At 37.4% G+C, this 105,089-nt stretch overlaps 5 protein-coding genes and 1 long non-coding RNA gene across 6 annotated transcripts; 4 read left to right on the forward strand and 2 right to left on the reverse strand.

The window, feature by feature from the left end:
• Positions 1-337: 337 nt before the first annotated feature.
• LOC117329963 (gem-associated protein 5-like) lies at positions 338-20,368 on the reverse strand. The gene is made up of 16 exons (XM_033888195.1): positions 19,942-20,368; positions 18,625-18,806; positions 18,135-18,307; positions 15,181-15,442; positions 11,024-11,183; positions 9,158-9,254; positions 8,666-8,781; positions 7,490-7,575; positions 7,169-7,245; positions 6,203-6,330; positions 4,591-4,664; positions 2,997-3,196; positions 2,468-2,622; positions 1,919-2,087; positions 1,233-1,448; positions 338-357 (listed from the first exon to the last, which is right to left on the reverse strand). Exons 1-16 carry the CDS (start codon positions 20,269-20,271, stop codon positions 338-340), a joined length of 2,445 nt encoding a protein of 814 aa, XP_033744086.1. The 5' UTR covers positions 20,272-20,368.
• A 69-nt stretch (positions 20,369-20,437) lies between these two features.
• LOC117328827 (39S ribosomal protein L22, mitochondrial-like) lies at positions 20,438-32,671 on the forward strand. Its single transcript, XM_033886401.1, has 6 exons — positions 20,438-20,530; positions 22,751-22,989; positions 23,686-23,751; positions 24,830-24,907; positions 29,292-29,361; positions 30,332-32,671. The coding sequence occupies exons 1-6, from the start codon at positions 20,464-20,466 to the stop codon at positions 30,532-30,534; spliced, it is 723 nt and encodes a 240-aa protein (XP_033742292.1). The 5' UTR covers positions 20,438-20,463; the 3' UTR covers positions 30,535-32,671.
• Positions 32,668-56,954, reverse strand: LOC117328826. Its single transcript, XM_033886400.1, has 9 exons — positions 56,615-56,954; positions 54,864-55,693; positions 51,562-51,681; positions 42,925-43,188; positions 41,871-42,063; positions 37,600-37,704; positions 36,923-37,107; positions 35,964-36,228; positions 32,668-33,149 (listed from the first exon to the last, which is right to left on the reverse strand). Exons 1-9 carry the CDS (start codon positions 56,823-56,825, stop codon positions 32,830-32,832), a joined length of 2,493 nt encoding a protein of 830 aa, XP_033742291.1. The 5' UTR covers positions 56,826-56,954; the 3' UTR covers positions 32,668-32,829.
• Positions 56,955-56,980: 26 nt separating this feature from the next.
• Positions 56,981-60,758, forward strand: LOC117328828. Its single transcript, XR_004533052.1, has 2 exons — positions 56,981-57,101; positions 60,259-60,758. It is a non-coding gene; the product is annotated as an uncharacterized LOC117328828 (long non-coding RNA).
• A 6,299-nt stretch (positions 60,759-67,057) lies between these two features.
• Positions 67,058-88,184, forward strand: LOC117328829 (elastase-1-like). Its single transcript, XM_033886402.1, has 7 exons — positions 67,058-67,404; positions 72,084-72,258; positions 72,531-72,621; positions 75,115-75,331; positions 75,513-75,554; positions 75,874-76,022; positions 86,633-88,184. The coding sequence occupies exons 1-7, from the start codon at positions 67,326-67,328 to the stop codon at positions 86,864-86,866; spliced, it is 987 nt and encodes a 328-aa protein (XP_033742293.1). The 5' UTR covers positions 67,058-67,325; the 3' UTR covers positions 86,867-88,184.
• Positions 88,185-90,480: 2,296 nt separating this feature from the next.
• On the forward strand, positions 90,481-102,139 carry LOC117329964 (heat shock 70 kDa protein 12B-like). The gene is made up of 7 exons (XM_033888196.1): positions 90,481-90,501; positions 96,066-96,287; positions 99,357-99,653; positions 99,856-100,083; positions 100,377-100,539; positions 100,943-101,114; positions 101,619-102,139. The coding sequence occupies exons 1-7, from the start codon at positions 90,481-90,483 to the stop codon at positions 102,010-102,012; spliced, it is 1,497 nt and encodes a 498-aa protein (XP_033744087.1). The 3' UTR covers positions 102,013-102,139.
• Positions 102,140-105,089: the final 2,950 nt, after the last annotated feature.

Genomic DNA, 105,089 nt, shown 5'->3' on the forward strand with positions numbered 1-105,089 from the left:
AAACAAAATGTAGAAACTTATATCAATCCATTTCCTTTAATAATTTCCTATGTATACTTCTGTAATATCAATCATGAGCATACCTATTAGAATGATTTTTATTTGAGAAGAGCTGGTATATGACAGGACATCATCTCTCATAATTGTCAACCTCCTTTTTGCCAATGCTGGCAGACACATCATGATTGGCGAATTCGGGGGAAAGCTCCTGTCATCGGGTCTTAGTGATCCATTTCGTAAGCCATTGTATAGTTTCCCAACCGTACAACTTTCGCTATTATTGCTGCAGACATTTTTTTTTTTTTCATAAAACTAGGTTTTAATGGACCAGAGTCACTCACTTGCTATCCAGTGATCCTTTTTATACATCAACATAATCAAGAACAAGTGTATCAGAGACCAGATACAAGATCTCAGCGTATCACAGTTATTTGAAAAGGTGTCTTTTAAATATTTTGGCTAATCTAACTCTTTCCAAAATTAAATTATGGTCAAGGTCATTCATTTGAACAAACTTTGTAGCCCTTTACCCCAGCATGCTACAGACCCAATATAAGGTCCCTGGGCCTATTGATTATTGAGAAGAAGTTGTTTAAAGATTTTAGCCTATTTCACCCCATTGACCTTGAATGTAGGTCAACTTCATTCATTTGAACAAATTTGGTAGTCCTTTAATCCAGCATGCTACATACCCAATACCAATTCCCTTGGCCTCTTGGTTATTGAGAAGTTGTTTTAAACATTTCAGCCTATTCAACTTCTGTGACCTTGAATGTCAGACAAGGTCATTTATTTCAACAAAATTGATAGCCCTTCACCTCCACATGCTGCAGACCCACTATCAACTCAATGGGACTCTTGGTTATTGAGAAGAAGTCATTTAAAGATTTTAGCCTATTTGACCTATGTGACTTTGAATATCGGTCAAGGTCATTCATTTGAACAAACCTGGTAGCCCTTTATCCCAGCATGCTATATACCTAATATCAGGTCTCTGGGCCTCTTGGTTATTGAGAAGACGTTGATCGTCGACATAGATCTATAGGACTCTATAGATATAAAACTTTTTACTTCTGGCAATGTAGAGGATGTCTATACCTAGGTTTAGATGTAGGAATTCCTGACTGCTGACTGAAATTAGATATTTATATAATCTATTTCCTCCCATTCTACAACATGGAGAAATGGCCGAGACTTGGTCCCTTAATATAACAAACGAAGATGACTCTTACCTGTCTTGTCTGTCTCTTCAGGTAACAATGCTTTGTCCTCCCCCAGAATCTGTCGGCGCTTCTCTTCCAATATCTTCTCCAGACCTTCTTTGTCCTCCGTCGTCAGAGACACATCAGCTGATGTTGGAGTGGTATCAGTACTTGTGTCCTTTTGAACAGCAGGGGAACCTTTCTTAGACTTTTTCTTGTTGTGTTTCTGCTTTCTTTGTCTTCCCGCTGACATAAACAAAACATTGATAGCTAAATGACCATCCAGGGATTGATTTAGTTAACCAGAGCTGTTGAAGCTCGTCATTCACTGTGACACCTTCACTAGTTTTACTTATTGATGTCAAACCAACAGTAACCAATATCCAAGTGTGTGTAATTTAAAAACATTAAGAAATAGAGTGTTTTTCATTTTTACAGACCTATTACAAAGAGTGAAATTTTGTTCAAGTTGATATGACACGGTCAGGAAATGATGAACCAATTGTCTCAAAATTTTTGGAAAAAGGGATTAACTGTATTTCAAAATAAGGATAACAAATAGCACAATTCTCTGTTATTAAAATCAGTTTTTACAAGACCTGAAGATCATTTAAGGTATCTGAGAGTTTCTGTTTCAGGGATATGTGATTATCATCCAGATGTTATATTAAATCCAGAGAGCATGCGACTGGTATTATCGTATATTCAGCACTGACCATTTTCTGGGTTAGGGATGTGGAGTGAGGGTCGCCACTGGTGGAGAGAGAAATCGTCAGCTCCAGTGAGGACAAGGTCCTCGTGAAGTCCATTCCACTGTACACAGAGTAGTCTCCCATTATGACCTTGGTAACATGCCAACATCTCATTCTTATCCACATCCCAAACCTTTAGTCAAGGACAAAATGAGGGTTACAATATCTACATTTCTACATCACAAAATTCTGGTTATAAAAATATTGTCATGACAATTTTGTTCATTGGGCTGCAGATAACAGGTGAAGGAAGTGTTGTTACTTATTACTGTATTGGAAATTAGCACACTGTCCTTCAAGTTCTCAATCCCTTTCTTATACAACAATTTAAAACTTTCCTGGCAAAAAATTTTGATTTTGATATTTTGATATTTTGATAAGTAGTTGAATCTTAAATTTTGTTTGAAATGGTTTCATATTACAAACATTTTGATTTCAAGCAATTCAAACTCTAAATGTACCTGTATGCTATGTTTGTAATAGTCCATACATTCCCTCTATTACAACACTCACCAGTGCCTGCCCGTCATAGGAGACTGTGGCAAGATGTTGATCAATATGAGGACTCCAGGCAACACCTGTCACTCGGTCAACATGGCCAAGGAGACATTGCTTGGACTCGGAAACTACAACCGGATCAGCTGCTGAATCTCCCATTGCAAGTTCAACTGTTAATCAAAGTTCTCAAAATTATGCTTAATATCTTCCAAACATTTGATCAACTGTTGATTGAGATTAAGCACGGTTTTGTTTCTTTGTTGATAGGTAATACAACAGTAAGAGTGGTGAAGCATGAATTTATTTCTCATGTGAAATCCTCTAAATACACCTATCATTCCATCAGCAGATTTACATGGATTTGTGTATCTGTTGTTGGGATTACTTCAAATAATTTCACTTAACCATTATATCTCTAAATAGATCTCTAGTAAACTCAAGAAATTTCACTTTACCAAAAAAAGAGTCACGAAATAGGTTTTATGTAAACTCAAAAATCTATTGACCATATGATTATGTGACATTGGGGTTTTGTCCAACTGACCTTTGTCCAGTAGAGAGGACAGGTCTACAACGAACACTCCTGCTTCATTGGACCCTGTAGCTATCCAGTACTTATAGGGGGAGCCACTGGGTGTTGCCATAGTGACATGAGGATGCCACTGAATGCAGTTGATCAGTTTTTTGTGTATATGGACAGTGGCAACCAGAGAGAAGCTTGGCGGCTTGTAGATTTCCACAGATCTGTAAAAATATGTCATACTTAAAATGAACAATACACATCTCTGCAAACAAATCAGTGTCTGGTCGGCAATTTTCTTTTCAGCGTCTACAGATCTGTATTAACAGAACCAATACATTCAATTAGGACAAATCAGTACGAGACACACTGTGGATTGTGTACCCTTCTATTCTACTTTTAAAACCTGTGACCATGACCTTGTCACAATCTTTAAAGGATATTCCACACACAAGATGAAACATTTCTGGCTGTTCTGTCTCTATTAAGAACTCTTACAGTGACTTTTAAAATTATTGTCACTATAAAAATATCTTTCCTGGTCAGTTTGGATAAGCGTAATTGAAGAACCCTGGCCAATATATAATGAGACCATCTATATATAGTGCATTGGGGAATCTCGAACTGAAGGGTCACTGGATCAAATATTTTATGACAAGTATTGGGAAAATATCTAAGTGTGTAAACCCTTCACTTTTAATCTAATGCTGGGATCCTGTTGTGATGTAATCACGGCAGTGCGAACATTTGTAAATATTGACCTAGATAAATTTTTACCAATTAAATATTATTTGTTCATTTGTTAGTAAACTGAGAAGTACAATTCCAATAAGAACATAAGTAGATACTTTTGTGCAATTTTTAATAAAAAATCATCATATGAAATCTGGACTTGTGTGGAATATCTCTTTAAGCCCAGTTGTATTTCTACTTGTACATACATTATTATAATGGTCAGCAATTACAGCCTTCTGTATAGTAATATCACTTTATCTTGATTGTACCATATTACAAAAGGAAACTAGAACCTTCTGTATAGTAATATCACTTTATCTTGATTGTACCATATATTACAAAAGGAAACATCATCCATATCATGGACCTATTGATCTATCACCCTTTATTATACTATATTCATTTTAGCACTCAAGAGGTACATATCAACTATCTAATATATGTGATCCTACCTGGTAAATACTAGCAGCAATATACCGCTCAGCTAGAGAGATCTCCCAAGCTCGATCAGTTGAGTCTAAGACTAGTAAGCCAGAGGTTCCGGGTTTGATCCCTAGTGGAGGCAGTGATTTAAATCAAATTAATCATGTGCTCTGTTACATTGGTGCCCATGTAGGGACCTGGAAAAATGCTCAGCCTTGCTCCAAAAGCATCGTAGTTACCCCTGGAAAACGCAAGGATGAGTTCTTTCCTGGAGGAGTATGTAACCCTGGTAAATAATAGCCGCAATATAATGCTCAGCTAGAGAAATTTTCACTTCAGCTCAATCAGTTCAGCTTTAGACTAGTAAGCCAGAGGTCCTGGGTTCGATCCCTAGTGGAGGCAGTGATTTAAATTAAATTGATCACACGCTCTGTTACATATACATTAACTTTGATCTTACCCATCATCATTGCCAACTGCAACAAAAGAAAAGCCCGGACTCCAGCTAATCTCACTGCGCACAGGAAGCTTAACCTGGAATTGTACATAAACAAAACAAAAAATTATATCATTCAACTGTATAACCAGATGCATGTGTATCTATAAACCTACGACCCCTGTATTACATCATCTCTGTATAACTTCCCAAACTTGACCTTACTGTGTTTAAAGGACATAAACAATACCAAACAAAACCAATGCCCTATCATAAGTATTATCCTTATCCATGGTATGTATGACCTTGAACCAATATTCATTGTAACTCTTGTTTTATTGTCCTCTTTGACCTCTATATGATCTCTACATCTACTGTTTTCCTTTTTGTTTTTATTGATCCTTGTGTAACCTTACCTAACCTCTGTGTGAACCTGAATCTATATTGCCCTAGGTGTTATTATATTTAATTTGACATTTATAGTTTGTTCTTGAACCTGTGACCTTTGACCTTGGAGACTGTCCAAACAATTGACCCCAGACTGACCTTTTTGCCACTTGGTGTATATTGATCCTAGACTGACTTGTTTGCTATTGGTTGGCTGTATATCGTACAGACTGACCTTTTTGTCGTTTGTTTGGTGTAGTACATGTATGATCCCAGACTAACATTGTTTGGTGTAGTACATGTATGATCCCAGACTAACATTGTTTGGTGTAGTACATGTATGATCCCAGACTAACATTGTTTGGTGTAGTACATGTATGATCCCAGACTAACATTGTTTGGTGTAGTATGATCCCAGACTAACATTGTTTGGTGTAGTATGATCCCAGACTAACATTGTTTGGTGTAGTATGATCCCAGACTAACATTGTTTGGTGTAGTATGATCCCAGACTAACATTGTTTGGTGTAGTATGATCCCAGACTAACATTGTTTGCCATTGGTTTGTTGTATATTGACCCCAGAGTGACCTATTTCCCATTAGTTTGCTGTATATTGACCCCAGACTGACCTTTTCGCCATTGGGGTTGCTGTATATTGACCTCAGACTAACCTTTTCCCCATTGGGGTTGCTGTATATTGACCTCAGAATAACCTTTTCCCCATTGGGGTTGCTGTATATTGACCTCCGACTAACCTTTTCCCCATTGGGGTTGCTGTATATTGACCTCAGACTGACCTTTTCGCCATTGGGGTTGCTGTATATTGAACTCAGACTAACCTTTTCCCCATTGGGGTTGCTGTTTATTGACCTCAGACTGACCTTTTCCCCATTGGGGTTGCTGCATATTGACCTCAGACTGACCTTTTGCCATTGGGGTTGCTGTATATTGACCTCAGACTGACCTTTTTCCCATTGGGGTTGCTGTATATTGACCTCAGACTGACCTTTTTCCCATTGGGGTTGCTGTATATTGACCTCAGACTGACCTTTTCCCCATTGGGGTTGCTGTATATTGACCCCAGAGGGACCTTTTTGCCATTGGTTTGTTGTATATTGACCCCAGAGTGACCTTTTTGCCATTAGTTTGCTGTAAATTGACCTCAGACTGACCTTTTTGCCATTGGGGTTGCTGTATATTGACCTCAGACTGACCTTTTCACCATTGGGTTTCAACCCTAGACTAACCTTTTTGCCATTGGTTTGCTGTATGAGTGAGTTGACATCACAAGCCTCTTCCTGTAGATTATAAACATCGTGTTCCAGGATAACTCCATCCCCGATACTGTATAGGCTGTAACCTCCTGATCCATACTCTGAAACACCCAATAAACTTTTAACATGGATACTGAGGTCAGTCAAGACAAAAACAGTAACATAAGTAATGGACAGGGGGTCGGATGGCTCTCTAACATGATGAAGAGTAAAACCAACTACATCAGTAACCTTCTATACAACATCAGCTTAATCATTGTATACTTACCATTATAAAAACTATTACTGTGAAAAAAATAGTTCATACTACACCACTGGATAACGTAGATGGTCTCATAATTCTGGCTCAGAATTAAAACTAAAATTGACATGGATTTAATATCTTATATATGGAGAATTAAATTGTCATTGACATCATCCAAAGTAACACTTAAATCATATCACAGAAATTTATGATAACATAAATGTACAAAATTGATAATGAAACAATGGACTTTATTATCTAGAAATGTACAGTGTTAAAAGAAACAACATTATTTACTATTTTCAACATTTTAAAAATATATCTTTCTGGTCAATGATCAATTTGTCAACTTCACAGGAAGGTTACAAGACTTAGTGTACATGATATTATCGAAGATTTGACAGTGAATTTGACACGATAAATGTACTACTGTCGATATCTTTTGTTTTTTAAAGTGATTGATCAGCCTTAAATTCACAACCCTGTATACAGCTTACTGGTACAGTACTATGTACAGACAGATCCTTCTCTCTCAATTTATATCAAAAGGTTAACAGGAAAAAGTTTACAATGTTAGTTTGAAATACTAGTTATATCTGTATCCAGTATACAATCAGCAACATAATTGCAGTATCAAGACATTCTTTATAATCAAAGGGTCGATAGACAGTGAAGACAGTAGACAACAGCCATACCTTGTCCAGTACAGCAGGGTCCCCAGGCCACCACGTAAACTGTCCTCTTATGGTAGGTGGACGATATGTTAGGTGGTCTGAAACAGATTAGTAACATCATCATCTACTGAATACAACCGAACATCATCATCAACTGAATACAACCGAACATCATCATCAATTGAATACAACCGAACATCATCATCAACTAAATACAACAGAACATCATCATCAACTGAATACAACAGAACATCATCATCAACTGAATACAATCAACAAGTTTTAAAACAGTTTTTGTTCAGATTAAACAATGTTTTCTTTTTAGACAGAAATCTCACAAACCTATTGGAGAGTGTGTCATACACACCCACTCGGCCATCATCTGTACCATACGCCAACAGTCCTTCCTTCACCGGGTGCCAACACAACTACAGTAATAAAAAGATTAAGTTATGATGTAAATACCATCTAAAGAACAGTCCATCAGCATGATACCATCCATTGTAGGGCCAAATGTATGTAAACAGGTTGACGATTACAGACATGAGGAACCGAGAGAAAATCCAAATGATAAAGTGGAATTAGGTCACCTAGTATTATACATGTGGAATAGATCTGATACTACAGTCGTATTTATAAGGTAAGTATATAGTCTAACCTCGTTACCTTGAGATACGTATGATACGTATTTATAAGGTAAGTATATAGTCTAACCTCGTTACCTTGAGATACGTATGATACGTATTTATAAGGTAAGTATATAGTCTAACCTCGTTACCTTGAGATACGTATGATACGTATTTATAAGGTAAGTATATAGTCTAACCTCGTTACCTTGAGATACGTATGATACGTATTCATAAGGTAAGTATATATAGTCTAACCTCGTTACCTTGAGATACGTATGATACATATTTATAAGGTAAGTATATAGTCTAACCTCGTTACCTTGAGATACGTATGATACGTATTCATAAGGTAAGTATATATAGTCTAACCTCGTTACCTTGAGATACGTATGATACATATTTATAAGGTAAGTATATAGTCTAACCTCGTTACCTTGAGATACGTATGATACGTATTTATAAGGTAAGTATATAGTCTAACCTCGTTATTTTGAGATGTTCCAAGTATTTGAGGTAGTAGTGTATATTTCATATAGAATTTTTACTGATGGAACTGAATTTCTACTTCAAGTTATAAGAGTCCATGCAAGATAACAAAGTTTGAATGTATGTTTTAGGAAAGTATGAGTTAAGGCTATATACTTAAGTCTTTATGCTATCATACAGTGGCATAATTTTTTTTTCAGAGGTTCCACATTAAGAATTTTTTTTTTGTCTGCATATAAAGTTGGGTCTATATGTGTAGTGGAACTGGACCGGGTCGATCATCGACGACCAGGTAGCTCAGTAGGTAGAGCATCCGGCTAGTGTTCAGAGGTCCCGGGTTCGAACCCCAGTCTGGCCATGCATTTTTCCACTCCTACTACACAGGTATACAGGTTTCACTTACTGCGGTGACCTTGGCCTTTATTCCCTGCCATAGATTTTTTAAGTCCGTGAGATTGTTGGTGTTATTGATGTTCCACAGACGTATCATACTGTCTCCAACACCTAATGCCAGTCTGCCTGTAATGTAACGTTGGAATCAACACATCCTATCCAGTCAACTCATCATACCAGAATCGATACATGATACATATACCCCGAGTCACTTAGGAGTAATAAGTAATAATAAAAAAACCTTCAAATCAAATCATCTTTTGATTGTTCTCATGGCACACTCTGAAACAAGTCTGGGGTTTGAACTCCCAAATCATAACATTTCTAACGGCCATTACGTTAACGTTAACTTTATTTTGTGTTGATTTATTTCAATTCAATAATGAAGCTATTGAGTAATATATTTTAACAAACCCCATAAAATTATTTAACATTATACATTTATCATAATGTGGAATGAAAAAGAGCATTAACATTATTAAATCCTGTGGCTCTGTATTACCTGGATCTACAGGTGAAGACTTGGCAACATAAACAAATCCACCAAATGTGGGTAACACCCCAAACAGTGACCCCGAGTCAGTGTTCCATACAATCACCTGTAAGATACAAAAGGACACTTCATATAACATACGGTCTGAAGATAAGTACCTGTCTTATACAGTCTGTAGGTACCTGTCTTAGTCAGTCTGTAGGTACCTGTCTTATACAGTCTGTAGCTACCTGTCTTATACAGTCTGTAGGCACCTGTCTTATTCAGTCTGTAGGTACCTGTCTTATACAGTCTGTAGCTACCTGTCTTATACAGTCTGTAGCTACCTGTCTTATACAGTCTGTAGCTACCTGTCTTATACAGTCTGTAGCTACCTGTCTTATACAGTCTGTAGGTACCTGTCTTATACGGTCTGTAGGTACCTGTCTTATACAGTCTGTAGCTACCTGTCTTATACAGTCTGTAGGTACCTGTCTTATACAGTCTGGAGATACCTGTCTTATACAGTCTGTAGGTACCTGTCTTATACAGTCTGTATGTACCTGTCTTATACAGTCTGTAGGTACCTGTCTTATACAGTCTGTATGTACCTGTCTTATACAGTCTGTAGGAACCTGTCTTATAGTCTGTAGCTACCTGTCTTATACAGTCTGTAGGTACCTGTCTTATACAGTCTGTAGGTACCTGTCTTATACAGTCTATAGGTACCTGTCTTATACAGTCTGTAGGTACCTGTCTTATACAGTCTGTAGCTACCTGTCTTATACAGTCTGTAGGAACCTGTCTTATACAGTCTGTAGGTATCTGTCTTATACTGTCTGTAGGTACCTGTCTTATACAGTCTGTAGCTACCTGTCTTATACAGTCTGTAGGTATCTGTCTTATACTGTCTGTAGGTACCTGTCTTATACAGTCTGTAGGTACCTGTCTTATACAGTCTGTAGCTACCTGTCTTATACAGTCTGTGGGTACCTGCCTTATACAGTCTGTAGCTACCTGTCTTATACTGTCTGTTGGTACACTGTACCTGTCTTATACGGTCTGTAGCTACCTGTCTTATACAGTCTGTAGGTACCTGTCTTATACAGTCTGTAGCTACCTGTCTTATACTGTGTTTAGGTACCTGTCTTATACAGTCTGTAGCTACCTGTCTTATATAGTCTGTAGGTACCTGTCTTATACAGTCCGTAGCTACCTGTCTTATACAGTCTGTAGGTATCTGTCTAACACAGTCTATAGGTACCTGTCTTATACAGTCTGTAGGAACCTGTCTTATACAGTCTGTAGCTACCTGTCTTATACAGTCTGTAGGTAAGTACCTGTCTTATACAGTCTGTAGGTACCTGTCTTATACAGTCTGTAGGAACCTGTCTTATACTCTCTGTAGGTACCTGTCTTATACAGTCTGTAGCTACCTGTCTTATACAGTCTGTGGGTACCTGTCTTATACAGTCTGTAGGAACCTGTCTTATACAGTCTGTAGGTACCTGTCTTATACAGTCTGTAGCTACCTGTCTTATACAGTCTGTAGCTACCTGTCTTAATAATAGGGGGAGGGGGGCACCAGCAGTGTTACATTCATCACCCCATTTCACCCATAATTCAGCTGTATCATAGTCCATCCAACATGTTCTATATTTCAGCCCCTTCATCAGCTTTTGTTGAGAGCAAATGTGTATAACTTGATTATTAAGGCCCTATTACACACATTTCAAACATAATTGCAGCTTTATAGACCTTTTTTTCATTTCTTTTTTAAATTTTGTTATTATCTCTATAGAGTTTGAAAGAGCAAGAATTTAATGGAGGTGAACAATTTCCTATTTCTAACAGTGTATTTCAGATCTTGTTACGTTGGAAACTTTTCTGACATACCTGTCTGTCCATGGACATAGAACACAAGTATTCATCTTTGGGTCCAGCCAGACACAGGTTGAATACCATACGATAGTGACTTCCTTTTTTGTGTTCAGAACTAAATGCCTTGCTCTTCTGTGGGCTTGGTGATGTAATGTTCCATCTCAGCAGATCTCCCCTGAAAGAAGTTTACAGAGCTCAATGCAAGGAAAGATAACTTGACAATTGTATAAATTTGGGAAAAGATTACAAGAAAATATCATTGATTTATACAGAACTAGAAAATATGATGGATCCAGTAATGTTTCAGATATTCAAGTCTTGATTCAAGCTTTTCACAAAGAACTCATTCAAACTAAAGGAGAAACCCTTTTTTTATCTCTTAGAACAGTATTTGGACTCATCAAAATTTTGGAAATGTTATTTCTGGAATCGCCTGAAAAAATTATACAAAAATATTGGAATTGATGGTGTGGTGTGTTAATGTCCTCCAACAGCTAGGACAGTAACCAAAGATGATATATCAACTCAAAGATTATCATATATAAAGCTGTCAGGCTGACATACAATGATGGATCCACTCAAAGATTATTATATACAATGCCGTCAGACTGACATACAACAAGAGGCCCAATGGGCCTGTATTGCTCACCTGGTTCTACAGCAAATTTGCAGTTGATTGAGGTCATTTCTACAGATACTATGCTGATAACCAATTTATTCAATGCATATTATTGGCCTAATATTGGGTCTTGGTGACTCTTGGCTATCACAAGATTTAAAAATATTTCACCCCTGTGACCTTGAATGTAGATCAATGTCATTCATTTGAACACACTTGGTAGCCCTACACCCCAGCATGCTACAGACAGGCCCAACCTCAAGTGCCTGAGCCTCTTGGTGTTTGAGAAGAAGTTGTTTGAAGATATTAGCCAATTCGACCCATGTGACCTTGAATGAAGGTCAAGGTGATTTCTTTGAACAAACTTGGTAGCGCTTCACGCCAGCATACTACAGGCCCAATATCACATCCCTGGGCTTCTTGGTTATTGAGAAGAAGTCGTTTGAAGGTTATAGCCTATTTGACCCATGTGACCTTGAATGAAGGTCAAGGTCATTTATTTGAACAAACTTGGTAGCCCTTTAGCCAAGCATGCTACAGGCCCAATATCAAGTCCCTGGGCCTCTTGGTTATTGAGAAGAAGTCGTTTGAAGAATATAGCCCATTTGACCCATGTGACCTTGAATGAAGGTAAAGGTCATTCATTTGAACAAACTTGGTAGCCCTTCACCCCAGCATGCTACAGGCCCAATATCAAGTCCTTGGGCCTCTTGGTTATTGAGAAGAAGTTGTTTAAATGAACAAGAGATCCCAGAGGGATCTTGGCGCCCACCATTGAATGATCTTCATAGGTTCCATGTCAGATTGATCTTTTCTCTACTTTTCCCTTCATTTTACTAATCTGTGCAAATTGAGACATCCCTCCAGTACTTTTCAAACAAGGGAATCCTAGCTATATAAGAAATTTGAGATTTAACGATAATAGCTGTTTGTTTGCCAGGTTGTTTTCAGGACAGACTGGTCCAAAAATGCAATACAAGGGACCAAGGGGAACCTACTTATGAAATTTGAGAAAGATCCATTCAGTACTTTCTCAGAAATAGCGATAACAAACTTCAATTGTCAAAATCCAAGATGGCTGCCTGTCGGCCATGTTGTTTTCAGATTGGTCTCAAAACACAATATACATAACTATGCACCAAGGGAATCTTACATATGCAATTTGAGAAAGATCCATTCAGAACATTCTCAGAAATAGTGATAACAAACTTCAATTGTCAAAATCCAAGATGGCTGCCTGTCGGCCATGTTGTTTTCAGATTGGTCTCAAAACACAATATGCATAACTAGGCACCAAGGGAATCTTACATATGCAATTTGAGAAAGATCCATTCAAAACATTCTCAGAAATAGTGATAACAAACTTCAATTGTCAAAATCCAAGATGGCTGCCTGTCGGCCATGTTGTTTTCCGATTGGTCTCAAAACATAATATGCATAACTAGGCACCAAAGGAAACCTATATATGAAATTTCAGAAAGATCCATTCAGTACATTCTCAGAAATAGTGATAACAAACTTCAATTGTCAAAATCCAAAATGGCTGCCTGTCGGCCATGTTGTTTTCCGATTGGTCTCAAATCGCAATATGCATAACTAGGCACCAAGGGGAACCTACATATGAAATTTGAGAAAGATCCATTCAGTACTTTCTCAGAAATAGCGATAACAAACTTCAATTGTCAAAATCCAAGATGGCTGCCTGTCGGCCATGTTGTTTTCCGATTGGTCTCAAATCGCAATATGCATAACTAGGCACCAAGGGGAACCTTCATATGCAATTTGAGAAAGATCCCTTCAGGGCTTTCTCAGAAATAGCGATAACAATCTTCAATTGTCAAAATCCAAGATGGCTGCCTGTCAGCCATGTTGTTTTCCGATTAGTCTCAAATCGCAATATGCATAACTAGGCACCAAGGGGAACCTACATATGAAATTTGAGAAAGATCCCTTCAATACTTTCTCAGAAATAGCGATAACAAACTTCAATTGTCAAAATCCAAGATGGCTGCCTGTCGGCCAATTTGTTTTCCGATTAGTCTCAAAACGCAATATGCATAACTAGGCACCAAGGGGAACCTTCATATGCAATTTGAGAAAAATCCCTTGAAGGCTTTCTCAGAAATAGCGATAACAAACTTCAATTGTCAAAATCCAAAATGGCTGCCTGTCGGCCATGTTGTTTTCCGATTGGTCTCAAATCGCAATATGCATAACTAGGCACCAAGGGGAACCTACATATGAAATTTGAGAAAGATCCATTCAGAACTTTCTCAGAAATAGCGATAACAAACTTCAATTGTCAAAATCCAAGATGGCTGCCTGTCGGCCATGTTGTTATCCGATTGGTCTCAAATCGCAATATGCATAACTAGGCACCAAGGGGAACCTTCATATGCAATTTGAGAAAGATCCCTTCAGGGCTTTCTCAGAAATAGCGATAACAATCTTCAATTGTCAAAATCCAAGATGGCTGCCTGTCAGCCATGTTGTTTTCCGATTAGTCTCAAATTGCAATATGCATAACTAGGCACCAAGGGGAACCTACATATGAAATTTGAGAAAGATCCCTTCAGTACTTTCTCAGAAATAGCGATAACAAACTTCAATTGTCAAAATCCAAGATGGCTGCCTGTCGGCCAATTTGTTTTCCGATTAGTCTCAAAACGCAATATGCATAACTAGGCACCAAGGGGAACCTTCATATGCAATTTGAGAAAAATCCCTTCAAGGCTTTCTCAGAAATAGCGATAACAAACTTCAATTGTCAAAATCCAAGATGGCTGCCTGTCAGCCATGTTGTTTTCCGATTGGTCTCAAAACGCAATATGCATAACTAGGCACCAAGGGGAACCTTCATATAAAATTTCAGAAAGATCCCTTCAGTACTTTCTCAGAAATAGCGATAACAAACTTCAATTGTCAAAATCCAAGATGGCTGCCTGTCGGCCATGTTGTTATCCGATTGATCTCAAAATGCAATATGCATAACTAGGCACCAAGGGGAACCTTCATATGAAATTTGAGAAAGATCCATTCAGTACTTTCTCAGAAATAGCGATAACAAACTTCAATTGTCAAAATCCAAGATGGCTGCCTGTCGGCCATGTTGTTTTCCGATTGGTCTCAAAACGCAATATGCATAACTAGGCACCAAGGGAAACCTACATATGAAATTTGAGAAAGATCCATTCAGTACTTTCTGAGAAATAGCGATAACAAGAATTGTTTACGGACGGAGGGACGGACGGACGGACGGAGGGACGGCCGGAGGGACGGACGGACGACGGACCACGGACGCAGGGCGATTTGAACAGCCCACCATCTGATGATGGTGGGCTAAAAAGTTGACGGACGACGGACGCCGCACCACGGCATAAGCTCACTTGCCCTTCGGGCAGGTGAGCTAATGATGGACCACCTGTCATGTTTGGGTTTTAAGGAAAGATTACAACACAAAGTTGTGGTTTACAATGAGCTTGGTCAAGGTCAGCAACACAAAATCATCCTAAGCCATACTTCACATCATCAGGTATTTAAGGACTCATCTCACCCTGTAGAGCTAGAGATCAAGTGACGAGGATTGTTTCTCAGCCATACAAAAGTGGTCCACATCTTTCCACCACCATACTCATTTCCTTGATCTCGACCTCCAGACTTTCCAACCTTTAGCTGTAGGAGTTGTCTGCCCCTGTCAGTGCTCCAGATACGAATTGTCTTGTCTTTGCTGCCAGATGCAAGAAGGTGACCATCAACACCGAAATCTACACCATCGTCCTCCCCTGATACCACCAGATCAGTGTCTGCTGCTTCAACTGGACCATAAAGAAGAACAATGGTCATCTCTCATTAGGAAGTGTTTAATGCATTTTGAATATTGAAAAGTTGCTTTAAGTGCAGCTCCTTTTTTTCAATGGTTAATTAGAGTATGACATTTACAGATATAAATGCACAAGCTCACCTTCTAACAAAGTTACCAACAGAGTTTTTATTTTACAAAGTTTTCAGCATACAATGGACCACAGAGAGTGTAAAGAGCCTCCCAAAGGCATATAATGATACACTTAAATTATTTAACGACTCTTTAGAGAGATTCAATACAGATCATCGTCAGAAATCCACAATATTCTGCTGACACAAATGAAACGACAGAGTCTCGTGGACTTACGGCATTGAATACAGATAGGTTAAACTGTAACTTCTACTACACAGTCAGATACTTAATATTCAAACCAAATTCAAGGCCATTTCAAGAACTTTCCTAGACCCTAATTGAATTTGAAGAAACTTTTCATTAGGAATAAAAGTTAATTTTAAACTATTTTTGCAGCACCTGATGCTTCAATATTCTTGAGATCTAACTCTTATAATTATAATCAGCTGATTAAAATGTATTAATGCAATCGACATTTGAATTCACAGACCAAAAATTTAAACAAGAGATCCCAGAGGGATCTTGGCGCCCACCATTGAATGTTCTTTATAGGTTCCATGTCAGATTGATCTTTTCTCTACTTTTCTCTTCTTCTAAGTCTTACTAATCTGTGTAAACTCAGAAGAAACCTCTAGTACTTTTCAAACAAGGGAAACCTATATATAAAATTTAAGATTAAGGCACCAAGGGGAACCTATATATATGGAATTTGAGAAAGATTCCTTCAGTGCTTTCTGAGAAATAGTGATAACAAACTTCAATTGTCAAAATCCAAGATGGCTGCTTGTCGGCCATGTTGTTTTCTGATTGGTCTCAAAATGCAATATGCATAACTAGGCACCAAGGGGAACCTACATATGAAATTGGAGAAAGATCCAATCAGAACTTTCTCAGAAATAGCGATAACAAACTTCTATGGTCAAAATCCAAGATGGCTGCCTGTCGGCCATGTTGTTTTCCGATCAGTCCCAAAATGCGATATGCATTACTAGGCACCAAGGGAAACCTACATATGAAATTTGAGAAAGATCCCTTTAGTACTTTCTCAGAAATGGCAATAACAAACTTTAATGGTCAAAATCCAAGATGGCTGCCTGTCGGCCATGTTGTTTTCCGATTGGTCTCAAAATGCTATATGCATAACTAAGCACCAAGGGGAACCTACATAACAAATATGAAAAAGATCCCTTTAGTACTTTCACAGAAATAGCGATAACAAACTTCAATTGTCAAAATCCAAGATGGCTGCCCGTCGGCCATGTTGTTTTCAGATCGGTCTCAAAATGCAATATGCATAACTAGGCACCAAGGGGAACCTACATATGAAATTTGAGAAAGATCCCTTCTGTGCTTTTTGAGAAATAGCGATAACAATCTTCAATTATCAAAATCCAAGATGGCTGCCTGTCGGCCATGTTGTTTTCCGATTGGTCTCAAAATGCAATATGCATAACTAGGCACCAAGGGGAACCTACATATGAAATTTGAGAAAGATCCCTTCAGTACTTTCTTAGAAATAGCGATAACAAACTTCAATGATCAAAATCCAAGATGGCTGCCCGTCGGCCATGTTGTTTTCCGATCGGTCCCAAAATGCAATATGCATAACTATGCACCAAGGGGAACCTACATATGAAATTTGAGAAAGATCCCTTCAGTACTTTCTCAGAAATAGCAATAACAAACTTCAATGGTCAAAATCCAAGATGGCTGCCCATCGGCCATGTTGTTTTCCGATCGGTCCCAAAATGCAATATGCATAACTAGGCACCAAGGGAAACCCACATATCAAATTTGAGAAAGATCCCTTCAGTACTTTCTTAGAAATAGCGATAACAAACTTCAATGGTCAAAATCCAAGATGGCTGCCTGTCGGCCATGTTGTTTTCCGATCGGTCCCAAAATGCAATATGCATAACTAGGCACCAAGGGAAACCAACATATGAAATTTGAGAAAGATCCCTTCAGCTCTTTCTTAGAAATAGCGATAACAAACTTCAATGGTCAAAATCCAAGATGGCTGCCTGTCGGCCATGTTGTTTTCCGATCGGTCCCAAAATGCAATATGCATAACTAGGCACCAAGGGAAACCAACATATGAAATTTGAGAAAGATCCCTTCAGCTCTTTCTCAGAAATAGCGATAACAAACTTCAATGGTCAAAATCCAAGATGGCTGCCTGTCGGCCATGTTATTTTCCGATCGGTCCCAAAATGCAATATGCATAACTAGGCACCAAGGGGAACCTACATATGAAATTTGAGAAAGATCCCTTCAGTACTTTCTGAGGATTAGCGATAACAAGAATTGTTTACGGACGGACGGACGGACGGAGGGAGGGACGGACGGACGGACGGACCACGGACCACGGACGCAGGGCGATTTGAATAGCCCACCATCTGATGATGGTGGGCTAAAAAAAGAACACATTTCCTCATATTCATATCTCGTACAGGAAACTGAACAGGTTATTCAAGGACTTTGGAACACTGGATGAACTTTAAGGCAGATTGTAACACAAAGATCACAAGCCTCGTGAAAAACTCTCACAGTAAAAAAGTAATCCGATGTACCTGTACTGAAGGGGTCGTCCCAATCCCGGTACGCTGGTTTGGGAGGTTTAAAGTTCTCCCCAATGACAGGACACCAAACAAGACATTGAATGTCTTCATCATGTCCTCTCAGACGCTGTAAAATCTGACCTTCTTTCTTCACATCCAGGATCAAAATCAAGCCGGTCTTATATCTGTAAATCATTAACACACTGCAGTCAGTAACTCAATTTGATTTCTTCATGTTGTGTTTTGTTTTTTCTATAGACAAATCTAGATCTACTGTATAAGAAATATAAAATCATGAACTCTTTAGTTTTCAATCTGAATATACATAAGGCAAATTTTAACTTTCAAATTTTCTTAGGTATCATTTTAAACATCAGATGTATAACACGTACATCATCAAACAGTGTAGTTGTTCTACCTTGAAATGAAAACCATGCAATACAATTTTGATAATGAAGAATCAATTAAGAAATATAAATAAAGAAGTGTTTAATAAATTCACCCAACAGCAACTGTTCCTGCAGTTATTGGAGAGCAGGTGAGACACATCACCCCTGCATTCTCTGGACTAAAGGTCTGGAGTCTGCCTTCTAAGTACTGCCAGCATACAATGTCTCCCTTGTCATCACCACTCAGAAGCAAATCTTCCTGCTGGGGTGACCAGCTAACAGCCGTTACCTTACCCTAAAACATGTAAAAAAAAAATTAACATTTACAACAATCCTTCAATTTAAAAAAAAAAATTGTGTGAATACACTAAATACCCTATAGCTATCAATATGATTTTTTTTTTTTTACAAGTAACATTGTTTTATTTCAATTGCAAACAATTTCGTTGAACAGTGGTTGGTCACATTGTACAGTGATTTGATGTAACTATATAAATAACTGTAGCGGAACTGGACTGTGTCGATCATCGGCGGCCATGCAGATAGCTCAACTATACCACTAAAATTATTTATAATATTTATGATAACGGAAGTACGGAAAGGACCTGTATAGGTTTAGCCTGTTGTCCAATCCATTTTTATATCTAAAATCTATCTCTATTATGAAATATTGTATGTAAATTAATTCAAATGCTTGATTGAATAAAATATTTTGAAATGAAAGATATAGCTCAACTGAATTGGTAGAGCATCTGGCTATAGTGATCAGAGGTCCCAGGTTTGAATACCGGTCTGGACGTGCATTTTCCCACTCCTTATACATAACAAAGTCATGGGAGCTTGTTTTGAACTATTAATTAATGAAGCATGCATATATTTGCTTTATTGATTAGACCAGATCGATGCTGGACTAAAATATTATTTGTATTGATCAATATAGAAATGTACATGTACAGGGGACAATTTATATAACATATGTATATTCACAGGGGGTAGGCACGGACCTACGTCACAAAAAAAATATTGTCACCCACATATCCTTGACTTGACATGTAGTCGTGGGACGGGTCATACTCGGGAGAGGCTATTTTATTTTATCTGGCAATTATTTTTTGTGACGTAGGTCCGTGCCTACCTCCTGTGTGTATATATTCATCATCAGTGTTAAGCTGATCGACAGTGTAATCTGACAGAGTCAACCTAAATTCTGTGACAGGTCTAGATCTGTATCTTGCATAATACATGCATAAAGTATCCATGTAAATAGAAATCTTGCAATTGGTTACAATTAAATAAGAGGTTTCTGAAAGTTGATCAAGGGGATTCCTGTTCAAATATAACATTCTTAACAGAACCAGAAAACTTTTGAACGAAAATCTCTTATTTCCTTCGTTTGTGAGAAAGCAGAAAAAAATAATTAAAGCTATTACCCTGTGTGTACTTTGCTCAAAGAGCTGTTCTTTAGATTCAATATTCCATATTTTAAGTTTCCCATCTTCTGATCCACTACAGCATGTTGTGATGTTCTCTTCACGATGTGGATTCAGGGCCACCGCACTTACTTTATCTCTGTGGGCACGGAATACTCCTCGTGATTTAGCTGGGTAGCATGTCACGTCATAAATGAACACATCTCTCCGTGCACCGAAAACATAAACACCAGCACTCTTTGCATCAGTTACATGTGTACAGTACCAATTTGGAGAGGCTGGTATTGTGATTTCTGGTATCATTTTCAGTTGTCTTCTACAATTTTCCATTCACTAAAAACAAAATTACAAATGTAATTACTAGCCGACGTCTAAAGAATGGTCATTTCCAGTTCTGCAAGACCTTTAAATTTAACTTCACTTACGTTTCCCGCACGTTGGGTCTGCACGTTTTAACGTTTTGAAGGCTCTTGCCATACAAGCGTTTAGTTGATCCAATAATTTTTGTTTTGATCAACATCAATGGAACGCTTGAAAAAATCAGAACCGGTGACCCTTTGGTGCAGCATGTTGAACTTGACACGGACAGGTAATTAAACCTTTTGTAAAGTAGTCAGTCTCTCAAATTCGTAAAATTTGATTGTTTGTGTTGGTTGGTATAACGATGTACTATACATGGATGAAATTACCAAGGACGTTAACGTTCTTATGAGATTAATTAAACATATTACATGTCCCTGGCAATATAAAGCTGATATATACTAGCCAGAGTTTTCTCTGGCCCTGTCACCATGTCTAGACATGGTGGCAGGGCCAGAGAAAACTCGGGCTATGGCAATACATGCAGTATGAATTGATGTGGAAAAAACTTGGATTACAAAGACTGAACCTGCGGCAGTGCCCATGCATGTAAGATCTGTACTAGAGAATAAATAGCTGTACCATTTGAGATCTCTTCAACAAAAAAAACAGCATTGGAAAAGGTACAACTACAACAAAGTGCAGCAAGATTCATCTGCTCTAACTTCAACCAACACAGCAGTACTAGTGTAACATCCATGCTCAAAACTCTTGGCTTGGACACACTCGAAAAGTGAAGGACAGCATAGACACATCCTTTTTTACAAAATTGTCCGAAGTTTGGTGGCTATACCTCTAAACATCTATCTCACTGAAACACAAACACATATAAAACACTTTCAGTGTAACACAGGGGTTAACAGGAATTCCTTCTTTTCAAGATCAGTGAAGGATAAGAGCTCGCTACCAGACTACATAAAAACATCCCCAAACATACAGACAGACAGTAGAGTTATATCGGGTTAGAGAAAACCACCAACTTGCGTATAATATGCAAACTTGCCTATTGTATGCTTATTGAGGCTGGCTATGTTTAACTAAAATATAGCCAAAATCACTTCAGATTTAATTTTTTTTAAATGTCCAAGGCGCATTTATTTAAGCATTGAACGGCTTTCAGTTGGCATTCATAGTCAATATGAATGCCAACTGGACAGAGGCAAATTTGCCTCTGTCCAGTTGGTATTCATATTGACTATGAATTCCAACTGAAAGCCGTTCAATTCTTATATTTACCATCTGCGATTTTTTATTTGTCATGCGATTTTTGGTTTGAAATTTTCAAATTCAAATTTCCCGCGCTTACCAGTAGCAGAGATCACTTCCTGTTGGCAGTTCATAGGCTGGTGAACTCGCAACTGAATTGGTAGGGTTATATAGTGGCAGTGCCATACAATGGTAATTAAATATATAGTCATGAAACATCGTACAAATGCAAAAATGAAAATTATTTGCTTGTTGGAAAGTACCAAAAATTAATGATTATTTCTGGTTGAGTAACATCTGTTTCTAAGTAGACAACAGTAAATATCTTATAGTAAAATATGATTTACCTTGATAAATAATACATTGCAAAATTTGCTGCTTAAGTGATTTCAGCTATTTTTAGTGACAAGTCCATACTTCAACAGTTAGTGGTTTTCCCCAGCCTACATATATATAAGCCATGTGTCCATGATGTATCTTAATAAATTCTAATAAACACCAGACATCTATAGACTGATCTGTCAGAATATCCTCTGACTATTTACTGTACATTTTGGATTTTTTCTCAATACTTATTATACCTATAGCACTGTTAACACTGTTATTCAGTCAGGTAATTATAAGCGTATGATCGTTCTTGGTAATTTCATCCTTATAGTAGTCCATCAAGCATCATTCATCATTTTTATATAGAGTTTTTAATCATTATTTCATCATCATATTTATTTATATAATCTAGTAATCTAGTTTAACTTTCAGTAAATGTAAGAATTCAATCTTGAACAGTTTATATAATTAAGTAAACTAGAGTTTGAAATCATTTCTCCCCTTGGAATGACATTTGACCTAAATCTCATGATCATGAATTAATGAATCTTCTCCATGATGGACTCACCATTTCTACACACATATTACCTGGATTTTCAGTGAGACCTCGTGTATACAGACTGGGGATATGTATCCACAGCAATTCGTCGGGATTGCTACAACTCTCTACCTTCTCAGACATTGTGTCTCCACCCCCTTATATGTTAATATATTTTTGTTCAAGAAAACAATCTCTAGTTTGTGTACTTAATTTGTGTACTGTTAAGTATACAGAATAGAATGTTATTTATGTATTTTTACAGCATTTTACATACAAGATTTTCGACATAAAAAGTCTGAAAACTAAAAAAAAAAAAAACTTGTGGTTTATCTGAGTGCATCTAAGATGTATCATTGAATTCCCTTGTTTTATCAGTGATAGCGACAACTGAGAGACAACTTGCTAACCTAATCCAAAGATACATACCAGTCTCAGGAGCAGCGATCCAGAATCAATGTAACAAGGAAATCCACAGCAGTGCTGTGGTCCAGGCTGAGTTTGACAGAAGGACAGAACCTAAATTAGGACGGTTTGATGTCCCAAAGAAAAAATGGATCAGGAACAATGATGTTGTCTATCCACCTCAGCTGCCTGGGGAACCAAGGCGGCCAGCGGTAACTATATCAAAATCACTCCCAAAATTATCATTTATTATAGGTATAAACATCTGGTCTGTAGAACTATGTCTGTATTGAAGTTGTATGTAAATCCAGACAACACTGGAGTAGTCATCCAGTCTATCCCCAACAATTGTAATCATAGGTCTGTTAGAGATCTGTTAATTAATGCTGAAAAATATTCTGGATTTTTTATGATGCTTATTTTCTAAAAGCTATGTTTCTCACAGAACTTTACTCTAGAATTCATTATCACATTTATAAGGGATCACAATCCTGTCAGCAGTTAAAGTCTTTATATCTAATGAGTGAATTATTACTGCCACACAATCCATGTCATGAAAGCAGAAACGTTTGACACTACATGTATGTACTTGGACTCCATTTCACTGGCTTTGTTACAGTGTTCTTGTCTAGACATTATGTTGATATCATACAATACTGTATTTCGGGTAGTGTTGGAAAAGTAGCTTGATGTGTTTGTAAATATTTAAAGTACTAGTCATGATACTTTCAGGAAATGATTTATGTTTACAAAAAACAAAAAAACAAAACAAAAAAAATATTACAACACAAGCAAAGATATCACCTTATAATGTAAGACAGTGAATTCTATTTAGCTTTGTATATAGTCAAGATTGGGCTGGAAGGTCAATGTAATCAATTATCTTTAATTTCAATTTGTTTTTTCAGGATGTTTGTCATGCCAGAATGAATATCAAATATTCTAGAGACAAGTTATGGTACACAGCAGGAATGGTATGTTGATTTTATCAAAGATTTAAAAATATGTGAATGTCATAATTGAAAATATAAAGACAGACTTGATGGTATTGGCTTATTATTATCCTTGCCAAACGAAGTTGATGGGGGATATACAAATGGGTTCCGTCTTTCCGTCTTTCTCTCTGTCTTTATTTGCTTTCCGTACAATATCTTTTGAAGGAAGTATCTTGCTTGGTAGACTTATTTCCTAAATGTCTTGCTGAAGTTTGATTATCAGCATACTCCATGCATATTTAATGAGACTGCGGTGATCTTATTGACTGGTTGCTTTCCGCTCGATATGATAAGATTTTGATGAAACCTGCTTGGTTGACTTATTACCAAAATCCCTTGCTCAAATTTGATTATCGGCATATTCCATGCATGTATAATGAGGCTGCTGTGATCTGAATGCTTTCCAAAAGATATATTTTGAAGGAACTTTCAGATTTTTATGAAACTTGCTAGGAATTTGATGACTGAACACAAATACATGTGTGATTCTAAATGCTATGTCATGTGTTTCATGTTTTCATGCATGTTGACCACTTTCATTTCATGTACATGTATATTTGCATGGGTGGGGGATCTTGATGACTATGTCCTTGTTGCACTTAAAACCAAATATAATGTAATGTACAATAATGTCTTTAAGAGAAGCTGATTTAAGGCAAAGAAACTTTTGATATGTGAGGTATGTTGTTGGCTTCTACTACTGGAAATGTACACAGACAAAATTGATGGTTGGGGAAAGGCTATATTATTGGAAACATCAGTGGGTTTTTTTGTTTTGTTTTTTTTGTCGTGTTTTACATGTGCTTCAGTCTCTTCCTTATGATGATAAAAGGGTCCATATAAAGGGAGACATATTAGTACCAGTAGTTCTGGTTCTTCTGATATTTTCTTGTTCAGGCCATTTATAACTTTATTTATTAAACAATACTGTGATGTTGACCTCAAGGTCAAATGTCAGATAAGTGTAAATATTTCAAATAATTCTTGTCTGGATGATAACTTTTAAACCGCTAAAGATATTTTGATTAAAGTTGGTGTGTGTTATTGTATTTTTCAGATTCGTGGGATGACCATAGATGAAGCGATAAAGCAACTGTCTTTTAGCCCACATAAAGGAGCACATATAGTCTTAGAGGTATATATATATATATAAAGTGGTCTCGACACTAGGTAAACTAGAGGTAAAGTGGTCTCGACACTAGGTAAACTAGAGGTAAAGTGGTCTCATCACTAGGTAAACTAGAGGTAAAGTGGTCACAACACTAGGTATACTAGAGGTAAAGTGGTCTCAACACTAGGTAAACTAGAGGTAAAGTGGTCTCGACACTAGGTAAACTAGAGGTAAAGTGGTCTCAACACTAGGTAAACTAGAGGTAAAGTGGTCTCGACACTAGGTAAACTAGAGGTAAAGTTGTCTCGACACTAGATAAACTAGAGGTAAAGTGGTCTTGACACTTGGTAAACTAGAGGTAAAGTGGTCTCAACACTAGGTAACTATAGGTAAAGTGGTCTTGACACTAGGTAAACTAGAGGTAAAGTGGTCTCAACACTAGGTAAACTAGAGGTAAAGTGGTCTCATCACTAGGTGAACTAGAGGTAAAGTGGTCACAACACTAGGTAAACTAGAGGTAAAGTGGTCTTGACACTTGGTAAACTAGAGGTAAAGTGGTCTCAACACTAGGTAACTAGAGGTAAAGTGGTATCGACACTAGGTAAACTAGAGGTAAAGTGGTCTCAACACTAGGTAAACTAGAGGTAAAGTGGTCTCGACACTAGGTAAACTAGAGGTAAAGTGGTCTCAACACTAGGTAAACTAGAGGTAAAGTGGTCTCGACACTAGGTAAACTAGAGGTAAAGTGGTCTCGACACTAGGTAAACTAGAGGTAAAGTGGTCTCGACACTAGGTAACTAGAGGAAAAGTGGTCTCGGCACTAGGTAAACTAGAGGTAAAGTGGTCTTGACACGAGGTAACTAGAGGTAAAGTGGTCTCGACACTAGGTAACTAGAGGTAAAGTGGTCTCGACACTAGGTAAACTAGAGGTAAAATTGTCTCAACACTAGGTAACTAGAGGTAAAGTTGTCTCGACACTAGGTAAACTATAGGTAAAGTGGTCTCGACACTAGGTAAACTAGAGGTAAAGTGGTCTCATCACCTAGGTAAACTAGAGGTAAAGTGGTCTCGACACTAGGTATACTAGAGGTAAAGTGGTCTCAACACTAGGTAACTAGAGGTAAAGTGGTCTCGACACTAGGTAAACTAGAGGTAAAGTGGTCTCGACACTAGGTAAACTAGAGGTAAAGTGGTCTCATCACCTAGGTAAACTAGAGGTAAAGCGGTCTCGACACTAGGTAAACTATAGGTAAAGTGGTCTCGACACATGGTAACTAGAGGTAAAGTGGTCTCAACACTAGGTAAACTAGAGGTAAAGTGGTCTCAACACTAGGTAAACTAGAGGTAAAGTGGTCACAACACTAGGTAAACTAGAGGTAAAGTGGTCTCATCACTAGGTAAACTAGAGGTAAAGTGGTCACAACACTAGGTAAACTAGTGGTAAAGTGGTCTCAACACTAGGTAAACTAGAGGTAAAGTGGTCTCAACACTAGGTAAACTAGAGGTAAAGTGGTCTCAACACTAGGTAAACTAGAGGTAAAGTGGTCTCAACACTAGGTAACTAGAGGTAAAGTGGTCTCCACACTAGGTAAACTAGAGGTAAAGTGGTCACAACACTAGGTAAACTAGAGGTAAAGTGGTCTCAACACTAGGTAAACTAGAGGTAAAGTGGTCTCGACACTAGGTAAACTAGAGGTAAAGTGGTCTCGACACTAGGTAACTAGAGGTAAAGTGGCTCAACACTAGGTAAACTAGAGGTAAAGTGGTCTCAACACTAGGTAAACTAGAGGTAAAGTGGTCTCAACACTAGGTAAACTAGAGGTAAAGTGGTCTCAACACTAGGTAAACTAGAGGTAAAGTGGTCTCATCACTAGGTAAACTAGAGGTAAAGTGGTCTCAACACTAGGTAAACTATAGGTAAAGTGGTCACAACACTAGGTAACTAGAGGTAAAGTGGTCTCGACACTAGGTAAACTAGAGGTAAAGTGGTCTCAACACTAGGTAAACTAGAGGTAAAGTGGTCTCAACACTAGGTAAACTAGAGGTAAAGTGGTCTCAACACTAGGTAAACTATAGGTAAAGTGGTCACAACACTAGGTAACTAGAGGTAAAGTGGTCTCAACACTAGGTAAACTAGAGGTAAAGTGGTCTCGACACTAGGTAAACTAGAGGTAAAGTGGTCTCATCACTTGGTAACTAGAGGTAAAGTGGTCTCAACACTAGGTAACTAGAGGTAAAGTGGTCACAACACTATAGGTAAACTAGAGGTAAAGTGGTCTCAACACTAGGTAAACTAGAGGTAAAGTGGTCTCGACACTAGGTAAACTAGAGGTAAAGTTGTCTCGACACTATGTAACTAGAGGTAAAGTGGTCACAACACTTTAGGTAAACTATAGGTAAAGTGGTCTCAACACTAGGTAAACTAGAGGTAAAGTGGTCTCAACACTAGGTAAACTAGAGGTAAAGTGGTCTCGACACTAGGTAAACTAGAGGTAAAGTTGTCTCGACACTAGGTAAACTATAGGTAAAGTGGTCTCGACACTAGGTAAACTAGAGGTAAAGTGGTCTCAACACTAGGTAAACTAGAGGTAAAGTGGTCTCGTCACTAGATAAACTAGAGGTAAAGTGGTCTCGACACTAGGTAAACTATAGGTTAAGTGGTCTCAACACTAGGTAAACTAGAGGTAAAGTGGTCTCGACACTAGGTAAACTATAGGTAAAGTGGTCTCGACACTAGGTAAACTAGAGGTAAAGTGGTCTCAACACTAGGTAAACTAGAGGTAAAGTGGTCTCGTCACTAGATAAACTAGAGGTAAAGTGGTCTCAACACTAGGTAAACTATAGGTAAAGTGGTCTCGACACTAGGTAAACTAGAGGTAAAGTGGTCTCAACACTAGGTAACTAGAGGTGAAGTGGTCTCAACACTAGGTAACTAGAGGTAAAGTGGTCTCAACACTAGGTAACTAGAGGTAAAGTGGTCTCGACACTAGGTAACTAGAGGTAAAGTGGTCTAATCACTAGGTAAACTAGAGGTAAAGTGGTCTCGACACTAGGTAACTAGAGATAAAGTGGTCTCAACACTAGGTAAACTAGAGGTAAAGTGGTCTCGACACTAGGTAAACTAGAGGTAAAGTGGTCTCAACACTAGGTAAACTAGAGGTAAAGTGGTCTCAACACTAGGTAAACTAGAGATAAAGTGGTCTCGACACTAGATAACTAGAGGTAAAGTGGTCTCAACACTAGATAACTAGAGGTAAAGTGGTCTCGACACTAGGTAAACTAGAGGTAAAGTGGTCTCGTCACTAGGTAAACTAGAGGTAAAGTGGTCTCAACACTAGGTAAACTAGAGGTAAAGTGGTCGCGACACTAGGTAAACTAGAGGTAAAGTGGTCTCGACACTAGGTAAACTAGAGGTAAAGTGGTCTCAACACTAGGTAACTAGAGGTAAAGTGGTCTCAACACTAGGTAAACTATAGGTAAAGTGGTCTCAACACTAGGTAAACTAGAGGTAAAGTGGTCTCAACACTAGGTAAACTAGAGGTAAAGTGGTCTCGACACTAGGTAAACTAGAGGTAAAGTTGTCTCTACACTAGGTAAACTATAGGTAAAGTGGTCTCGACACTAGGTAAACTAGAGGTAAAGTGGTCTCAACACTAGGTAAACTAGAGGTAAAGTGGTCTCGTCACTAGATAAACTAGAGGTAAAGTGGTCTCGACACTAGGTAAACTATAGGTTAAGTGGTCTCAACACTAGGTAAACTAGAGGTAAAGTGGTCTCGACACTAGGTAAACTATAGGTAAAGTGGTCTCGACACTAGGTAAACTAGAGGTAAAGTGGTCTCAACACTAGGTAAACTAGAGGTAAAGTGGTCTCGTCACTAGATAAACTAGAGGTAAAGTGGTCTCAACACTAGGTAAACTATAGGTTAAGTGGTCTCAACACTAGGTAAACTCATCGTAAACTGAGAAGATGTAATGATTTTGTAACAGTGCACATGCTTGTCTGAAGTGTTTGAGAATATTGATTTTTTTTCTGTCAAAGGAAGTCACAATAATGTGAACATCATACAAAGAAAAATCCCATTTGTCATACATTCCATTTGTCTTCAGTGTTTAACTGGATTGCTTGAATAGCCAAGAAATGGAAATATGATTGATCACATGATTATATAAATGTGGTTAATCAATGATGCATTAGAATTGGTCATTTCGAAACATATGGAATTAAAACACCAACAAGTAAACTTTTAACATCACACGTATTAAGTTTCAAGAGACAACAGGGGTCAAAGGTTAAGAATACTTTGTCAGTCTGCTTTCACTTTGTCAGATAATGTGGTTATTAAACAATACCCCCAGTACTTCTCTGAGGTTCCACTGTCACTGAAGCTAAACAATTTTTTTTTCAGGTGCTTAAGGAAGCTCAGCAAATAGCTGTTGAAGACCATAATGTAGAATTCAAATCTAATCTATGGATCGGTAGGTACCATTGTTTACCTGGTCAAATCTAATCTATGGATCGGTATGTACCATTGTTTACCTGGTCAAATCTAATCTATGGATCGATAGGTACCATTGTTTACCTGGTCAAATCTAATCTATGGATCGATAGGTACCATTGTTTACCTGGTCAAATCTAATCTATGGATCGATAGGTACCATTGTTTACCTGGTCAAATCTAATCTATGGATCGGTAGGTACCATTGTTTATCTGGTCAAATCTAATCTATGGATCGATAGGTACCATTGTTTACCTGGTCAAATCTAATCTATGGATCGGTAGGTATTACTGTTTACCTGGTCAAATCTAATCTATGGATTGGTAGGTACCATTGTTTATCTGGTCAAATCTAATCTATGGATCGGTAGGTACCATTGTTTACCTGGTCAAATCAAATCTATGGATCGGTAGGTACCATTGTTTACTTGGTCAAATCTAATCTATGGATCGGTAGGTACCATTTTTTACCTGGTTAAATCTAATCTATGTATTGATAGGTACCATTGTGTACCTGGTCAAACCTTGTGAATCGGTAGGTACTATTATTATTATTTTGCTATATGTAGACTGATAAGGTGCTGACAAGGGTCATGATTACAGATTGAACTAGGTAAAACAAGAAAATCATTAACATTTACTCATATGTCAATTCCTCACTCATATCATCAAAAGGGGTGTTCTTAAAGTCTCCACATCCTGGTAGTTGTAAAGGGTATTTAATATGTAATTGGAATACATGTTTGTTCTTTCTGAATGTTTCATGATAGTTCTATGTTGTATGTACAGTATCGTTGGATACCTATGACCGACTACATTAAGCTACGCTATATTTATCACTGACAAGTGTAGCATGGTATAGTGTATCGGGTATGTACAACTGTATCACTGCTACGTTACAGATGTGCGATAGACTATGACTATAATTAATTGTTTTTTTCTTTTTTCAGAGGAATCCTTCGTAAATTCAGCAATGAAAATAAAGTATATGACAGGATCAAAACGTGTGAATTTGAGTTCTTGCCATTATTATGTTCGCCTATCAGAGGGCAAACCACCAAAACATTACTTTGAACCGGAGAAAACAGGTTATCAGAAAATGGAAGAATATATCAAAAACCAGCGAGAAAGAAACATCAAGTGGTCACTTTGATCACTTATTTTAAAGAGATGCCATGGATTGTTTTCTGTACTGTAAATACTCTGTGTTTACAGGGATATTGTACCTGGGAGGGATTCCTCTTTATGTCGCCATTTTTTAGAGACTTATTCAGAGGAGAAATTCGCTGTGACAACAATTAATATCATCTTACTGATTACCAGGTCCGATCAACACTAGACGAATTGATAATGGAAGGTTACTACACTAATGAAGCTGAGGTTGCAGAAAGTATCCATCATCCATCCATCGCCTGTACCGCGAACTACCATACAGAAATAAGTCTACATGGTCAGTGGTATTCTACCTAAGTTGGGTATGTGGCATCCCTGTGCCAAATGGATTCAGCATTGTTAAAGTGAAAGGTGAAGTGTGATAGGATCATGTAGAGGGAACTCCATGATGACCAACCTGTCAGGTGATTTTTAAGAACAATTTGAAATTTTTCTCAAGTTCCACCAGGCTTATTCTAAAACAACTAAGCTACAAATAATCCCACAGTTTACAGCAATTGTTATGACATAAAGTAACATGATGTAATGTCTACAAACCACAATTGTTGAAAGGTTTGGAAAGGCAGAATAAAAACAGATGGGTGTTTTATTGTGTGATGATTATATTAATAAACAAATACATGTATTCTATAAAAAGTTATAAAAAGCTGTTGTTTTTTAATCAAATAACAATGTACAGTGCAACTTCCGAAAACCGAACCCACCTCTGAATACCAAACAAATTGTCATTGTACGAAATTGGTCCTTCTTTATTATAGTATTAAAAAACTTCCAAATACCGATCCCTCTGAATTCCGAACACCGGACCGATTTTGTGTCCGGTTCCTGTTAAAATATACCAAAAATTACTTCTGAAAACTGGCCTTACCTGAGTGATTATGACACGAGGTCAGGCCAGTCAACCGTGAAACAACACCTGTGATGGGTATTGTGTGAAGCCTAATTGTCTCGGGATCTACATATACATTTAGGTGATTTGTACAGGTATCCAATATATACCCCAAGGGGGCATTATGACTGTAGGTCACACTTCATTGAAGTGCGGCGGTTTGATTATCTTCTCAATGCAAGTAGAGCTAGAAGCCCGATCGCAAGTTTCGCATCTTATTTAAATGAGGCCCAAAGGGGGTCTTTTTTGCATGGTCATAAATGAAGCCCGTGATTTTTTTTAGACAATACCGATGTCGCAGAAATACGACCAGTATCAAGTGATCAATTGTAATTAATATTGAAACAAAAAATCTAAACACCCTTTCATATTATTCACTGTGTAAAATATTCTGTATCGGCCCCATCCACATGACGAAGCTTCACCGGATGTAACAAAATGTACATTGATCGTAAAGTGCAGTTGTCCATGTAAAAATACTGTTTAAAACTACAGTTATAGTTATTTGTCTTTCTTATATAATCTGCAATATATACATTGATTAATTTTCATAATATTCATATTATTCAGACAAACCAAATTTTCTACATACGTACGTGCCGGTTTGTAATCGGGTACATTCTAACAAAACATCGCCACGAACAAATTATATCCGGACTTTGACAGGTCATTATTCTATCAACTTCTCCAAACCGAACCCTCTGTAAACCGAACAAATATCCATGTCCCATGTATGTTCGGTTTATAGAGGTTCCACTGTAATTGCATTCACTGACATACTTGTGTATGTGTAAACATGTTCTGTTCTAAATTATTATACTCTACTTGATACTATATGAGTTTAATATGTGCTCACAAAGAAAGCCATAAGAGTAATAAATATTTAGTCGTTGATGTGTCGGACGTTGATGGTACCCCGAAAGTTTTCTGAAATATCTGCTTCAAAATGAAGACACTAAAGTGATAACTAGACAATTGTATTTATAAAAAGAAAGGTGACCTTGATCATAGCTCTGATACAAATTATTACAATTACATGTACAACCAGTTTTTCTCTATATCTTATGAATTGATACTTTGTTGTAATGATCAAACATCATAAGTCATTCTATACAAATCTGGGAAATTTCATCAAACAATATTCTACAGTGAGGAATTTTAGTCCGTGTACATCTGAACAAAGCATGAAGACAGAAAATCACATAGACAATAAAGACAAACTACTGATTATTTCCTTGTTTTTTTTAATATACTTATACAATTAGTTCTATTGAATTAACTCTCAGAAACATCACTTTTATTTACAAAACCACACTTTTAAGAGGAGTGTAGACATCATTCATCTTGAATCCTCTCTGATCTGAATCCTCTCGCAGTTCTACAACTCTACTTGACATCCCGACTTAAACTTGATGGAATACCCTCGCTCTCCCTAATGGTCCTAGGAATGTCTTCAACGCTCGTTGTGTTGGGTATAGTTCTTCTCTGAACAACTTCAGCTACAACATCTCGCTTGTATTCCCACCATCGTCGATTTACCTCAAATTGTCGATGCAGTTCCTTGAGCGTTGGCAGAAGTTCATCACGTTTTTCTTTGAGTCTGACCAACTCCTCCCGTTTGGAATGGATACTGTAGCTTGCTGCATTTACCATCAAGATATCTGACTTTGTGGTGGTCACAATGTAACAGTTACGCATGTCTTCACCTACAGGGGTAAACAAAGGGAGGTAATACCAGTCAAATCTCTAGACCAATGTAATTAAACAAAGCGAGGTAATACCAGTCAAAACTCTGCAACAGTGTAATTAAACAAAGCGATTTAATACCAGCCAAAACTCTACAACAGTGTTATTAAACAAAGGGAGGCAATACCAGTCAAAACTCTACAACAGTGTTATTAAACAAAGGGAGGCAATACCAGTCAATTGTTTGTTTTTTGTTTAACGTTCTATTAACAGCCAGGGTCATTTAAGGACTGCCAGGTTTTGGAGGTGGAGGAACCGGAGTACCCGGAGAAAAACCACCAGCCTACTGTCAGTACCTGGCAACTGCCCCACGTAGGTTTCGAATTCGCAACCCAGAGGTGGAGGGCTAGTGATAAGTGTCGGGACACATTAACCACTCGGCCACCGTGGCCCCTTACAATACCAGCCAAAACTCTACAACAGTGTAATTAAACAAAGGGAGGCAATACCAGTCAAAACTCTACTAGATCAAACAAAGGTAGGTAATACCATTCAAAACTCTACAACAGTTATAAAACAAAGGGAGGTAATACCAGTCAAAGCTCTACAACAGTGTCATCAAACAAAGGGAGGTAATACCAGTCAAAACTCTAGAACAACGTAATTACAGCGAGGTAATACCAGTCAAAACTCTACAACAGTGTTATTTAACAAAGGGAGGTAATACCAGTCAAAACTCTACAACAGTGTAATTAAACAAAGGGGGGTTATACCAGGCAAAACTCTACAACAATGTAATTAAAGGGAGGTAATACCAGTCAAAACTCTACAACAATGTAATTAAAGGGAGGTAATACCAGTCAAAACTCTAGAACAATGTAATTACAGCGAGGCAATACCAGTCAAAACTCTACAACAGTGTAATTAAAGGGAGGTAATACCAGTCAAAACTCTACCAAAGTATCATTATACAAAGCGAGGTAATACCAGTCAAAACTCTACAACAACGTAATTAAAGGGAGATAATACCAGTCAAAACTCTACAACAACGTAATTAAAGGGAGGTAATACCAGTCAAAACTCTACAACAACGTAATTAAAGGGAGGTAATACCAGTCAAAACTCTACAACAACGTAATTAAAGGGAGGTAATACCAGCCAAAACTCTACACATGTATGATTAAACAAAGCGAGGTAATACCAGTCAAAACTCTACAACAATGTAATTAAACAAAGCGAGGTAATACCAGTCAAAACTCTACAACAATGTAATTAAACAAAGGGAGGTAATACCAGCCAAAACAAATATTAGGTACTATTTGTCATTTATACAAGATAAATCAATAAAGCAATACAAATCTCCTCTGTATACCGGCCGAAATATCCTGCTATAAGCCTAGAAGCAGACTCCCCCAAGGTATTCTCATAGTTGAACAATACATTTGATCAAAATTTGCTTGAGGAATGACAAACATTTTTTTTTTCATAAATAGCAACAATGACCTTGTCCTTGACATTAGCACCAAGAAGTGCAGACTCATTTGAGGTATTTCAGCAGACAATTATTACTTAACCAATATAATATGAAGTCTGATTAAAATGCATTGAATAATGAAATCACTGAAGTACTGTCAAAGATTTTCCATAAATAGTAACAATGACCCTGTTCTTGTCATTGGAACCCTGAAACATGATACTTTCATAATCGATTATATGAAGTTTGATCAAGATCCATATGAAAATATGAAAGCAGAGGGGATGTCATGAGGGGAAAATTAAGCATTGATGAACAGCAATTTATTATTAATTTGCATGAATTCATATATCTATATCTCAGTTTCATATATAATTGTCAAGTAGTAATAACGACAGTACAGACAAGTAAATTGTCAAATTTTCGAGGCAATCTGCCCCTTTATCAAGACACAGGTAAATTAGTTTCATATATATATGTACGGCACTTTCTAGCTGATGTCTCTTACTTACCGACACCAAGTAATCGCCTTTCTGTAGTGTGTGTCCAGTACTAGCTGATGTCTCTTACTTACCGACACCAAAGTAATCGCCTTTCTGTAGTGTGTGTCCAGTACTAGCTGATGTCTCTTACTTACCGACACCAAAGTAATCGCCTTTCTGTAGTGTTGTGACTGTGAGGTAGTGTGTGTCCAGTACTAGCTGATGTCACTACTTACTGACACCAAAGTAATCGCCTTTCTGTAGTGTGTGTCCAGTACTAGCTGATGTCACTACTTACTGACACCAAAGTAATCGCCTTTCTGTAGTGTTGTGACTGTGAGGTAGTGTGTGTCCAGTACTAGCTGATGTCACTACTTACCGACACCAAAGTAATCGCCTTTCTGTAGTGTGTGTCCAGTACTAGCTGATGTCACTACTTACCGACACCAAAGTAATCGCCTTTCTGTAGTGTGTGTCCAGTACTAACTGATGTCTCTTACTTACCGACACCAAAGTAATCGCCTTTCTGTAGTGTGTGTCCAGTACTAGCTGTGGTCACTACTTACCGACACCAAGTAATCGCCTTTCTGTAGTGTGTGTCCAGTACTAGCTGATGTCACTACTTACCGACACCAAGTAATCGCCTTTCTGTAGTGTGTGTGTCCAGTACTAGCTGATGTCACTACTTACCGACACCAAAGTAATCGTCTTTCTGTAGTGTGTGTGTCCAGTACTAGCTGATGTCACTACTTACCGACACCAAAGTAATCGCCTTTCTGTAGTGTGTGTCCAGTACTAGCTGATGTCACTACTTACCGACACCAAAGTAATCGCCTTTCTGTAGTGTGTGTCCAGTACTAGCTGATGTCACTACTTACCGACACCAAAGTAATCGCCTTTCTGTAGTGTTGTGACTGTGAGGTAGTGTGTGTCCAGTGCTAGCTGACGCCGGGTCTTTCCATATGGTTTGTCCAAGAAGGTCTTTAGAGTTTCCTCTGCCTTCTGTGTACCGGGAACCGTGAGAAATGACCTTTGGTACGGAGATTTACTACGAACCAGACTGAGTTTCTGAACCAACTGACACTTTCCTTTCAAGATGAAGTAGACCCAGTTTGTAAGTTGGTGTTCATTACCAAATACAACCTACAAAAGAACAAAAAGAGCAATACGGGGATTCCCCACCTAAAACACAGTACAGAAATGTTATATAGGGATTCCCCACCTAAAACAGTACAGAAATGTTATATAGGGATTCCCCACCTAAAACAGTACAGAAATGTTATACAGGGATTCCCCACCTAAAACAGAACAGAAATGTTATACAGGGATTCCCCACCTAAAACAGTACAGAAATGTTATACAGGGATTCCCCACCTAAAACAGTACAGAAATGTTATATAGGGATTCCCCACCTAAAACAGTACAGAAATGTTATATAGGGATTCCCCACCTAAAACATTACAGAAATGTTATATAGGGATTCCCCACCTAAAACAGTACAGAAATGTTATACAGGGATTCCCCACCTAAAACAGTACAGAAATGTTATATAGGGATTCCCCACCTATAACAGTACAGAAATGTTATATAGGGATTCTCCACCTAAAACAGTACAGAAATGTTATATAGGGATTCTCCACCTAAAACAGTACAGAAATGTTATATAGGGATTCCCCACCTAAAACAGTACAGAAATGTTATATAGGGATTCCCCACCTAAAACAGTACAGAAATGTTATATAGGGATTCCCCATCTAAAACAGTACAGAAATGTTATAATGATTTTATTTAATAGACATTTTCAAGAATCTGTCAAAAGAGTGATAATAAAATGTACCGAATTATTGCTGAACTCTTTGTTTAGAGCGACATCGGCCGTCTGACGCAGCTGATCTTTGGTCCAATCCTTGAAATATGGTGAGGATGTCATAAAGTTGTATGTGTTCTGCCAGCTCTCCTCCCAGTTTTGTCGCAGCACCCTGTTAAACTGGACCTTGTCAACACTCAGGAATTCCGAGTCCACTGAAGATAAAAGGGGATGTTCCTGTATTATTTTGAAACCTTCGTCAACATTAATGTCAGTGTTTGCTTCTTTTGAAAAATTAAGCTTTTACTTTCTCACTTAAAACTTTGTACAACTCTTTTGTTAGATCACAAATTGTACAGTAAATATGTGTTATTAGATTCCACTGTATATAAACCATTTATAGCTACATAAAAATGTAAAAGAATAGTGTTTTAGACAATGTCACTAGCATATTATATAAAGGTTAATACAACATTTCAGTGGCACAGCTATCTTGTTGAAGAGGTGATTTTTATTTAACCAATGATTTTGTGGGATGTGTTTAGTTTTACAGACAGCGGTATAAATATGAAACTCAATGAAGAGGTGATTTTTATTTAACCAATGATTTTGTGGGATGTGTTTAGGTTTACAGACAGCGGTATAACTATAAAACTCAATGAAGAGGTGATTTTTATTTTACCAATGATTTTGTGGGATGTGTTTACCTTTACAGACAGCGGTATAAGTCCTAGAGATGTTACGGATCAGGGCCAGTTCTCCGAACGTAGCACCCATCTCTATATCTCGTAAGTGTTGTATCACTTTTGCACCTGTTTAACAAAACAAAATGATTGAAAAGTTAAATAACTATGGATCAAAAGTCAAGCTACATAAATTCATTTTTTTAATACATTTCACCTGGGTGTGTACAGTAGAATATTGTTAGACCTGACACCTTGGTTTGTGTGTACAGTAGAACCTTGTTAGACCTGACACCTTGGTTTGTGTGTACAGTATAACCTTGTTAGACCTGACACCTTGGTTTGTGTACAGTAGAACCTTGTTAGACCTGACACCTTCGTTTGTGTGTACAGTAGAACCTTGTTAGACCTGACACTTTGGTTTGTGTGTACAGTAGAACCTTGTTAGACCTGACACCTTGGTTTGTGTGTGTACAGTAGAACCTTGTTAGACCTGACACCATGGTTTGTGTGTACAGTAGAACCTTGTTAGACCTGACACCTTCGTTTGTGTGTGTACAGTAGAACCTTGTTAGACCTGACACCTTGGTTTGTGTACAGTAGAACCTTGTTAGACCTGACACTTTGGTTTGTGTGTACAGTAGAACCTTGTTAGACCTGACACCTTGGTTTGTGTGTGTACAGTAGAACCTTGTTAGACCTGACACTTTGGTTTGTGTGTACAGTAGAACCTTGTTAGACCTGACACCTTGGTTTGTGTGTACAGTAGAACCTTGTTAGACCTGACACCTTGGTTTGTGTGTACAGTAGAACCTTGTTAGACCTGACACCTTGGTGTGTGTGTACAGTAGAACCTTGTTAGACCTGACACCTTGGTTTGTGTGTGTACAGTAGAACCTTGTTAGACCTGACACCTTGGTGTGTGTGTACAGTAGAACCTTGTTAGACCTGACACCTTCGTTTGTGTGTGTACAGTAGAACCTTGTTAGACCTGACACCTTGGTTTGTGTGTGTACAGTAGAACCTTGTTAGACCTGACACCTTGGTTTGTGTGTACAGTAGAACCTTGTTAGTCCTGACACCTTGGTTTGTGTGTACAGTAGAACCTTGTTAGACCTGACACCTTGGTTTGTGTGTGTACAGTAGAACCTTGTTAGTCCCGACACCTTGGTTTGTGTGTGTACAGTAGAACCTTGTTAGACCTAACACCTTGGTTTGTGTGTACAGTAGAACCTTGTTAGACCTGACACCTTGGTTTGTGTGTGTACAGTAGAACCTTGTTAGACCTGACACCTTGGTTTGTGTGTACAGTAGAACCTTGTTAGACCTGACACCTTGGTTTGTGTGTGTACAGTAGAACCTTGTTAGTCTGGACACTTTGGTTTGTGTGTACAGTAGAACCTTGTTAGACCTGACACCTTGGTTTGTGTGTGTACAGTAGAACCTTGTTAGACCTGACACCTTGGTTTGTGTGTGTACAGTAGAACATTGTTAGACCTGACACCTTGGTTTGTGTGTGTACAGTAGAACCTTGTTAGTCTGGACACTTTGGTTTGTGTGTACAGTAGAACCTTGTTAGACCTGACACCTTGGTTTGTGTGTACAGTAGAACCTTGTTAGTCCTGACACCTTGGTTTGTGTGTACAGTAGAACCTTGTTAGACCTGACACCTTGGTTTGTGTGTGTACAGTAGAACCTTGTTAGTCCCGACACCTTGGTTTGTGTGTGTACAGTAGAACCTTGTTAGACCTAACACCTTGGTTTGTGTGTACAGTAGAACCTTGTTAGACCTGACACCTTGGTTTGTGTGTGTACAGTAGAACCTTGTTAGACCTGACACCTTGGTTTGTGTGTGTACAGTAGAACATTGTTAGACCTGACACCTTGGTTTGTGTGTACAGTAGAACCTTGTTAGACCTGACACCTTCGTTTGTGTGTACAGTAGAACCTTGTTAGACCTGACACCTTGGTTTGTGTGTGTACAGTAGAACCTTGTTAGACCTGACACCTTGGTTTGTGTGTACAGTAGAACCTTGTTAGACCTGACACCTTGGTTTGTGTGTGTACAGTAGAACCTTGTTAGACCTGACACCTTGGTTTGTGTGTGTACAGTAGAACCTTGTTAGACCTGACACCTTGGTTTGTGTGTACAGTAGAACCTTGTTAGACCTGACACCTTGGTTTGTGTGTGTACAGTAGAACCTTGTTAGTCCTGACACCTTGGTTTGTGTACAGTAGAACCTTGTAAGACCTGACACCTTGGTTTGTGTGTGTACAGTAGAACTGTGTTGGACCTGACACCTTGGTTTGTGTGTGTACAGTAGAACCTTGTTAGTCCTGACACCTTGGTGTGTGTGTACAGTAGAACCTTGTTAGACCTGACACCTTGGTTTGTGTACAGTAGAACCTTGTTAGACCTGACACCTTGGTGTGTGTGTACAGTAGAACCTTGTTAGACCTGACACCTTGGTTTGTGTGTGTACAGTAGAACCTTGTTAGTCCTGACACCTTGGTGTGTGTGTACAGTAGAACCTTGTTAGACCTGACACCTTGGTTTGTGTACAGTAGAACCTTGTTAGACCTGACACCTTGGTGTGTGTGTACAGTAGAACCTTGTTAGACCTGACACCTTGGTTTGTGTGTGTACAGTAGAACCTTGTAAGACCTGACACCTTGGTTTGTGTGTGTACAGTAGAACCTTGTTAGTCCTGACACCTTGGTTTGTGTACAGTAGAACATTGTTAGACCTGACACCTTGGTTTGTGTACAGTAGAACCTTGTTAGACCTGACACCTTGGTTTGTGTACAGCAGAACCTTGTAAGACCTGACACCTTGGTTTGTGTGTGTACAGTAGAACCTTGTTAGACCTGACACCTTGGTTTGTGTGTGTACAGTAGAACCTTGTTAGTCCTGACACCTTGGTTTGTGTGTGTACAGTAGAACCTTGTTAGACCTGACACCTTGGTTTGTGTGTGTACAGTAGAACCTTGTTAGACCTGACACCTTGGTTTGTGTGTGTACAGTAGAACCTTGTTAGTCCTGACACCTTGGTTTGTGTGTGTACAGTAGAACCTTGTTAGACCTGACACCTTGGTTTGTGTGTGTACAGTAGAACCTTGTTAGACCTGACACCTTGGTTTGTGTGTGTACAGTAGAACCTTGTAAGACCTGACACCTTGGTTTGTGTGTACAGTAGAACCTTGTTAGACCTGACACCTTGGTTTGTGTGTGTACAGTAGAACCTTGTTAGACCTGACACTTTGGTTTGTGTGTACAGTAGAACCTTGTAAGACCTGACACCTTGGTTTGTGTGTGTACAGTAGAACCTTGTTAGTCCCGACACCTTGGTTTGTGTGTGTACAGTAGAACCTTGTTAGACCTGACACCTTGGTTTGTGTGTGTACAGTAGAACCTTGTTAGTCCTGACACCTTGGTTTGTGTGTACAGTAGAACCTTGTTAGACCTGACACCTTGGTTTGTGTGTACAGTAGAACCTTGTTAGACCTGACACCTTGGTTTGTGTGTACAGTAGAACCTTGTTAGACCTGACACCTTGGTTTGTGTGTGTACAGTAGAACCTTGTTAGACCTGACACCTTGGTTTGTGTGTGTACAGTAGAACCTTGTTAGACCTGACACCATGGTTTGTGTGTGTACAGTAGAACCTTGTTAGACCTGACACCTTGGTTTGTGTGTGTACATTAGAACCTTGTTAGACCTGACACCTTGGTTTGTGTGTGTACAGTAGAACCTTGTTAGACCTGACACCTTGGTTTGTGTGTGTACAGTAGAACCTTGTTAGACCTGACACCTTGGTTTGTGTGTGTACAGTAGAACCTTGTTAGACCTGACACCTTGGTTTGTGTGTGTACAGTAGAACCTTGTTAGACCTGACACCTTGGTTTGTGTGTGTACAGTAGAACCTTGTTAGACCTGACACCTTGGTTTGTGTGTACAGTAGAGCCTTGTTAGTCCTGACACCTTGGTTTGTGTGTGTACAGTAGAACCTTGTTAGACCTGACACCTTGGTTTGTGTGTGTACAGTAGAACCTTGTTAGTCCTGACACCTTGGTTTGTGTGTGTACAGTAGAGCCTTGTTAGTCCTGACACCTTGGTTTGTGTGTGTACAGTAGAACCTTAGTCTGCACATTTTAGTCTGTATTCTCCATTTTTGCAGACAGGAGTGGTTTTTTCAACATTTTTTGTGTAAGTGTATGTTTTTAATATCATATAGATTATGCTAGGTTAATGTAGTGTAAAATGTACTAGCCCAGATTTTATTTGTTGTATCTCACCAGTCGTAGAATCCTCCTCTGTGCGATGGATAGACACAGTCCCAGACACCAGGAAATACATCCTACCGCCCATGTCACCCTGTCGGATGACAATACGACCAGCCTCATAGAAGTCATACCACACAAATCTGGCCAGTTCCTCCTTCACTTTGCGTGAGTACTTAGCAAAGAGGGGTAGGCGACACATAACCTCCTGTCGAAAACAACAATTTAAATTTAAAACTCAGCATCCAGACCATAATTCTGTGTCATCATTGTGATTTCACAATCTTTAATCAAAACTCACCTAATTATCCAATGGACCACCGAGCTTCTGCCATCATCCATCAACATTTCTTATTACAAGATTAACCTACTCTGATCTATTTGTTTTAACAGATATTGTATCATTGGGACCAAGAAGTATATTTGTATATGGAGATATAGGTATAAAATACCTGTATATGGGTTTTATATCATCATACAATGCATGTTCACAGAGTTTGTTGTCTTTAAAATGCAAGGGTCATTTTAAAAAACAGGGTTGCTCTTTGTAGTAGTTGGTGACCTCCTCAGTGAACAACATACAGGAGGCTCGTCGCTATCCAGAGCAATTAGGGTTGAGTATCTTGTTTAAGGACACTGAATCCATTACAACACAGGACAGCCTGTTTCTCAGCTTCCTGAGAAATACAAACTGACACGGGTAGAAAACATGGAACCATGTACTGCGGATCTTCACATGAGGTTACACGGCACTCTTACAGCCACTTACCATCCCCCCCCCCCCCCCCCCTCTGGTTATATATAAACCCTGTCCTGTCACTGAATTGAGTTGGACTATGCTTTCAGCTACATTTCCATCAACGTGGGAGTGAGAGCTTTTGTAGAGTATGTAATGAAAAGTGAAAAGTAAGAGCATCTTACGATAAAATTATCTAAGATTAACACATTAACAGAGGGATGCTAGCAAATATAGGCCCTCTTGCTATGTTCCCCATATATATATAACATTTGGCTAATAGTTTCTCAAACTTCTCAAGATTTACACACTGACAACCTGTTCTATACTGACCGTTAGCACTCTAATATCTGCATCTGACCGTATCTGTGGTACTTTCTGGAGGGCGATCCTAGAATGCTCGGACAAGTGACCATAGGTAGTGGTAGCAGAACTGTAATAGGAAGGGTCAAAGGCCATGATCGAACTAGACTCCCTTTTCTTCTGTTTGACATCACTGTGCATGTTTTTCTTTACTGTCTTCACAGTAGTCCTCAGAATCAGCATAACACACATGATCATTCGTACCAAGATCCGGAAACGTCGCAAGGCTATTCTCTGTTTCAATTAAACCAAAACGTCGAAACTTTCAATAATTTACTATTACATCATTTACGACATTACAGGTGTACCATGGTAATTTGAAGCATGGTGAAATGACCCTGGGGTCAAAATACCTTTATGGTGAAATACCACTATGGTGAAATGACCCTGGGGTCAAAATACTATTATGGTGAAATGACCCTGGGATCAAAATATCTTAATCAGGTATATTTTTTTAACTTCCAATTCATCATAAACATCATAACAGCAACAACATTGGTCTGTGATAAGTGATTTTAATTGGGGTCAAAATATCACACTGCACAAGGTTCTATAACGATCAATAGCGCATTTCCAAGCTGCGAGTAAGTTTAGTGGGTTTTTTTTTTTTTTCATCTCAATGAAACAATTTGAGCTGGAAATTCTCTTAAATATTTAAATATTCTCTGTTTGAATATACATCAAACACATGTTTTATTCAAACTTATTGCTAATTTAACACTTTTCATGGGTTGATAATCCAGGAATTAACCTCATTCATAGGCTATAATTGTCAAACATATACATTTGATTAAAATATAATACAAGTACTCTTAGTATACAGTCATAAGACAAACATCCTATAATATCAAATACTGAAATAACTGATTCCCTTGTCTGTACTTCTATATAAAGATGTGTAGTGCCAATAGAAGTATCATGATCAATTTAAAACAAGAATAGGCTGTAGTGTATTTTCCTACAATACTCAAAATTCAATACTTTATGCTTTTATCACCCTTCAAAAGTTTGAGCTTCTAATTGTATTTTTTAGATTCAAAGTGAAAAAAATAATCAATTGCATCTTGAAAAAAATGTTACGGTGTAACAATGGATTAACTGGCTGTGATAATTACACACTAGCTATTTGGGAAGACAATATGGAACAGAGACAGGTCTTTTAAAAATCACAACAAATTATTGTTGTATAATAAAAATAATATTAAGCTGACTGAGCATGGTCCCTGCATGTATGTATAAAATATTACATATGAACATTATCTTTTAAAAACAAAGGCCCAAAGGGCCTTTGCATCGCTCACCTGGATATTTCAGTGATCATTGCAACAATATTTCAATTTTGTTTCTACCTTTATGCTGCATTTTCCAACTATGAATTAATTTCCTTTTTTTTTATTTTGCAACATTTCCTGTATTAGGCCCCCTTTCACCAGCCCCTGGGAACCTATACCCTCCACTTAGAAACATTAGATCTCTTAAGCCTTATAATGCTTCAGACTCAATTCCATCAAAATCCATTTAGTCATTAAGGACTAGTAGGGATTTAAAGGATTTACCTCAGAAATATTTAGATATCTAGTCAGTATCACCATTTACCATTTATGTAAAAATCTTATCCCATTCCCCTAAGAATGTTTCTGACCAAAATCGGTTCAAATCCATTCATAACTTTATTACTAGAAGCGATTAAAATGAATTTCTCTCTTTTTTCTCTATTTGGCCCCAACCATCTGGCCCCATGGGGGTCAGTGTCGCCATTTATGGAAAATCTGTTCCCCATCCCCAAGGATGTTTCTGACCAAATTTCAATCCATTCAGGACTTGGTGACAAATTGTAATTTAAAGGATTTGCCTCTTTTTCCACTATTGGGCCCTACCTGTTGGCACTCTAGTATCTATAATTTATGACAGACACTGTATAGACTGTTGGTACTCTAGTATATATAATTTGTGACAGACACTGTTTAGACTGTTGACACTCTAGTATCTATAATTTATGACAGACACTGTATAGACTGTTGGTACTCTAGTATCTATAATTTATGACAGACACTGTATAGACTGTTTGTACTCTAGTATCTATAATTTATGACAGACAATGTATAGACTGTTGGTACTCTAGTATCTATAATTGATGACAGACAATGTATAGACTGTTGGTACTCTAGTATCTATAATTTATGACAGACAATGTATAGACTGTTGGTACTCCAGTATCTATAATTTATGACAGACAATGTAGACTGTTGACACTCTAGTATCTATAATTTATGACAGACAATGTATAGACTGTTGACACTCTAGTATCTATAATTTATGACAGACAATGTATAGACTGTTGGTACTCTAGTATCTATAATTTATGACAGACAATGTATAGACTGTTGGTACTCTAGTATCTATAATTTATGACAGACAATGTATAGACTGCTGGTACTCTAGTATCTATAATTTATGACAGACAATGTAGACTGTTGGTACTCTAGTATCTATAATTTATGACAGACACTGTAGACTGTTGACACTCTAGTATCTATAATTTATGACAGACACTGTATAGACTGTTGACACTCTAGTATCTATAATTTATGACAGACAATGTATAGACTGTTGGTACTCTAGTATCTATAATTTATGACAGACAATGTATAGACTGTTGGTACTCTAGTATCTATAATTTATGACAGACAATGTATAGACTGTTGGTACTCTAGTATCTATAATTTATGACAGACAATGTATAGACTGCTGGTACTCTAGTATCTATAATTTATGACAGACAATGTATAGACTGTTGGTACTCTAGTATCTATAATTTATGACAGACAATGTATAGACTGTTGGTACTCCAGTATCTATAATTTATGACAGACAATGTAGACTGTTGGTACTCTAGTATCTATAATTTATGACAGACAATGTAGACTGTTGACACTCTAGTATCTATAATTTATGACAAACACTGTATAGACTGTTGACACTCTAGTATCTATAATTTGTGACAGACACTGTATAGACTGTTGACACTCTAGTATCTATAATTTATGACAGACAATGTATAGACTGTTGACACTCTAGTATCTATAATTTATGACAGACAATGTAGACTGTTGGTACTCTAGTATCTATAATTTATGACAGACAATGTATAGACTGTTGACACTCTAGTATCTATAATTTATGACAGACAATGTATAGACTGTTGGTACTCCAGTATCTATAATTTATGACAGACAATGTAGACTGTTGACACTCTAGTATCTATAATTTATGACAGACAATGTATAGACTGTTGACACTCTAGTATCTATACTTTATGACAGACAATGTATAGACTGTTGGTACTCTAGTATCTATAATTTATGACAGACAATGTATAGACTGTTGGTACTCTAGTATCTATAATTTATGACAGACAATGTATAGACTGCTGGTACTCTAGTATCTATAATTTATGACAGACAATGTAGACTGTTGGTACTCTAGTATCTATAATTTATGACAGACACTGTAGACTGTTGACACTCTAGTATCTATAATTTATGACAGACACTGTATAGACTGTTGACACTCTAGTATCTATAATTTATGACAGACAATGTATAGACTGTTGGTACTCTAGTATCTATAATTTATGACAGACAATGTATAGACTGTTGGTACTCTAGTATCTATAATTTATGACAGACAATGTATAGACTGTTGGTACTCTAGTATCTATAATTTATGACAGACAATGTATAGACTGCTGGTACTCTAGTATCTATAATTTATGACAGACAATGTATAGACTGTTGGTACTCTAGTATCTATAATTTATGACAGACAATGTATAGACTGTTGGTACTCCAGTATCTATAATTTATGACAGACAATGTAGACTGTTGGTACTCTAGTATCTATAATTTATGACAGACAATGTAGACTGTTGACACTCTAGTATCTATAATTTATGACAAACACTGTATAGACTGTTGACACTCTAGTATCTATAATTTGTGACAGACACTGTATAGACTGTTGACACTCTAGTATCTATAATTTATGACAGACAATGTATAGACTGTTGACACTCTAGTATCTATAATTTATGACAGACAATGTATAGACTGTTGGTACTCTAGTATCTATAATTTGTGACAGACACTGTAGACTGTTGGTACTCTAGTATCTATAATTTATGACAGACAATGTATAGACTGTTGACACTCTAGTATCTATAATTTATGACAGACAATGTATAGACTGTTGACACTCTAGTATCTATAATTTATGACATACAATGTATAGACTGTTGGTACTCTAGTATCTATAATTTATGACAGACACTGTATAGACTGTTGGTACTCCAGTATCTATAATTTATGACAGACAATGTATAGACTGTTGACACTCTAGTATCTATAATTTATGACATACAATGTATAGACTGTTGACACTCTAGTATCTATAATTTATGACAGACAATGTATAGACTGTTGGTACTCTAGTATTTATAATTTATGACAGACAATGTATAGACTGTTGGTACTCTAGTATCTATAATTTATGACCGACACTTTATAGACTGTTGTTACTCCAGTATCTATAATTTATGACATACACTGTAAAGACTGTTGGTACTCTAGTACCTATAATTTATGACAGACACTGTAGACTGTTGACACTCTAGTATCTATAATTTATGACAGACACTGTAGACTGTTGACACTCTAGTATCTATAATTTATGACAGACACTGTATAGACTGTTGACACTCTAGTATCTATAATTTGTGACAGACACTGTATAGACTGTTGGCACTCTTGTATCTATAATTTATGACAGACAATGTATAGACTGTTGGTACTCTAGTATCTATAATTTATGACAGACACTGTATAGGCTGTTGACACTCTAGTATCTTTAATTGATGACAGACACTGTATAGACTGTTGACACTCTAGTATCTATAATTCATGACAGACACTGTATAGACTGTTGGCACTCTAGTATCTATAATTTATGACAGACAATGTATAGGCTGTTGACACTCTAGTATCTATAATTTATGACAGACAATGTAAAGACTGTTGGTACTCTAGTACCTATAATTTATGACAGACACTGTATAGACTGTTGACACTCTAGTATCTATAATTTATGACAGACACTGTAGACTGTTGACACTCTAGTATCTATAATTTATGACAGACACTGTAGACTGTTGACACTCTAGTATCTATAATTTATGACAGACACTGTATAGGCTGTTGACACTCCAGTATCTATAATTTATGACAGACACTGTAGACTGTTGACACTCTAGTATCTATAATTTATGACAGACAATGTATAGACTGTTGACACTCTAGTATCTAAAATTTATGACAGACACTGTAGACTGTTTGTACTCTAGTATCTATAATTTATGACAGACACTATATAGACTGTTGACACTCTAGTATCTTTAATTTATGACAGACAATGTATAGACTGTTGGTACTCTAGTATCTATAATTTATGACAGACAATGTATAGACTGTTGGTACTCTAGTATCTATAATTTATGACAGACAATGTATAGACTGTTGGTACTCTAGTATCTATAATTTATGACAGACAATGTATAGACTGTTGGTACTCCAGTATCTATAATTTATGACAGACAATGTAGACTGTTGACACTCTAGTATCTATAATTTATGACAGACAATGTATAGACTGTTGACACTCTAGTATCTATACTTTATGACAGACAATGTATAGACTGTTGGTACTCTAGTATCTATAATTTATGACAGACAATGTATAGACTGTTGGTACTCTAGTATCTATAATTTATGACAGACAATGTATAGACTGCTGGTACTCTAGTATCTATAATTTATGACAGACAATGTAGACTGTTGGTACTCTAGTATCTATAATTTATGACAGACACTGTAGACTGTTGACACTCTAGTATCTATAATTTATGACAGACACTGTATAGACTGTTGACACTCTAGTATCTATAATTTATGACAGACAATGTATAGACTGTTGGTACTCTAGTATCTATAATTTATGACAGACAATGTATAGACTGTTGGTACTCTAGTATCTATAATTTATGACAGACAATGTATAGACTGTTGGTACTCTAGTATCTATAATTTATGACAGACAATGTATAGACTGCTGGTACTCTAGTATCTATAATTTATGACAGACAATGTATAGACTGTTGGTACTCTAGTATCTATAATTTATGACAGACAATGTATAGACTGTTGGTACTCCAGTATCTATAATTTATGACAGACAATGTAGACTGTTGGTACTCTAGTATCTATAATTTATGACAGACAATGTAGACTGTTGACACTCTAGTATCTATAATTTATGACAAACACTGTATAGACTGTTGACACTCTAGTATCTATAATTTGTGACAGACACTGTATAGACTGTTGACACTCTAGTATCTATAATTTATGACAGACAATGTATAGACTGTTGACACTCTAGTATCTATAATTTATGACAGACAATGTATAGACTGTTGGTACTCTAGTATCTATAATTTGTGACAGACACTGTAGACTGTTGGTACTCTAGTATCTATAATTTATGACAGACAATGTATAGACTGTTGACACTCTAGTATCTATAATTTATGACAGACAATGTATAGACTGTTGACACTCTAGTATCTATAATTTATGACATACAATGTATAGACTGTTGGTACTCTAGTATCTATAATTTATGACAGACACTGTATAGACTGTTGGTACTCCAGTATCTATAATTTATGACAGACAATGTATAGACTGTTGACACTCTAGTATCTATAATTTATGACAGACAATGTATAGACTGTTGGTACTCTAGTATTTATAATTTATGACAGACAATGTATAGACTGTTGGTACTCTAGTATCTATAATTTATGACCGACACTTTATAGACTGTTGTTACTCCAGTATCTATAATTTATGACATACACTGTAAAGACTGTTGGTACTCTAGTACCTATAATTTATGACAGACACTGTAGACTGTTGACACTCTAGTATCTATAATTTATGACAGACACTGTAGACTGTTGACACTCTAGTATCTATAATTTATGACAGACACTGTATAGACTGTTGACACTCTAGTATCTATAATTTGTGACAGACACTGTATAGACTGTTGGCACTCTTGTATCTATAATTTATGACAGACAATGTATAGACTGTTGGTACTCTAGTATCTATAATTTATGACAGACACTGTATAGGCTGTTGACACTCTAGTATCTTTAATTGATGACAGACACTGTATAGACTGTTGACACTCTAGTATCTATAATTCATGACAGACACTGTATAGACTGTTGGCACTCTAGTATCTATAATTTATGACAGACAATGTATAGGCTGTTGACACTCTAGTATCTATAATTTATGACAGACAATGTAAAGACTGTTGGTACTCTAGTACCTATAATTTATGACAGACACTGTATAGACTGTTGACACTCTAGTATCTATAATTTATGACAGACACTGTAGACTGTTGACACTCTAGTATCTATAATTTATGACAGACACTGTAGACTGTTGACACTCTAGTATCTATAATTTATGACAGACACTGTATAGGCTGTTGACACTCCAGTATCTATAATTTATGACAGACACTGTAGACTGTTGACACTCTAGTATCTATAATTTATGACAGACAATGTATAGACTGTTGACACTCTAGTATCTAAAATTTATGACAGACACTGTAGACTGTTTGTACTCTAGTATCTATAATTTATGACAGACACTATATAGACTGTTGACACTCTAGTATCTTTAATTTATGACAGACAATGTATAGACTGTTGGTACTCTAGTATCTATAATTTATGACAGACAATGTATAGACTGTTGGTACTCTAGTATCTATAATTTATGACAGACAATGTATAGACTGTTGGTACTCTAGTATCTATAATTTATGACAGACACTGTAGACTGTTTGTACTCTAGTATCTATAATTTATGACAGACACTATATAGACTGTTGACACTCTAGTATCTTTAATTTATGACAGACAATGTATAGACTGTTGGTACTCTAGTATCTATAATTTATGACAGACAATGTATAGACTGTTGGTACTCTAGTATCTATAATTTATGACAGACAATGTATAGACTGTTGGTACTCTAGTATCTATAATTTATGACAGACAATGTATAGACTGTTGGTACTCTAGTATCTATAATTTATGACAGACACTGTAGACTGTTGACACTCTAGTATCTATAATTTATGACAGACAATGTATAGACTGTTGACACTCCAGTATCTTTAATTTATGACAGACAATGTATAGACTGTTGACACTCTAGTATCTATAATTTATGACAGACAATGTATAGACTGTTGACACTCTAGTATCTATAATTTATGACAGACACTGTATAGACTGTTGACACTCTAGTATCTATAATCTATGACAGACAATGTATAGACTGTTGACACTCTAGTATCTATAATTTATGACAGACACTGTATATACTGTTGACACTCTAGTATCTATAATTTATGACAGACACTGTATAGACTGTTGGTATTCCAGTATCTTTAAGGACTTACCCCTTTTAAATTGCTCTTGTTCTTACTGTCTGGTGTTGAATGTTTACTACTATCACTGGTGTTCGGTGATCTCTTGAATGCAGATATTGTTCGTAAATGTCTTTTGGACAGACAGGATTTCTGGGGAATGAGGATATATAGTTTAGTGAATATATTGAATAAAAATAAAAACATACTGAGGAAAGAAAAGAATTTAAGTTAAATTACTGCTAATCTACATAAAAGGAATTCATGTTTAATAGTGAGCCCTGTCTAACAGGACACCACTGTAACACCTATCTAAAATGGACATCACAGTAATATATGTCTAAACTAGATACCACAGTAACACCTGTCTAAACTATGAACAACACCAACATCTGTCTAAAATGGACAGTGGAGTGACACCAGTGTAAACTGGACACCATAGAGACACCTGTCTAAACTGGACACCATAGAGACACCTGTCTAAGTTGGACACCATAGAGACACCTGTCTAAACTGGACACCATAGATACACCTGTCTAAGTTGGACACCATAGAGACACCTGTCTAAACTGGACACCATAGAGACACCTGTCTAAACTGGACACCATAGATACACCTGTCTAAGTTGGACACCATAGAGACACCTGTCTAAATTGGACACCATAGAGACACCTGTCTAAACTGGACAAAAGTGATACCTGACTAAATTTTACATAACAGTGAAGCCTGTCTTAACTGGACAACAGTGACACTTGTACTAACTGAACATAACAGTGACACCTGTCTAAACTTAACATAACAGTGACACCTGTCTAAACTTAACATAACAGTGACACCTGTCTAAACTGAACAAAACAGTGACACCTGTCTAAACTTAACATAACAGTGACACCTGTCTAAACTTAACATAACAGTAACACCTGTCTAAACTGGACACCACAGTAACACCTGTCAAAACAGGACATTAAAGTATTACCTGTCTAAATGGGACACTGCAGTAAAACCTGTCTAAACAGGACACCAAAGGAACACCTGTCTAAACTGGACACCACATTAAAACCTATCTAAACTGGACATCAAATATTACCTTTCTAAACTGGACTCCACAGTAAAACCTGTCTAAACAGGACACCAAAGTAACACCTATCTTAACTTGACACAACAGCAATACATGTCTAAACAGGAGGTGTGTTCCCTGAACGCCTACATATGTAGAACAATAGGCAGAGACATCAAAGGGAGGGTAATTATAGTCTGTTTCATACATGTTCTGTATTTATCAAGATTTTTTACCTGTAGAAATCATTTGACAACTAAAGAAAACCAAAACACAAGCATATAAATTTTAAAAATTCTATAATATAGTATTATTCACATTGATATAGATAAGTTATACAAAAAGTAAGAACATTAGAATTCTGCAAGTTAATATACCTTTTCATAATTTGAAAACAACATTATCAGAATCTTTATTATAAATTGAGAACTACAATTATACACGTTAATGTAAATTTACACATTTTGATAGGAATAACATCATTAGAATCTTAATTATTTTGATAGGACTATTAGAATCTTACATTATGTTTATATCATATAATGTTATACAACGGACAAAATTGAAATCAATGAATATGCACAGAAAACTGTAACAGGCATGCAAATACATGTATACATGTACACAGTTGGAACAAATCTACAAATTTATTATCACAGTGTAGTAAAATACAAATACGATAAAGCACTGTCCATGTTACATCAGTATAACCTTGTCCATGTTACATCAGTATAACCTTGTCCATGTTACATCAGTATAACCTTGTCCATGTTACATCAGTATAACCTTGTCCAATATGTTACATCAGTACAACCTTGTCCATGTTACATAAGTACAACCTTGTCCATGTTACATCAGTACAACCTTGTCCATGTTACATCAGTATAACCGTGTCCATGTTACATCAGTATAACCTTGTCCAATATGTTACATCAGTACAACCTTGTCCATGTTACATCAGTACAACCTTGTCCATGTTACATCAGTACAACCTTGTCCATGTTACATCAGTATAACCTTGTCCAATATGTTACATCAGTATAACCTTGTCCATGTTACATCAGTACAACCTTGTCCATGTTACATCAGTACAACCTTGTCCATGTTACATCAGTACAACCTTGTCCATGTTACATCAGTACAACCTAAGTGAAGAAATTCGGAGGCTGCGTCGGTGTAGGATATTATATTGTTCTCCAGTCTCTGTTTCTGAAGGACAAGGCGAGTGTCAATGTTTCTGTATTTCCTGGGTCGGGGTCCAGCGCGACGTTGAAGTCTAGTTATCTCATTAGTAGCCTGGCTGTATGTCCTTGAATGTCCGTATAATTGTGAAGATGTTAGGATGTGTATGGTGTACAATCTTTTTGAGTTTCCCGTGACAGGCTTCTAAGTGGTTGGTCGTCCTTCAGGTCCGTCGTGGTCGTAGTGGTTCCCAACTGTCTCCCTCTATTCACTGGTCAACAACATAGTCTGTGAATGGCGTAACGTCAATGTGTAGGTCAGCTTCCTGGATGTCCTCTTACGTCTTCTACTTGGTGTAGTGGTACAAGTGGCAATACAGCTGCGCGGCGAACCAGTCTCCTATAGTGTCATCGTTGCATTGGGTGAAATGGAAAAGCATCCCTTGATGTTGGTCCCCGGGAATACGGTGAAGAGGTCTGTCCCGATGTTGATGGTGTACATCTGTCTCATAACCTATTCCTAATAAAGTTAAAGTCTAACTGAGTATTAGCCAAAGATGGTAATAACGGTATGAGTGCAAACAGTGGAATGATAAGTCCTGATGATAATTTTGAAGTTTATATAGATACATACATGTAGCTTCGGTTTTAATATCCAAGTGTCACGCCATCTGTAGCGTGGGTTACATTAACACAGCTCATCATTTTTACTGATCTCAGTAAAGTGAGCGGTTTTTACTTAACAACATCATTATCTTCAGGTATCAGAGAGGCGTTCAAATGAGAAAAAAACACCATTTTGATTATAACTTGTATTAAGGAAAAAAGCAAAGTATTTGATATAATTTTTAGTTTGATTTTGATGAGAAATTCAATGAAAATTACAGGTAACATACACAGGTAAAACACAGGTAACAAAAGTGACTTCACCAGAACAGACTATAATTACTGTACAAACATAGTCAGTAGGGTGTTATTTCAAAATGTAGGCGTTCAGGGAATCAGCCAAACAGGACACCAAAGTAACACCTGTCTTCCTTTCAATATTTTACGTGGAAATTATTAATTTTATAATGAGGCTCATAATTAGTTCTTACCGCACGGCTGAGACCAGACATCACTGTGAGAGCTGCACCAGTTCTTGACTTGTCAAATCTGCGACTTGAAACACGTGTAATTGGCCTGGCACTGTTTCTTATGACAGGACATGGCGATGGCAGAAGTCTAGATGTCATGGTTTTAGTAGGCGTGCTTGATATTCTCAGGGATGCATTTTGAACAGACTCTATTCCTGCCATAACCGATGTTCCACTGCTTGTATCAGCAGATGTAAGCCCATCACCATCCTCTACATAGCATGAAAACTCTTTTTCCCAATTCCTTATCGTTCTTCTTCTTTTTTTAAAATTTGCTGGGAAAATACTTAATCGTTTTGAATCATCTTTCTTCGTTTGTGTTTTTTTCCTGGGAGTTGTTGGATACTGTATGCCTTTTCGTACAGGTACAGGTATATAGCTTTTCCAGTTGTAAGTCTTCCTATCCATGGTAGGGCGTTTCATATTCAGAAAGTTCACCTCTGCTTTTAACTTTTCATTCATTACCGTGTTGATTTTCGTTTCCTTATCACACCATTCACTTGCTAGGCCATCCTGTATTAGTGACATGGCATCACTACACACACTGGCTAGTGCTGAACTCCTGTTGTTTCTGTTGTCGCCATAAATGAGCGAAGCACTGTCTCGGTACCGCTTCCTTGATTCAGATCGTTTGTCAGACGTTACACGGCTACTCTGACACCTTTCAGGTGTTTGGCGACTCCTCGTTCTACACCGACTCTGATTTTGAGAGCGTCTACCCATTCTGCTGGGAGGGAGTTCAGATGTAGAATCACCCAATTCTTTTATCTTGAAACTTGTGTCGGTAGTTGCTAAATCCATAAATATAAATACATTTTGTATGAAAGATTTTTCTTTATGATTTCTGTTTCCTTAATCATCATAAACACTATATACATGATATAGTAAAGTATAATGATTATATCTGTATTTTATTGTTGTGTTAAATGATAGGAGGTGACATTACTTTGTCACTTACATTATTTAATGCAAAATAGAAAAAAGAGAAGTTAACCAATTGTTTTCTTTAAAAATGTATACACCACAAATAACAATATATATTGCTATTAGATCTTCACGAGCTTCGGTATATACAACAGGATTTATAAGTGCCAGTTTGATTTCACCAAGCATTAACAACTTTAATTAAAAAAATGAGTGACCTGCATTTATGAGAATCATCTTTAATAAATGTAGGTGTGCTTATTATATAATATTGTAAAAAAAAAAATCACTTAATTATTTCAACATAATACATTTTTGTGACAGGCAAACCCGTGCCTCTCTTTTTATTCATATTTCAATAAAACCAACCAAATTACATTTACTAGTAAGTTGCTGTAACAACTATGTTTGTGGATTTTAGTAATTAAGCCATCATGTCCAAATCAAATTAATGTCAGCAGAGACATATATACAGTATATATGTCTCTGATGTCAGGAAACAGAACTTGTTTCTTGATCCTATCCTTTCATACTGTACTACAATGTACATGTATATGTGTTGTTATAAAGTGAATGTTAAATTATGAATGAAATAAAGTTTATACTAAATTTCAAACGAAATGTATCTAATAATGTTGACATGTCGTTTAACAACTGCCTAATTCATAAGTTGACTGTAGAAACCAGCAAACAAACAAAATAGAGAAAATTTCAAAATCTTTTTTAAAATGAAACGAAGTTACACCAATTTGTGGCGTAATGACAATATCTGATTTAATTAGCATTACCATGATTTGCTTGCCCTGGCATGGGTTTAAGCCTGGTCCCATTTTTAGGTGTTTGGTTATGGTCGGCACGCCAGTCTATCTTCTTGAAAACGTCCCCGTATCTGTCCTGCAGACGAACAATTCCTGCGGCCTTAGTCTCTGATACCCATTCTGCTATCCTTTGATTAGCCCTTTCTTTTGCTTCTGCGAAAGAAAGCTTTTCTAACGGCATGTTTTACTGATGTAGATTGCTACATTCTAACAATGAGATGCTCATATATACTGGCAGGTTATTTTTCATGGAGGGATCGTTCATGGCAACCTCTTGTTCCATGCACACCAACACGTGGTTGACCTCTGATTGTGTTGACGTTTTGAGTTCAAAGGTTGAAATTGAATGCGTGCGCACATCCTCTTATTTCCGGCATAATAACACGAGGTTCACATCATCTCGTACGACTCGAGCTTCGTCTTGTTTTTATATGATTTTGGAAAATTTTATCACACTGTAAGTATTTAAAACATGCTACATTGAATGTCCTCATCATCTTTGATGAGCTACCTTTACTATTGATCACGGGAAATTTAGCTACAGTTACCACTGTTAGACAAGAAACGATTACCGCAATACCGGGTAGTGAAGGTCAGCGAAAGTTGCATCACAGAGGCTAGCTTAGTCTGGTCACAGGGGCATGTCTAGTTTTATATTAAAAAAATAGTCAGAAATACCTATATATATTGACACATATATGTATTTCTGACTATTGAAAAAAATATATAAAACCAGACATGCCTCTGTGGTCTGGTCACAGGTGTTTGTAATGAATGTTTATGATAAAAATAGAGCCGTAATCAGCATACATAAAGTTTATTTATATATGCTGATCACGGCTCTATTTTTGATTTTTATCATAAATTAAACATTCATTACAAAACCATGTGCCTGTGGTCTGGTGTTATATTTTAAAATAACCAGTACTGTAAAAGTAATACTTATATAAAAGTCTATATATATATAGGCATTTCTGGCTATCTTTTATGCAAGAATATTAGGATTTATTAGGATTTATTAGGAAACATTATGGACGCAGGCTGAAAGCCTCTATATCCATATCCAGTAAATTACAAAGAAATAATAATTAAATAATATCAGTCCGGTGCAATGTACATGTAGCATTTGGAGATTATTGTTCTTTATATATAAACCGGTTATTTTTCCAATAATTGTCCAACAGGATTTCAAACTGATAAACAGTTTCTGCATTTATGACATGTTGGGGAAGACTGTTCCAGAGATCAACAATTCGATAGCTAAAGAAGTGTTTCCTTGCATCCCGTCGACATCGTTTTTTGAAAATTTTCTGGGAGTGACCTCTAGTTCTGTTATTATTGTCCATTTGGAAAAAGTTTTTCATTACTCGACTATCATATATATTGTTCATTATTTTAAAAACATTGAGAATAGAATATGCCCCTGTGGTTACATTAAAAATATTGCCACTGGGAATTTTTATGACCATCAGAGCTATGATTGAGTCCCATGCATGCCAATGTAGCAAATCCTTGTATGTTGAAATATTGCTTGGACACAATGATTTTAATATAATTTCATAAAAGAGTTCCACAATGTAGGATACGATTAACAAATTATCAAATACATTTGAGAAATGACCTATACCTTTACATGTATGTTTCCAGACATGACACATGCATAACCATAAACCCTTAAAATTGATATTTTTGGACTACCTAGTGTAGACTAGTTTGGGACATGTTGTACTGTCAAACATGTACCATACTGATAAATGTTTGTATCTAAGTACAGAGATATTCAATGCATTAAGGGCAATAAAGACGGATACATGAGTAGGGGTACGTAATTTCGCACACTTTCGGTATGTTTTTAAATACATTTTCGTCAAATCAATTTCAAATCAAGAAAGAATACCTCACATTGTTAGATGTACAAATGCTTCGTAACAAACAAGTGTGTAACAAATATGTGCACATGTATCACTGTGCAAGGGAACTATTGTTAACTTGTGTTTATTGCTGGGTTTGAAGACGATCGGGTACGTAATTTCGCACACCCATCTAACTTCTTTAATTTTGTTGGTAATAATAGTTTTCAGCCATTTTGTAAACAAACAACATCTTAAACTCCGATAAAGTCCAAAGCCATGATTAAAAAAATCTTTAAAATCAAAATAATGTAAAATTGGAAAGTGTCAATTTACCGCCATTTTTGCTTTAAATAATGACCTCTCCCTACCGACGTAATGTAAACAAGGCGGTGAAAATGACAGGGTGTCTGCAGGTCAGCGCTGTTATTAGTTATACTTGGTGGATTTGTAATAAGTTTTGTTTATAATCTGATCAAATGATATTTTCCTTAAATATTTGCAAATTCACATGCCAATCAACAACTGGGATTATTTTAAATAAAATATTTAATCATCCGGTATCCATTTTATCGGACGAGAGTCGTATCAGTTAAAATTTTTCAAAACGAACTTAATCTGAAAAGATGTACTTAAAACGGCAAATGTTCCACTAAAGGTTGGCATTAGTCAACATATAAACAAAAAAACACAGCCCTCGACCACTTGGAGGAAAAATGCAAAAAAATCGTCAGGTGTTCAAATTTACGTACTGTGCGAAATTACGTACCCTTGCTCTAGAGCTTGAGCGATTCATGCAGGCAATGCTACACTGGAGCATATAGGGCCAATTCATACCCAGCTGAGGCATAAGCTGAAGTCTCCGTAAATGTATTATTATTCACTATTACATGTACATGTATTGGTTCAGTTATGTTGCATACACATGTCGGCCTCATAGTCTCATACAACAATGCAGCTGCCAGGGAGTGTGGGAGTTATTTAAGATAATTGTGTTTTACCTGTTGACCCCTCCTAGAACAAATATATACCCTACCTACAATGCGCATGCTCTCCGGCAGGCCGTCTGTCGGAATTTGTCCATTCGTTGTCCAGAGCTACGTCATCGCAGCTAATTATAACCCCTCCCAATCTGTGGCTGGACCCAGACTTATCTGTAAAAACACCGGCATCTGCATCTGGTTTGTATTTAGTTAAAAAAATATTAGCCCCTACTCCTACTATATCAACAAGTTGTTATACTTGAAGATTGAATGTTGCATCGACTGTGGAAGGGAAGTTATAGGCTATCTATCTTAGAGCTGTTTAAAAACAGTATGATTAGTCGATCAGATTGCGTGTTTAAAAACTGATGTGATATATATACCCCGTAGCCTACTATTTTCCGTTAACAGTCGATGCATCGTCGGCTATCACAATGGCTTTTGTTCCATTTTATCATCTTTAAATCAGTGTCTCCAAAAAATAACGTGTATCAATATTTGAGGATTCTAAATGACGGTACATTTGTAGTTTGAGTGCATTTGTTATTTTAGTCAAATTGACCTTAAATGTAAAGTGAATCAAAGCTCACCCCACTTTTGACTTTTCAAGTGTTACACCTTGCTGATATAGGAGCTAGTATTTTCCCTAAATACTAACAAGATGCAAATGCCTGTGGTAGGGAAGAAGAGATTGATGAAGCCAAAAATGAAATCTATTTTACAATCATGTTGAAACTATTCTTGCTCTCTAATTGATAACCTCCTCATTTTGTTATTCCAGGTAATCTAAATTACTGAGATGAGCTTCAATTCATCAGGTTTATCGCCCCCAGGTGGAGCAGGGGGCCAAAATGCTGTGGACCCAGAAATGCAAGCATTTATAGAGGCGGAGGCTGGCAAAGCAAAGATACAACAGCAAATCCATAAACTGAATAATTTGTGTTGGGACACTTGTGTGGATAAACCTCGGGACAAGTTGGACAGTCGTACTGAGTCATGTATGTGTAACTGTGTAGAACGTTATGTGGATGTAGCCAAAGTCATTGAACAAAGGTTTCAGCAGCGAGTCCAAAAAGCAGCCAGTGGTTTTTGATTTTCAGAATATATTTTATTTTGTCAGCTTGTTGTCTATCCGAGAGACGAAGGGTTCTTTAATTATGGAAGTCATCAATGAGAACCCAAAACAAGATTCACTACATACTTATATATGTTTACTGTGTTAAATTATGAGTTGTTTGATGTAACATAACTTCGATAAAAAAAATCATGTTTCAAGTTATGTAAAATTGTTTTCTTTTGGTTTGTGCTACCTGACATTTTATGCATTTCCTTGCTTGTGCTTATGTTAATTAACAAAAAACACATTCTTTATCATAAGGAAACTAAACCAAATGTACCACAGTGGTTTAAAATAGACCCATTCAATTCCATTGTGGTTTAAAATTGATTAGCTCTTACCAAGTAATCTTGCACCATCATATGACATCTGTTCATCAGTTGTCAACTATTCCCTACCAAGTCTGTTCAAAACCTTTTACTTTCAAGATGGCCTGTTGCTTTGGCCGTAAAGAAACGGCAAGCTCTCTCTCTGTAGCTCTAGCTGAAAAAACAAGAGACCGAGGCAGACCTACAACTGCTTCATGAGCAAAAATTGTGCTGAGGCAGAAATTGAGTTTAGAAGCATGTGCACTGGTCAGTGGAAACGGCGAGTTAGGAAGTCTCCATAGGGAAGGGATAATTTCAACAGATGTAAATCCTAGTGAATGCTTTTGACAACATGTGTAGGAGCACTCGACATCATATGAGCCAGAGACTACAATAAGTCATGATCAGCCTTTCTATCCAGATACTATGCCTCAACTGCCGATAACAACAGATGTTGATTATCAGTGGCCCATAGACGCACCTGTTAAACATCAACACCCAATATCTACAAATTTGGAATATCAGAATAAATTAAATCACTTGACATACAACTATATATATATATTCCTGTTACTATAGACATATGGAAATTTCGCTATTTACGCAGAAGAAAGTATTGTTCTCAAGGTTCAAATCCTTCTATGACACCTTGGAGAATTGCTTGTATGGAAGGCGGGATTCTCCAATGTTACTAAGGAACTTGGTGTTTCCCCATGAAGGAATTCGATATAATGAAATGGCTAGGACCCAAGTCTGTGAAACATGCAGTTAATATCGGATCTTTCAATATTACCAATCCTCAACACGGTTTTAAAGAAAACCTGGTAAAGACTGGATGGGCAATTTGGCTCCACAGAATTGATGAAGTCGACCCTTAAAAAGAAACTTCAATACGGGTCCCAAACTAGGAAGCAAAGATTGCAAGAAACTTTTTGGCGCCCTTATGGGGAATGCAAAGTACACATCACTCCTTAGCTATTTTAATTTTTCAACAGGAGTCAATCTAATAGTATAGAAACTGCCCCATCACCTTCAAGGAAAATGGACATAGGATGGAAAAAGCGACCAAAATACATGAAGTTATTTACATGGTGTTGCTTACCACCTTTTTCTGTATTCTGAGACTTTGTGAAGGTGATGAGCTCTGTATGCTTAATAATCCCAGCTTCGTGTACAAGGGCACATCTGTCACTAGAGATACCACAAGCAGGAACACAAATGTATTCAGTGGCAACGGTGCCAAGTTTAGTCCTAAAAAATGGAGATCAAAAGGCAAAGACAATGAATATACAGTCCATTTCACAACGCGGAGGGACATTCGCTGAACTGTCAAAGCTGAAAGCATTTGAATGTATGGGAAAAGTTTGTTTGGGACAAAGGTTTGTAAGTGTTGTGAGGAATCGAACCATACCACGAAGACGTGTGGAGAGAATGTCAGATGTAGGGTTTGTGATCGCAACAGTCATCCGACAGTCTTACCGAGACCAACAGTACATTTGTTTGAACACGATCGAGACTGTACAGGGGTACATTATTCCTTGTCACCCTGTGCGGAGTGATTGATACATCATGTCATGAGGACAAACTGGAGGATTTATTATCAAACCCATTGAAGGAAAATCATCAATTGAACACCGGCGTCTGCATCTGGTATTGATAAAGAATACTCCTGCTATATCAACAAGGTGTACCTTGTCTACCAGTATAGCGAAATACCAAATGTCGGAGAGGATATACCAACACCTAATGTCGGAGAGGAAAAATCAACACCAAATGTCGGAGAGCAAATATCAACACCAAATGTCGGAGAGCAAATAACAACACCAAATGGCGGAAGTCATGCGCACCTTCAAGGCATACTGTCACAGAACCAGGTTTGGACAGCCAGTCATTGATACTTCTTCTGATTGATAGGGAATTACCTAAAGCCTACCACATACTTAAACAGAAGACTGGTCCAAAAGGTTCTCCATATGCTCAGAAGTTGCATCCTAGTTTGGTTAGTGTTGACTGGGAAAAGTACACCGACCAGAATTTATGTTAAGTTTCCCCTTTTGGATATCTGTTCGTTCTCTCACTTCGGTTTTTATAGAGGCCTTGTTGTTACTTTCTAGCTGTTTCAGTTCTCTTATCTCGGATTTTATAGAGGCTTTGATGTAGTCTCGTATTCCCCAGACTCTGGTCCTTGCTCGAGACTGCCTCAAACGAGACTCGAGCGAGGACGAGAGTCTGGGGAATACGAGACTAGCGTTAGTGTTACTTTCTAGCTGTTTCATACTTCCCAGACGTACATTATTCAGATTTTCAATCATGATACTAGCAGCTATGTTCTCCACTGGAGCAGTCTTATATCATACAATACTTACCGCCTTACTAAGGCACACGAACGTCACAATAGTATAGTTTACAACCTGAACAGGATATGTTCTTATCTTTGATGTTGGCATCACATTTGCTGCCGGTCGCATCTTCATGAGATCCATTTCCAAAAGGAGATGAGGCTTTCAGTATTTCGTTGTACTCGTGGGGTACTGGTATCTTAATTTTGTAAACTGAAGTCCGTTATTGTGTGAAATGGAAAATTCGTGTGTTGTTTGGGCTGTGGAACCACGTCCACCAGAATGGATGAACAACATTAATTCTTTCTATAGAAGGTGTAGATCTTGAACAGAGTGATGACCCACTTTTATGCCCAGAATGTTATTAAAGTACTCTAAAAAATGTTAGAGACCATATACTTCTAGAAGTGAAGATGAAATTGAAAATTTCACGGGCAACACAAATTCTACTGATAAAGACGGTCAAACTGTTGAGGATTTGTATTATATGTTACATTATCTCACCGGAATTGCAAATGGAGGTGTATGTATTCAACATAAAACAAATCTTTGCCTATCCAGTAATTCACAGAATATTTTTTTCATTAGATATTTATGAATATCCATAGCTTATTTCTAACTGAAAATTTTGATATTACTCAGACTTGAAAAGCTAAAAAAAAAGATTTTCGCAAAGAAGACATCAAGTTAGGCTAAAATGTATTTTTAGTGTCACGGAACATGATGGTGCATATACAAGATTAAACTTCGATTAAATGGGATTAATTCGTTTCACAAACAGTAATTACAAATGTGTTATATTATAATTAGTGGTCAAAAACATAGTTTCTAATGCTGTTTTGTAGAAAAAAATGTATAACCACCCAAAACGGAAAATATGTAAAGAGAAATGGAAAATTATTCCTTCCACTTAATCGGGGATATTATGCTTTTGGCAAAAAAAAGTACCGGGAGGGCCGATTTAGTCGTCATATGCCCCTTCACCTTTAATCAGTTTTATAATAATGCGGGTGGGGGTGGGTTATCGACACACGCCAGATATCGACTGCAAATTATTTGCATTGTCAATATCTTGCTTAGTAAAGTGAATTGTCAATATTGAAACAAATCCTCGGAACCCATGCTGGTCACTCGGTTATTTTTCGGGACTTATGACATTGTTCTATCATTACACAATGCTGATGCCATGCTGCACAGGGTTCATAATTTACTGCTTTAACACGTAAGTACAAAAAACTCGAGTGAGTAGGGTCGAGGCACATTTTTCAATATAGTGAGTGATCCGAATCGGAAATCTAATTACAAGGTCGGAGGGTTCAAACATGTTAGTCTCGAAACAACTTCTCATTAACTTTGATCCCTCGGGTAGTGATATTCGGGATGCCGGGATAGAGGGCTACCATTGTTTTTTTTTTATAAATGAATGTCCTTGACCTACTTTAAAGGTAAGAGGGTTCAAATATCTTGAAATCTTGAAACAACTTCTCATTAACTTTGAGACAGCGGATAATGTTATTGACCAGTCGTAAGCTTGGAGAGTGACCAAATTTCTGTAAATAAATTACACTTACCTACTTTTAAGATCACAGATGTCAAATGTGTTGAAATCTTTGAACTACATATGCATCTTCTCATAATTAAGGGTAATGATATAGAATCGGAGGCAATCTGGGATGAAGGGCTACAAAATTTGTAAAACTGAATGTCCTAGACATACTTTCAAGCTTACAATGGTCAAATATGCTAATATGTGTAATTTGTTGTTCATGAATATTAAAATCCTAGAGGAATGATATTTGACATGTTAAAGGGATATTATATAATAATCTTCATTTGACAAGCCGCAGAACATGTGAACGATATAGCCCCATTAGCCCTGTTGTTAATGATATGTACCACAACGGCATGAAGGTCGTGTATCAATACACCCAATAGATTTACAGGATGTATATACATGCGTTAATCTGGGTGTTATTAAAACAAGAGGACTGATGGTGTACATCCTCATTTGATGTACTAGTAATACCGCCCTTTAATGTAAAATTTGATTTTGTTTTGTTCCAGATGTGATTGATAGTCTTTGGATGTTCTTGGAATCTCTTATTTTGTGAGAAAACCTTTTGTTACTGTATATCATTTAGAGTCAAATCAGGTCAAGAACATCAATTTTCTAATTATAATGACGACCTTTTACTTGACCTGAAATGCATTCGAGACAAGCACTTTTTATGATTGAGATGATAGATATAATCCTGCACAACCCCATTTCCTCTGTTGGGCGGACCCTTTTAGCGCCCTGGTAGAAAACAGCTTTCGTTCGATTACGATCCTGGGTAAATTCGGTTAATCTTTAAGTCTTTAATCTGCGCCGTTTATTTCCGACCTCGATGTTTCCTGGTATAGAGTAGCAGTTCGTACAATCTGAATAAAAAGCATCTGTTTGCGAAGTAATGAAGGGTGGTCGGATAACACAGTGGTAACACACTTGCCTTTCACCTAAATGGCCGGGGTCCGACTCCCCGATCGGACGTGACAAGGTATGGGATCACCTGTCCGACCACGTGGGTTTTTCCCCCGGGGACTCCGGTTTCCTCCCACAGTTAGACCTCTCGCGATGTATATAAGTTAATAACGTGTTTAGGAATTGTTGTAGAATAAATAAAGTTAACATTGAAGCTATGGACAAATGGTTTTGATATGGTTTTGGGGTTGATAACGTCCCCTGATACATTCTAGCATTTACTCAGACTCACTTTTAATTTATTTTACCCACATCAATTAGGATTCCACACCGTTGCCATCACAGGCGATTCTAAGAAGGTGCTGTAAACCATTCTGAACTGATGATGACAAACGCCTGATGTATCAGAAGTAAGCCCGTTCGATTTCCAGTCAGGGCCAATCACATGATCTGTATAGTCGGCGCCTGCTGTAAATAGATCAATCATAAACCGATTTCCTCGGATCAAAAAGGATCAGAGAAATGACATCACTTATTTAGAGGCTATCGCTATCTAATAAGGAAGAAAATACGAACTTTCAATCTTAAATATTCATATTATAAATCATACTCATGAATAGGTAGTTGTGTATGCTTTGTTTAAACAACCAATATCAACTTGCATCATTAATCACTAGTTGGGTCCAATGATGTAAATGTAAAGACAAATTCACGGAAATCTGTGCTTAACAAACGATTTTTTTTTTATTAAAACCCTGAAAGTATTGGGAATCGCGTCCACCAGAAAGCTCACGGTAGGTACAAGACAAGCACCTTTTTGGATTATTCGGCGAAATAATCGCTGTTTGATTGGGCTTCCTCGTGAATATGAGTGACGTTTTAGAGTTATAGCCAGTCGTAAATATCGAAAGTCGAAAATTGAAGACGAAAGGATCAAACAAGAAGCACGGCGTTTTTGTTATTTTTCACGTATCCTTCCGCTGTGACATAGCGCCATCTTACAATGTTGTACCCAGCTTCAGACGCTGGGCTTGTGAAAGGACACATGCTGATATGCATACTGATGGAAACAATTGGAGTTTTAGTTATACCACGCTGTGATGATATTGGCTCGATATATGTATATTAACGAACTGATATTTCAATACAAAAAATACACAGTGTGAGAAGAAACTCCCATTAAAGATAAAGCAGTCCTTTGCTGAAAATCAATACCTTTTATATTGGATAAGTACCATCAAATGTCATTAGCCCGTACTATTTAAACTTTCTCCTGGATCACATCAGTTCTTCACGCTGTCGGGGTCAAGCACAGGTGTGCACATCAATTCGCAACTGTCCGAAGCTGGGGGCAAAAGGCCTTTGACGTCATCGAAAATCTGACAAAATCTTTCCTTCTGTGCCTCAATCCGGTATTATAGTTGACAATATCAGCTCTCGAGTACTTTATTGAACGACAACTTGCGGACAAACGATCGGTGACGCTATTCTTGACCTCTGGCTAACCAGGCAAGGTCACTCGGAATCCCAAAACGCCAGGTTGGACAATAGCGCTAGTCAGTTGAGTTTTCCTTTGGATGGTGACGTTCTTTTGTATTTAAGGTGCATTTTTAAGTATAAACGATGTTTATTTGCCACCACCACGTGGATATTAATGTATTGATAACATCGACAGTTATCCTGGCGTGGACAGTCTGCCAAGGTAAGACCTATCATTTTTTATTCCTTATCATCGAAACCGAAGGATTCCACTCCAGATCACAGGGGCCTGATAATTTACAGTCCGGGTATATGAGGAATACCATGGGGCTGATAAATTTAATGAATGTTAATCCAGCCCCCATACACATGAAAAAGGTGCTGTACTCACTAATCTAAATACACATAGACTGTAACAAAGTTCTGGGTCCCTGTTATTTTTCGGCATAGCCGTATAATATTCTTTTGGTCCCGGATATGACGAGACAGGTGGCGTTACTGGTCAAGATCAAGTATTTGATCGGTCAATGTAGCGGTAAATGCAAAATGCAGATATGCAGTTAAAAACGAAACAAAGTTAAGATTGAATGCAAGCTGAATAAGAGGTTGTATCTTTTCAAATGACACATTGATAAAATTATATTCCTGATTCAAATGCAGTCTTATTATCACCAAAAAAAAATGATTCAAGCTGATATGATTTTGTTATCCGTGCTGAAACGCATTTGTTCGTTAATTTATTTCACCTGCAGTTTTACATTATAACCACCAGAATCAAAACTATGCCGTTTATCTTTTTCGGCATAGCCGTATAATTTCTTTTGGCTCCGGATATGACGCGACAGGTGGCGTTACTGGTCAAGATGAAGTATGTGATTGGTCAATGTAGCGGTAAATGCAAAATGCAGATATGCAGTTAAAAACGAAACAAAATTAAGATTGAATGCAAGCTGAATAAGTGGATGTATCTATTCAAATGACACATTAATAAAATTTTATTCCTGATTCAAATGCAGTCTTATTATCACCAAAAATGATTCAAACTGATATAATTGTGTTATCCGTGCTGAAACGCATTCATTGATTAGTTCGTTAATTTATTTCACACAGTTTTACATTATAACCACCAGCATTAAAACTATGCCGTTTATCTTTTTTAAAGATATTTCTTGTTTAAAGATATTTCTCGTTAGAACTAAAGCCTATTTTCATTACATTACATGACTGTTCAAGTACGTCGACAGCAGAACACATGGGTTTCCAAGATCTCATTTTATACTTCATAATTATTTATAAATTCAAATGAACATTGCAGGAATAATATTTATTTCGCTTTGTTATGGATCTGATATAATCTTACATAGGTTAGTTCCATAGACAGGGATATCTCAACCCTCGTGTCAGAGTTTGGCTGGTCAGTATTAGGCCTGCACAAATATATCTCAACCCTCGTGTAAGAGTAGCTGGTCAGCACGAGGGTAGGACGGGGATATCTCGACCCTCGTGAGAGAGTTTGACTGGTCAACACTAGACCTAGACAGGGATATCTCAACATTCGTGTAAGAGTTTGGCTGGTCAGCACTAAGCCCGAACAGTGATTTCTCTTACCCTGGACAGGGATATCCGCAGTTTTACCGGGATGAGATTTTTGGGGAAAAGACAAGCTACACGTGCTCTTCTTACGTTCTCAACACTCGTATTTCGTCAAGTCAACAATACCATGATGTCACGGCAACAGTACAATGACGTCACGTCGACAATTCAATCACGTCACATCAACATTTCCTTGCATTGATGTAACGTCAATATTATATGGAGATTTCTCTGTCACGTTCTCGAGGTAGAGGATGGATATTTCTCTGTCACGTTCTCGAGGTAGAGGATGGATATTTCTCTGTCACGTTCTCGAGGTAGGGGATGGAGATTTCTCTGTCACGTCATCAAGGTAGAGGATAGAGATTTCTCTTTTCACGTTCTCAAGGTAGAGGATGGAGATTTCTCTGTCACGTCCTCAAGGTAGAGGATGGAGATTTCTCTGTCACGTCTTCAAGGTAGAGGATGGAGATTTCTCTTCTCACGTTCTCAAGATAGAGGATGGAGATTTCTCTGTCACGTCATCAAGGTAGGGGATGGAGATTTCTCTGTCACGTCATCAAGGTAGGGGATGGAGATTTCTCTGTCACGTCCTCAAGGTAGAGGATGGAGATTTCTCTGTCACGTCCTCAAGGTAGAGGATGGAGATTTCTCTGTCACGTCATCAAGGTAGAGGATGGAGATTTCTCTGTCACGTTCTCAAGGTAGAGGATGGAGATTTCTCTGTCACGTCATCAAGGTAGAGGATGGAGATTTCTCTGTCACGTCATCAAGGTAGAGGATGGACATTTTTCTGTCACGTCATCAAGGTAGAGGATGGAGATTTCTCTGTCACGTCATCAAGTTAGAGGATGGACATTTCTCTGTCACGTTCTCAAGGTAGAGGATGGAGATTTTTCTGTCACGTTCTCAACGTAGAGGATGGAGATTTTTCTGTCACGTTCTCAAGGTAGAGGATGGAGATTTCTCTTCTCACGTTCTCAAGGTAGGGGATGGAGATTTCTCTGTCACGTTCTCAAGGTAGAGGATGGACATTTCTCTGTCACGTTCTCGAGGTAGGGGATGGAGATTTCTCTTCTCACGTCCTCGAGGTAGGGGATGGAGATTTCTCTGTCACGTCATCAAGGTAGGGGATGGAGATTTCTCTGTCACGTCCTCAAGGTAGAGGATGGAGATTTCTCTTCTCACGTTCTCAAGGTAGAGGATAGAGATTTCTCTGTCACGTCCTCAAGGTAGAGGATGGAGATTTTTCTGTCACGTCATCAAGGTAGAAGATGGACATTTCTCTGTCACGTCATCAAGGTAGAGGATGGACATTTCTCTGTCACGTTCTCAAGGTAGAGGATGGACATTTCTCTGTCAAGTCATCAAGGTAGGGGATGGAGATTTCTCTGTCACGTCCTCAAGGTAAAGGATGGAGATTTCTCTTCTCACGTTCTCAAGGTAGAGGATGGAGATTTTTCTGTCACGTCATCAGGGTAGAGGATGGAGATTTCTCTGTCACGTCATCAAGGTAGAGGATGGAGATTTTTCTGTCAAGTCATCAAGGTAGAGGATGGAGATTTCTCTGTCACGTCATCAAGGTAGAGGATGGAGATTTCTCTGTCACGTCATCAAGGTAGAGGATGGAGATTTCTCTGTCACGTCATCAAGGTAGAGGATGGAGATTTCTCTGTCACGTTCTCGAGGTAGAGGATGGAGATTTCTCTGTCACGTCCTCGAGGTAGGGGATGGAGATTTCTCTGTCACGTCCTCAAAGTAGAGGAGGGAGATCTCTCTGTCTCGTCCTCAAAGTAGAGTATGGAGATTTCTGTCACTTCCTCAAGGTAGAGGATTGAGATTTCTGTCACTTCCTCAAGGTAGGAGATGGGTATTTCTGTCACTTCCTCAAGGTAGAGGATTGAGATTTCTGTCACTTCCTCGTGATTGAATCGTCGTCGACGTGACGTCATTGTAGTGTGATATTGACGTCATTGGATTGCTGCCCTGCAGGTAGGGTGTAAGAACTGTACCTGCTGCCCCCATTGCATGATCGTAAGAGGCGACTAAATTTGGGATCTTTTCTTTCTTAACAACTTTCTTCTTCCTAACGTCTCCCTTGACACTGCCTCACTTTTGGTCTTTAGTTGAGCGTTCGCCCCTGTGAGGAAGGCTTTGGGCTCTGTCCCCTGGCCGAGACATACCAGAGTCTTAAAAAATGGTAGTTGCTGCTCCTGCTTAGCGCTCAGCATACAAGGAGTGGGACGACTGGTTCGCCCGTTGTCAGCATAATGTGACCGGGTGGGGTGTCCTGCTGGGTGTCTTCGGCAGTATGCTTCAGTGAGGTAGCACTATAAATCGGCAAAAGTTCCGGACTATCACTAGGAGACTTCAACACGAACATACCGCAGCCTCCCGGGACACACATCCGCACTCAACACAGGCATGCATGTCACACGCACGGGAGGCCGTCCTTAAATGACCTTAGCTGTTAATAGGACGTTAAATAAAATAAACCAAACCAAACCAAATAATTGGATTGTTATTGTCTTGATATCCGTCATTCCCTAGGACAGAGAAATCCCACCCTAGAGGGCGACAGATAGAACTGGTAACAAATATGTGAGTGATGAAGGAGTTATCTCATCCCGAGCAGGATCACCGTGTGAAGTATGCGATATTAAAGAACCTTTCACCTCCTTGGAAGTGAGACAGGGGGATCTCAACCCGAGGGCAAAACAATCTTATGTAACCAAAAGCGAAGCTTGCCGAGGTTTTAGACCCCCCCCCCCCCCCCCCCCCCCCCCCCCCCCCCCCCCCCTCATTCCTGAGGGAATAAATGATAATGTTTATATTACCATGTTTACCCTCGTATGTATTTAATATTGCCGTTACATCAATGTAACACAATGTCGACGTGACGTGATTGTATTGCTGCCGCGACGTGATACAATTGTTGATAATGTGCAAAGAGCACGCGTAGCTTGTGTCAACCCTATGGGGATATTAATAGAATCTTTAACACCCTTGGGTTAGTCTCAACCCGAGGGGGAGATTCTTAAGTTACCAAACACGAGGCTTGCTGAGTGTTTCGCAGCTTAAGTGTCTTACCCCGAGAGTTGGGATTCCCCTGTCTCACTTCCATTGAGGTGAATGATTATTTTCTCTCGACTTATAGGTGACTGGTGTCTACACCAGATGAATGATGTCCTTTAGCTAACTAGTCTCACCTTCTCATGATGAAAACATTGACTGAAGGACACATACGAGGGACTGTCAATTAAAATATACAAATATTTAATTGAATTTTATTATGTTCTCTATCGGTAGGAGCGCCCACCGAAACACCGCGTGTCCTGATGATTGTTGGCGGTAAGGATTCCCGCAGTTCCTCTTGGCCGTGGCAGGCAGGGTTGTTGGTGTCGAGGGAAGGATTCGTGTGTGGAGGCACGCTGATAGAGTACGATACTGTCCTCACAGCGGCACACTGTGTCCGCGGACTCACGTGAGTACAATTCTTTACCATAAAGTGCTGTTTGGAAAGCGACTCATTATTTTTTCAATACTTGATTACATGCATTATCTTCATTCTTTGAAGTTGACCGGGAAACCATTCCTTACGTCTCTCCCCTCCCCTTTCACTACGTACTGATAGGAGAATGGTCACTTCCTTATAAAAAAAGAAAACCGAATGTTAAAAGATATGACAATGTTTCTATGTCAAATTGTGAATTTACTTGAATGCGAAATATATCGCGCATTTGTCTTTTTGACCAGATCTGACAGATTAACAGTGGTTTTGGGGGACTACAACCGAGACATCCCGGATGGTACGGAGCAGTTTATCGGAGTGATGCATACGTCATTGGTCAGTACTATGATACTAGTAATCTAATGTCAGACAATATGTGTGTTGTCATGGATTTCGTATAAACTACCAAGCATGAGTGATGTAATACTATGCAGTTCTGTTGCGTCAGTCTGTGGTAGACTTGAATTAGGTTCCGTGTTTCCCTTCTCCCATCCAGTTTCCATGATATGTTTATCTTTGTTTCACCAGCTACAAGTTTGGTGTGATCATATAAATCAATTATATCCAGTGCATGTCGCTATTTAGAAACCACTTAAAACGAAAACAGATTTATATAGGATTACGAGAACAAACACCTTGGCTACTTTCAATACCAGTAGGTCACATGGCATAAGTTATTCAGGCGAGAAATTTGACATTTCCTTCTCACTTGAAATATATCGACACAACTTTCGCATCCAAACCCTGTTTGCCAAATAAATTGGCAAAATTTGAATTTTAAAATTCATTATTATCGAACCACGACAAAACATTCAATTCGTCAAGAAGCAAAACGAAACGATAAAGGTAAACTTTAAATCTAACAACGCAGAAGTTTTCAAAAAGCCATTCTCTCTATCGGAGCTAATAGACTCTCACAAGTCTCACGATACCCCAACAGGACCTAACGATATCCTATACCAATAAGACGTTTACCTGACTCACAAGTCCCACGATACCTCGGCAGGACCTGACGATATCCTATACCAATAAGACGTTTACCTGACTCACAAGTCTCACGATACCTCGGCAGGACCTGACGATATCCTATACCAATAAGACGTTTACCTGACTCACAAGTCCCACGATACCTCGGCAGGACCTGACGATATCCTATACCAATAAGACGTTTACCTGACTCACAAGTCCCACGATACCCCAACAGGACCTGACGATATCCTATACCAATAAGACGTTTACCTGACTCACAAGTCTCACGATACCTCGGCAGGACCTAACGATATCCTATACCAATAAGACGTTTACCTGACTCACAAGTCCCACGATACCCCGACAGGACCTGACGATATCCTATACCAATAAGACGTTTACCTGACTCACAAGTCTCACGATACCTCGGCAGGACCTAACGATATCCTATACCAATAAGACGTTTACCTGACTCACAAGTCTCACGATACCTCGGCAGGACCTGACGATATCCTATACCAATAAGACGTTTACCCGACTCACAAGTCTCACGATACCTCGGCAGGACCTGACGATATCCTATACCAATAAAACGTTTACCTGACTCACAAGTCTCACGATACCTCGGCAGGACCTAACGATATCCTATACCAATAAGACGTTTACCTGACTCACAAGTCCCACGATACCTCGTCAGGACCTGACGATATCCTATACCAATTAAACATTTACCTGACTCACAAGTCCCACGATACCTCGACAGGACCTGACGATATCCTATACCAATAAAACGTTTACCTGAAACAAGATACAGCCATGCACCAGGAAGCTATCGTCATCCCCATTCCGTAACTTGGCAAGGACGCAACTGACCCAGACAACTATTGTCCTATTTCACTAGCTAGCTACATATGTAAACTCTGAAATACATGATAAGTAATCTGATTCCTTGAATAAAACAGCGATTTATCAATCCTTCAGAGGGCTTTAGAAACCGTAGACACCGTAGATTTTCAAAAAGGGAAGACATACCTGTAGACTTTGCATGTGACTCCCCATTCACGGTTGCACATTGTGTCATCGAATGCTTAGATAAAATAAAATACATCTCCAAGAGTCTATGGAATGTTAGAATTTTCGGAACAACCAATAGCGCGTACTCCCTTTCGCGCTATGCAAACTTTTCATGCGCTTTCATCTTGAACGTGGACTTTGATTAATGATAATAATTTTTAAAAAAATGTTCAAACATTTCAGTTTTTTCCGCTGATCTTGTGCTGTACGACGACATTTGGAATAGTTATGTCTTAGTAAAAATGACATTGTGTTACTGAGTAATGCAGTCGCCATGGAAAAAGTCAGGGCCTTTTTTGTTGTTTGGGATACAGCTGTATCCAACCGAATGTATGCATGACAAAGTTTACTGCTTTTACGGGTACGAATTGTCTTTCTCCAAATACATGACATTGCCGGTAAAGTTTATGCTTCCTACGGTACGAATCGTCTTTCTCCAGGTATATGGTTGGTTAACTTTTTGCTCTTGGGGGTTCGAATCGTCTTTCTCCAAATACATGACATTATTGGTATTTTTTTTTGTTTTTAGGGGTACGAATAGTCTTTCTCCAAATACATGACATTATTGGTAAACTTTTTGTTTTTAGGGGTACGAATTGTCTTCTTTCCATATACATGACATTGTTGGTAAAGTCTACTGGTTATAGGGGTACAAATCTTCTTTATAATGTGTATGTCATAAATGTAAGATACAGTGATATGTAAGATATGTAATAGAACATTCGATAAATATATATGATGTCAGTGTTTGGGGGCATTGATCATGTTTTGTATTACTATTGACAGCATCCCCTTTATAATGGGGACTTCCTGGGAGGTTACGACATCGCCCTACTCCACTTGAAAACCAACGCTACCGATACCCCGGGGGTGAGGCCGATCCCCGCCCTCGCCAAACGCAATCAGAGAATATCACATAGCGACTGTTACATCACGGGATGGGGGGTCGTGAAACAGGAGATGAAAGAGGAGGAGGACAAAGGTGATGAAAAGGAAGAGGACGGTAGGTCATCTACCCTGTATTTCAGTCCCTTGATAAGCCTTTGAAATCTCTTTTGTTGTACATGTATTTTCACACATTTTATACTATACACAGTTACAATACAATACAAATAATATCTGTGATTTGCAATAAATCTGCACTTGAAATAATTAGTCACTTTGGTATCTTTCTTTTATTTTAGAAACACCTCCATGCAATCAAATGAAAAGCATACCAAATGAAGGTAATATTGCTTGGCTTTGAAATGTATAATTATAGCATTCCAATAACGCATATCTATATGTATATGTTAAGTAATGGCCAGTTATTCTAATTCGTTACTGAATAGACTTACAAAGTTGAAAATATGTCATACCTTATCAAGATGACAATGTTCGGATTTAAACATACGAATTAGATATGCATACTTGTAAACTGGAGGACATCTTTATATTTCTACCTAAAGAAAGTAATGTATTGACATCCTCCATGTTGGGATAAACTCGACCTCCTTACTTTACTAAATTTGGAATAACACGTGTTCCTATTATTGACATTCGCAGTGGGAGACTACGGAAAACTCGCCACTCGCCTGCAGGAAGCCAACATCAACATAATCAGTAACAGCAAATGCAATTCGAAAAAGTTCTGGGACGGGATTGTCAGAACCACGAGTCTCTGTGCCTTCCACAAAAATACGGCAGCTTGCGAGGTAAGTTACACTGTACAATGTATGTAGGAAACTTACTTTACATCATAGTCTAAATGTTTGGGAGATGTAACGTGGTCCCCAGTATTTATCCAGCGGGGCTTCAAGACATCTCAGTATCGTTGATGTAACGGTTTGATGTGGCAAGGGGTTCCATATTTTACTACAGTAACCTCCTTTATGTCTGACAAGGAGTTCCATGTTTGACTACAGTAACTACCTTTATGTCTGACAAGGAGTTCCATGTTTGACTACAATAACTACCTTTATGACTGACAAGGAGTCCATGTTTGACTAGTGACTACCTTTATGTCTGACAAGGAGTTCCATGTTTGACTACAGTAACTACCTTTATGTCTAACGTGGAGTTCCATGTTTGACTACAGTAACTACCTTTATGTCTGACAAGGAGTTCCGTGTTTGACTACAGTAACTACCTTTATGTCTGACAAGATGTTCCATGTTTGACTACAGTGACTACCTTTATGTCTGACAAGGAGTTCCATGTTTGACTACAGTAACTACCTTTATGTCTGACAAGGAGTTCCATGTTTGACTACAGTAACTACCTTTATGTCTGACAAGATGTTCCATGTTTGACTACAGTAACTACCTTTATGTCTGACAAGGAGTTCCATGTTTGACTACAGTAACTACCTTTATGTCTGACAAGAAGTTCCATGTTTGACTACAGTAACTACCTTTATGTCTGACAAGGAGTTCCATGTTTGACTACAATAACTACCTTTATGTCTGACAAGGAGTTCCATGTTTGACTACAGTAACTACCTTTATGTCTGACAAGGAGTTCCATGTTTGACTACAGTAACTACCTTTATGTCTGACAAGATGTTCCATGTTTGACTACAGTAACTACCTTTATGTCTGACAAGGAGTTCCATGTTTGACTACAGTAACTACCTTTATGTCTGACAAGGAGTTCCATGTTTGACTACAGTAACTACCTTTATGTCTGACAAGGAGTTCCATGTTTGACTACAATAACTACCTTTATGACTGACAAGGAGTCCATGTTTGACTAGTGACTACCTTTATGTCTGACAAGGAGTCCATGTTTGACTACAGTAACTACCTTTATGTCTGACAAGGAGTTCCATGTTTGACTACAGTAACTACCTTTATGTCTGACAAGAAGTTCCATGTTTGACTACAGTAACTACCTTTATGTCTGACAAGATGTTCCATGTTTGACTACAGTAACTACCTTTATGTCTGACAAGGAGTCCATGTTTGACTACAGTAACTACCTTTATGTCTGACAAGGAGTTCCATGTTTGACTACATTAACTACCTTTATGTCTGACAAGGAGTTCCATGTTTGACTACAATAACTACCTTTATGTCTGACAAGGAGTTCCATGTTTGACTACAGTAACTACCTTTATATCTGACAAGGAGTTCCATGTTTGACTACAGTAACTACCTTTATGTCTGACAAGGAGTTCTGTGTTTGACTACAGTAACTACCTTTATGTCTGACAAGGAGTTCCAGGTTTGACTACAGTAACTACCTTTATGTCTGACAAGATGTTCCATGTTTGACTACAGTAACTACCTTTATGTCTGACAAGGAGTCCATGTTTGACTACAGTAACTACCGTTATGTCTGACAAGGAGTTCCATGTTTGACTACAGTAACTACCTTTATGTCTGACAAGGAGTTCCATGTTTGACTACAGTAACTAGCTTTATGTCTGACAAGGAGTTCCATGTTAGACTACAGTAACTACCTTTATGTCTGACAAGATGTTCATGTTTGACTACAGTAACTACCTTTATGTCTGACAAGGAGTTCCATGTTTGACTACAGTAACTACCTTTATGTCTGACAAGATGTTCCATGTTTGACTACAATAACTACATTTATGTCTGACAAGGAGTTCCATGTTTGACTACAATAACTACCTTTATGTCTGACAAGGAGTTCCATGTTTGACTACAGTAACTACCTTTATGTCTGACAAGATGTTCCATGTTTGACTACAATAACTACATTTATGTCTGACAAGATGTTCCATGTTTGACTACAGTAACTACCTTTATGTCTGACAAGATGTTCCATGTTTGACTACAGTAACTACCTTTATGTCTGACAAGATGTTCCATGTTTGACTACAGTAACTACCTTTATGTCTGACAAGGAGTTCCATGTTTGACTACAGTAACTACCTTTATGTCTGACAAGGAGTTCCATGTTTGACTACAGTAACTACCTTTATGTCTGACAAGGAGTTCCATGTTTGACTACAATAACTACCTTTATGACTGACAAGGAGTCCATGTTTGACTAGTGACTACCTTTATGTCTGACAAGGAGTCCATGTTTGACTACAGTAACTACCTTTATGTCTGACAAGGAGTTCCATGTTTGACTACAGTAACTACCTTTATGTCTGACAAGAAGTTCCATGTTTGACTACAGTAACTACCTTTATGTCTGACAAGATGTTCCATGTTTGACTACAGTAACTACCTTTATGTCTGACAAGGAGTCCATGTTTGACTACAGTAACTACCTTTATGTCTGACAAGGAGTTCCATGTTTGACTACATTAACTACCTTTATGTCTGACAAGGAGTTCCATGTTTGACTACAATAACTACCTTTATGTCTGACAAGGAGTTCCATGTTTGACTACAGTAACTACCTTTATATCTGACAAGGAGTTCCATGTTTGACTACAGTAACTACCTTTATGTCTGACAAGGAGTTCTGTGTTTGACTACAGTAACTACCTTTATGTCTGACAAGGAGTTCCAGGTTTGACTACAGTAACTACCTTTATGTCTGACAAGATGTTCCATGTTTGACTACAGTAGCTACCTTTATGTCTGACAAGGAGTCCATGTTTGACTACAGTAACTACCGTTATGTCTGACAAGGAGTTCCATGTTTGACTACAGTAACTACCTTTATGTCTGACAAGGAGTTCCATGTTTGACTACAGTAACTAGCTTTATGTCTGACAAGGAGTTCCATGTTAGACTACAGTAACTACCTTTATGTCTGACAAGATGTTCATGTTTGACTACAGTAACTACCTTTATGTCTGACAAGGAGTTCCATGTTTGACTACAGTAACTACCTTTATGTCTGACAAGATGTTCCATGTTTGACTACAATAACTACATTTATGTCTGACAAGGAGTTCCATGTTTGACTACAATAACTACCTTTATGTCTGACAAGGAGTTCCATGTTTGACTACAGTAACTACCTTTATGTCTGACAAGATGTTCCATGTTTGACTACAATAACTACATTTATGTCTGACAAGATGTTCCATGTTTGACTACAGTAACTACCTTTATGTCTGACAAGATGTTCCATGTTTGACTACAGTAACTACCTTTATGTCTGACAAGATGTTCCATGTTTGACTACAGTAACTACCTTTATGTCTGACAAGGAGTTCCATGTTTGACTACAGTAACTACCTTTATGTCTAACGTGGAGTTCCATGTTTGACTACAGTAACTAACTTCATGTCTGACAAGGAGTTCGATGTTTGACTAGTAACTACCTTTATGTCTGACAAGGAGTTCCATGTTTGACTACAGTAACTACCTTTATGTCTGACAAGGAGTTCCATGTTTGATTAGTAACTACCTTTATGTCTGACAAGGAGTTCTGTGTTTGACTACAGTAACTACCTTTATGTCTGACAAGTAGTTCATGTTTGACTACAGTAACTACCTTTATGTCTGACAAGATGTTCCATGTTTGACTACAGTAACTACCTTTATGTCTGACAAGGAGTTCCATGTTTGACTACAGTAACTACCTTTATGTCTGACAAGAAGTTCCATGTTTGACTACAGTAACTACCTTTATGTCTGACAAGGAGTTCCATGTTTGACTACAATAACTACCTTTATGTCTGACAAGGAGTTCCATGTTTGACTACAGTAACTACCTTTATGTCTGACAAGGAGTTCCATGTTTGACTACAGTAACTACCTTTATGTCTGACAAGATGTTCCATGTTTGACTACAGTAACTACCTTTATGTCTGACAAGGAGTTCCATGTTTGACTACAGTAACTACCTTTATGTCTGACAAGGAGTTCCATGTTTGACTACAGTAACTACCTTTATGTCTGACAAGGAGTTCCATGTTTGACTACAATAACTACCTTTATGACTGACAAGGAGTCCATGTTTGACTAGTGACTACCTTTATGTCTGACAAGGAGTCCATGTTTGACTACAGTAACTACCTTTATGTCTGACAAGGAGTTCCATGTTTGACTACAGTAACTACCTTTATGTCTGACAAGAAGTTCCATGTTTGACTACAGTAACTACCTTTATGTCTGACAAGATGTTCCATGTTTGACTACAGTAACTACCTTTATGTCTGACAAGGAGTCCATGTTTGACTACAGTAACTACCTTTATGTCTGACAAGGAGTTCCATGTTTGACTACATTAACTACCTTTATGTCTGACAAGGAGTTCCATGTTTGACTACAATAACTACCTTTATGTCTGACAAGGAGTTCCATGTTTGACTACAGTAACTACCTTTATATCTGACAAGGAGTTCCATGTTTGACTACAGTAACTACCTTTATGTCTGACAAGGAGTTCTGTGTTTGACTACAGTAACTACCTTTATGTCTGACAAGGAGTTCCAGGTTTGACTACAGTAACTACCTTTATGTCTGACAAGATGTTCCATGTTTGACTACAGTAACTACCTTTATGTCTGACAAGGAGTCCATGTTTGACTACAGTAACTACCGTTATGTCTGACAAGGAGTTCCATGTTTGACTACAGTAACTACCTTTATGTCTGACAAGGAGTTCCATGTTTGACTACAGTAACTACCTTTATGTCTGACAAGGAGTTCCATGTTAGACTACAGTAACTACCTTTATGTCTGACAAGATGTTCATGTTTGACTACAGTAACTACCTTTATGTCTGACAAGGAGTTCCATGTTTGACTACAGTAACTACCTTTATGTCTGACAAGATGTTCCATGTTTGACTACAATAACTACATTTATGTCTGACAAGGAGTTCCATGTTTGACTACAATAACTACCTTTATGTCTGACAAGGAGTTCCATGTTTGACTACAGTAACTACCTTTATGTCTGACAAGATGTTCCATGTTTGACTACAATAACTACATTTATGTCTGACAAGATGTTCCATGTTTGACTACAGTAACTACCTTTATGTCTGACAAGATGTTCCATGTTTGACTACAGTAACTACCTTTATGTCTGACAAGATGTTCCATGTTTGACTACAGTAACTACCTTTATGTCTGACAAGGAGTTCCATGTTTGACTACAGTAACTACCTTTATGTCTGACAAGGAGTTCCATGTTTGACTACAGTAACTACCTTTATGTCTGACAAGGAGTTCCATGTTTGACTACAATAACTACCTTTATGACTGACAAGGAGTCCATGTTTGACTAGTGACTACCTTTATGTCTGACAAGGAGTCCATGTTTGACTACAGTAACTACCTTTATGTCTGACAAGGAGTTCCATGTTTGACTACAGTAACTACCTTTATGTCTGACAAGAAGTTCCATGTTTGACTACAGTAACTACCTTTATGTCTGACAAGATGTTCCATGTTTGACTACAGTAACTACCTTTATGTCTGACAAGGAGTCCATGTTTGACTACAGTAACTACCTTTATGTCTGACAAGGAGTTCCATGTTTGACTACATTAACTACCTTTATGTCTGACAAGGAGTTCCATGTTTGACTACAATAACTACCTTTATGTCTGACAAGGAGTTCCATGTTTGACTACAGTAACTACCTTTATATCTGACAAGGAGTTCCATGTTTGACTACAGTAACTACCTTTATGTCTGACAAGGAGTTCTGTGTTTGACTACAGTAACTACCTTTATGTCTGACAAGGAGTTCCAGGTTTGACTACAGTAACTACCTTTATGTCTGACAAGATGTTCCATGTTTGACTACAGTAACTACCTTTATGTCTGACAAGGAGTCCATGTTTGACTACAGTAACTACCGTTATGTCTGACAAGGAGTTCCATGTTTGACTACAGTAACTACCTTTATGTCTGACAAGGAGTTCCATGTTTGACTACAGTAACTAGCTTTATGTCTGACAAGGAGTTCCATGTTAGACTACAGTAACTACCTTTATGTCTGACAAGATGTTCATGTTTGACTACAGTAACTACCTTTATGTCTGACAAGGAGTTCCATGTTTGACTACAGTAACTACCTTTATGTCTGACAAGATGTTCCATGTTTGACTACAATAACTACATTTATGTCTGACAAGGAGTTCCATGTTTGACTACAATAACTACCTTTATGTCTGACAAGGAGTTCCATGTTTGACTACAGTAACTACCTTTATGTCTGACAAGATGTTCCATGTTTGACTACAATAACTACATTTATGTCTGACAAGATGTTCCATGTTTGACTACAGTAACTACCTTTATGTCTGACAAGATGTTCCATGTTTGACTACAGTAACTACCTTTATGTCTGACAAGATGTTCCATGTTTGACTACAGTAACTACCTTTATGTCTGACAAGGAGTTCCATGTTTGACTACAGTAACTACCTTTATGTCTAACGTGGAGTTCCATGTTTGACTACAGTAACTAACTTCATGTCTGACAAGGAGTTCGATGTTTGACTAGTAACTACCTTTATGTCTGACAAGGAGTTCCATGTTTGACTACAGTAACTACCTTTATGTCTGACAAGGAGTTCCATGTTTGATTAGTAACTACCTTTATGTCTGACAAGGAGTTCTGTGTTTGACTACAGTAACTACCTTTATGTCTGACAAGTAGTTCATGTTTGACTACAGTAACTACCTTTATGTCTGACAAGATGTTCCATGTTTGACTACAGTAACTACCTTTATGTCTGACAAGGAGTTCCATGTTTGACTACAGTAACTACCTTTATGTCTAACGTGGAGTTCCATGTTTGACTACAGTAACTACCTTTATGTCTGACAAGATGTTCCATGTTTGACTACAGTAACTACCTTTATGTCTGACAAGATGTTCCATGTTTGACTACAGTAACTACCTTTATGTCTGACAAGGAGTTCCATGTTTGACTACAGTAACTACCTTTATGTCTGACAAGGAGTTCCAGGTTTGACTACAGTAACTACCTTCATGTCTGACAAGATGTTCCATGTTTGACTACAGTAACTACCTTTATGTCTGACAAGGAGTCCATGTTTGACTACAGTAACTACCGTTATGTCTGACAAGGAGTTCCATGTTTGACTACAGTAACTACCTTTATGTCTGACAAGGAGTTCCATGTTTGACTACAGTAACTAGCTTTATGTCTGACAAGGAGTTCCATGTTAGACTACAGTAACTACCTTTATGTCTGACAAGATGTTCATGTTTGACTACAGTAACTACCTTTATGTCTGACAAGGAGTTCCATGTTTGACTACAGTAACTACCTTTATGTCTGACAAGATGTTCCATGTTTGACTACAATAACTACATTTATGTCTGACAAGGAGTTCCATGTTTGACTACAATAACTACCTTTATGTCTGACAAGATGTTCCATGTTTGACTACAATAACTACATTTATGTCTGACAAGATGTTCCATGTTTGACTACAGTAACTACCTTTATGTCTGACAAGATGTTCCATGTTTGACTACAGTAACTACCTTTATGTCTGACAAGATGTTCCATGTTTGACTACAGTAACTACCTTTATGTCTGACAAGGAGTTCCATGTTTGACTACAGTAACTACCTTTATGTCTAACGTGGAGTTCCATGTTTGACTACAGTAACTAACTTCATGTCTGACAAGGAGTTCGATGTTTGACTAGTAACTACCTTTATGTCTGACAAGGAGTTCCATGTTTGACTACAGTAACTACCTTTATGTCTGACAAGGAGTTCCATGTTTGACTAGTAACTACCTTTATGTCTGACAAGGAGTTCTGTGTTTGACTACAGTAACTACCTTTATGTCTGACAAGTAGTTCATGTTTGACTACAGTAACTACCTTTATGTCTGACAAGATGTTCCATGTTTGACTACAGTAACTACCTTTATGTCTGACAAGGAGTTCCATGTTTGACTACAGTAACTACCTTTATGTCTAACGTGGAGTTCCATGTTTGACTACAGTAACTACCTTTATGTCTGACAAGATGTTCCATGTTTGACTACAGTAACTACCTTTATGTCTGACAAGATGTTCCATGTTTGACTACAGTAACTACCTTTATGTCTGACAAGGAGTTCCATGTTTGACTACAGTAACTACCTTTATGTCTAACGTGGAGTTCCATGTTTGACTACAGTAACTACTTTTATGTCTGACAAGATGTTCCATGTTTGACTACAGTAACTACCTTTATGTCTGACAAGAAGTTCCATGTTTGACTACAGTAACTACCTTTATGTCTGACAAGATGTTCCATGTTTGACTACAGTAACTACCTTGATGTCTGACAAGATGTTCCATGTTTGACTACAGTAACTACCTTTATGTCTGACAAGATGTTCCATGTTTGACTACAGTAACTACCATTATGTCTGACAAGGAGTTCCATGTTTGACTACAGTAACTACCTTTATGTCTGACAAGATGTTCCATGTTTGACTACAGTAACTACCTTTATGTCTGACAAGATGTTCCATGTTTGACTACAGTAACTACCTTTATGTCTGACAAGATGTTCCATGTTTGACTACAGTAACTACCTTTATGTCTGACAAGGAGTTCCATGTTTGACTAGTGACTACCTTTATGTCTGACAAGGAGTTCCATGTTTGACTACAGTAACTACCTTTATGTCTGACAAGGAGTCCATGTTTGACTACAGTAACTACCATTATGTCTGACAAGGAGTTCCATGTTTGACTACAGTAACTACCTTTATGTCTGACAAGGAGTTCCATGTTTGACTAGTGACTACCTTTATGTCTGACAAGGAGTTCCATGTTTGACTACAGTAACTACCTTTATGTCTGACAAGGAGTCCATGTTTGACTACAGTAACTACCATTATGTCTGACAAGGAGTTCCATGTTTGACTACAGTAACTACCTTTATGTCTAACGTGGAGTTCCATGTTTGACTACAGTAACTACCTTTATGTCTGACAAGGAGTCCATGTTTGACTACAGTAACTACCATTATGTCTAACAAGGAGTTCCATGTTTGACTACAGTAACTACCTTTATGTCTAACGTGGAGTTCCATGTTTGACTACAATAACTACCTTTATGTCTGACAAGGAGTCCATGTTTGACTACAGTAACTACCTTTATGTCTGACAAGATGTTCCATGTTTGACTACAGTAACTACCTTTATGTCTGACAAGGAGTCCATGTTTGACTACAGTAACTACCATTATGTCTGACAAGGAGTTCCATGTTTGACTACAGTAACTACCTTTATGTCTGACAAGGAGTCCATGTTTGACTACAGTAACTACCATTATGTCTGACAAGAAGTTCCATGTTTGACTACAGTAACTACCTTTATGTCTGACAAGATGTTCATGTTTGACTACAGTAACTACCATTATGTCTGACAAGGAGTTCCATGTTTGACTACAGTAGCTACCTTTATGTCTGACAAGGAGTCCATGTTTGACTACAGTAACTACCTTTATATCTGACAAGGAGTTCCATGTTTGACTACAGTAACTACCTTTATGTCTAACGTGGAGTTCCATGTTTGACTACAGTAACTACCTTTATGTCTGACAAGGAGTCCATGTTTGACTACAATAACTACCTTTATGTCTGACAAGGAGTTCCATGTTTGACTACAGTAACTACCTTTATGTCTAACGCGGAGTTCCATGTTTGACTACAGTAACAACCTTTATGCCTATTCCCTTACCTTTATTTTACAAGAGACAGATTATGATTTTTCTTGTGGTTTATATTGAGGAATCCTTCCGTTACAGAAATGTCGTATTAGCCTATATATTTGCATACATCATATATCTCCCTCAGTCTGTCTTGATTAGTACCGTTAATCTCAGTATAGACTTTGTCGCTCTGCACGGTTTCAATTTCGTCCATGTCCGTCAGCAGGTATACATACCATATGCTGGCTCCGAATTCCAGATATATCGATAGAACTGTATACAAGAGGTTAAAAGTACATGTGTACTTTCATAATATGTGCACGTTCTTCTAATTGATCCCACGTCTGTTTGCTTTGTTGACCGATCCATGCACAAATGGTCCCAAACGTTTGGTTTTATGTAATTATTCCGAGAACCCTTTCTTTGCTAACGTTTTCCAACTTAACATGCTCCCTTTCCATGAGAATGCATAAAGGTAGGTATCTACACTTTCACCTATCATAGTTGTTTTACATCTCATCTAAAAGGAAATTCAACAACCATTGTTTCCTGTAAGTCATTGATATGAATTACAGATAAGGGCGACCCGAGGCCACACCACTAGTTACATCCGTCCATTTTCTGTTTTGGTGTCTTTGATGACCCATCTGGTCCTTCTCTCTACACCTTGTACTACGCCATTTTCTGTTTTTGGTTCCTTCTCTCTACACCTTGTACGATGTTATTTCTCTTTCACCAGGGCGATTCCGGTGGTCCGTTGGTGTGTAAGAGGAAGGGATCGTTTGTTCTTCTTGGCACGACGTCGTGGGGGGCCATATCATGTCAGGAATACCCAACAGTCTTCACAAAGGTCGCCATCTTCCGACGCTGGATCCTAAACCGAATACAGGAGAAGAGACATCTTGGCCAGCTATCTTCCGTGAATAAGGAACTCTGTGATCGTGTCACGGAAAACGAGAAACAATCGAAATAACAACTTACAGATAGAATAGAATCCTGTTAATCTTAATGCGAAAATGTCTGTAAAAATAATGGAAGAGTCCAGAAAGAATTTTTTTTTTTTGCTTAGATATTTTCAAATATTCCTAAATGACAGAAAATTCGTATGAACGAAATGTGATATCCAGAGTTCTATTATAAATGAAACGCATGATATTATGTCTTCTCCGACGGTTGCATTAGATGAATCACCCGGCTTTGGCTGGGTGTCTTGTCCCAAATGACTTTTACAGCAGATTTGATTGACGTTGGTCGTGCTAGTGTCTAGGCCAACGATCATGCGGCATTGTGAATATAAATCGTCTGCGACAGCTGGTCACTTTTCTTTGATATTCGTTGCTTTTGTATACTCAAAGGGGTGGATTTAATGAGATTGTTTAATTTAAGAAAAGTGATCGTAATACTAATTCTCAGATATCAAAAAACTACAGTATAACCAATGGACATTATTGAAACTGTTTGTTGGGGAAAGTGTGTTCCTGGAAATTGATATATGTCCTGTAGACATGTCTGGCTGGTGTACATTTTTTCTGGAAATGTCCTCTCTCAGTTTCACTTCCAACAAAATGTAATCATGATATAGGTGTATTTTGTCTGGATATGTCCTCTCACAGGTTCACTTCGAACAACTTGTACTCATGATATAGGTGTATTTTGTCTGGATATGTCCTCTCACAGGTTCACTTCGAACAACTTGTACTCATGATATAGGTGTATTTTGTCTGGATATGTCCTCCACAGGTTCACTTCGAACAACTTGTACTCATGATATAGGTGTATTTTGTCTGGATATGTCCTCTCACAGGTTCACTTCGAACAACTTGTACTCATGATATAGGTGTATTTTGTCTGGATATGTCCTCTCACAGGTTCACTTCGAACAACTTGTACTCATGATATAGGTGTATTTTGTCTGGAGATGTCCTCCACAGGTTCACTTCGAACAATTTGTTATCATGATATAGGTGTATTTTCTTTTGTAGCGTCTGACTCAACAGATTTTGGAAAAGTTAAGAATCTTTGTCAACATTTGTTTTTGTAGAGATTTTCTGACTTAAAATTATCTCAATAAAATTTGGTAGGATATATTGCAGATTTATTATAGTTTTGTAAGCAGCAGTGATGGAACAATGTTTCAGGTTGTAACTCACATCTACTGCACTGTGATGCAAGAACCTGTTAACTTCAAACTTTTGCATTAGACGGACGTATATTGTTGGTATTTGCTTCTTCCGCCCTCCTTTATTTTCAGTCACCTAGCTTAATATCTAACATGCACCATACAAAATTGTTATAAGAACTTATCATCTGTATGAAAAATAATTATATTGTACGAAATTTGCAACTTGTATAGTTTTTATTGAGTAACAAATCAAGTTAAACATGAAAGCGAAAATATTTGAGACTGACGATAAAGAATAAAATCAATACACATAAAGTACGAGGTGTGTAAAGAAGGAAGTAATACAGTGGTCCGCTGTCAGATGTAAATCTCCCGTTGGTTGACAAATATATCCTTGTCCCCCTAAATAATGTGTACTTATATCAAATACTCTTCGTTGTTTATAACCCTCTCGGCGTATGTCTAGCGTTCACGTCGGCCATAACGGAGACACGAGAACGTATAAATTGATATTCTTTTTTGATGTCTAAAAAATGTCATTGCAGTATATAACAATAATGGGCTTCACGTGTTTGTGTAAAACTGTTATTTGCATAGCTTATACGTATTAAATTCTATTTGTGAATCAGTAGCTGCTATATAACTTTGCAAGATAGAAGTTGAATTATATATGGAATGTAAGGAAAACATAGTAACCAACATGTGAACAAGATCGTAATCGTTCTGAATATCGATTAAAAAATGCATCAAATAACAAAATATTGTTAATTAAAAAAAAGCTAAATTATTGAGGCTACGATTCTCAGGGGGTGGGGACCCTTTATAAGGTCATTGGTAATTATCTGTTTAGACCGTTCTATGATTACCGTTTCCTATTCAGAGGTCAGTTTATGACGCTGTCAAAGCATATTTTGACAAGGTGAATAACAAGTGACGACACCCGAAGCAAGGCCCAAAGGTCAGAGTCAGGTATGTCAAGTCCTCAAAATGAGAGCCAGGGTGGTGACAACCAGTCATACCAACGGTTATCGAACACGCCTAACTTCATACCAACGGTTATCGAACACTTCTTACATCATACCAACGGTTATCGAACACGCCTAACTTCATACCAACGGTTATCGAACACTTCTTACATCATACCAACGATTTTCGAACGCGCATTACTTCTTTTTTCTTTTCCAAACAAACATTTTATTCACTCAGATTTATAGCAATACACATTACAATATTTGTCCTCTCACAAGAGGGCTCTCACTCGTCATACTTCATTCACACACTAATTTAATTTACTAGTTTCCATATTGTGTACTGTACCTTATATATCTATTGACTAGACCTAAAAAAATAAAAATAAAAAATATATTACACGGTTTTTGTGTTGTTACTTACTTCATGTTATACATTAATGACCCTCTTGCTAGGGTGATATGAAGGTTTGTCAACCTGAAGTAGCCATATGACTGCTGGGGGTAGACAAACCTTCAGATCACCCTGGCAAGAGGGCCATACATTGTTTATTATGCCGAAAAAAGTACATGTATAAGTAGAGTTTTTCTTTGTGTGTGCGGAATCTTTGTTAAGGAGGATAGCGAGTATTTCCTCGTCATTTTCAACATGAAACCTTCGCTTGTTATTGTCAGCCTCCATGTTTGTTTATAAATACCAGCTGCTATCGAACCGCCATATCAAACATTTTTGAACACGCCTAACTTTATATCGCACATGAAACTATGTTTACCACTGAGATCATGATGTCAACCGTCAATCATGTAAAAAAAAAATCAGGCAACTGGGCATTTCAAGAACACTCAGATAATGCTCAGTATCTACTAAATGTCTTCGGTATTCCTCTTTGTTGTATATGTAGTAAAATATATTGAACTAATCAAACATCGTGGGACGCAGTTACACTAGTATTTTACCAATAGTGACAGATATAGGTCTCTCTGATCGCGACCAAATTACATTTTTGGAGGAATTGCACAAGCGGACTTCAGACGTTGGGGATTCCACACCTTATTGGGCTGTAAATTTAAAGCGACTACATACTAGTAACAGAACACAAGGGTCAGGTTGATCAATATTGCTGAACCACACACATTTACAGGGAACTTACATCTCCAGTCTACCTTCTGTCTCTTTATCACAGCCGAAGCGCACTAATTCAGGTAAGGGATTTGCCTAATTGTTGCCGAATCGGATGGTTAGGTATGATATGTCTAGGAATAATATATTTTGTAAAATGTCTGATATTAACAAGCTACCAAGGTACATGTATTGACAATTGAACGCCCATATTTTTTCACATACTAGACATTAATTTCCTGTTGGCCCACAGAGAAAGAACACCAAGTAAAGCAATTATATAATTCAAGTATGCTTGCAAAGCCGAGGATTTGATTTTGTGCTTTTTTATTGAAATCACAGGTTCTAGGACACCTGTAAGACTTGTCCTCTACGGTATGGGGAACAAAGCGGGTAAGGTAGGTCACCAGTTTTTCTCACCGAGACATGTGCTATGTGGTACAGATTTATCTGTCATAACCTCAATGTAAGAGAACAAACACAAAGACTTATGTATGAAGGGAGAATAGTTATATGACTGCTAAGTAAACTTTAAGGATTTCTAAAGATTGAACGACGAATTGAGATATCATTTGACCAATTTGTCTTCGTTCTTTTGTATTTGTTTTTGTTTTTCCTGTTGGCATTTTCTATTACGTATGCAGTTGCAGTATTCGCAAATAATCGTATAGCAGTACTAAGGCCACAGCGGAGTTACTTATAGTGTAAATGGATCACCGGATCTGAGGTCTGATTCCCACGACCGTCTGAATGAACGTCTGTCACTACCAAGTCACATTTCACCTGATGACACGTAACATCTGACCTACAGAAATAGTTACCTATAAATTCTTTGTCATATAGAATGCTTGTTTGTTGACCGATGGTAAAGGAAATTGTCATTTTTAACGTGGAACAATTAAATCGGGTAGTCTATCAAGCGTTAAATAAGAGGCATCGTTTCATTTTGTGGAATTTAATGTCCTCGCAATGACATCAACCGGGGCAATGTGATGACATAAAGAAAGTAACATACGGCGTACAAAGGGTAAGGTAAATAGTCCATGTATTGCAAAGGGGCAAAGATATATCATTGTTCTCTTCAATGCCCACAGAAAAGGGGCATATATATATATATATATATATATATATATTTATAGAATAAAGTTAAAATGTCCATGTGATGGTAATTGCTCTAGCAGATTATAAATATATAGCATTGTCTACAGAAAAGGACAGAGATATAATATTGATTTTTAATGTCCCCAGGATATATGACATCCATGTTGATCTTTTTATTTTATTTTTTTTATTTTTTTTATTATTATTATTATTATTAGATCCAGACAAACATATACATCTATACTCTCTTAATTACGTACATGTAATAAATTTTTATGAATACTCATATTTTAAATCTACTATTACATTCTTAATTAATGGGCAGTACAGTGTATGTAGAATTGAAACAATCAACAAATGAATATATTGACTGGAGCTAATTGAAAAACGGGTTTGGGGGATAGTTTGGATAAAAAGTAGAAACTGATTTAGAAAAGGAAATACAAAGATAAGAGAGAAAGGAACATAAAAGGAAGAAGAGAAGAAGAAACGAGATTTCCGACGAAAGCAAAGGCAATTCCTGAAAGGGTGACAAAAAATAACTGACTATTGCTAATAAAGCATTTAAAAGTATCTTCCTTGTCATATTTTTTTGCTAAGTATCTCTCGATGTTATATGAAGTTTTAAGGTTACTTATTAGAGTGGGTAAGTAAAGAGCTTTACCTAAACACTTGTGACAATAAATATAGTGCTTCATATTTAGTATCATAATCTTTTCAGCTCTGTTATTTTGGTGTGGGTTTTGTGCTATTTTACCAAAAATGAAATCTTTTTTACATACATTAAATGTCTCATTACAAGTAATTTGCACCCAAATTTGGAAAGCCATAATTAAATTTTGGACTTTATCACATTCCCAAAGTACATGCTGTATTGTTTCTTTTTCTATGAAGCAGAAATTACACAAATCAGACTGAACCAAATGAATCTTTTTCAAATAAGTGTTTGAAGCTAAGACATGATGATTAATTCTAAATTACAACCATTGTAGTTTTGAATTTTTATTTGTGTGAATAGGCAATCTGTATATTTTCTTCCATTCCTCAATAGGTATATTTCCAAATATGGTGTCCCACTTTGGGACTGTGGGCAATACATTATTTTTATTCAATACATTATACATATCTCTTGTACCTTTTTTACTTTTAATAACAATATCAATATACAGTGGTATCAATGGTAATGTAAGTTTTTTTTCTCCAAAATTCCATCCTAATCGTTTAACTGCCAAAATAATACCATTATAATCAAGGAAGTTAGTATTTAAATTAAATGTTTCATTAAATTCATTCTGTTGAAGAAAGCTGCCATCTTCTTTAAGTAAATCATTTATAAAAATCACACCTTTATCAAACCATTGCTTATAATATACAGTATTATTACCTATTTTTATTAAATCATTATACCAAATTGGTAGAGATAATATTTGTTCTGGAATAAATATTTCAATTTTCCCTCTTAATGTATTCCACGCTATAAAAACATCAATCCAAAATTTGTTATGAAGTACAGTTTTGATATTATATTCAATATATCTATTTCCTAACGTTAAAAGCTTATTTCTATTAAATTTTGTAAAAAGAAGTGTCTGCCAATTTGAATTATTAAGACAAATATTTCTAATCCATGTTGATTTTAAGGTCATTTCAAAATGTTGGATATTAACCATTTTCAAGCCAACTTCTTCATAACATTTCACAATAATATCTCCTTTGACCTTTGCTATTGGACTTCCCCAAAGGTATTCATTGAACATATTTTGAATCTCTTTCATAGTAGATTGGTTAGGTGATGGTAATCCTATAAATAAGTGTGTAAGCATTGGTAGTAGTATTGGTTTTATTACGGTTACTCTACCTATCGGAGTTATATATCGTCTATTCCACTGTTTAATTAGTGCCTTTAATTTTGTAATTTTTTCTTTGAAGTTAGACTGAACTATTTTACTGAGGTCAACATTGAAGTTAATTCCTAAAAGATTAAAATGTGTTGAACCCCAAGATTATTGACTAATTTCTCTGAACTGTATTTTTTACTCCCTATCCATATAACTTGTGTTTTTGTGTAGTTTAATTTGAGTGCCGATATTTCCCAGAAGTAATTAAGTTCTTTTAAAGCATACCTAAGTGATGTTTCAGACCATCTAGAATAAGAGTCATCAGCGAATTGTGATATAAGATGTTCTGTTGTGTCAATTTTAATGCCTTTTATATGTGTATTTGTTCTTAATTGAATTGCTAATATTTCTGCACAGAGAAGAAAAATATAGGGTGATAATGGATCTCCTTGTCGACAGCCTCTTTCTAGTTTAATGGGTTAAGATAAATTTCCACCTTGGTTTACAAAAGAAAAGATATTATTTGTAAAAGTTTTTATCCAATGTTTAATTGAGTTCCCAAAGTTGAAAAATTCTAAAACTTGATCTAAAAATGTCCATGAAACAGAATCAAAAGCTTTTTCGAAGTCTATTAAAAGAAGCATGCCTGATATATGTTGTTCTTCTGTATAATCCATTACATCATAAATTAATCTAGTATTATCAGCTATATACATGCATCTGCCCGGAATGAAATTGAGCTAATTGTCGACAGGCTAAGTAACGTACAATATATAATTGTCAGTTAGGTTGTCATTGGCTCTCTGGACATCTCATTAGTTGATTGACATTTACGAAAACCATTACTGATTTCATACTTAAGATGGCGGTTGGAAATTGTGCATATTTTATCCAAAGAAATAGAAAGTAAATTAAAGTACATTGATTGATATAGATGCATACCTATGTTCTTCACAGATCAATGTCAGATCCATGGCCTTTATTTTCTTACTATCTTTTCAATATGAACATTTTTCTTTAAAGGAATTTCACAGAAATGTTCATCCTGCTTCTGAAGTTATTCCACAGCTCGTACATTTCAATTTTCAGAGATGCCAAGATGGTCATATACATACTGATCTTCGGGTTATTAATGGAGGCATGAAAAAATGACTTTTATAAACCCTCGTCAGGTCTAGTTCATGTAGCGCAGTATACTGCCTTTGTTGATTGAGAAACAGCTACAGTAAAACCTTGCTATACCGAATTCCATCGGACCAGGAGAAATAATTCGTTATAACAGAAATTCGTTATAGGGTTTCTGAAACTAAACGTTAAAGTCATATAGGTCTACATTATACATATGTAAGCTTAGTTCCATCCCGATTCCACGTATGTTAGTCCATAAACACAACCAAAGACGACTGCACGTTACAAATATCTTATTTCATAAATAGACATCTTTCTAACTCATTTTATTTCTTAAGCGTACATCTTTTTAAACCAATCTGTAATTTTGACTTGTTTTTTGACTGAGACTTTTTCAAAGTATGCTTGGAATGCTTATAAGTTGCTGAATAGTGCTTGCGGAGCGTTTACTGTCTGACAAATATATCTGCGTAACGTTTCAACACATTGACAACCACCTAGAAAAGCACGATTTATTTACGCATGGCTGATTAGTTTGAATATCCAAACGTACTTATACGCCACATACTGGACTGATGAAACAATAGTGAATACTGTTTACCTGAGACTACATGTACCTGTGTTACTTTCATGTCCCCGGGCTATTCAAACTTACCTGTATACACGTTCGATCGTATTTAGTTATGTGTCGATCGATTCCCTTTTATGGCCCCAGGTTTCACTTTGAAACGAGGCCACACTCAGCACTTCCGGGAAAATGTGCCGGGAAAATTTGTTATAGACGCAAATATTGACTTGACGGGACCACGAAATCACTTCGTATCCAAAGATAATTCGTTATATGCGAATTCGTTATACGTTGCAAAAAATAGTGTAACGCGCAGCACGTGTACCGCAGGGGTGCCACGTGTGTCGGACTGCTACCAAGTTTTTGCCCAGGGTTCGACTGCCGCTTTCGCTTGCAGATTCCAAATACGAATGAATTTTCAAGTAATAGACAATATTTAGTAAACTGGTGAGAAAGAAAATGGACTCGTCATATAAAGTTCAACAATTTATTAACATGTGTAAAAATAACAAAGTACCAAAATAATACCCGTGAGACACAGTGAGGAGTTTACAGTTATATACGTCTAGCTTAAAACATATGCCAACCATCGTTTAATCACAACTAACCATATAAATGAAATAAATGTAGTTTACCCCGAGTCTCAAGCACGTGGCATGTCCGGTCAGAATACACATTTGCTAACCACCCGTCTTTTCTCCCGTATCTACTTACGAGGTCACCAACAACCATCCCTCGCTTAACCGGTATAGAAACAGCCCGAGAGGCGGAAATATTCTCTAGCCACTCCGCGAGTGCTCTCAAAATGGAATAATTCCTTCAAGCAACAACCTGACTTCCGACATGACACAGGCACACGAGACTCAAATTAAACAAAGTTCTATACATCGAAAATACATCAAAATACTACACGTGAAAATAAAAATACATGTACGATAGTGGCAAATAATATCCAGCAGACAAATTAATATGAAATTTAGGAAAGGATGGGCGACGGTTATCTAATTAATTTCACTGATTAAAAGTCAACACCACTTACCCTGCTGACACCCGGACGAAAAGTGATTGACCCCACAGCAGCACGGGTATCTTATGTAACCGGATGTTACAATTTTCCGGAATGAGTGCAAAAATAAACGAGCGGAACGCAACTGCGTTACAATAGTATAAGTAAAGAGGAGCCAAAACCGGGGATTTGAGTTTACTTCGTATCAAGCAGAAATTCGTATCAAGCAGGTTCGTCTTAAGAAAGTTTTACTGTATTACGTTACCATTGCTATATCAAAGAATTAAGCCGATAACGCATTTACGATATTTCATTCTCCAGACAAAAAATGCCAGCTCCCGTAATAAGGCTTCAGCAACCCCATCATCATCGGCAGTGACCCCCAGATCGCCTGGCAATTATGTCCAGTTCGGATCTAGGGCTTCAACAACTTCCTCTACATCGGCAGTGACCTCCAGATCGCCTTCCAATAAAGTCCACTACGGACCTAGAGCTTCAGCAGCTTCCTCTACATCGGCAGTTACCACATCACATCCCAAAAAGGTAAGTATTTCTGTGTAAACTACATTTTCATGTCATATTACACATTATAGAAATCAGCCAAGCTCAAAACTTCAGTAGAAGTTTATATAATTATACATAGAACCTATACATAATCATATCTACATGTACACATGATAGCTAATTTGTCAGTAATGAGATAGACCCCGGTTCTCTAAACAATTGGATGTTATCTATACCATGTTCATGTAATACTGGTTGTATTCAATTATCTTCATATAGTTCTAATTAATGTGGTAATTACATGTAGACTTCAGGTCACGAACCCCATAACTATATTAAGTCGGGGGAAATATATCTGTCCGGCCGATGCACATCATGATTATTATAAAAGAGTAGCCTTCCATTCATACAATGTCATTCCTTCCCGTGCTTTGCACGGACACGCCAGTCATTCGTTCGTGCTTTGCACGGACAATGTCCCTCCTCCCGTCTTCGAACGGACACAACCTATACCTACCTGCATCAATAAACAGAGGAACCACCAATCTACGAATTCGTCATTACTCTACTACTACAACTACACATCTATACCACAAAATACTTAGAAGAATTATTATATTTCATGATAAGTTGGGTGTCCTCTACTATCCATTTATATTTACTAACATTTCATATACTCAAAACCAATATCTTGACCTGATAAGTACATTTTGATGTCAGTGTCAGCTTACTTTCACTGTAGGGTATTCGCTAACTTTACAGTGGTAAAGGACTCGTATCTATTCGATTCCATATTTAATCAATAATTCTTTACTTACCCAATTGACGACATACATTTTTTTTCTCGGATATACATTGTAGTGATTACTTAAGGTGATACTTTAAACTGTTCTGCGTGTATCTCTCTCCCCCTTCTCTTAAAAAAGTCCATATTTCATACCAAATTTACCAGAAGAATAAGATCTTTGTAATTATTATTATTATTATGCAATAGATAAGGAAAAAAGTATGCTGTAAAACCGGGATTATAAAATGAAATAACTACTATGAAAGTTTAACGCAGAAAACGAAAGCACCTGTTCCGATGGAAAAAGAAAGTGTTTTAGATGATTATTCGTTTGTTTGGCTTATTATGATTATGATTATTGATATATGTGCGACCCATCTCATATATTACATAATTTGTAATGAACCACGTGTTATGACTGTACGTTTAAATGAAAAACATGTATATCAAACAGATAGTGATTCCGATTGATGATGGCAAATTTATGAACTGTCAAGCAATAATTACATGTTAGAACGTAATGATGTTTTCATCTGATTAAAGAATGTGTGCTTCACTACACCGGAAGTACATACAAATAAAGTTATTTTTAAATAACACAACCGGTTCAATAATTCCCTTAAACATGTTGAATAATAAAATTGTATATGAAACATTAAAAATACAAAAGTTTGTGAAACCTTTTGTGTATGACTCATGGAATAAAATACTAAACAAAATGATAAAGAAATCAACATGGGTTGGAATCTCAGAATTTGTTTAAAAAAAAAATAAAGGACAATAAGATTGTTCAATTCAAATATAAGCTTATCAATCAAATAATCCCTACTCAGTTACAACTCGAGCAATGGAAAATTACAGACAACCATGCCTGCAAACACTGTGGAAAGTGTGAAGACTTGAAACACTACTTCATAGAATGTGCTTACTTAAAATCCTTCTGGAAAAATGTACATTCAGCACTCTCTACATGTAAGATAAACACAAGTAGAATGTTTGAATTTATTGTGACAGGAAATAACATAAACAATCCTGTATATCACACACCTAATATTATTTATACACTAATTGGATACTCAATCTATAGGACCTACCATATTAGTGACTGTAAAACATCAGCAGTCAGCGTCTTAAAAATATTCAAACAGGACCTTAATAACTACATATGGAAAACAAAATCAACTCAAGAAAAGAAACAACTGAATACTATGGAAAACAAAATCAACTCAAGAAAAGAAACAACTGAAACAGTTAAGTCACCATCTTAAGTCAGACGAGTGAAAAGAATGTACTGAATCAGTGAATGAATGAGGCATGCATGATGGTAATAATATATTCTATATTATATTGATAATTATTAATTAATTAACTCACCTTGTACATATTGTATCTATTACTATTTTTCCGTTGAACTCATATGCAATTTGTAATACTTACCATACTTTTTCATTGACCAGCTGTTCTGGGTTGACATTCACGCGTAGGTCTATATATATAGCTGTGATCCCTGATCTAGCCCACTGACATGGAGTATGTGTGTTTTCGGACTCGATGAGATTAAATTGCTCGAATTAAAAAAAAAAAAAAAAAAAAGTAATAACACCCCCTCCCGACCTCCAAGCTGTAATACATCAAGGCCCTGCCAAATGTGAGGTCATGGAGGCAATACAAATCTAGATTTGTCATATTAACTTGAAAATAGTGTGCTGTATAATGTCTACTTGATTCGTTAGTCCTAGGGATGAGTATGATTGATTGATACATGATAATACAGAAGACGTCTGTCATATAGCCTGAGACAATATTAGATAACCATGTACAACATGTACCATTAATCTCAGATCAACTACGTCAACAGGTAAACAGAATTAGTGCCAAAGGGGAAATGTGTGTTATATAGAAATACAGATCTAGGAATATTTTTAGATATAAAATCTGATATATATTTCTAACTAAATTTTAAAATAATTTATTATATTTCAGTAATTACAGGGGAGAATGGGGGATAAACCTTAATTGTTGAAGTGCAAATTTAGAATATACTTTTATACTATTTTATATCTGATCTGATTTGCACCTGATGCCTTAAGTAATATTATGAGCATATCATTCTTCAGTAGTATCATTCAAACCAAATTGCAGGTCATGCATATCGGTATTCATTATTTGGTACCGAGTTGATGACAAATGCTATTAATTTTTCATGACACGAATTGAGAAAAAGATAATTTCGTTTTTTTAAAGAGCTTGAAGTGACATCTGACGATATAATTCTGCTGAAACTGCCACGGGAATGCTACTGGTTGATGATTTCCTTTCAGGTTGTCAAGTTTCTGAATGTTATGGTGGCGGCTATTGATTTCGGGACCACATTTTCTGGATTTGCCTTTTGTACAAAATCCTGGTACAACTATCCTGGAGGTCCCAGGATCCATATACACCCATGGCCGGCACAAACGACAATGACTGGAAAAGCACCGACATGCGTCCTTCTGGACTCCGACCAAAATTTTATAAGTTTTGGATACGAAGCCAACACTGAGTTTGTAGAGGGGAAATATGATTCAGAATATTGCTATTTCTTTAAACACTTCAAGATGAAGCTATATGAAATGAAGGTGAGTGATTATGTGTCATAAAACACAAAGCTTCCTTTTGCATGTATGAGTGCCATACGGTACTCCAACGGTAAGGAAGGTAACTCAGCAAATTGGTTAGGCCTTCGAGTAATTTTTAAAATTGAACTATCGGATTGTGTTCAGGTTTCATTGACTGGATGTACTTTTGAACCACTGTTGACTTAATCATAATTATCAACAGGAAGAACTTTCAAGAGATACCATGATTGAGTCTCAAAACGGAAAGACAATGCCAGCTATCAAGGTATTTTCTGCTGTCATCAAGTTCGTCAAGGACACGTTATTAACTGATCTGAAATCAAAGAGCCCTTTTTCGGTTTTCCATGCGTCTGACATCCACTGGGTGTTAACAGTGCCGGCGATTTGGAACCTAAAAGCCAAACAGTTTATGAGGGAAGCAGCACAAATGGTGGGCATATTTTTTGGAACTTCTTTTAATACTCAAGTTAAGTTACTCGAGTTAAGATTTCGATGGCATTTATGGCTCTTATAGAAGAGTTTATAAGGAGTAATTATTCTTTCTCTCATCAATATAACATGGCGCATTTCATCATTACACTTGCGTATTTTCGTTTTGATGTTTTCTTGATGCATTACATCAATTTTTGACATAATGATTAAATTATTAATATTGGAGTGCATATTAAGTTGTTAATCTTTGGCATACAATTATTGTTCCTGTAACTATTTCCTCTGCTGCAGGCTGGGATAGATGACAATCAACTAACCTTAGCTCTGGAGCCCGAGGCAGCATCCCTGTACTGTAGGAAGGTGCCCAGCAGCAGTGTTGATAGAACCGCTGGTGGTGGGCCTTCTATAGCAAAATTCAAGGCAGGCGCCAAGTATCTAATAATGGACCTTGGGGGTACGCTGGATTTAATTGATTGATTGGTCGATGTAGATGCAAACTTTGAATATAAAGAGTCATAGATATACAAAATAGCTCCGTTATATATGTTTAGACACATGTTGTATCTTTTACACTATTAATACGTTTGTACAATTCTACAGGCATGTAAATTATGGATTTTTTCAAAGATTAAGTAATTCGTAATTGATGAGATTTTCCCCACTCTGCAGGATCAGAACCAACCGACATCAAGTTTGTCAGAACCAAATGTAGTGCGTCTTCTTTAGATAACGATTTACAGCCATTATTTTCTGTTGATCTTTGAAAGTTTCTTCAACATGTGATCTTACATTTTGATAGTCATATCTGGTGTCAATATAGATGTTTTTATTGAAGTTGACGAATTGAAATATTTCAGGCGGAACAATTGACATAACAGCTCATGAGGTACTAGAGAATGATCATCTAAAGGAGATCATCGAGCCCACAGGGGGCTACTGGGGCAGTCTCAGAGTCAATGAGGAATTCACACGCTTCTTGCAGCGGTTGTGTGGTCAAGATGTCTTAGCGGAACTGCAGACGAATAATCCGGCCGATTGGCAAGAGATTATTGACGAGTTTGAACGGAAGAAGTGTGCTTACGACCCAAATGGTCAAGCGGAGAAGGTTAAAATTCGGATCCCGTCAACTCTTCCAGCAGAATTTGAAGAAATGACAGGATGTAGATTGGAGGAATGCATAAATCAATCACCATTTTATGATAAGGTAGACTTTAAGAGAGACAAATTGAAAATGGACAAAACTTTGTTTGAATCATTTTTCAAGGCATCAACAACAAACACCGTGAGTCAAGTCGAGGAATTACTGGGTCAAACTCCCCAGTTACATGATTTGGGGACAATTCTTGTTGTAGGAGGATACTCAGAATCTCCCTTGATGAAGAAGGCTATCAAAGATGCGTTTGCAAACAGATACAAAATTGTGATTCCTGAGAATTCTAGTCTTGCGATCCTACAAGGTGCCGTGATGTACGGGTTTGAACTAGATGCAGTCGAGTCACGTGTGTGTAAATACACCTATGGTCTAGGGCACCAAAGGAGGTTCATAGAAGGATTTGATGACCCGAAGAAAAAGAGAAGGCATGGCCGTTACGGCTACGTTGATGATGCATTTGACAGACATGTCAGCAAAGGTGATTTGGTGCAGTATGGGAAATTTCAAGACGGGAAAGACTACCACCCATTGAATAACCATCAAACGCAGGCATGGTTTGACTTTTACGCTTCAGACGCGAAGGATCCGGAATTTGTGAACGAAAATTCGTGCGTCTGTCTTGGATTTGTTGGGGTAGAATTGTCACCTAGACAGCGCGGACTAGATTCCACTGTAACCTTGGCGATAAACATCAGCGGCACGGACATAGAGGTTCGGGCTACAGAGAAAAAGACGGGAAACGTTACAACATCCTACTGTAACTTCCTTGGTTAGGACTGTTGTAGAACATTAATGTAACCAGAACATTGCATATGAATACATTTTAGTACGAGTGCTATTTTATTTTATCCTCCCGTCGTAGTCTGGAAAAGGTTGAACTGATAAAGTCATTGCTTTGTTCTACTTTACATGTGTGCATTATGTGATTGGCTTTGTAATTAGTTACCATTGCAGTGTAGCTGTATAACGTTTCTACTTTACACAGCGCGAGTTCTTCCCTAATGATATCTTTTGTCATATTTTGTTGCGTATTGGTCAATGTTGAATTGCAAGGGGCTTCGTAACGCTTGGGATGCCTTGTTTGTATAATAAGTCTGCTGGTTTAAAATTTCCTATTGCTAACTTTCCATTTCTTGATGGTATAATCTCTGCCTTTAGGTATATTAGTACTACTACATTCGTATCAAAAGTATCAAACTAAGACCTGGTTTATGCTATAATTTTGTGAAAACTGTCGCCTGCTTACAGAAAAATGACCGCTATTTAAGGTCAAACATAAGATCCAAGAAATCAAATTTTCTTTCGCTGCTCTCCATAATCCAACGATGTACCGTCAATTTATATTTAGTGATTTCACCAAAACATGAGAGTTGTGACAGGCGCTTGCATAGAAAATGAGAATTAAAAAAAAAAGATGTCAGTGGTATGTATATTGTGCAAAAGTGAAGGCCGGAAACTCCGTCACGAGCGAAACGTCAACAATACACACAATATAATATATATAACTTTGGAAATGGTCATCACGTCAAACGTGACACTCTTATCAGGCACGGTGTCTATGATTAAGTTTTTGTGAGAGGAGTCTATTTGATAAATAACCCGAGAAACAAGACTTGTCTCATATGTGCGTATATCGGATAGGGATATACCACCCGAATTATAGATTACCAAAAAGTACACCCGAATTCAGAAGTTTACAAACAATAAATCCCGCAGATTTTAATAGTGATTAAGATAGGGCGTCTTTCCAAACTGCTTTTATTCCACACATAATTATATGTTCAAGGAGATTATGTGAGTGAACTTACAAAAAGAGAAAAGAAAGCCATGGTAAACAACCCTCCATTTTAAAAGTACATTAAGAAATGCTTCCTATTAAAAAAGAAGAAGAAATATTAATCTACAGAAAACTGTGGGACATACCTGTCAACTACATTGTAACAGAAGGAAAATCAGGTGTAATACTGTCAGAAACTAGTTTTTGAGAGATGTAGTGGCAGGCCAAACTCTGTTTTCTGATCAAATTTTAAGTCATTTTTATGAAAGACCAACACACGCTTCCATCCAGCATGATGTCTGTGCAGTTTTTAATCTATATTTTACCAATGATGCTAGCTGTATTGAACGTGACTTTGAGGGTAATGCAGATCTTTCTAACCATTCCTACAATCAAAGACCAGCAGAGTTTATACCAGGTATTCCTACAATCAAAGATCAGCGGAGTGTATATCCAGGTAAGTACTCTCTTCACTTTTCGAATGTAAATGATCTACTCCGTCTAACATTATATCCACTTTAGAGTGTAAAACGACTACGGTTTATCTGTCCAATTGATGATATATCGCAGTGAAACCTTAAGCTTACCTTTGTTCTTGAATGTTTTACTATCTTATCTCAGGAAGTAAATTTCCAGAAAACTGAAACCGACACATCTCAATTTTTCAGAAAACTCATCTACTTTGTAAAGAAAAATCGTCCAGTCAATATCCTTCCTGCCGTATCTAAGATCTTTGAAAGAATTTTACATAACCATTTAGGTTCATTTTAAGAACGCATTTTCAATTCCCTACCTTGCGGCTTGCGGGCGGGGTTGGGTACCATTATTCTACTGTGAATGGAGTCAGACCTAGCACATACGGACTTGTCGAAGTCTTTTGAATGGAAGAGTCAATGACAACAGAAAAACAGTAAAAAGAATAGTTCTAAGAGAAAATTATTCAAGGAATATTTTTATTCTTTGCTTTTTTTTTTGTTATGGAGCATGCATCAAAGTTTATCAGAAATTAATAAGATAAAGTAATAATTAATGCAATCCACTCTCTCGAATTCAATCAATGTTCCGTTTCACGTAGAAAGGAATCGACTGCAATTGGATTCGTGATGTCAGTTTTTATTTTCCTTATTGCCAGAATCGTATGTTAATATTTTGTTAAATATGGGTACTCTATAACATTTGTAAATGGATTTTCTTATAACTCATTTGTCATGCTATTGTGATTTTTAGACAAGTATGTATGTTTACAGTTGTCTCTTGTAATCATACGCAAGCATGAAGTGTTAAAACTGGGTCAAACCTTAAGGTGTAGGCCAAGACCTAAATTTTGAAAGCCATATTGTAGATTTATGAATAAAGGAATTGAACCCAATTTAACGAATACAGCACAATCAATATTTTAAAATCGTTTGTCTTATCAAATTTTACATTTAGTCCAATGACTTGACCCTTCTGTTACATCATCAAGATCAGGAAGATGAAAGGTGATGGAAAGAGCCATACGTTTGATTAAAAATGACCTACCTTTTAGCTCTAAGGATTAATTAAAACGAAACAATCTTGACATTTTACAATCCAGACTTTAAATTATTAAGTACCAGATTTCATTAGTAACCATGTGAGGAAAACATAATGTTTGTATGATTTCAGGAAACAAAACATTATTAAACCTCCAAGGGTAAGAACGAAGTATGAACACGTGTCTTTTCGCTTTGAAGTCTCCCGGGTGTCAAATGAGCTAAGATGACCAGGAAACAGTACTTTCTGCAGGCTGTTGCGCACCTGGGAATGCCAGATAGGTACTTATGGTACCAGTGCTGAGAAATTGACCATCTTTGATCTTGTTCTTTGTCGATGTATACAGGAGGAAGTGGGTTAGGGTGTACTTGTGCATGTGAGTGCTTGCTTACTTATATGTCCTGCTCCAAATCGACTGCGACTATTACTGCTAGTCCATCTACGTTGTTTTATAAAATGATAGTACTTTAAATATATGTCATGTGCATCTTTCTCACTGTGTGACTCTGTTGTCCATGGCCAGCGTTGATCCTTCAAATAACATCAGTAATGTTATCAT

Source organism: Pecten maximus, chromosome 6 (assembly GCF_902652985.1).
Source record: "Pecten maximus chromosome 6, xPecMax1.1, whole genome shotgun sequence".
Taxonomy (NCBI): Eukaryota; Metazoa; Mollusca; class Bivalvia; order Pectinida; family Pectinidae; genus Pecten; species Pecten maximus.

Bases quoted from the DNA above. Each gene is read 5' to 3' on its own strand.
- LOC117329963 (XM_033888195.1), bottom strand. From the start codon at position 20,271: ATGGAAAATTGTAGAAGACAACTGAAAATGATACCAGAAATCACAATA. The intron at 18,308-18,624 runs GTGAATTTATTA...AATGATTTACAG, and splicing joins GCAGGAACAGTTGCTGTTGG to ATATAAGACCGGCTTGATTT. The intron at 3,197-4,590 runs GTAAGATCAAAG...ATATTTTTACAG, and splicing joins GCAGTTGGCAATGATGATGG to ATCTGTGGAAATCTACAAGC.
- LOC117328827 (XM_033886401.1), top strand. From the start codon at position 20,464: ATGGAACGCTTGAAAAAATCAGAACCGGTGACCCTTTGGTGCAGCATG. The intron at 22,990-23,685 runs GTAACTATATCA...TTGTTTTTTCAG, and splicing joins GGGAACCAAGGCGGCCAGCG to GATGTTTGTCATGCCAGAAT. The intron at 29,362-30,331 runs GTAGGTACCATT...TTCTTTTTTCAG, and splicing joins CAAATCTAATCTATGGATCG to AGGAATCCTTCGTAAATTCA.
- LOC117328826 (XM_033886400.1), bottom strand. From the start codon at position 56,825: ATGCCGTTAGAAAAGCTTTCTTTCGCAGAAGCAAAAGAAAGGGCTAAT. The intron at 55,694-56,614 runs GTAATGCTAATT...TTATGGATTTAG, and splicing joins GCCAGGGCAAGCAAATCATG to CAACTACCGACACAAGTTTC. The intron at 37,705-41,870 runs GTGAGATACAAC...TTTGTTAAACAG, and splicing joins AGAGGAGGATTCTACGACTG to GTGCAAAAGTGATACAACAC.
- LOC117328829 (XM_033886402.1), top strand. From the start codon at position 67,326: ATGTTTATTTGCCACCACCACGTGGATATTAATGTATTGATAACATCG. The intron at 72,259-72,530 runs GTGAGTACAATT...CTTTTTGACCAG, and splicing joins CACTGTGTCCGCGGACTCAC to ATCTGACAGATTAACAGTGG. The intron at 72,622-75,114 runs GTCAGTACTATG...TACTATTGACAG, and splicing joins GAGTGATGCATACGTCATTG to CATCCCCTTTATAATGGGGA.
- LOC117329964 (XM_033888196.1), top strand. From the start codon at position 90,481: ATGGGGAACAAAGCGGGTAAG. The intron at 100,084-100,376 runs GTGGGCATATTT...CCTCTGCTGCAG, and splicing joins TGAGGGAAGCAGCACAAATG to GCTGGGATAGATGACAATCA. The intron at 100,540-100,942 runs GTACGCTGGATT...GAAATATTTCAG, and splicing joins TCTAATAATGGACCTTGGGG to GCGGAACAATTGACATAACA.